Below are 144,179 nucleotides of genomic sequence, written 5' to 3' on the forward strand. Positions count from 1 at the left end.
CAGTGCGTTCTGGCCCACTGGCCTCACTTCACATTAACCTAACATGAAAGAAGTCTGTAAAATAAAAATCACTCATTAATAAGAGCTTGCTGCTTCCTGTATGATGCACCTGACAAGCACAGGTGTGATTGATAACATTCAATTTAGGTGAGCTAGTTCAAGGATACTTGTATTTTTGCTTGGGCTAGTGCTACTATAGATTAGTTCAGCATGAGGGATACAAAATTTGACTTTAGGACCCTTGTAAAATTGAAAATTCATACCGGTAGTCACAAAAATGTATGTAATACAGGTGCTGACATCAAATGACGTCACTTAGAAGTTATAGTTTCTCCCTGCTCTATTTGCATTACTGTGCTGCACACCATTTGTGCGCAACAGGTCTTGAAAGTTTGTGATCCCACTTTGAACTTCCACAGTTCCAATAAAATGTCTTTGGGACAACAAAGTCAAGGTATTGGAGTGGCCATCGCAAGTCATTGACCTCGATCTAATAGAAGATTTGTGGGCAGAACTGAAAACGCATGTGTGATCACGTAGGCCTACAAACCTGACGGAGCTACACCAGATCTGTCAGGAGGAACGGGTCAAAGTTGCAATGACTTATTGTGGGAAACTTGTTGATATCTAGCCAAAACTCTTGAGTTCTTTCTCAAGTTCAACAATTTAAAAGCAAAGCTGCCAAACACTAACAAGCGAGTCAGTCATTTACACACACTGTAAACGACTGATTCGCTGGGGAATGTGATGAAAGAAATAAAAGCTCAAATAAATCATTCCCTCTTTTATTCTGACATTTCATATTCTTTCACAATTTGCTGCTTGTTTCTGTGTTTAGTTGTATTTCAACCAGGATTTTTTTCTAAAGGCTCTGCCCATGTCGTCAAATTTTTAAATATTTTTTCTTGATTTGCTTGTGTTTTGTCTATTTGCATGTTTTCTTAAATTGCAGTGCTCTGAGCTCTCAGGAGTAGATTAAAGTTCCAAGGGCACCTTAGAGAAATATAATTCACATGCAGAATTCAAACACTATAAAGCAAATAGCAAATTCCTTCATCCTGTTTTGCAACACATATTTTGACTTGTCATATAAGGGGATATAATGGTCTGACTGAACCCATATATCATTATACTACAGGGAAAAAAACACTGGCATTGTTGTTTCTTTAAAACAATCACATTCATCTAGGGTGATGCTATAAGCCCGGGATGCAGTGATGGTAATTTGCAAAGCAGTGTGAGGAGGGAAATTATTTTGGTGGAACATTTGCACATTGGGAGGTGAACCGGCATTAAAATGGATAAATCCCTACAAAAGGCGATCGGAATCAAGTAAGCCTTCCTAATTGCATTATTTAAATCTTTGTAAAAATTTGCCATTTTTGGTGTAAATTGCTGCTCGGAGGTTTTTGTTTCCCGTTACAGTGTTGGTTTTAAAAACAGTAACACACAAATAGTGAAGGGGGAGGAGAATATCGACTGAAATAGTCGGCCAACGGCAGAATTATACAAACCTTTTATATATTCTGTGAGTCGGACTACATGCCACTGAACCAGGGGTGTATTTATCATCGGCAACTTTTTGATCCCAGCATCAGTCATTTTTATGAACTTGCTAGTTTTTTTATTTATAAAATCATTTATTGGTTAATCAAACCTCCCTTGGATTTACAAGAACATGTTGTTTGTTCCCAGAGGCTCAGATTACAGGCTGTTACCACATTTTCTCTTCTTGCAGCCCTAATAAATACATTACCATAAGTATTTCTCAACTTTCCCTGCAGGTATACAACTCTGACAACAAACGCTGGGCCCAAGAGCTAATGATAAAATACTGTCGAGTCATGATTACCCTTAAGGTCATCAATGTTTGCAACGGGAATCAAAATGACTGAAATTATTCATGTACATGCCTTCGGTAACGATATATTCAGCTTAGTTTGCATTAATGCAAACTTGACTGATACATATTTTAATAAGTGTTTTCCCTGAGATAACTCACTTGCCTCCTGTTCCTACTTAACTATAACATACTGTAATACCACCCCATCGTTTATTTTACTCGATTGTATTTCATTGTATTCTTCTTGCATTCAATTAACACTGTATGGAACTCGATCAGGTTACATCATGTATATTACATGAAGCATTGATTTAAAGTTATTTTAACCAGGTTTATAACTTACAGTATATGTCAACTTTATCAGAGTACAGTTGGCCTACAGGTTTGCCTGGTTAGAAAAAAAAAAATCCATGCTGTGAGTGAGTAATTCTTCCCGGGAGGAGAGCTCCATCAATCTTCCCCTGAAGAATAAACAGCCCTCTGCTTTGAAGGACACACAGAAGTCCAGGTTGGATGTTTCATGCCTGTTGGGCTGTTACTCATACAAAACAGCTGGCTGCATTACATTATCACACAGGTGGACATGAACCTGTGGCCCATAACTTCTGGATAATGTATCCTACTCTTGTTGAGCCTCACTGCTGTTTTATCCCCGTCATACGCTCAATTAGATGCTGCTGGAATTAATCTGGGTTTTATTTCTAGTGATTTAGTCAAACAACAAAGTCGTCATCTCGCCATAAATTATATCAACTGCCTCATCCTCAAAGATCATAATTTGGCCACGATCAGTTTGCCCTCTGCAACGTGCTGCGAATGATGATCAAAAATTCCCGGAGGAGTTGACAATATGCAAATGAGAGGTCAAGGTTGTGCAAGTCAATGTAATTTTGCATCTTGGCAGCTCAGCTGTAGGATGAGTCAGTTCAGTGTTTTCTTTTGTTTTCCCTCCCTTCTGGGAGTACATGTAAGTGAGATTGTTTTTCCTGATGCATTTAGCTCCTTTTTTTGTGGGGTTTTTTCTGTATTTGTTTCCTGCTTCTCCGATTGAGAAAACGAGCTGGTGCAACCTCCATGATTGTCTCAGGAAATGGAAATTTTATATATATATATATATATTAAAAAAAGATGCTTTCAGGTGAGGCGGTGGATTGGAACATGGGAATTTTGTTTAATAATGATGCAATTTCCTGCAATGTTTCAGGCACTTCAAGATCTTTTAATAAAGGTATGGGCTTTCATAGGGAGTGAACATTGCATTGCAAAATGTAACCTATTCCACTGTGGTATTTCATTTGTCTAGGATACTAAAAGTATAATTTACAGTGCAGAAACGTCGGCTTAAAGATTCCATCAAATTATATGATAAAGTAGGTTAAAAAGCATACAAATATTCAACTTAAATTGATCTTTTTTTAATAAGTAATTAAATCCCTGTGGGGAACCTTGTTAACACAAGTGTCATCACGTCCGCGTGACAGAATTTCATTGATCTCCTCGATGTTTAAAGAAAAGCTCAGGACTTAATAAATCACCCATGTATCATGTAATTTCCTCTAACATTTTCTATCCTTTAACTTATTCTAGTTTCTCCGTGTCTTCATTACTCGTTTGTCATTCCTCTCCTTTTCTTTCTTTCACCCCCTGAGAAGGAGAGAAGCTACAACTGTAAGGAAAAGACAAAAGAGCGAGACTGACAAGTGGACTTACTTTATCTGGCCCGCTTATGTCCTGCTTCCAGGTGAGTAGATGTGCTGTGTGGACTTTAGACCGACGGACATCCTGTGGCAAGAATAATCAGCCTCTGATGCACAGTAGTTTGCAGTCGTCTCTGAAGAAGAAGAGGAAGATATTGCTACTGTAATTTCAGTAGTTGTTTAAAAAAAGGCTATTCGTGTGTCATTTTGAATGACAGTTACAGTTTGCATTTTCCATTAATATTATCCATGTCATAAAACAGTCACATATAAAAACGCATAAATGAGGCATTAAGGTTTTTCTATAGGTGACATGTTTTTGTGAGATTATTTCCTCCCACAGACGTGCGCTTCTTCTGGTGGGTGTCGAATGACTGACAGTAAGTAGAGCATAACTGATCTGAAAACACTCATCTCACGCACCATGGATTACAGAAAAAAAAGACAGAGAAACTTTTTTTTTTGACAAAGTAAAGCTTTCATGCTTTGTGCAAAGGATTACTATATCTTCTGGAAGGATCAGCAGGTACATTTTTTTTTTTTTAAAGTAAAACCATCAGAAGGTGAAATATCTTCAATGCTGTGTCAGATTTCTAACGATGTCACGTGCAGACTCCACGTGGATGATTTTCATATAGCAGGTGGGTAGGAAATCACTGCAAACTTTCTAACTGGCAGCAAAGTGTCTCTCACCCTGGAACTCATTAAAATATTCACTTTCTAGGTCAATACCATAAACAGAAATGAAAAGACCTGTCATATACCGTCAACTTTTAATTTTGGGGATATATTATTACTATGTTTTAAATGCCATTGGATGTCCTACGGCAAGAACACTAGAAGGCAAAGTAATTCTGATTATTTAATGGTGCCAAACTAAATCTTCATTCATCATCATTGTAACTGACCGAATCAGTAGCATTTAACAGTGGTGCTCACCTCACTGGTGGCCGAGACTGAGGGCTCTGACATGACACAGTATGTTACCTAAATCTGATGAAGTAGGCTGCAGAGCTATCAACAAATTAACTGGTATGAATCTCCTTACATATAAACATAGTTCTTTACCAAACTGAACATAACAGGCTGGACAAGCAAAAGACTGAACGCAGCTACTGCTAAACTAAAGACAGCTGTGGAAACCGTGGTGAACGGCTTAGCATGACTTGGCTCTGTGACCATGACATGAATCAGCAAACGGATTTGTGATTTTCGTCTCTACAATGCCGGTTGGAGTTGAAGGCTACAGGTCTGAAAATGTAAAAAATCTTGGGGTGCAGATTAAGAAAGAAGTGAGCTCACCTGCCTGCAACTCACCTCGGCTTTAGGCAAGCGGCTCCAGGCTGCATTACCTGCCACTAGCACACACACCTGAGTCATATTTGGCAGTTGAGTTGCATCCTGGGTAATGTGGTTTTTACAAGGAAGCAAAATGTACGGAGTAAAAATGGCAAAAAAATCTTTGCTACATTGATTTGGTGGTACAACTGGTTGTCACCACAGTGAACCTACACGGGAGCACAAAGCTCGACACAAAATACAAGGAATCAGGTGCTTCGATGAATAGTCGCTGCCAGGTTCATCCTTCACTGAACTAGGAGCTTCAGTTATAAAGATCCTCAAAAATGAAAGGGAAGCTTGCTGGACAGTTGTTCAAAATGACCCGGGTGTTTTAACACATTTGCACATACTTTATGCACATAGAAGAAAAGTAGACTTTTGTACAATATCTCACTAAATATATTTACATGACATACAATTCGCCATCAGTGCAATACATAGGAATGTTGCATATTTACCAAATGTTAGACTCTTTCCTTTATGAAGAAAAATAATTCCAATGACAGAAGCTGATCTAACTAATGTGTAAAGTAACATGTGCAACTTTCATATTGGTTAACAGCTTCACAGGAAATAAAAAAAATAAAATCTTAGTACCACCCTATCAACAATCAAATATTAAGCATTGAAAAAGTAATAGATCACATGTACATATATATCTTCATACATGTAATGGATTGCTTTTGTACAAATATTTTATATAACTTTGGCAGTTTATCAGGAACAAAGTTATCGGAAAAATATGAAACAATAATATCAAACTGTCAGCAATGTCATGTAAGCTTGCCTTCCAAAGCTCATGTTCACAGTGGTCATTCAGAAAGGCTGGAAGCCGACGGCCGAAACGAAACAACAAAAAGCCAAAGAAAAAGAAAACATTTCCATCCTTTCTACTAAGACTGTTAGCACTGGAGGCTGTCGTCATTGTTGTCATGGTTATAAAATTACAAACACCTATGAAGGTTTACATAGCAGTCATCGCCATTTAAAAAAACATGGTCTATTTTCAGGTCGACTTAAAATACAAACAGTTTGAAGGCAAGGGGACAGGACCCTGCTCGGCGGTCACCGTGGAATCATGGGAGAGACATGACCGAGAAGAGGACATGCACAACAGTGCTGTGTGGAAGAACGTGAAGCCAAAAAACGAGGGTGCAAAATGAACGACTCTGCAACAATCAAAACGCCACACGGTCAGAAAATGACTTACACCGGACAAAATAATCGAGCAAATTTCAAACATACTAAGTTCACCATAATTCATATACGTTGATTTTGTTCTTTTTTTCCACTGGTTTGGCACTTTATTGGAACAAATCTCTGTTCAAAAAGACTAAATGTTGTACAAAAGATATCATGTCTCATTAACATAACTCGTAGAATATAGTACTTAATAGTAAGCATACGGTAAGTAAACACTTGTACATACTGTAGTTTTAAAATGAACATTCCAACAGATGTTTTACGCACATGCACAAAAACAAACAAACAAACACAACTCTCTCTCTCTGTCCCTCTTGCTGCCTCGCCACATTTGGGCTTCCTCCGCTTGTCTTTGGGACAAACTCGTTCTCCTGCTGTTTCCCGTCTCTATCGTGAAAGAACAACTGTTGCTACCGCTTTTTCTTTTACTCCATCTTTTCCTCTCTATCTCTCACTGAAGACAACACAACTCTTTTAATACGGCATTCTCGCGCCACACTATGACACTTCCTCCGTCGAGCGTGTGTCTGTCTTGAGACGCACAAACTCTTTGGCCACCTCGTCGTGGGTCCTTTGAGAGAGTATCCTCATGATGGTGAGGCCCGTTTCGTCCATGCAGATGCTCTTCACCAGCGGGTAGCAGGCGGAGCAGTTGCCCGTGTCCGCCAGCTCTCGGAGCTGGATGACTGTCATGCCGATGATGCGGTCCTCGCGGGCGAAGCAGTAGTCCTTCACGGAGATGTGCAGCTCGTAGGACTCCGGACCGTGTTCGTTACTCAGAACACTGAGAGAAATGACGTGGGGAGATCAGAGGTGAAACTCCAGAGTTCAAACATGTTTACGTGTTGCAAAATTAGAAGAGAGTAGAATTTACTACTTTTGAAATAGCTAACATACATTGTAAAAAAAAAAAAAAGAATGTACATTTGCTGACAATTAAGTTGTAAGTCACCGATGAACTCTATTTTATTATTTAAACTTACTAAAAAGGCCAGAGTCTCATACATGAGTCCCGACCAGCTGCTTTTTGGACCCTGACATTCAGCTTTGTTTGCAGCTGAATCTAAGGTGTCAGACATTTCCCTGGCAAAAAGCCTGATATTGAATGTGTGGCTATGATGAGAGAGTTCAATCATGTTTTGCCTGTGAAATACATGTTTTTATTCAAATGAGCCATTACCCTCAGGCAGCTTTGTTTTTAGTCTGTTTTCCAATTATCTCCAGCAACTTACTGACTTCTTAAAATTCAAAAGACAAAGCCAGGAGTGGAAAAAATATTCAGACAGTGCTGATCACACTGGTGCTGCTACAACTCAGTTTAAGATCCATTTGGCTGTGTGACTTGGCGCAGAGTGTCGAAGAGAGGACAAGGATGCTACAGTAGTCAGTTGAATTTCTTCAGCTGTGTTGCAGAAAAAACAAAAGTGTGGCTAAAGAAATAGCATTTTACAATACTCACTATTGGAATGTTTCATTGTACTTTGGTGACCAATTGTTATTCTTGGTCTTGGTGCTGAATTTGCGCTTCTTGTCAGCCAGGTGTGGGCCCACGGCGTTGACCTCTACAAATGGTCGGAACATGGCGTTCGTCTGCCAGGTGAGGTTGTTCACTGCGACCACTGAGAACAGCAGGGGAAATAATAATCTTGCTGATTATGTTGTAGATATGGTTTAAAAGAAAGTAAAGCAAAATTCACGTCTAAGACTAATAATAAAAGGCTGTATTCCTGGCCTTATTTTCTGTTTTGAGTGTGTTTGTCTCATTCCTACAGATACCTGGCTAAATGTAGGAAATGTAATATTATGCTGAGATACCGTGAAAGCAAGTACAACAGAGCCTGATAGCAGTTCCTGTTATCTGGAACATTAATGGTACGCATCTTAAAGTGTTAGATTCTCTGAATTGCACCGCAAAGATTTCTTTCCAGACTCACCGTTATGCACTGACATTTAAAAAGTGTACAAGAGACAAATTTGCCATGAAGGAGACAGGAGATACTGATTGACACGGCAGCTTCAGCAGTGCAGCGGCAGAGTGCCGCCACAAAATATGCATTTGAACTTTTAGATTTCGTTCTGTTTTCGATTCCAAAGGTAATTCTGGGATATGCAGAAACACAAAACTGCAGCTGTTCGTCCTGTAATCATGGATTTTCCTTTAATAGCAAACACGTGTATATGATTGCCACAGTAACCTCACTGCCAATCACATTGTCACGTTACTGCTGTCACTGATTATAGCTGTTTACCAGCTGTAGTGCATCTGGTGCTGCTGGAGGGAGGTGGAATGGATATTATTGCAGCTATGTGGGGGATGTCTTTAGTTGAGCCAAATTTTTGTTATTGAAAATTAAAAATCCCAAAATTTGGGATTATGACAGAGTTAAAAAAAAAAAAAAAAAAAAAAGTCAAACCCATTTAAACAAGGATGACAATCCACACTTTTCTTACAGAACTAAACATTTTTTTTTTTTTTTTTTTCAAATCAGGCTTTTACGTACACAAACAAGTTTGAAGCTTAACAAGTAAATGCAATCATTTGTACTTGAAATGAAGTTGGTGTATCAGACATATTTAATCCCAGTTGGAGAAGTTTACAGAGATGTCACTGTTGCAGCTCCGTGAGTCTGCACTTAAGCACTGAGGTGCTTTGAGCTAAATGCTAAAATTAGCATAGATCAGACCAGCACAGACAGGAACTTTGGCTTGCAGCAAGTCCTCGTCCCCTTTTGGGGGGGAAACAGGTGACCCTCGCCATAGGCTTTAATGTAAAATAGCGGTACAAAACCAAACTAGAGTTGAATTAGTACATAAATGACTCAAACACACCATGTCCAGTACACATATGTCCACTCTGCCTTCCGTGGAACACGCTACATAGATCAAAATGTTAAATTTGCTCCCCCTTCGGTCGTCCCTTCAGTCTCCTGTTTTACTTTTCAGCCATGCTCTACAAATAGTATTCTAGCTAGCGTTATCACTGGGCTCTGACAGCTGACGAGCTCCATTATAATCCACAGCGTCTGGTTGTCTTCCCTTCATATAGCTTGGTGCTGCCATAAAGCCCTTCCATCAGGATCGTTTTTAGGACGTTTTCCCACATTATTGTTGGTGCAACTAACTACACGGTAACTCTTCAGCATGGCGTTATTATTTAAATCAGTTACTTTTAAATCAAAGTTTGGAGAAAAGTCTCAACTCCCTCTGGCTCACCGTTGCCGTCAGTGCAGTATGCGGGATTGTTTCCCCCCAGAAGTGAGAACATCGTCTGGATGACGCAGTGCTGGTCTGATCTATGCTATCATGATTGAAATGAAAATGCAAACACGCTAATATTAGGTGTGAAATAGCATTTAACAGAAAGTACTGCTGAGGCTAATGGGAATTCTATTGGTTTTGCAGTGTAACGATGTTTCACTATTATCTCCAACAAATTTCATCACATCTCGAATTCAATTATTAAGACATTGGCGGCACGAGAGGAAAAGTCAGACAATCATCAAAGTTATCAAAGATTGGTCCTCTGGGAAACGTGAATGTCTTGTACCAAATATCAGGGCAAACACTTGTTCAGCTATTTCAGTCTGCACCAAAGTCGTTAAACAACCAGCAGACCTACATCAACTCCATAAATCTATGCTTCTATGATAACTTTATGACAAAAATACAGACAATAAAAATATAGGTGTACTCAAATGTATAAACCAAAAGTGCTATACAGCCTCAGTAAGAACAATAAGAACAACAAAAAACGAGGGCAATCTCAGTGATGTTGGGGTTTTTCTTTTGAATTATGTCATCAGCAATTAATAAGACGTTAATTTCCCTTTTTTCTGTCTGTGAAGGCGTTCCAAAAATATCCATTAATGGTGCTGATCCTCACTCCAGCAGCCTTATTGCCGCGAATACAACTGAGTCTGAACAGTTTCAGGTGTGAATACATTTGAATAGAAATGATGAAAAGCAGGTTTGAGTGTCGGAAAAAGCTCACCCTTCACGCTGACTTTGTGCTCTCCAGTGCCAGGGTGAGAGATGAGGTTCACTTGCATCGACACCTCCCCCACCGATCCATTGGATGACTGACCTGGACGCACACCAAAACAGCAACAGGAGAATTGCAAAGAGGTGTCATGAAAATCAGAGCGATCGGAGGAGAGTCAGAGAGGAAGCCAGGGAGGGAAATAGATCAAGGACCAGGAATAAGAGAGAGGATGCAAGGACAGAATCCAAAACTGTGGGTGCAGCTTTTTTTCCATCCTGAAATTGATCCAAAAAAGCTGTGTATAAACACCTCTGTGTGTGCCAGAGCTGAAAAACTAAACCTAAGAAAAACAGTGGGGGAGTAGACTTGATTTCACCCCCATAGCGTCCCAGAAGCGAGCAAAGCCAGGGTTTCCTTTAGCTACAGGCTAAACAAGAACAACAACATGGAACAAAGAAAGAGAAGCATGAAATAATCTGTCGGGTTTGAAAGCCATAGAAGAGGCAGATGGTGTGAAGAGATCCACTAAATAAATAATGTTCTACATGATGAAATCATCAAACTGTTCAGCTGAAAACATCGTATCAGACAGAAGGTACAGTAGAGAGGGCACAAGGGTGAACAACATGAGTGTAAAGGAAGACGGACCCTTCCGGCCGTCACACCCCGCGCAGTTACGTCGTCGTTACAGTTTCAATCACATGGGCACAAGCAACTAGAATGGATCGCTGACCGTGTGTCTCACTTTGTCTGATGCCCGTTTCAGCTGCCTCATGTTTCACTCAACCCAGGACAAACAGATGTTGAGCACTGGAAAGCAAGTGCTGGTGAGGTTGATGAAGGAGCATGCTCATCCAATAGCTAATCAATAAGCGCCAAACATGCAGTGCCCATTATAGCTGGTAATGAAGAAACAAGCCTGGAAATTTATTGTACTGATGCCCTGAGAGGCTGGGGGAGGGCAGGAAAACATTGCTGCTGCACAATTAAGCCCTGGACTTGCCGGAAATTAATGGAGCAATGCCACTGCACATTTAATTCAGCTATTGACTGAAATAATATTGTAGGTTAATAGAATCTGTACGTTTTTCTGATGGGAGTCAGTTAGTGCCTCTATGAGGGAGTAAACAGATGTACACACAGCAGATACCGGAACGGGCAGTTTGAGGGAGAGAGAGAAGAGCCGAGGTGAATTAAAATGGTCCACAAAGAAGATAAAAGAAAGGTAGATAGAACAAAGTGGGCAGAGAGTGGGGTCAGTGGATTAAGTGACGCAAATGCAAACAAAAAGGAACTAACAGATAAGAAATGAGTTGGCATTAATTGTCGCAGACTTGCTCTCTAATTCACAAAATTCCTTCTTCTGTCGAAGATGTTACCTTCAGGCCACACTGAGAGACAAATCGACAGAAAACTACTTTATAAGCAAAAAACTGCAAAGTCCTCATGTGAAATTACTGTAAATAGAATTAGATGTATTTCCACCAATGTATTTCCAATTATTTGTATTTCCACTGAGACATAAAGCAGCTATAGAGCTTCAGCCTGCTCCTTAACAAACAGAGAGACACATATGCTTTGAGGAACACACTTGGCAGGAATAAATTAGTACATACCGTGGCCTGAATATGTTGCTGTCAGTACAAAGGGGTTGGAGATTAATGATGTTCACTGTGATACCTCAAGCATCAGCATATCTCCTCACTGTTCACTGACCTAATGCACATCAACCACCTCACTACTTCCACTTTGACCCTGTTCACAGCTGGCATTAACATGTATCTTGGGTGATTCGATAACAAATAGACAGCTCTAAGTATTTCGGTTCACACATGGCATTAGAATGGGTGAGTCTCAAGTGTACGCTTGTGATGGGATCTCACTTCCCCTCTCTATATTCAGATAATCATATTATTTCTGTTTGCTAAGACCAAATATATTGCTGTTTTTAACCAGCGGGAAGCACCGATGTATTTAGCGAAGAAATTCAATTTATTTTTACATTTTTCTTTGAAACACTAATATGACACCATTGACGTACAAATCAGCCCATACTTCCTCTTACACAAAGGACGGCGGCTAAAAGGGGGTCCTGTGACTTGGCCCAGGACACATTCACATACATACAGATTAAACAAATGTGGCCATGTGCGGCCCAAACCACCTGATTGTTTTCGAGGCGATTGGGTCTGAATGCATCCTCAACACATCTTGGGTGCATTCACATCTGTACCTCGAGCTGTCTACTTGTGATCAGATCACCCTGGGTGCATCGTAATGCCAAGTGTGACCAGGCTCCTATAGACATCACATTAGATCACCTCAGGTGACAAGCGACCACATGGTGTGAAACTAAGGGAGGGGGTTGTAATGGGATGAGAATTGTAGAGCGAGAGGAAGAGGAGAAACACATTGAGAAATCTCAAAATAGCACACAGTGAAACACTGTGCATATATGCCCATCTGCCAGTCAGCGAGAGCGGCAATGCTGGTTGCCCTGCTGGCTGCCTGGCTTTCTCCTACAGCCTTTCTATTTCCTACTGCCTGCCTATGCAGCGTTCTGCAAGGCTGAACACACTGAGGCAACCAGGAGCTTAAAGCTTCTACGCCCTGCTGGGCTGAATTCCCTCTCGAGTCTCTCCGGACACCTGGAGGTATTTCCGCCTTGTTACAGAGGGAGATGGGAACAAGTTGCACATAAAGACAGATGAATGAGACAACAACACATAAAGAAAATGGGTCAGTGATGATGGAGAGAAAGAGCGAGCAGAGAACACAAAAGGGAATTTCTAGATTTACACTACATATACAGTGTTTCTTATACATTGGTCATGGTAGCGTTTTAATGAGCAAGGGGGGGGAAAGAGCACAAGAGCAATCCAGCCCTTAAGCGTATGGGGTGAAGAGGCCACAAATAACTTTGCTTATTTGTTTGGCTTTCTTTCTTTATTTACAGTGAAATAGACAAATTACTTATACAGTGAGAGGATAGACGCAATTACTGCGATGTCCGCCGCATATGAACGCCTAAAGAACATAAACTAACACACAGGGATGTTCAGAAGATACATAGTCATGTGAGTGGAGCTAAGCCTGATGGGAACACAGCACACTGTGGAGGTTAAAACAGGTCAGGACTGGAGTCGCAGTACTTTCAATCCATTCTAAATGGCAATCAAAGCTGAGAGTGAAGTGGAAGATGTAAGGCTTTCATTTTATAAAAAGCACATGATCTCATGGCTGAAAGGCTGCAGACATGCTAGATATAAACTTTGAAGAGCAGCAACAATATACACTATGAATAAACCATTTTACTAGCAGAGTTTATCAAGTTTAATTCGAATATGTTTATTCACTGCTGCCTTAGAAAAAGTGCTAAAATGTGGCTCTACGATAGTATGTACTTTTTTTTCACACCTTTTTAACCACCTTCACCGTCCTTTCATAAAAGGTTTCTTTGAGTCTGAACCCGCCCGGTGAGACATCTTTTTCATTGACACAGTCAAACAGTTCTGAGCCCAAAGGTTTTTCAGCATCTGAATGCCGGAGTAACTTCCCTCCCTCCCCAACCCAAACCTAATTGAGCCTGACTGTGGCTAGCTCCTTACCTTGAGAGGTTTGGGTGCATATATATTTCTTGATCAAGGCATCTGTAGGTTGAGTGTAAAGGCTGAGAGCATATTTGAGGGACTTCATATCAGGGCTCTTTTCAAGGAAGGTTTTCTTCAGCCCATTTCCTCCAGCATGGAAGTATTGCTACAAGAAAAGAAGACAGACCAGGGCATATTTATACATTTTCAAAATAAAATTTCAAGTCCAGGAAGGAAACTTGTGTTAAATGAATAACACACAAGTTAAAGTTGGCAGAGAAACAACCTAGGATTATATGGACAGTATACATTTTACAAGCAGGAGACCAGGCCAGAGACAGCAGTAATAACTACTTTTGTAGCTAATTACCAGGCATTTACCATGGACACATCTTATTAAGAAATTAAGCTTTCTTTTTGAGCAGATCTGTTTATCTAGCTCTTTTCCGTAAAACATGATCATTACAGGGACAAAAGAACATTTCTGTCAGGGTGTTTATAGTGTTAGCAGAGGGTTTGCTGACAGGATACAAGTGAAAGAGTTGGTACACACTCATTTCATATCCTTAAATGATAAATAGATGAAAAAATGTAGTAGTAAATAAGATATATGTGTATATTTATGAAGCTGCCAAGTGACATCTTAGCCGCACCATTTTAATCAGACACAGAGGGACACCCCAGTGGAGAAGGTGTTGGCAAAGTACTGACCTAATATGATGTTAGGTCAGTACTTGGCAGTAACTCAGCACAATGAGGGGCAGTATTTTCTTCCAACACCAGTGACTTATGAGTCATAACATTTTTCCGTTCCATTTGACCGACATGTGTCCCTCGTGAACTATACGTAATCTGGCATGCAAGGGTTGAGTCATGGGTGGAGTTCACCAAGAGAAAGACAATAAAATCACTTACACACAAAGGGAAACTGCACATGTTTAATCCATTAAATAGCCTACAGCAAACAATAAATATATTTTATGAACACGGGTTTATGCTTTCTGTCACAAATGAGCATGGCGACAAGGCTAAGCTCACTGTAAGTGATGATAAAGCTGCAATTTATATAACACACATCCAAATGCAAATTGGATTAGCTAAAATGACATTATAAGACCCAAAAATAATTTGTTTTTCATTTTAAAAATTGTATTATAATAGGTTAACTTGCCCCTCTTCAAGAATTCCCAACATAACGTCGGAGTGTGTCAGTGTGTCTTCAGCAGTTTTGTCTCATTTTGCAGTCGCAAACTTAGTTAGCAAAGTTATTGTTAATCACGTGTGTTGTAGCTGATGTTTATTCATACAGAAAATACCACTCTAATCACCCCGGCATCGTGACTGATACCAGAAAGTATACCGTTCAAGGATAGTGTTGCCTCACGTTGGAACGTGCCCTCAGTGTTACTTCTAGGCTGCAAGGCTGCTCTTCCTCTGGCAAAAAGACCAGAGTCAGCCCGCATGCTCAAAACATCACCCTGCCGCCTGCAAGATCGCCTTCCAACAAATCTTTTTTTCTTATCTTTCCCTTTTTACCTTCCTCCTGTTCATTCTTATATCCTTCCACATATCTTTCAGTTTCTTTGATCTTTATGTTCTTTTAATAATGTGTCTCATTTTCGCATTTCTTTTCTTATTCTCAATCCTTGAGGTTACATCTTGTTGTGAATTATGTAACGTTACACTCTGCCCTTGATTGGTCTTTGATAAATTGACATGAAAAAGTGAATCATCCATACAGATGAGATTTATGTTATACTTACATCTGTCAGTAGTTGATTTAGATTATATGGGTCTTTGTACTTTTTTAATACATTCTTGGAGAAACAAATGGCATCTACTCTGAGATGTACTACATCCATACATGTACAATGTTGTTTAGTACATCAAATATAAATCTGAGGAGAGCTGAAACAGCTTTTGTCTACAATCACTCGAAGGTCAGCATTCAAAGAAAGGGATGTAGAAGCATTATTGGGAATCTGTCAAATGGACTGCTTTGTTACGTGTGGACTTTTCAAAGGGCCAGTGCATTTGCCCATTAGTTTTCATAGGTTGAAAGTTCAGTCTGTATTTTCGGTAGGTTAATCCATATATGCGTTGATGGTCAAATATATGTGTAATGTGAGTTCACTTTTTAATGAAAGCAGGAATGGTTTATTTTATTGTTTATTTACTTTCTTGTAAAAATCTGAATCCTGTATTTCTAGGTTTGACTTTGAAATACAATATGTAACCTACCTTTGAGGTCACATTCATTTGTAGCATAATATATAGAGCATCTCTCCCGTCTATGTCTTTTTTCGATTGCAGATATGATGCAACCAATCCTCTGCAGAGCATCTCTTCATCTGATCAGTCCAATCTGCAGAACTTAACTATGTTAAATGACTGTTCTCATTGGAATACTGATGAAAGGATTCCAGCAATGTGATTGATCTAAGCCTGCAGGTAGTTTCCTTGGTAACAGCAAAATCAATTAGTTTTCTCTTCACTTTATGATGCAGCATTCCCCAAGTGACTCCTCACCATAACTCTCCTTTTGTCCCTTGGGTTTGAAATTTGCTCATATCTATCTAAAAAAAAAAGTAGTGGTATGGCAGTATAGTCAAATGCTGTACTTCACAGTTTCATTTCGTGAAGACGGTTTGGGATCTTTCAATATTCCTGGATATTAATTACATTCCTCAGATGGAACTGGACCAGCACAGAAATCCAGGCTCTACACAGACACTTTTTGTGTCTTTGATTCACAATATGCTCATTAATTTCATTTGCATATTTCTGCTCTAGTATGTGCATCTGCTGCGCTTTTAAAGGTCAAGTTTAGCTGTTCTGTTTGGCCAACAGTATCATCAACAAAAACGCACCTTGATGGTGGGAAGCACAAGGTCCATGGCTGCACACTGGCGTGGTGTCAGACTTCTGGCTTCCTCTCGAATGACATGCTCCTGGAGAGACACCAGAGAAAGTGAGATACTCTGTAGTCGACAAAACCGCATTGCAAGTCACACAGACACTCAAAATTTGAAGATGCTTCTACAGCGTAATGGTAATGGCCTTAGGTGAGCCATAGCACTCAGGATATAGAGCATTTTTAGAAAACAGAAGTAGCTGCAGTTATTTAAAGCAGAGTGTGTGATAAATGTGGGCTTTGCTGTCTCCCACCAGCACTCTAAAAATCTATTTTAATCATGAAAAATGTTTTTTGTCAATTCTAATTGGAGCTTTCCTGATCTGTGAATTGATTACAGTAAATAACTTCTGGCAATGCCTTATTTCCCAGGTGTTTCTCTTCCACGGTTTAGACAAAATGGCATTAATGTTTTATGAAACAGGGCTTTGAAGAAACTACATCACTGCTGCAAACACTACTTCAACTGTTGGTCTTAATCTGAAAAGTTTCCTGTGTCTGGTCTCTCGTGTGTTTACAAGTCTGTGAAGTTTTACACGAGCTTAATCAGCATGAACACAGGAGGATGCATGAAAAAGGTGAAAATGCACACCCCACCTGTAAAATAAAACACACAAGGTAATCAGGGTATGGTTTAGGTTTAATCAACGATAAATCTGTTTTAAAAACATGTAGCAAGCTTGTGTGAAAAGAAAAAGGTTTTACTCAACATTGTGATGTTGATGCAAAAATTGTGCTGGGTCCAGATTTGCATTGCGTCTGTTCCAGCAATCTCCCCTTGTCATGGCGAGCGCCAAAAAAGGCCAAAAGAAATGCTAATACAGACATTGTCCTTATTAATTGACCTAAAAATGCCTCTGAGTTTGATAGACTTTATTTTTTTTGACTATTTTTCTCGTTTAATTTTGACTTTGACTTTGAAAAGTTTTCCCTTTTGAATTCTATCAATACTTGTACACGTAAAATTGTATATTCCTTTAAAGAAGTTGTTATCTTCCAACCAAATCCAGGAGGGAACTCTGGTAACACACCACAAACTACCTCTTGTAACATATTTGCTTAGACAGATTAGCGTTGCGTAGAGATCAGCATGGGATTTGTTTAATGGTGGTCCTGTACACATCATTATGTGTTACAGACAAACAACATATCAGCCCCAGTAGCTCTTCTGCTGTCCCAATGAATCTATGCCATTTCACGAGTCAAAGGTCACAGCACTGGGATAGGAATTTGTAGTATTTGTTTTGCATGTTAGATCGAGTGGTAAATCCGGTTATATACATGTGTTACTATATTAATAGAACAGAATGGAATAGAAAAGACAAGATAGAATTAAATTAATTTAAATTAGTTATGGATTTAACTGATTTTAACCAGGCACAGAAAACAACACAATAAACTCGAATCACAGAATGTACACTGGATTACGTGACAGAATTAGATGCGCTGAAGATGATCTGTCACAATCATTAATAACAAGAGGATGATAAAGCTCTTTAGTGCTTGGGGAGAGGGACAGAAACACACCCAACTGTGTACTGATGATCAGCATCCAGATGTTGCCTCAAAGGACATGTGACAGTCCCACACAAACACGAACATGAACAAATCAGCAGGGTGATATATACATACAGTAAGTATACCGGTACTTTTGCACCCCCGGTGACTAATAACTAAATACCTCTCAGACTCAGAGGTACTGTCACACCAGAGTTGTTCTTGAAACCACAGTGTAGCCACTGATCCGTCCCAATGCCTCACCACACAGAGCTCCAGGGATTAAACATCCTCCAGTCACATCAGCAATTAGAAACCTGCTTAGTTATATTGCACAGAGCTGTAATGTGCAACGCCAAAGCACTTCATTATCTTGCAGGACTTTGTTTTTGAATGATATATCTATTTTTATTTTTTGTTGCATGTGAAATGAAATGTTGTCATTTAATTACATTTCTGTCCAGCGACACAAGCAGTGAATGAAGTGAAGCTCTGTGGTTTCTGTCTTAATTTCAGGCTGATGTACTGTTTACAATATATTACATAATCCATGTCCAACATAATTATAAACTGAGTGTATATGTAGGCGTAATGCACCTACGACTGAAGCTTATTCTTAAGCTCTGAGAAGTCCCTTTGGAGTCAGACACTATGGGGTTCAGACAGGATAGAGTTTAATTACCGAGATATGCAAAATCTGCCTGAGGCTAATCAAGAAATTACCTTCAGTTTGGACAGCTGCCCCAAGTCCTTGGCAGCACTGAAGATCATCTGAGCTCCTTGCTGTTGGAAGAAACACATATGTTTCCATTATGACATACAATATGCACGCGACCACATCTTACCCAATAATATCAGAATTAAATCAGTTTTATCCCCCAAAAACACAACACTAGTACATGTATATCTTTAATACAGCATGCAAAGAAGTATAAAGAAGGATTTAACACTAATGGCAGTTGATGCAGAAAAAGCTTTTGACTCACTTGAATTATCTCATCTGTATAAAGTACAAGAGGTTTATGATTTTTCCAGTGAAATGTATTTGTATGAAAAAAAATCTACATCTACTAATCTCCACCAGCACAATTATGTACGAATGGAATTCTTTCTTTCTCTTATAACCTTCCCTTTAACAATCAAACATCTGGCCCTCAAAATGAGACAGAAAGAATAAATGGCATTACAATTCATAAGACGCAATACACACTCAGTGTCTTTGCTGATGATTATAAATCTATTTAAGTAATGTCAATACGTAATTCAAATTATGATCGAATTTTCAAAGCTATCAGTTTATAAAATGATGGATGGAAAAACTGAATTAATGGTAAAAGATAAAGGATCAATAATTTTGAAAATTCTGTAATGAATAGTACATCAAAATTCGCTTTGAAAAATTACTGTCAACATATGCAAATAAAAAAAAAAAAAAACCATAAATTCAAAACCCTCAACTACACTGGGACACGTGGATAAACTGTTGTTGGGAGAACACTAAAAGATGGGTTTCAAGAACTTATGTTTGTAAAGTTGGATTTTTGTCTCTGTCAAAATGTTCGGGAAAAAAGGATACCCGACTCGATGGCAAATTCTTTTTCCTCATTAGTTCATATGAAATTGGTATTGCAAAACTGAAAAAGCAAAGATACACTTTAAAAGTGAAAAACATAAATCAGATATAAGGAGACAAAAAAAGAAAAACTATTTCAGAAGTTACAAAGCTCAAATTACAAAGCTTGGTGGATCCATAAAATAAGGAACCCTGTCTTTATTTAGTTTTTTTAAGTGTGTGTATATGTGTGTGCGTGTGTACGTCTGCATGTCGGGTTACACATGAGTGTATCTGACTGCATGGTACTTGCAGATAAGCAACTCATACGAGTTACATAATCATCATTTCTCCAAGAAATGATGATTATGTAACGTGTGTTGAAATATTAAGACCTTTACTCACTCAATAAAAGATCATTTTAAAAAAAGACCCACACAAGGAAAATAAAGTCATAAACACTCAACTGAAGAATGTGAACATTAAAAACGATTAGATAAATAAACTGCAACACGAGATGAGGGGACAAAATCTCAAACATAAACATTGCTCAAATAGGATTTTAAAGCAGCCTAAGTTATTTTGGAAAATCCAAACAGCAATAAGAGGAAAATGTTAGAATAACTACTTCGACCTCACAGCTTTAAAACCTGCAGGATTCCAGTGATTACAACAAAAAACAGACTAAATGAAATATTCCTGAGATAAAAAAAAAATGTCAACCGAGCTCTAACAGCAGGATTAACGCTGTGAAACCCCCCCCTCCCCCCAAAGTGCGTGAAGATTTAGAGATGCCATGTTGTTTCATCTCCTGTACAGTAATTTGTGTGTTATGAGGGAGCTGAACAGATGGAGAAAATGCGAGAGAAACAGGTGGACGAGAGGAGGGAGGTGGAGGCCAAGCCGAGAGATGAAAAGAGTCGGAGAAAAGGAAGAGAGACAGACAATTGATCAAACTCACATTCTGGTCATTCAGCGGCGGCAGAACGATTGTTCTCTCGATGGTATTCAGCACAATTTTCCAGAGCTCTTTGAGGACTCGTTTCAGCACTGTCTTCTCACAAATCTTGGCAAATAACATCAGACTGCAAAGCGGCAAAGAGGGTCATTCGTCAGGTCAACACTTGAAGCACGTGTCTCAAACTGAGTCAACATGGCTGAGGGCTCTTAAATGATGACGTCTTCATAAATAATATGATTAAATAAAGAAAAACACCTGTGATTCATAGAATAAATGCAGCAGCTTTATGTTTTAATCTCATCCCATTGTGCAAGCAGAGACAGGAAGAAGGATTTGGTATTTCCATATCATTAAGAGGATTGAACTCACCCCCCCCGTAATACCCCATTGGCCTCAATGTTGCTTTGACAAATGGTTGAGAACGATTCCCGGAGCTCAGCTGAACCGTATCAGTTCTTTCAAGAATGCTGTTCAAGAATGCCACAGCAGTAAATACAGTTCCTCGGCTGAGTTAATAGACATGCCCAGATAATACATCTCTTTCTTTTCAGGCAGTGGTTATTATACTTTTGTATGTGGAGGGCTTTGAATGAACTCAACTTGAATTCAAATTAGAAATATACCAATTTCCTCAACCTTCATCGTGTCTGTGGATGAGACATGATTAATAGAGTGATCACAGGTAAAGCTGCTGTCTTCACAGACAGAGTTTTTGGTCACGAAAGCTGCGTTCAAAGAGACTAAAGCATATTGTGGAAAAAAAAAAAGCAGGCCGAGGCTCGACTGGCAAAAAAACGTTCAATCTGGGAGCATTTATGCTGCAGAAAAATTTCATTTTCATGATCAAATAATTCTACCCATAATTATTTGCATGTTACTTTGGATAGTGTGCGCTGTATTTCGACTGTTTGCCTTGTGATTGCTGTGCTTAAACATGTGTGATCTTTATTCAGCATTCATTGGGCGTATGGTTACTTGCGATTCCAAACTTGGATTGATGGCTTTGAAACAATTTGCAAGACAGGGTGGCACCTTTTGAAGACCAAATGACAAAAATGCCATTTGGCCACATGTTGCACCCTCGCATTCAGTAGATACTCACTTTTTATCCAGAAGGTCCATAAGAGGCCGGAGGACACTCTCTGCATCCATGGCAGCGTTGCTCCCTTTGGCCGAGCCTTTCATTTGAACCAGTTCCTGGTTCATCTGCTTCACGCAGTCCTCGATCACAGGCTTGAAACTGGGTGATGTACAACAACAATCCTTTAAATCCCTTTAATAATTTAGGCTGGAGCAGTCAAAGTTAGCCACTCGCTCCCGATGTTACTATTATATTATTGAAAAGATGTTAAGAGCAGGGGTGTCTTTTGTTCAAGCTGAAATGCTTAGCAGCTCGCTGTGCTCATTGAGCATGGTGCGCAGCAAAAGCTCGAGCCAATTATACTTTGACTACATGTCTGTCAATGAAAAAGCAGCCTTGTTGTACAATTTCTTTAACAGACCAAAACATGAGTGGAGCCATTAACCTACTGCAAATGATACCGTACAGACAGACACACTCACACACACACACACACACACACACACACACACACACACACACACACACACACACACACACACACACACACACACACACACACACACACACACACAATGCTCACCTGGAGCCGAACACTCCACTGAGCTCATCCAGCACCGTGTTGAGTTTATTCTGCAGCTCCTTTAGCAGATCACTGGCCTCTGCATCCAGCTGTCAGCGGAAGACAGACAGTTACTACATCATCACACCCCGTACACTAGCCCACACTGACTAGGACTCTGTATCTCTGGAGGATGCCTCAACTGGGGTGGGAGTGTCGGGGTTGGGGGGCAACAGGCACAGAGGAGAGGTAACCTGCCTTGCTGGTGGCCTCCCCCTCGTTCTGCCTGCCATCTGTGCCGAGCAACGCTCTGAATACCAATGGACAGCTCACCTCCGAGCGCTGCGGCGATGACTGCTCGCCGAGTCACGAGACATGGTGTCAGCAAAGAAGCAGCCAGCTAGTGGTCTCTCAAAAGGGGACATTTTTGTGCACTATTACACAAGTTACAGTAGAGGGGGAGAGAAAGCTGTCTGCCAGCTTTATCTCAGGGAATAAAGCTTACTGACATCTATACATAAAGCCTTGTATGTACAGATGCCCTTTTCCAGAAATCCGCTGACTCAATATTTATTTTCAGGAGTAAAATCGTGGTGTTATGCAACATTTCTACATTTTATTTTAGGAAATCCTAGTGTATGTAGATTAATATCAGTGACGACAAGCCTTTTCAATTCACATATTATGTATCTAAATATTTGCAGATGAATAAACAGTTTTCAAAACTAGCCCATACAAAAACATTATTATTAACATTTATATGCCCATGCATAGCATGTGTTGGGTTTCTGCAGCGCCCTATATGTATTTATATATATATATATGCATGTACATGTGATGGATGTGCAGATATGTCCATGTTTGTGTTCATTTGGTGTTTTGGACCTAATGTGAGAAAATGCACGAGTGGATGTTGGATATTTGTGCCGTGCTGCGTGGCATGAGTATATTTGTGTGACAGTAACTGGATGTATCTGTTTGTCTCGGTGGTTGTGAGTAACGTTCAGCATGTACAAATGTCCAAATATTGATGTTTTGGATGGAGGTGGAGAACACATGTTGTTGAGGCTCAGCACTGAGATGGATGTGTGACCGAGGCACCGCACCACATGCATGACAGATCGTCACATTAGACCCAATTAGCTTAGCCATGGAGCCGCACATCTCGCATTATAATGGCGGATGGCTCAGCTGGGAAGCGGATGTGGAAACTAAACCTTTTATAGACATTGTTATTCTACAGACATGCCTCTATCTGCAGCATGGACAAGATAGATTTACACACCTGCGTATGTGTGTTCACATGCACACGTATTCATACTGCTGTCACCCCAAAGGAAGTGATCACAGCATGCAAGATTTGTCTGTCACGGAAAATTGCCCATAGAGGTTTGAGTTGTTATTTTACCGTTTGAATAACGATAACATCTTTTCAAGGGATAGCAACGAAAAAAAAATACCGTAGGCCTTGGTATTTTATCAGACCCCTCTGGCCTGGGGAAAGTTTTAGATTGGGCTCTAATCTGTACCTCAGCAGTCTCGGAAATGGAGATTCTCAGTTTGTTTTTGTGTCTTAATGGGAATGCTGGGGAAGGAAATTCACACCACTGTGAGTTAACCACATCACATGTCACCTCCTGAGAGGCGACAATTCGGACTCCTTAGGATTCCTGCTGTTTCTGTCAAACGTCCACCTGAAAACAGCAATCTTGATGGAAAGGCCTTCTTTTAAAGGTAGCGGCAAAAAAAAAGGCAGTTTTGTGATTTGAAAATATCAAAGATGACTCTTTTGAAATGTCAGGTTAACGATAAGGCCTTCAATTGGCCTGGAAATGGGATATCATGTGTAAAACTGGATGATGAATGCTATATATATAAATTCATATGGGTACAATGAATAGATCACGTGTCTGATGTACTGCATTCTCCATTTACAGAAGATAATACTGAGGAGAGCTTCGGATGTGTATATGTCTATTAACGTCACCTCACAAATTTGTACACATTTAGCGCACTTAAGACTCGAAAGCCTGTCTTATTTTGTTAATTAAACTTAATACGAAGGAAACATGATGTTTTGTATTCATGCAGCACCTGGCTCCTCCATGGTAGCTGCTTTCACTCGGCACTGACTGGCATCCGGAGTCCTCCAGAGTGTACAAACTCTCCCTTGGCTGACAGCCTATCAACTGCAGGCCAGCTTTGCTTCCCTTTGCCTGTTTCAACAATGCAATATCTACTCACTGGCAGGGTGTTATTCCGCGGCACAGTTTGTCCAAAATGACTAACGGTGCCAAGCAAATAAAGGTTTAATATACCGTCATCATCTCTAAAGTGAGAAAGGCGTATTAGCAAACAGTGCTGATGCAAATCTGGGGAGATCAGTCTGTGATGATTTCATAAATGGTCACTGTGAGAGATTATTGTTAATCTCTGTTATTTGTAACACCATGATAACAGTTCTTGGTAATTACGTTGTCTCTGTGGGAGTTAATTGCTGATGGGGAACTATTTTGTAATGAATAGCTATGCAGAGGAAACTAATGGAAAACTTTCACCTGAAATGCACTTTGGCTTTATAATTAGCATTCAAGACAAATGGCTAGAGAGGTACTTTATACCTGACTGTCCATTAACAGTTGCAATTCACCGTTTGACTTTTTGAAGGAAGGTAAATATTTCTCATGTCATTATTCTTCAGATGATAATAGAAGAGTGATCGAGGTCTAGATCTGCAAATAGTTCAGTGGCGGGAGCACCTAAGCTGAGGACACAGCTGGAGAGATTTGTAAGTATTTGAGAAGCTCATTAAACACAGTTGGAAAAATCCTGTCTGAAGCATTTTGAGGCCACAGATCAAGGAATGGAAGAAGATCAAAACCACAGCCAGCGACTTGGTGAGCCTCTGACTCTGCTCCTTTCAGTGGTGTAAAAGTGGGGGGGGGGGAAAACGAACTAAAATAAATATCACACTTCTAAATAAGCCATGGATAGAGAAGTGTCAGACAGAGGGAAAAAAAAAAAAAAAGGCAAGCTAAAAATAAAGATGGGATCGAGTGGTTTGAGCTACTATCTCCAGAGCGCAGGGGATGGTGAGCTTGAGCAGCCTGTCCAGAGGGGTGATGGGTAATTCAGATTCCGTATGCTCTGTGGCACATGCTGCTGGAGGGGCTGGGGGTGGGGTGAGAAGCGGAGGAGCATGAGGGGTGGCAGGGAGGCACACGGGGGAGGGGGCGTGCTTTTTTTTTTTTTTATCATTTGGTAAATGGTGAGAGGGGGTGTTGACGAGTCCTATTGCACACACCTTACAGAAGGACACAACCCCCTCCTCCTGGAGACAGAGAGAGAGAGCACAAAAAGGAAACGGGGGGGAAACAGAAGAAGACACAACGACAGGAGACAAAACGCAAGGCAAGACAGGTGTTAGAAACGAGAGAGAGAAACATGCATGTAAGTCATAAGAAGCCGTGGCGGCTGCTTCTCAGGTTAGACTGACTGGCTGACAGGTCGACAGAGTCTCAAACGCAACACACAGGTTTTAGAGGGTTTGACTCAATATTTACAAAAATGTTAAGTCAACACATGTTATATACAGGAGGGACCAGAGGTGGGGGGTGGGGGGGGGTAGTGATGGGATACAAAGGAGGAACAGTAGTAGAGGAAGAAGTCGGAAAGGTGATACAAGAAAACTGAGCTACATGTCAGATTAGCCTGTTAGATGGTTAAGTGCAGAATTGAGGGAAGGATTACAGCACATCTCTGTTGGGGTCAATTCACTTTCACTTCATAGAAAATGTCATCTGAAATGATCATTTACATAATCATGACGCAGCGTTTATTTTACAGCGGCAGAGTGCTGATCTGAGAGGGGAGGTTTAAGTTTCCTTATTAACTGGCACCGGCTGTGCTGAAGTGTCCTTTAGCAAGACAGTGGATCCTATAAGCCCTGGGGACGTCACTCTTTAGCTCACCTTGTGGTTTGTCCTCACAGTGGAAGGGAACATCAATGCATTTATAATAAGGCAAAAATACTATATATTATACTATATACTTTACTGTATATTTTATTCGATTTTGTTATCTGAATTGGAAGTGAATTGCCTCAAAACAGACATAGCAGACAGATACTTAAGTAATACAGACCTGTTTGCCTCCCATGGACTCAAACATCTTCTCCAGTTGGACACGCAGCTGCTGAATGTTGTTGAGAAGGATGCAGGGCTGTAAAAGTATGAGAACGATTATGACTAGGTTGCTTTTATCCAACGTGTCTAAAAAATAACAACTATATCTGTCATGTTAAATTACATTCTACATTGAACGTCCTGTTTCACAGCTATTGGTATTGTATTGTAACAGTTTGTGAGCTCAAGTGTAGCCCGGGCAGTTGGAAACACAATGCAAAATGTCAGAAAAATCACGAGGGTAACAACTGTAAAATCCATCAGCTTTGATTTCCTGACATGTCATCTGTACTAAGATGCGAGGTTTCTGCACGACATCAACAGTCAGCAGGGAAACGCAACACATAACAGAACAAGGAGAGAAATGTTTGCACCGAATGTGTCTGGCGTTATCGATTTTCAGCCGCACAACAAGTTTAACAGATGACAGACATTAATCACGCAGATTTTTATGGAGACCAAGAGTAATTCTTCAGAGTTTTCAGACAGTCACATATTATGTACATTATCTGCCCCAAAAAAAGAAAAAATGACGAGCATACAATAGACCAGAATTATGATAGTGGTAATGGATGATTCTGCACCCCACAGGAGGGATGATTGGTATCTTTCAATCCCCAAAGCAGCCAATAGTGTCTCCACAGGAACACATAATGGTCGTTCCCTACAAGATTTATGAGCATATTTGTATAGAAGTGATTAAATATTCTAAACCTGAATAGTAATGGAGCTTTCACACAGCAACATATTTCTAGGTTGGGAGAAGGTGGAAAAAAATGTCAGGGTTTGGTCCACTAACAGATTCATTGGATGCACAGTATCGTTGAAATGCCAGAGGCTGCTGTGATATCAGGCAAACTGCAGATAAGAAAAAAAAAATCAAAGTGTTATTTCACAGTGATTACACCAATGTGGTTTGAATAAGGTGATTGATTCTCATCGAGAAAGTGTGTCTACTGCCAGATTTTATAATTTTTGAATAATCTATTATATTATAAAATATGTCATTGTTTATGTGACTATTGTCTTGTCCTGAAATACATTTTTTTTCCATTCATTTACCAGCGAATGGCAATATTGTGTGAATACTGCCCAGAGGTGGCAGTGATGCAGCCCAAAGCTGTTTGCCAAATGCCTAAAAAAGCATAAAAAGGCGCCAGGGAATTGAAAATATTTTTGAAGTTTGATGGTATTTTTTAAGCCTTAAAATTGTGTTTATCCTGTGAATAAATCTGTGTGTGTGTGTGTGTGTGTGTTTCTTTCTGTGCGTGTGAGTGTGTGCGTGCATATGTGGCGCAGAAGCGGGATGCGGGTCTTTGAATAATAACAGTTCCTAGCAAGTATCGAATGGTATTTTTTCTTAAAATGTCCATCCTACATTATTAATGTGAAGAAATGCATCATTTCAGTAATGGTCCTCCTCTTAGATCAGTGCGGACGGACATCCCAAGGTGACTTTTTTGTGGAAAATATTTGAAAGTGCCAACGACACAGAACATCCTTGGTAAAGACAGTTATGATGTTTCGTGTGCCATGTACTACAAATGAGAGTGTCTAACATTTTAGAGATTACAGCAGGTCTAATTTGGTATCATTGTGCCGGAACTCTCTCTGCCTCTTATTTCCTTTTTCCCATCAACTGTTTTTTCAGTCGTATGTCGGGAAAGGACATTTCATGTTTTCTCTGGAACAGTTGTAATGAGCCTGTCAACATTGTAAAGAAACATCTGCCTCCTCTGCGGGTACACTGCGCGTTATCTCTCACTTCAACTTCAAAGACCAGTGCGGATAATTAGGCCACTCACAAGGCCCCCGTGTTTAGTCATCTGTCACATTAAACAATGGACAGAGAGCCCAGAAAATACCAATGGCTTCTCCCCATCAGCTATTCGCTGTGAGATTAATAATTGCATCTCAGTTAATGGAGACGCTTTATTTAGTGCATTACAGAAGGAAAGGCAGGGCTGTGCATAGTCTCCATGCCAACTGCTGCTCAAGACAGTTATCATAGAAACACCGTCATCTGACTTACCATATTTGCACCAAAAAAAAACTGAATGTAACCTTTGCTATTAACATTTGCAGACTTTGAGTGGGCACTTACCACGGTCTCCTTACTTGAATGCAAAGGAAAGTCCTTGGACACGATTGCAGCATATTGCAGAAGAACTTTGTTGATAGTCTGCAGAGTGAGAGACAGCTTTATAATTACAGTTTGTTTGCTTTTCTATCATTTAAATCTCACTGAAAAACTTGAAATAGTCACAAGCTAATAACAAGATCATGATAAACCCAACAAATATACCAAACAGACTACTTAGATCAGTAGCAAACTCTTTAAATGGGAGTTATTACTGGCAGCAGCCGTATTCAGGGTTCACCAAGAGGCCTTTCCAAAGAGCCTGACCTTCGCAAAGCGGCACATGAAGTGAGCCAGAGCCTGTGGGTTCGGGCACTCCAGCTTCTTGATAATCTCAAAACTCTGGTTTAGCTGAGTGAACACATCCACCACTGAACAGGAAAAGAGGGCGTGCTCTGAGGTTTGCTGGAACTGTTGCGGGAAAGAGAGGGTGAGAGGGGTTGGGAGAAAGACAGGAGAAGCAAAACAGAGAGACATACAAAGAATCTCAGACCTTAAAAAGCACTTCATAATAGCCTAACTCTGTTTAGAACGGTGAAGAGAACGTTTAATTAATGTACCATATCTACTCTGTAACAACATCACACAGAGAGCACGATTCTAGTTTCACAGATGTTTACTGCTGATGACACTCGGTAATAGCTGATGCACACAACTCTCTGAAACTCTGTGGGAGTTATAGCATGAATGTATGACAAATGTTCAATATGACAAATGTTCAAATATGACATACATATGACATAAAACATAACTCCTCTGAGAAGGAGAAAGGCCACATCTTGTGACCCAATATGTATCAACTTACCTGAGGAACAGTGTTAAATCAACCTTACTGCTGTGTTAAATATAGTTTACTGTTATATCAGTTATTGTGTGCTGTCAAAATATTTGGAAAAACTATATTATACATATATATATATAATTTGATACTTTGGCAACATTTTGTTTTTAAACTTTCAATCCAATTAAAATCTTTTCAATTGAATTCCTACAATTCAAGTCATAAACTTCATATGTTAGAGGAAAGCTGATTTGTGTTTTTAAATTTTGAATGTGTCCAGTGACGACTTTAAATGAATGAATGAATCTGTATTCACAAACATTACACTTGACAGCTTGAGTGAATGTTAACTCGACAGAGTATGGTGTGTGAAGCAGGAAGCTAAAATATTTTTCTTGTGTTGTCAGTAAAATGAACGTATCAGCGTATATCACCTTTGAACAACTAATCAAGCCACTAAATGTATTGCACTTCCATAAAATTGGTGAGTTTTAATCCCTATTTTGGAGCCAGGCTCCAAAAGAACCCTGGATCCAACACTTCCCATGACGCATAGCATCTTTTGTTTAGGCCTGCCAGACTGTCAATCAGCTGTGAATTCTAAACCTCCCAGCCACATTTGGTAATGTAGGCTATCTGTTAAAAATGTGTAATCTTTGAGAAAATGAGTAGATACCACATGAATGGATGTTTGATTTTAAAAAGACACTGAACTACTGTTATGCTGGGTATACACAATTCTGTGAATTGGCCCTTTACAGAGTATTCATTTTGGCACATTCTAAGACATACTTTCAGTATTCACCTTTATTCATCAGATAATTTTAACAAACAATACAATGCTGTGTTTCAAACAGCCCTTCAGGAGAGCAATTGTACACTATGGGCCACTGTATATGTGGTTAAATGCATGAGATGAAAGTTACATATCCCCTCATTTTGATCGACATAAACATGCACGTATACAAACATGTGGGAAAGTGCATTAATATATTGTACTCATTTAGTAAAGCTTTTGCACATTTCCTCTCATTATTGCCTAATATCCTTCTGTGACTTTTTCTACCCTGAAAATCTGTTTATATAAATTTTTAATTGAAATTTCATTGATATTCCTATCTTGTGATGTCTCAGGGCAAAGTCTGTTTTTGGCTTTGTGAAATTTCCTTTACCACCCACCCTCCTCCTCTCAAGGTAAATTCAATCTTAGCCGACTGTCTTTGTTAATAAGAAAGCAGTTTTAAGTGGCTTTGGTAAATATAAAAGTTACATAAAAATGTAATAAATGATTTAGTTTAATTTAATAATAATTTAATTCTGTACTCACTCCATCTTTCTTGTCCCTTTCCAGTGCTCCGTTGAGGAAGTCCATGGCGACGTCCTCATTTTCATCAAGCCACTGAATGACAAATGGCTCGAACCAGCTAGAAAAAGAAAAGCCTTCTATCATTGAGGGGTCAAACTCTAGTTGGATGTATTTCTTTTAGCATTTGGTTCCTGTCATTTGTACGAGGTAAGTGAGGGTTTACTACATTAGCAGATCAGAGGCCGGAGGCTTTTCATTTAAAGACTATGGGGGAAATCACTGTTTTTAAAGGTAAATTACTTGAAAGTGATTACATTACACTCAAAACCGAGCGGACTTCTGTGCGGTTTTTGACCCAGGCTGCAATTCATGCAGCCAGTGATATCAGGTTTCAGTCTGTGGACAGATTATACTGAGACTCAGACAGAGGACAGAAGAGGACAGGACAGATGAGTCGAGTGGAGAAGTTCATTTGTTAGCGGAATAATAATGCTGTTCTCGGTTTCACTTTGCCATTTCCTTGTATGATATAGTGCCTGGGTTTGTCCTGAGAGCAACGGATGTCCCCGCCCCCCAAACGGTTTTGTACTCCGGCTAAGGGTATCTGCCACACGAGGGAAAGCCACTAAATAAGGTGGGCGTGGCGACAGACAGAGAGAAGACAGACAGGCAGATGAAAGAGAGAGACTGCATATGTGTGTGTGCGTGTTTGTATGATGGTATGCCTCTGGTAGAATCAATCCGGCTAGAGATGGTGTTTGAGTGACAGTGCAGAGACGGGGAGGGTGAGTCATTACTCTGATAGACTGGCTGGACGGGAGAGGGCATGGCGTTCGCTGCTTGCATTACATGTGTTTATATCGCAGCTATTCCTGCTTTGTTGCACACGATTATGCATGCACAATGGAAGACTGGGAAAAGAGGAACAAAAACATGCTTTTAGGCTATAAATTTGCCTCTTCATCCAAAACAGCCCATGATCAGCTTGTTTAAAGGCTTGTTTTAATGAACTGCCAGCACAGATCGCATGGACATGACAGTTTTATAGATTCAGGCTTAACCAGAAACTGATCTGAATTATTATTTATTTTAATGACATTTACACTGTTTAAACCATTACAGAATGTTTCTCCTTATAGAGAACTGGTACTGAAATATTATATAATATTGATTTCAGGAATATTTAGTATACAGGAGAACTGTTTGCAGTTTTGGCCTACAAAATATTGCCCTATTGAGTTCAACAGACATCAACCTTGTGGCAGTTTTGAGGTGTTTTATATATGTCTATAATATTTACTCAGCTTTATACTTCCTACATTATGTGTTCGGGTTTTCCGTCAATTCGTCGGTACTGTTTTTGTGAATGCGATATCTCAATAACACCTTGAGGGAATTTCTTCAAATTTGGCACAAATGTTCACTTGGCCTCAATGATGAAGAAATTAGATTTTTATGGCCAAAGGTCACTGTGACCTCATGTCTTTCCCATTGTTAATGCGATATCTCAGAATGCCCAGAGGGACATTCTTCAAATTTGGCACAAGTGAGTGAACCAAATAGATTTTGGTGATCAGAGGTCAGGATCAATATGATCTCATGTCCATCATATCCATTCGTCCCAATTTTGTGAGCACAGAATGTGAAAACACCTTGAGGGAATTTCCTAAAATTGTACAAACATTTTCAGTTATACTTATTGGACATGTTATCATGTTTTAACTGAGCTGTCTGTTCATGTTATGTCATGCATTAGAGAACCTTCCTCCATTTTCCAATTTCAACGTTGTAATATTGCTGACATTAAAGTCCACAGTTGTTTGCCCTCTGACATACATACATTTAACAGCCATTTCTTAAGAAAACTTAATGCAGCTGTCCTGAAATAAATCAGTGTTCATACAGAGAGGCGTTATTGCTATTTGGCCAATTATCATTGACATAAATGGGGAAGATGACAACATCACAAACTGCAGCCTTCAAAATGATCATACAGTTTAATCAATACCTCAATCAAACAATTTCAACAAAAACTGAACCTTAAACCACTAAACTGGCAACTGAGTGTTTCTTTAGCTTTGCTGCATTTTCTCATAACAGTAAACTTTTGTTCATACAATAAAATATGTGTGCATGTATGTGATTGTCTTTGCAGGTATATGAGTGTGAAAATGAGAGGCCACTTACAGAGAATATTCAGGGGGAACACCCTTGAAGGCCGGCAGGTCACGGACGTACTCGTTATGGAACCACTTGACTTTGAAGTGAAGATTCATGTATTCGGTGCTTTTGCATAGGCGGTGCTTATCGTGCTCTAAAATTCAGATTAAAACACGAGAGAAGCACATTAGCAAGTACAGTACTCACTGAAGTCATATTTCTTACACAGAGAAACCCAAGTTGAAATATGTGTGAGTCTTACACCTATAAACGCTTTTGAATGATACATCATAAGGCAGCAGAGCAGCAACAACTGGTTTCTGTGTGTCTGTGTGTTGCATGTGCTGTTTCTTCTTCTTTGAAGATTTTCTTACAGGAATCACAAGACCAAAAAGAGACAAACACTAAAACACACCAATATAAATAAGCAAAAATCCTCATAAACATTAAAAAAAAAAAAAAACCCTGAGCAGCAGTGGGTGCTCTTAATCTGACATCTTAACAAGCTCAATTATGCACTGCCTTGAGCTATCAAAGAATGAGAAAATCAAAGCGAGCCTGTGAATGTGTCCAGCTCTCACCACAGAAAGAAAGCACTTGAATTACTGCAAACAAACTAAAGCTAAAATGGATTAGATTTTCATGTCAGCTGACAAGTCTGCCGAGTCATTTATTCGAGCTCACTGCAGACATTTCAGAAAAATTTAACATTTCCGTGGGATCCCCTGAAGCAGGGATGGATGGTGATGGTGCAAGAAAGGGAGCGAGGACAAAGAGATAAAAGGAAAGAAAGGAAAGCAGTGAAGAGGAAACAGTGAGACAGATATCAGAGAGAAGAGACAGAGAAAGACCATGGGAGAAGGACCAATGAGAAAAACTCTATTCTGGGACTGCAATGTTGGGTCTAAGATGAGATGATTGCACTTAGGAGACGAATAAATCTGAAAAAAGGGAGAGGCCAGGAGAGTAGAGGAAACACAGCAACATAGAGGTTCTTCAGAGAACTTGTAAAATGGAAATCAAATAAAGCAGATGATCATTTCCACACAGATCAATCAAGAAATATCCAATACCACTTAGCACGCGAGCCGCTCTGTGAGGCGGTACTACTGCACATTCACGTCATGTGGGAGGGAAAGTCAGATTCTCATGGGGGTGATTTGGAAGATGGCAGCTTCCATGGCTGACGGCTTCTATGGCTGCTCCTCATTCATAATTGGGATTCCAGTTGTCTTACTCAATAAACATAAAAAAATAAAATAAAACACAAACACTACAGTTCTTCAAATAACATCACACTACCAAGCAAGCAAATTGTTGACCAAAAGCATTACTAACGGATATTATTTTGGAGTCTAATTTGAACAAAGTAAATAATAAACGGACGGTTATTGGACTGTAGAAGGGTTAAAAATATTGTGCTCCAAGACATCCATATTTGATTTCTTTCGCTTTCAGTTCTCAAAATTAATTACGATTTGGATGTTGATGTGAACACTATTTGTTAGAAAACTGGTAGCTATGGTAGCAACAATGTGGCATGACCACAGCATTAGGCACAGTGGTGCTTTGAGTTAAATCAACATACCAACTAATGCTACTCACCAGCAGTGTACTGGAGAGTCACTATTGCTAATCTCCTCACCAGACCGAGTAATACATCCGATCAGAACTGTGATCCTGAGAATAAGCCACTCTAGTGGAGTCAAAAAAAAGACACCGCATACATTTTTCCAAGAACAAGCAGAAGCTGCAGGTGATTCAGCTGCAGTTAGTAGAGGTAGTTAATCACAGTTGTGAAAACACTCTGATCTCTTATATCACAATCAGCACTGCGATCCATATTAGGACCGCAACTAATTAACTAATTAATAATTTTCGTTATTGATTAATCGGTTCGTTATTTTCTAGATTAATTGATCAGCTGTTTGGTCTTTAAAATGCTGAAAAATATTGATCGGTGTTTCCCGAAGGCTCAGGTGCAGCCTACATTTTTGTTTATCCCAACCAATAGTCAACAACCAAAAGACATTGAGTTTATGATCATGGAGGACTAAAAGAAACAGAAAATATTTGCAAAGCTGGAATCAGAGAATTTCAGCATTTTTTTTTATTTTAGAAATGGACTCATGATCAATCATTGACCACTAATCGATTAATTGACTAATTGTTGCAACTCTAATCCCCATTTATTAACATCACAGTGTCGTGTGAACACAAAAGCATCCTCAGCTGCACTGCTAAATCACCTAGCAAATACCGTAAGTCTATTCCACAACAATCCCCCCAAAACTCCATCCTTACCCCTGTCTCACTCTGCTACTCCCTGTGAATGTTTTGTCTCTCTTTCGCTCTTTTAGCTGCTCCCTGTCACTTTGCATTGTCTTGGTATTTTTTCATCTAACCTTTTCTCTCTCGGTTTGTGTACTTTTTATTCAATATGTAAATATCCATTTTTTTGGTTTAGCGACTGTTGCTGTCTGGTGGGGAGTGGAGGGAGCTGCCGCTGACCATGAGTGGTCATTTGATACCACTTTGAGACATACTGTAAAGCCAAGTGTGAACTGTGATCGCTCTCAGCTGAATGAAGGCAAAATTTGTCAACCATCTGGACACAATACGAAGTCTGAACAAGGCTGAGATAGTGGGGAATCTAAAGGAGTGTGATTGTTTTTTTTTGTTTTTTTTTAAACTGGCACAGCAGAAATAAAGGAACAAATATTCACACACACATATTCAAATGCAGAAACAAGATACATGCAGCCACGCAACATCAAAGACATGTTAAAATCCAATGCATTGCATTCTGCCTGTCGTGCCTTAAGCCTGATAAGAACCTCAGTGCTTACTCGATGAATAGTGCAACGCCTGCCACCCTCTACTCCTTTCTAAGCTCTGAGGAAAATATTTATATATGTGTAATTAACATATGTACCTGTGTGATAATGCATTGAAACGCACAACACAATATGGTACTCCTCAGAATGGAGAAGACAGAGAGTCCTCCACTCAAGTCGGTCTGTTGTCAGCTGTTACTGCGCTCTTTTCAATCCTGCTTTAATAAACGAGGTTAAACTCCACTTAACTGAAAACTTCATCGTTGTCATTTATAGCGTGTGCGCCTGCAAATGTATTTGTTGTAGTACGTGTGTATAAATATCTGAGAAGCATTCGTCATTGGGGGACTTCATAACTGGATGTAAAACAATTGTTTTAACACATTTCAGTGAGAGGTTTGACGACTGATATCTGCTGAGAAAATAAATGATGTAAAGACCTGCTATACCTTTCAGCAGAAGTGTGAAGATAAACATTAAAAAAGTGGATAGGTGCCATAACCATCACGCTTCACACATACTATAGGTAACAGTGCCAGAAAGTGAATCTGGATCAAAAGAAAATCACAGTAATTGCAGTAGAGGTTTGTGGGCAATGCATTACAAAAAGAGTACAGAAGGAACCTCTTTAGATATCCCATGATATGAAAAATCATTTGTTTGTGTGGAGAAGCATTCCCCTCCAACTCATTTTCTTCATTCATACTGTAAAATGTAGATTTTGTTCAACTTGCATATGCAGAAATTCACGCCTTTTCACAAATCCCAGGAGCCACAGGAGGAGGACCGTTTAAAGCAATGTTCTGCAGATTACCGATATGAAAAGCCACAGTGATCTCAGGCACCGTACAGTTATTTTTTTTTGAGAGCCCCGATGCTAGAAAATATCCTTGCTTTTATCAGCCCCTAACCTTCATGGACGAAGTGGTTTTGATGGCTGAAATTGCCAAGGGATTTAACGTTTCACCTGGATTCCCCTGTTCAGTGTGTGTGGTAGAAGGACCAGCTGGTTTTAAACACTGTGAATATTGAGTCAAGATTGTTTTACTATACAACACCTGCAGTTATTCTGCTGCAGAGGACGTGTAATATCCGAACAGAGGGACTCACTGTGGCAGTGTCACTTTAATAACCGAGCTGGCACTGCAAGGCAGCTTACACACATACAGGACGGACGCGCACACACATGTACGCACACCATCACAGTTTGACAACCTTTCCGCCCTAAGCTCTGACTGCACACACCCTTGCTGTCACACACTCACAGTCACCTACAGTTGTCACCTAAAAGAAGCAGATGGAGGTCAATTGAGAGACAGGAAAGTAGAGGTCAGCAGTCAGCAGGTGTTATTTTTTTGGTGCTGCCAGCCAGCTTCTTGACTATGTATAAAAGTGTCAATGAGATGTGCACATAGGGAGATCATGTATGATCAGTGAGGTTAATTTTTACCCACAGAGATTTATGCAAAACACAAAATTGTGAAGGGTGGGATTCCTTTACTGTAAAAAGTCTTTAATGTAAACAGTATGAAATACATATTTGCAGTCTTAGGCCTCGTTAACTGTACACTCATTATTCTTTTTGTTTATTACAGTAAAAACAACTCGCTGTATAGACGATTTTGTTATTTCTAGGTCTTTATTAGACATGGGACTAAAAATATAATGCTTGATCCCGATTGTGGCTTTAGAGGAAAGAAAAGTGGGATGTTCATCCTCTGGAGATTATGAATATTTCATGTAAACTACAAAGTTCTGTCTGCTAAATGTTTCTATTTCTTGCCTGCAAGAGGAAATGTTGCCCTGATGGTGGCACTAGAGTCACCAAAGTTGTTCGGTTACATCCTTCAATATCAAATTTAACAGCATGAGGAGAACGCGCTATTGCCTTAGATCAGCCTTGCTAATGCAGTGGCTATTAAATAAATGCATTCTAACAAACAAGCATATATATTAATTACTGCTTTTATTTTATTGAATGGAATTGATCATGTTGCCAGCCAAATATTTTCCAGTGACACCTTTCTTTCAATCTTCAAAGTCTATGTTGTGAAGATTGAAGTATCTGCCTGTGGTTAAAAGAGCGATAAGTTCTTGAAAGCTTTTGTCTTTCAAAACTCTTCAGTTTACGAGTCATAAATATTTTTTAATCTATCTAGAAAACAGAAGCACAGAAGGACAGAATATGCTTCTTTGCACATTCTGAATGAAAGCAAAAGGATATAATTTTCCATTCACTGGGCACCAATATGATGTCTTTGAATAGAGGAGAGAATCTGAGAAAAATGAGGCCACTGGCAGCAGTGTTATAAAAATCAAAAAAAAAAAAAAAAAAATACAGAAGGTCGCTGACTTCACAATGAGTCATCTGCAAATGGCCCTAAATGTTTTATACCTGAAGAATTCCATAAAAAAAACATCAGAGGTGATAGGATTTTTTTGTGTGTTTTAAAACACAGTCCAGGCCTGCTGAAATATTTAATTACAAGCAGCTGAACTTCAATATGTTTAATTCACCATTCATTAATGAATTTCACTTCCATGACGGTAATTCATTATCAGATTTTTTCAAACAGCCAATCTGTCATTTGGGAAGGTATATCCATTCATAGTTATTCATGCTACCGTGCTTATTTGTGCAGATCCAGACTCTGGAGGCCTCCTCGTGGGGTCACATGAAGTGACACATTAAAAATAAAAAAAAGGATTTAATGTACCATGTGTGTGCATGTTTGAATGTGTGCTATTCTAGTAACATCCCAAAGACTGGAGCAAGCAGCAACACTACTGACCTTGAAATATGCTTTATCTATTAAGTTGGCATTTTTATGCCAACACAGTGAATGATGCAAAGGGTTGGAAGAGAGGCAAAACAAAACAGTAGCTGCATGCAAATGAGGAAAAGCAAGGAGAAGAGTCTGAAGGTCTGTAAGAACTGTAACATTTTGACTGTCCAATGAGAGTAGACAGACCCACACCATGTCTACTGTTGCTGCTACATTACTATTTGAAATGTGTAATCATCACCTCAAATACATATTTTGACTGTGTTATTGTGATCACAGCAAAAATGCCATTGAAGCAAAATCCGTAAGGTGCTCAGTATTAATTAGTTATCATTAATGGTATTTAATTCAACTGACTGAGGTAGCTGACCTGATATGTGTTGTATCTAGTTTGAAGAACGTGTGGAGCCAGGCTGTCATAAAGTAACCACACTTCTTCTGTTCACATTAAACTGTCCAGGTATAACCCAGTGTTTTCCTGATTTACACATCGCAAACCATCGACATCTAGACAGACAGTAAACACACCGTTCACACACTTCAATGAGAAATCCCTTTACTCTCACCATCACTAAAACTCCCTCACCAACCTGTCCAACTGTCCTTTGTCCAAATCCTCTTCCAAAAAGCAGATGTACACACCATCACCTTCTTTCTAACGTGCTCAGATGTTGAATTTTTACCTGAAAAATGATGTGATGGCTTGTGTACATGGGAAATTATACATTCATACCCTGTACTCTCCAGCTCGTGGACAACAACAGTATCCCTGAGGTATTTTCATTACGGGCCACTGTGATTGGAACAGCTGTTAAACAGACAATGTGATTGGCTGAGAAGACAATGATTACTCACTACACCCGTCCGTTATATTCAACTTCAGCCACACTCATGTTGTCTTACTCATACATACATGAAAAACAATATTAAATGTGTGCTCTCATTGTATGATCTAGCAGCATAATCACGATGTTAACATAGGGCTCCCCTATCCGTCTGTGCATGTCAGTGTGTGTACTGTATGCTTGTGTGTGTGCATCTGTGCATTCCTCCTCTGTTTTGTGTGTGTGTGTCTTTGTGCCCTGCTGGTGGTAAACAGTGTGGGCTGTCCTGAGGGAGGAGTACGATCAAGGTCCCTGGTGAGGATGTCATCTTGTCTGACGCAGCCCATAGGGACAGACAAACTCACAGGAGACTCACTCACTCACTGCCTCATTGATTTAAATGCCGTGGATGTAATGATGAACTGTAGCAGTCCCACGCCACTTTTCCATCACACAATTAACATTCGGTGAATGTATCCATAGGAGTGCAAGGTTAGACCGATTTTCTCAAGACAACAGACTGGAGGACAGAGTGGCAGCTGATGCCGGTAGGCTATAGTTTTCTCTGTGACATAATTCCTTTATCCTGGCTTCTGACCCAGTTCTGTCGGAGTGTCTCCTAAGCTGTATCACAGGGGCCTACTGACACAGCTCTACTAAAACACCAGAGCTCGCAGCGATACTAACTCCCATTGATATGACTCAAACCGAAATATAATTGTTGGGACACAACCAAACCTGTGACTCACTAATGTTAAGAGTCCACTCTGTTTCGGTGTAATGAACCAGCTGCAAAATGTATTGTAAGACTTGTGATATATTTTTTAAAATCTGTACATCGTTACAGATTTTTCTTTGCATCTATCTCGTGAAAACAAACACACTAAGATAACATATTATAAAATTTGTTCAAAGGACAATATATATATATATATATATATATATATATATATATATATATACGTATATATATTACATCATTATTTTTTAAATGGACTGACAGAATATATTACATTTAACACAGCACATTTATAAAGCATTTATGAGATCTGCCTGCATGACATAACAGCACTGCCTACAAGGCTAAAAAAGTATGTGCTTTATAGAATCTATCATTATAAATAGATATAAACTGTAAGCTGGGCTATAAAGAATTGAAGGTGCAGTGCTTTGCTGAAAACCAACATTAACTGCTTATTAAAATCACACTGCAACACATAACCTATAAACACACCCCAGCCTGGTAAACACCCTCTTTCTATAGAAACAAAACTCCCACTGCTGAGGTACATTAATTGAAATGCAATTAAAATATTCTATGGGGTGAAGCTGTTCCAACAGGCTGAAGATGAATTAATAGGCTGCGAAGCACTGGTTCTTTAATGACATGCTCCAGAGACCACTGCCATTAAACATCTATGCAGAGGATATACAGCATTTACTGTAAAACTCAATCACACAGGGTTTCTGAAGTCTAGACAAAGCGCTGCTTACTGTCTTCTTGTTGAAGCACCCTCCAGCAGCCAAAGCACAGGGGAAACCTTTTACTCAACTAGTGATACCTTCTATTTATTTTATATTGAGATGTTTTGAGCTGGCTCCATGCTGCCTGACAGCTAATATTTATTTAAGTTGAACTGTAAATGAAAGTCAATAACAACATGGAAAATGATGATGATGATGATGATGATTGTTAAGTTTCTGAAAACTCAATTTACATCTACAGTGTACACTTGGGTGTTTACTATGTAGGTATTAGGCTGGTTAGTGAATGAGGGAGTGAGTTCAGCTACAGCCACAGTCATTCACTCTTTAACTTGCTCCCTCCTCTTTCCTCTGTCTCTTATTTTATCCTCTCTGTTTTTGTCTTCCCTCCCTCCTACCTCTCTCAGTCGCTCCTTCCCGTTCCGCTCACACATTCAGACATTCTCACTGAGATGCTAAAATTAGCAGCATCCATTTCTGCACCAGCACCAAAGGCCTCCAAGCAGGAAGCAGAGGATGCATCAAAGACTTCATTAAGTAACACGCCAGCACATGTGCGCACACAGGCGCGCATACACACACACATACGCCTCTTTTATTATCATTCATTCCTTCTTACTTCCTTGCCGAAACAAATGTGCAAACAAACAAACATGCCTGCACGTGCGCACGCGCGCGCGCACACACACACACACACACACACACACACACACACACACACACACACACACACACACACACACACACACACACACACAAACAGAGGAACAGAGACCAACAAAGGAGGACATTATGGCCCGCCTCCTTCAGGGTGTTTCTGTCAGTCGCCCTGCCAGTTTCATGTGCCCTCTTATGTAAACAGGTCACTCCAAGTTACTTCCATTAGTCTGAGTGAGAAAGACAAGCAGCAACATAGACTGGCTCAGATTATCCACTGCCAGCTCATCACCACATACAGTGCATGCAACAACAAAGGAATCTACACATATAGACAGCAGGATGCATGTGTGTGTACAGCATGCACATATTACAAGAGGCCTTGCATACACACAAAAGACACAGTTATGCACTTGTCTGCAGCTTTTCTACCATTTTACACATACATCTGTTAAAAAACGCTGAAGATTCTCGTTAGTGTAATCCTGAGGAAATGAAATGTGGCACAAGCAGAATTTAAAAACATCTAACTACCCTTAAATAATTGATGTAAAACATTAAAAAAAAAAAAAAAAACCTAATGGAAATCTAGTCTTTAACCTTGTTCACCTGTCCATGTGGTGTCTCTTCAAGCAGTCAACCCCATTACTGAGTATTTCTATTTTTAACTGCAGTCTAACCACAGTCTCAAAACCACAGATTCAAACAGCCGGGGTTTCCGTCACATACCTAAAGAAGGTGAGTGGCGGTGGAGGCGGATGGAGATACAGGCAGAGACTATGCGCATATTCATAAAATATGTTGCACTGGTGAATGAGGGCAAAGATGAGTTATATCTAAGCCACTTTTATGCATTAATGGGTTTTTTGGAGAAGAAAAAAACTTAAAAATATGTAATTTTGATGAACGCAGATGAGTTTTAGGGGTTTTATTAATGCCAGAAGAGAAACTTTAGTCAAAGGTGACCCAGCAAAGTTTTCTTAACTTTCCTGGAAGTAGTTGGGCAAACAAACAGTTTGTAGCCCTCTGTTACGACCGATCTTTATGGAAAACACTTAACTGTTATTAAAGTAATTAAATCTGCCGCAAAATAACCATTCATTCTCTCTTCTGTAGCCACACTTTATTTTTAACATTTGTGCTCTCACACAGACACAAGCACTGTTTGGACAGAATGACCAGGGTAGTGTAAAGAGCTGTTTATATTTCTGTTATTGAGCCTTCATTTGGGGAATGTTAGCTTTGACTGCACGTATTACTCTGCATGTCAATCAGTTCTTTATCAAGAATTAATTATCTCCATTTCGACTCCTTGTAAGAGCAGAGTCCAGTGTCACATGAGAAAATGTAACCATTAATATGTTACATTTACAGTGAAAAAACTAAAATCTAATATATCTAACATGCAATTCAACACGGATCTCTTTTTAGGTTCTACGAGCAGACTATAGCTTTTTGGCGGGTCCATTAAAGGGTTACTTTCAACTGTAATATGCTTTCTAATGATATGCAATGTGATTCATTGATTGAACATCAGCCTTTCACATCCGCTTATAGAAGTGCTTTACAGCTATGTTGGCAATACAGCAGCAATATAACATGATGTACTCTGTAGTGTTGTAGACAGTATAGTCAAATATTAATGTCAATTTATGATACACCCAGGATTTTAAAGACACACATCATCGTCACATACGGCAACAAAAACACACTACTCATATACACAGGATAAAAAATGTGGATAAAACCCAGGATTAAGCAAAAAAAAGTAGGTTCTGCCTTCCAAGTTGCAACAAAAGTGGTTTTACAATCTACAGTAAAACACATTATGTGGTTTACAATGTGCCTGCTTACAACACACCATTATGCGGTGTATGAGCTGTCAAACTCTCCCTTGATTGACAACTTGCCTGTCTTCACTAAAACAAACCCAGAACTCTGATGGCCAGTTGAACCACCAAGAAATGAGCAATATTTCATACAAAGTGTTCCTTTGTGGAACATGACAGTTATGTCCTCCTCCTGGCATGTGTCGCTGTTGGCATGGAGTGACGTACTGACATGAAGAGACAAGATGAGGCAAAGTAGGGGAAGAGGGTTCAGGCTCAAGGAGCGAGAAAGAAGGTATATGTGACTGAGTGCATCTATGATTCTTGTCTCCTTCTGTAACACGGAAACCCTCGGGCAAATCAGAGACACACACACAAACACACGGACACTGCCCAAACCTGCTGTGACAGCAGTCAGTAACACCCTAGATGGTCACATGCCAAGCTGCTCTGACTCAGATATGCACACATACAGAGACACAACTGCTCTCTTTTTCATAATTGATCTACTTTAATGTCCATATTATCCTAGAAGTGTAAAGACACAAGGTGTCTTTCAGGGCAACATTTGCTGATAATCTCAGATGAAAACAATCACAAAATTCATATGATTTTAGTGCTAATTGATGTGTCGTTATGCTGATGACGCACTATTCTGTTCATGTTGACTGAGCATAAATAATTTCTTGGAAATGTCCATCTTTGCTCTCTTATCTGCTCCTCAAAAAGCCTTTTAACATCTTTTAACATTTAAAATACACATAAAACAAAAACATAAATTTTTTTTGTAGGGATGGCGCTTTGTTTGCATTTACAGTGAAAACATTCAAAGTAACATAGATGCTGCTGCTGAAGCTCAGCCATCACTTTAGAGAACTTGCACAATTTTCAGCTCTGGCTGTTTGAAGAATCAGCAATTATTCATTGTGTTTACTTTACTTGTTACAGTTTTGACTGTTTTAGTTTCCCAAATCAGACTCTGGATTATTACAATCACGTTCACTTAATTTTACAATTTGTCACTGGGTTGAATTCTGAGAAAGATCTGCTGGATTGGCTTACAATACAAAACATACAGCATCAAGGTCTCCTCCGGTACAAACAGAAACAGTTTCAAATAGCAGTGCACTGCCAAATGGTGAAACAAGGATAATGGAAGAATACATTTGAAAAGGCTTTTTCACTTTAGGGCACATCAAGTAGCTACATGCTTTTTTATGACAAAAGGAAGTGAATGTTTGAGGCTATATAATGCTCCAGAGCGACCAAGTAAACTCCAGCAAGACAAAGAAGCTCGTGGTGTATTTCTGGAAGAGGAATTGTCCTCTAGCTCCGGTCACTATCCAGGGTAAGAACATCGCGGGGGGGGGGGTAACACCTACAAGTACCTGGGTGTTCACACGTGTGACAGGTTGGGATGGGGGGTGAATGTGGAGAGATTGTGCAAGGGCCAGAGCCAACTCCACATCCTGAGGTAGCAGAGATCCTTCAGTGAGCTGTTGAGGACTTTCTATCACTCTGTGGTGTCGAGCGCTATCTTTTATGCTGCTGTGTGCTGGGGCAGCAGTATCAGAGCCAAGGACACCAACAGACTTAACAGAATCCCTAGAAAGGCCAGCTCGGTCCTGGGGGCCAAACTTGACACAGTAGAGATGATGGCAGAGAGGCAGATGCTGGCAATGAGGTTGGCAGTTATGAAGAACTCCTCCCACCCACTCCATAAAACACTAAAAGGGACAGAGGAGTACAGTGAGCAGCAGACTGCTCGTGCCCCAACAGGTCATTTCTCCCCTCAGACATCAGATTGTAAAATTCTGAACTCCAGTTCCACTATTCACCCATGCATCATCTCTATGATCATCTGCACTGGTCACTTTTTCTGTTGTCACCATTACTTTAGTATAGCTTCATTCTGCACGGTTCATGCTCTCTGCACAATACTGCATGTACAAATATACTGTAACCCCCCCCACTGCCACTTTATTGCTATGGACACTTCAATTGTAACCTCCTCATCCATGTATCCGTATGCACTGCAACATCTGTCCATACTGCACATGTTGCATGACACTGATGTATCACCGCTGAAACCAACATGAACTGTGATCTTATAAAGGAATATACACTTCTATTAATAAAACAATCCTGTAATTTTTTTGCTCTACAGCTATAGTGATATATGTAAACAGACACATGTACTATATATATACATATATATATACATACTATATAAATTCTCTGTTTATATTGTTTTTTTTATCACCGTTATAAATACATTTCTATTTTATTTTATGTTGCTTCCTTCTCTGTGTATTCTGTGTTTATCTTGTACATAATCTGCTGGAGAACTTTAATTTCCCTTTGAGATTAACAAAGTGTTATCTTATCTTAATTTTGACAATACTAGAGTGAGATAGAGGCCGTCAATACTTGAGCTTGGTAATTTGGAGCTTGTTTTCAGTAAATACCACTACTAAAGGTACCACAGTAACTTTAACAAAAACCGAGGAAAGGAAACCATGAAAATGTAAATCTCAGCTCACATAACCGAGATCCCTTCATGCTGCTTTATAACGGCTCATTACCTCACCGTAAGAAACATACACATCCATGTGTACAAACACCCCTACGAGTCTGCATGAAATCCAGATGCAAATCTGATGCAAGGGAATATTTATATTCATACATATCATGTACCCTTTTCCCTGGCAAGAAAGCAGATCACACCGACAACCATCTCACGTAAGAAAAAATATATATAATGTGCAGAATCTATATGTTGCCTTTATACATGTGTATGTGTATATCAAGACGCTGCAGTTTGTCTCCACACGATGCACTGCGCCAGAATATGATATCAAAAATCTGTCAAGTGTGACTAAATATTTTAATTGTTCCCACCAGTGCTCCTGAATTTTAGCAGGTCCGCACACCCACCAATGTGTAGACACGTTTGCCTTTGAACGAATGTCATGAACATATTTTATTACCTCCCCTGAGAACAGCATTTCTAAAGTGAATCACCACAAAGTTCAGAGTTTTGGGGGCATTTTATTGTCGCAAGTCCATCTGAAATCATCCCTGTTCGCAGTTGTGTTGAAGAGCAAGGACTTTGTCATGTGGGCAGCGTTGACAGTTTCAGGAACCGCTCGTGTTTTTAGCTGCAGTGTGAAGGCAAACAGTAAACTAGAAGAGTGAGTGAGTGAAGGAGCGTTGGTGTGGCTGCTATCAGGGTGGACAGAGGTGTGCTGATCGAAGCAGAGCTGGGAGAGCAGTAGTCTGATTCACCGAATGTAAAATGTTGGTATAAACCTGACATTGCTCGACTATTTCAGGCGACATTACACTCTTTTGTTACTGTTTTTAGAGCCGCTGTTGCAATGGGAAACAACAACAACCTCCAAGCTAGCAAGATACATGCTGAAAATGGCAAGTTTTGACAATTATTTGGATCATGCATTTCGACAGGTCTATTTTTTTTTTTTCTGTCTTTTATGAAATGTATCTATTTTTATGCCAGGCTGTAAGTGTTCCTCCAAAACAAGTTCACCCGACACTATTATGCAAAGGCCCCATCGCTCCATCCTGGGCTAAGTACTAGCTACGATGATTGTACGTGGTTTAAAGACAATATAAACAAGCCAGAGCATTTTTTTTTTCCCCCTACACCTAAATAAGATATGAGCCAGATCATTCTCTAGTAGGGCACGACGCGGTGGTGGGGGCTACGGGAGACAAGTTGAGCAGCATAAAATGTAAATATTGTGGTACATCTGTATTATGATCCACATTTTGTGATGAAAACACATCATGCAGTCCTTCGCCCAAAACAGAGTTCCTGAATTATGTGTTGATACATTTTGCTGATCGTAGTGAGCTGGAATTTATTCCAAGGAGCAGTAAAGGGTGGCTCTGAGCTTTTCAACCAGATGTGGAGGATGAAGCAGGACACTGTTTGAATCACCAGTCATTACAAAAAAAAAATGATCAAGGTGTATATGAACTGCCAAAAAAAGTGCACCTAGGTGCTTGTGCACGTAAAGGAAAAAGTTAAGTGTACCAGTGCAACCACTGTAAATGTTAGTCAGGAGCCTTGACATGACACCTGGTTGCTATAGCAACACAAAAGAGCTTAGCACAGTGAGAGCAGCCGATATATGCAGGGCAGATGAGGATAAATCACCAACAAGCCGTTTGCCTTTTCCCATAGGCACAATCTGAGGAGCATTTTCAATCTTTGACCTCAATCAGATCGTGCAGCTTTTCTTACCGCTGCCCCTCTACCAGAGGAGGCTCTGTCATCATCAGGGTAACAAATATCATGGCCTCTGTCATGTTTGATTTAGCACAGATGTGGTTCAGAGGTTCCACTTGGACCGGGCTATATATGCACAAAAAAAACCACTGAAGCATCAGCCTAAATGATACAGTGGTGCCACGGCTAATAAGAGGAGCCTTTAATCTCCAATATGAGGTGCGACACATTTGATATGAATCTCTAAGTGGTGTTGGAAATTGAAATCTTCTCCACCCAAATCAAATATGTACAAATCAAATAAACAACGTCAGATAAGATGTGTACCACATTGCCGCAAACAAACATTTAGTGAAGAGGAAGAATGACTTGAGAGATGAGGTGAGCAAACAAGCAAGATGAATTTGGTAAACGTTAGCGAGGGCTGCGTGCTAATGTTATACTGCATGATTTCTGTGTAACAAAGCTTGAAAAGATCCACTGCTTTTTAGAAACGTGATTGTGACAAACTTTATCTGAGCACAACTTGAAAGCAAAAAAATGCATAAAAAGTCAGAACTAAGGGTGATACCCTGCTGAGTCCTTAAGTGCAAACACACATAAACACGCTCACACGTGACCATTTTAACATTCATTCAGAACCCCGGGCATATTAGCACCTCTCTGCACCCATCTATCCTGTGGGGTTTGATCCAGCAGCTACTATCCTTAAAGAACAGCCTCCAGGAAGCTTTTACTTCCTTTTGGGAGGCGAACTGGAGAAAAAAAAAGAAAAAAAAAAAGGGGTGGGGGGGGGGTGGGAGGTGTTGAAGTCAAAACCCGCGTTAGAGCGGGGAACATCTGTCATCATGCCAACAGAGCAGATTTGAGATTTATTGCTGGATCACTGTGAGTGTCTGCGGTATTTGAAAAAAGACTTTCTCGTGTTGACAAAATCTATACTAAACTACCAAAGCTCACAAGAATACTGCATGTGAGTGCCATTTTGCAGTATATTGTTTAAGTTAGGTACGACATGGCTGCCACAAAATGATGGATTTACACTCGAGTAAATAGTGATGATGGAAAAAAACCAGATGTTTTTGTTTTGTTTTGTTCTGTGCTGGATTACTGATAGTTATTTACCTCTTTAATGGGTAAAATTCCCTTTTTATTCCTTTGCCTTGCAGAATGCAGGGATTCCTTCTGATATACTAGTTGCATTATACTGTACTCTACAATGTTAATATAATAAATTTAAAACTGTGTTTATTAGGCCATAACAAGGACATCAAAATTATGCATAATGTGCAGCTGTCGTGCAAACGTCTGCTGGCTGCTGTGCATCTATAATAAAGACACATTTTGAGGGAAGGATTTGGCACTGTTTAACTCAACCAACCTTCTACTGCCTACTGAAACAGTGCTTCAAAAAGTTGCCCACTCATCATGGGTTTAAATCAGAGACACACACACACCTCTGCTTTCTTTCCTGCATGTCCAACTCATTCTGCATCGTAAAGTACTTTAACCCTTAAATGCCCCATAAATAATTTTGCTCTGCAGATTCTCCTGATTTCACATTACTTATTTTATTTTTCTTCTTTGATTGTGACAGAAACTGGACCACATACGTAGGCACAGTCATACAGGGGCACAAAGTCCTGAGCATCTCATCTGTTTTTTACTGTGCCATTGATCAGTTGCTTATCTTGATTGAAAAAAGTTCCAGTTTCTCTATAGTGATCAATAGACTGAAAGCAGGAGAGCATAATCTAGATGGGCAGTAGAGCTGACCACAGCCAGACACGGCCGATAAACAACAGCGTGACACCAGGCAATAAACAGCACCCACATACACATAGGAACACCAGCGCCACTTTGAACTTGTCCCTGTGTAATTACAGAGAATTGAGTGAGCAACAAATTAGAACCAACTGTTAATTAACAAATAGATAACACATAAACACACAGTCAGAAGAAACTACTCAGCATACCTATTATTCTTCACCAACACTCAATCAATTCATATCATCCATCTTAATCTCTCTCTCACTCCCTTACACACATACACATGCCCTCCAGCAAGTGATAAGCGTGTGATCAGCAGCCTTACTGACCTTCCATCGCATACTTCATATCCAGGGCAAAGAGGCTCCACGTGATCTCGGCGCTGATCTTGCCCGCATTCAGCTCCTGCGGAAACCTGGTGGAATTGAAACAGATTCCAATCAGACTCATTTCCGCATAATGACATGCTCGAGTGGTTGGCCTGATGGCTTGGCCCAGTCTGAATCTCTAGCAAATGACTTAACAGATGTACAAGAGGACATGGTTGGTGAATCTCATAATCTAATAATCCACCGCCATTTCCAAACCGACTTCAATTGGGGCGGAAGTGAGATGTGTGCACGTGGCTTTAAGATGAGGGAACGTACAGGAGGAGATGACAAAGCAAAGGACAGAGACTCAGGGTGGCAACCTATTTGGTAAGTAATCTGCTATTTTGAATTGCTATAGATTTTCAGTCAAAGCTTGAATGTGAGGTGTCAATGGTTTAATTATCCGAATCTTCAAACAGTGATAGGGGGATGTTTATAGATGATGGGGCCTTGGCCTGAGAAAGGTCAATTTATCTGAAAATGTTTTACTTTTGCAGGAGACCGCCTCGTTTGCAGCAACAAACACATTTGTCGGGAGATTTCTATCGAAACAGTAATCATCTGCTCAGTCGGGGCACTCCTGCACGAAACCAATGCGCAAGCCTGCTCGCACAAATACACAAAAACTCTTTTTGTCTCCACTCCCGCCACGTTGGCACATCCTTTTCTGGAGCAGAGCAACAAATACTGAGACTAGAAGGTTGATTTGTACTTCTAGTGGCAAACGTGGAAAAACGAATCCCAGAAACAATTGCTCCCTCTTTTATCTCTATCACTCCCTGAATCTTTCTCTCCACCTCAGTTATTCTTCGGGATTGCACCCATTGCATGGCGCACTGTAGGCGAGACAGACAATGAAAACCCTTCATGGTTAGAATGAACATAATATCAGCAGCCACTCTGTAAATCTATAGATGGTTTACGATTTACTTATGTGTGGTGAAATAAATGTTATCCGCATGAAGAGTATTTCTGGAAATAATCTCTAAAGCTTCTTATGCTTTACACTTCTAAAAAACAACTGGAGCATCCTTTTTTGTATTTCCAATCATAAAATAAATTCTGTAGATCAGTACAGTGGCCTGAAACTTTTGAGACGTTAGATTTCCTTGTAAATATTCTCGGCACAGAGCAACAGACTAACATTCGTTTTTCCCTTCGGCTGCAGTGCATTTAAAGGTAACAAGTCCACTCCTGGGTTTATCGTGAACAAGCCGAGTTGCTGTCATTCTGGAATTTGACTGGGGGAATGTGGAGGCATTTGGGCATGAATATTGCAAATCTATCATTAGACAGTGTAGGAGAGACGGCTCAGGGCATAAACAGAGTCTTAATAAGCGTTTTAAATCAGCAAGAAGAAGGAGAAAAGAAAAAGGGGGAGGCATTTGAGAGGATATGTACGAGCGAGGCTGAAAGAGAACAACATACTTCATCTTATTTCTTTTAAGGCAAGCGACACTTCATTTGCCTTAGGTCATATAATTTGTTTATTGTATTAACAAATCATCTGAAGGGTGAACACCTTCCACCTCCCACAACACCATCACCACAGCCAGCCCCGTTTTTGCAAACAAATCTCTAATCTGTTATATAATTCAGCAACAGTGCGTGCTTCTTTCATCCATCCATACGATGGCTCGCCATACAAACCATTTTTCACTGCTGGCCTCTTCACAGATTTCTTGCGCAACACTGCGCTCATTCATGTCTCCACAATCAGGAAATATATTTTGCAATTTTATAAGAGCTATTTGGCAAAGAGATTTTTGTTTTTGTTTTCTCTCATGCTTTCTTACTGACTTCTCTAACTAATTTTAAAAAAATAACTAAAAATAATCAATAATAAAATCAGATACACTTTTAGAAGGTGTCTGTTTCATGTTGTGTAATTAAAAATGAAGACAGAATTAAGCTGAATAAATAAATATTTTATGAAAAACTGTAAATATTGAACAAATATGTAATCAGTATTAGTCATATCAAGGCCCTCAAAAAGGTAATTTTTTAAAACACTTACCCAAACCTACAGAACTAATTGTAAACCTAAACAATATTGATGTTCATTTGTGCAAGGAGGGTTCGGTAGAGATGATATTAGCACTTTAAATAAAGGACACGCTGGCAAATTATAGTTCAAAGGATACATTATAACGTTAACAAAATGTTCAAAAATGTATGGGTAAGCAGAATATTCAACCTCTCTCTACAAAAGCTGAAATACCAACCCATTATGTGCAGTTTGAATATGCATCTGATCAGATTTCTGTATAAAAAATAATGCACATTTAGTAAAAATAAAGAAGTACATACTGGTTAACGACTGGAGTGTAAGCCGTGCGGTCCTCGTCGATTACAGACACCATGAGAGTGATGAGCTTTGGCCAGAAGTCCAGGTTCTTTATCGATGGTCCCTGCTCCTCTCTGGGAAGGTCCTGCTTCCGGCTCTATAAAAAAGGAAATATGAACGGTTACCACATATGCAGTATATCACTTGTAATTGGTAGTGTCTGAGTCCACTATTCTCGTGCGGATTTCAAATGACCCTCACACGCAGTAGGATTTACAGACAAAAATGTAAATAAACTACACTGTCTGATTAATTTCATCTCACTGATATCAGCCTCACTGTTTATTGTTCTGCTTTTATATTTCTGCTCCAAACCAAACATTTCCTATTGCTTTTAGCAAACCATAAAAGGTGGCTTTTATTGTGAAGTAGGTACATTGTATTTGTATTGAAGCCAAAACCAGACATGGTAAGTTAAGGCATTTTTTCTGACAGTGGATTAGTCTTAAATATTGAAGTGAGTAATTGCATAAAAGATGTTTGACGAAAAATGGCAGAGACCTCAGCAAGGAAACCAAATCCTTTTACTGTGTCCTGCTGTTCTGAGAAAAAATACTTGCGCCGTGTGCAGCATGAAATTAGATCGCAGAGGCTCATATCATGGTGGAAAAAGGCAGATTACAAACTGAACTCTTTACTATATCAGCATGAGTTTGTTCGGCTGCACTGGGAACAGGCACACTTGTTGTTCTTGACTCGAATTTCTGACTGCGTAGCTGCACAAAGAGTATTTTTTTTAGCAGAATGTGACATTACTGCTACAATCAGTAACCGGGTGTGTTCTCACATCAACCAGGGCTGAAATAAAAAGAATAAAAACGTAGTTTAAAAAACATTGTTAATAATATGTGTGTAACGTATGTAGATGTGTGTGCATGTCGGAGTCTGCCGCAGAAATCTCTGTTGCTCTACTGGGGTGAAAGGTGTTTAATCCAAAGCGTCTCACTGACTCTACCATCTGCTCATCTCACACTGAGTGCGACCGCACTGATCTCCAGTCAGCAAGTAACTGTCCCACTCGATCACTCCACAAAAAACAAGAAAGGCCGCCCACACAGTAAAAAACAAAAAAAACAGCTGAGTTCACATACTGCCACAACCTCACGCTTACTGACAGCCCGGCATCATGCGCAAGCACGATGACATGAGAACACACCTACACACTTATGCACCCTGACAATGACAAATATTATCCATGACTACGGACTGGGGGAACATACACTTCTGAGAGGATGCAATGAAAACACATTCTCTCATTTGTGTTCATCATTCTGACTGAAGCAAAATGTATTTCTAATGAAAAGGAAATTCTGTTAACAATGAAACATATTCAGATCAGTTATTGAATAAGTTACGCTGAATTATTTAACAACCTTCGGTATATTGACTTTGGTGCAGAGGAGATGTTGTACGGAGAGCTGTGAGAAAGGAAACGCTACGAGTCCATTTATTCTCAATACAATCCCGACACACTCCAATCAAATACTGCAATAATCAACTCGCGTCTGATGAGGTTGATTCTTGTTTTAAATATGCGGTGATGAACGGCATGTTACGCTGTTACATATCGGGCTGACATTGCATTCGGAGGAATTTAATCTCACCGGAACAAGAAACACCGATAGAGTTTACAGCTGACAGCGACAGTCGATCATCTCAATCCAGGGTGTGCTGCTTTAATCATTCGGGTTTGGTGCTGAAAAGGTTAAGTCTATCATCCAGTGCGCCACAGACATGAAAAGAGATTACTACTCATCCCAGGTTTCATCGCATGGATCATATTGATCTAAGGCTCATGAATTCCTACTGTAATTTTCACATTGGCTCAGCACCCTGGCCATTTTCTATGGAGCACACATGAACATGATAATGGTGGAGGCAACAGAAGGAGTGTCTGAACTTCATATTAAACAGAATCTTGAGTGTGTCGTGACTTGCAGCTTAAGCAGGACAAATGGTAACCTGCGTTCACATGTTCTCAAAAAAACGACAGCATGGGCTACAAGAACTGATGAAAAATGACTGAGAAGTGCAACCACGCTGTGATCATAAATAAAAACAGGCAGTACTAATGACAGATTTACTTGTGCCAACAATCAATACAGCTACAATATTGAAAGGTTAACAAGTGATTACCAGTAAAAAGAAAATTAATATCTGGTATGAGAGGTTGGGACCATGAGGGGGAGACATGCTACTACATGCCGGAAGGTAAGTTTCTGTTAAATTGGATACATGAATAATAAAACAAATGTCTCAGCAGGAGGTAGGTCAGCTATGCAAAGCCCGTCTATGCGTGCATTTGTGTGTGCATGCATAACTATATGCATATGAAGGGCACTAAAGGGCATGTCAACCCTACTAAAATGGATGAATCCCACTAAAATGTAATGTAGAACCCCTTTGCTTATTAGTATTCACTTCAGCTAGGTACAAATGCTTTGACTAGGGTGATTGAGTAGCCTGAAGTCTTTTTACAGTCAACAATACACCCATGGGCTTCACTCTCAGGTGGAGTAGGAGGTGAAAATGGCACTGATCTAACAGTTCGGTGCAGGATCACTACTTCTGGTGCACAGGGTGCTGAGGGCACTGGCATAAATATTGATGGCAGTGTACAACTCCTCTAGGGGGTCGCGAGTGGTTTATGTTTATTGTTTAGCACTTTCAGTCCCTATGTGGGAGAAATCAGCATTAGCATACAATCTGCTCCTCATCAATTCTCTCAATGTGACACAAATTACAGATTCTCTGATTGAAGGATGTTCTCGGAGAATGTGATCAGATTCCCAATAGAAGGAGCCGTTGGCAGAAGCTGAAGCTGCTGCGATGCATTTTAAGGGCCCGTGAAAATAGTTTGTATGCGTACGTATTGTGTGTATGGAAAAATACACATAATCTAAAAACAAATTTCAAAAGAGCAGTTAATTCCACCACTTGGTTATGGTTGACAAATATGTGAAAATGCTGGTTAGAAACATACATATCAAATCAATTTGGATTGCTTGCTCAATAAGTGTTCTGTCTTCGAGCTTCTTCTCACAAATAGGCACAGTGGATTCCTGCCTGTGAATGCCTGTAAACCATCAACAAGCCACCTCTTCAGAAACCAATGTCTTCTCTTCTCCTCTACTTATGCATAAATATTTGCATCATGCATAAGAAGGTGTGCGTATGTACTTTTTTATAGATGCATGTTAACAGGTATTTCTGGTCTGTATACCATGGGTACTTCTCTACCTTTCGTTCCTGGCCGATGAACCAGAGGAAAATTTTGATTCTTTGGTATTTTGTCCTTTTCCATGATTCCTTTGCCCTCTTTCCAATTTCTTTTAAGTTTTGCTTTCAAAAATCCTACCATTACAGCCAGGACTTTCGAAACACTTAAGCCAGATTTCCCTTTCCCCTCCCTCCCCCGACTCATTTTACACCCAGGCAGAAGCAGAGAGCTTTGTTGTTACGTTATGCAAGACGCCTCGTCGTGGCTGGGATATTTCACTGCTTGCCTGGCCACTGTGTCAGCTCTCGTGTCGCCACACTCAGTCACTGTTAGCAACTGGAGAATTGGGGTCCGCGATGCGCTCTATCTGTCGTGTCAGAGGCTACCTACTGCGTGTGAACATAATAATTTATAGCCACAATGAGGTTTACTTTGGGGTGAAGCTGATGTCTCTGTTCCTCTGCCGTGGAGGAAACATTGATGGAGAGGCTGTCTACTGTGAAACTGTGGTGGACGAAGATGTAATTAGCGTGAGTGTCTATCTCACCGGTTTGGTAATTGCTTACAACCCCCCAGGCTGTTTAAACAAAGGAAGCTTATTATTCAACTTTTGAGCAGATTGCACCCTATTACGACCTAAAAAGACATTATCCTCTGCGGCGTGGAGGCCATTCTCCTTGGGAAGCAAACTGGAAAATAATCAGGTGGAGCTGCCTGTTGACTGATTATTTACTCAGGTGACCCCAAAGCGCAAGTAAACTAGCACACAGAGATCGTTATGTGTTTGGAGAAGCAAATCATAAGTGATGCTGTCTTTTCTTGAATGTGTAAAATAATTTTTGGTTCTCAATCTAAAAACCTTCCTGCACTTGCTCATGGCATATTGTTGATATTCTATTAACATCACTTATGAGTAGGCAGTATGACATCATAACTTCATGCAAAGACAGTATATCATTAATGCTGAAACGTATTTTTGGAGCCCTTACATTATCCTTGTGGACAAAAAAAGCCTGAAAACAACTGAGCGCTGCCTCATGTTTGGCTGCTTTCATACAGCTCTTCACTGCAGGCTCTCTTTCTTACGAGGGTGCAGTGTTTCAGGCAAAGTTTGCGATAGACAGCGTGTACATTTTATTGTCTGGTAAATGGCAGTCATGACATAGATTATTGATTTCCCTGCATTTGAATATATCAGTACAAAGCACACTAAAGCTGAAACGGTGAGTGTGATGTCAGGTTTATGACAGGCTGAAGGTGATACATGATAAAGGCATGATGAGACAGGTGTCAGCACTTGGTAGAAAATGTAAGTGTTTTTAACCTAAGTCTCTAAATATTAATAAATTAGAAGTGTCTCTAAGTAATAATTGGATTCAAAATTAAGTTATTTTCCTGATATTATTTGGATATTGCTTCTACATTTATCTAGGCAAAGCTACATTAAACAGCTTACGTTTTGCACTGATCGTAAGATCATGACGACTCCATTAAGTGTCAGTTATCTAGTTATTGTTGCCTGTCTGCCAGGTTAATTACCAGATGTAAAGTTGCTCGGTGAAGATGGATGATGACTGCATAAATCGGTGCAGTATCCTGTGAGTTTCTCCCATTAAAACCAGCAGCTGTTGCTCAAAGTGCGTGTACTCATCAAATCATGATTCAAAAATGCAGAAAATATTATACTAAAAACCATTCCAATAATAATAATTTAAAAAAAAGCCCATAGGCATATATTATATTAGACTGCTTGCCATTACCCTGTGTACTGTACATAAAAACACAGCTTCTTGGTGGAAATGGTCTTTTTCTGCCTTTTTTCTCAATGGGCCAGCAGTGGGCTGGGTTATAGGTTTCATGGCAGGGAAGCGATAACAACCACAAACATAATGCAAGAAACAAAGGAATACTGAAGTTGAACAGATGGCACACAAATCCTACACCAAAACATGGGTGAACAAATGCATTTTAATATTGCTGTTTGCAGTATTCAGCTTAAAAACGTTTTTTTTTTTTTTTTTTTTTGTTTTTTTTTGTAGGGTTCACAAATGCCTGTTGCTTCAGCTAAAACGTACAACAGGTTGAGTGATCAACCACTACCAGAAGATATCATTCTTAAAAAAAGAGACCAGATTTGAAATGTAAAAACTCTGGGCAGCATTAAGGACTCAATCTGCATGTATCCACTGTACATGTGCATTCCTTCTTGCCTCCCTGTGCTTTGGAAGGAGGAGAAATAAGGAGTGACGAGGTCAAGTGTTTGAGTGACCAACAAGCCAGTCTTCACAAAGTAGTTGTGTGAAATCGACGTGGCAGCAGACCTTTCAGATTGTGAGGCATGCAGCAGGTCTATCCTCATGCTGTAATTTTTTACTTGCACAGGTTTGCAGATGCCTGGCACAAGAACCATGCAACAGGCCTTTTTTTGATTGAACAACCTGGCACTTTACCAGCTTCATATTTTTGGACATAGATGAATGCACGCACAACAACAGTACAGCCACTGTTCCTCTCAATCTGTATTGAAGCTGAATTGTTTTTTGGTGTAATTTGACTCAGTTCAGGATTTTAACAAGTAAATCCAACTGAATCATCACAGCAAGTGTTTAAGTGACACCTTGTTAAATGTGCATCACCACAAATGCCTGAATAAATGTGAAGAATAGAGATTCAAAGATTTTGGCAGCTGTTCACATTGTACACGGCACATGAGTTTGTTGTTGTGGAGTATTTCTGTTCACCAGAAGAGGTCTGATTTTAGGTGGTAATAATCTACAGGATATAATATGGTTACCTGGTCCAGGAGCTGGTTGTACAGTTCGTGACAGTTATCAAAAATGTATTTGTACGTAGAGTCCAGACACGCTTTCACACAGTCCTTCACCACCATGCTGGCTCTTGGTGGACTCTGGAGCTCTTGTACCTGCGCACACATAAATACACAGGTGATTAAAATCCGTCAGGTGAGCTCTTAGGGTTCAGATCTTCTCCTGGGCCCCTGAACAGTTAATATAACGTAGAAATCAAATATTGTATGGACTGCTCGTAACCCAAATCAATGAAATGTCTGCACTACGATGTAGCATCCATCAGTGAAAAAGTAGTGCTATCATATTACACATTTGAAACATTTATAGCAAGATATCACTTCCTAGTGGAAAAAAAGGCTACCTACTTACATGTATTATGCATATTGTAATTGACATGCAGCCAGAGTGGCATTGAGGCGCGTGTGCACTACATCGTATAGTAATACTATAGTGTGAGCAGTAGCGCATTTTGTATACCCAGTAAGGCTCAGCATGGGCATGGCACAGAGTGAAAGCTTTGATAACCTAAAGTGACAGTTTTCATTCCTTTGCTCACAGCTGCCATCTTAGCTATGCCTCAGTGCTCCAGCGCCATAACGACGCTCCCACCAACAAGTCGGTATACTGTGCGTGCGTGTGTGTGTGTGTGTGTGTGTGTGTGTGTGTGTGCGTATGAGCACTGGAAGCCTTTTGGTTTATTGTAGGATGCAGGTCACCACATTACACAAAGCCAACACTACTGTTTTAGCCTGCAGGCATGACATTGTGCACCAATACATTATTTGGTTTTAAATGGTCAGTGGTGTTTAAGGAATTATGAGATTGAATTGATTTCACCTAAATGAGACGTGCCTAAAATCAATCTGGGTTTATATTTATAATGGAATGTTGGGAGATTTAATGGCCATGACCAGTGCTGAAGGTGTCTGAGTCACTCGGGCAATGGCACAGCACTTTTGTGATAAAAGGTTATAACTCAGATGTATATTCGAGGTATACAAAGATTACACGCTGTTGTGCTCCATCATCATTTACTACAATCTTGCATGCTCCCCTGTTGCCATTTTGAATTGTTCACTGCCAATACAACCTACACACTCTCTCACACACTCATTCACACAAGTTACCTTCATCCTGAAGAAGGTGATGCTGGTCAGCAGATCAACAGTGGACTTCAGATCTTGGAGACGCTCTGGGTTTCCTGCAGGGAAGTTATCCTGGAATAAAACAGAGAGAAGGAAATCACATGAGGACAGATGACGTCTGGTTCTAACATCACACACCTCCACCTACGATGTCACAAAACGATTATGGCCAGAACATAAAAATTGATTACAGCCCGGCAATCATAACGAAAATACTGTCTGTCTAATCTTTTAGTGGACAAGGGAGGTCTCTGCTGATGAAAACCTCTATTTCAGGGCCATCAAGTCATCAGGCAGTGCAGAGCAGCGTGACCGGGAGCATATAAAGCCCTGACAACTCTGAGGAAAGGCAATGCTGCCCCATACATTACCCTACTTCTCCTACTCTCTCAGTTCCCTAATAAAATTTTGCTTGTTTCCCATCCCTCCTCTGCTCTGTCAATAAATGCACACTGGAGATTCGGCAAATGGAGCCAAATCTTAACAGCTGCCTTCAGGCTTGACAGCATCTATCTGAGATCAAGGCCAATCAGCAGCAGCAAAACTCACCTGACATCTTCGGGACGTGAGCAGCAGAGTTTTATTGGGTTGTTAAAAGATTTAAGATTACCAGTTTCCAAAGAAGGAGCAAAATACACAAAACAGACTTTTTAAGAAAGATTTTTGAACACAACCTGAAAGCTGGTCTCAAAAGTAACCAGCAGAAAAGATGTGGATGGCCTGTTAATGCTTCACAGACACTTGGCAGTCTACTGAGAGCTTACAGTATATTCCTCTGGACCTATGATTAATGGGAAAAGTCAAGTTTAAAGGTGAAAGTGTAGTCCCCACTAAACTAAACAGCCTCCAGGCAAACAAGCTTGACTCACATCCTGCACATGTGGACCAGTTAGACTATATTTGGCTGCTGATGTGGAAAAAAGAAAAGAAACTTGGTAGGAGGCTGCTTTTCTTATTCTTTCTCTTTTTTTTTTTTTTTTTTTTTTTTTTTTTTTTTTTGGTTTGGCCGTTTGCATCATCAACTTATACATGAACAATGCAGTTGTTGGAGTATTTCGTCATTTGTCTCAGGCTGAAAGATTGCATCTAGTTTAGATTTTAAAATGTTATACAAGAAGCTTGAGCATCCAGTCTCAACCAACCTTCAACAAATGTCTCAGAATATAAATCCTTCAATCACAGGGAAAGAAATGTTGTTGGGTTTTTTTCAGCCGCCAGTCTCACTATTACAGCATGGAGCCCATAAGAGCCATCAATCACCAACCTTTCTCTCCCTGCTGACAGTGGCATTTCTCTTACACTAACCTCCCATGTATGTAGCCTTAAAACACAAGTGAAACCATTAGTCTCTTTGAAACATGGATTCTATACCGCGGCATCGCTGCAGCCTTGAATGCCGCTGTCTCTACAGTGTATGTACTGGAATCATAGTGCTGCAACAACAGCTCAATATGTCTTTGATTTGTTTGTTGTCTGTGCTGCAGATTTTATAGACTGAAACTAATTGAAACTGCACTGCCAAATAGTAATTTTGAAAAATAAAGATAATCCACTCAGGCTCCTGCTCCTCGAGTCAAACTAATCTGTGCTTTCTTGCTTTTCCAGAAGAGCCATTAACACCTTTATCTACAGGAAGAAAATCATCCAAGAAAGCTGAAACTCCTCTCAAATGGCAATTTTCACCATTGCCAGTCTGCCTTTCAGTGATAATGGAGGTCTGATCCATCATGAAATTAAAAAAAATTCATTCAAATTGAACCAAGTAACATCTTATATCATATTTCATACATTTAAATGGAAAATCCCTCAGAGTTTATCATTTTAAATACGTTAATTCCTGTGGTGCGTTCCCTTACATCAGGAAGTGATCTAGCTGTGTAATTATGGTGATTGAAGTCGAGAAAAGTTAAGTGCTTATTGACACTCACTTTGGCTGCTGTAAATGAGGAATAACAACTAAATATCTACGTACAAAATGTTAATGATCTCAGCCACAAATCTAATTTGACATTTGACAACCTGTTTTGATTGTAGATGGCAAGTGTTCACGAAAATGCATAAATTTTTGACTGCATCTGTGTTAAGCAAGGAGAAACTGAATGAGATTCATCGAAATAATAATTGCTGCTTACGCAGAAAACCAAAGGTTGGGGTTTTAACAGCTTAAAACCGCATTTACTTGTGAACTAGTAAAGTGGTCATTACAAACACAAGAACCTGTAATTCAGCCTCTCACTGTTGCTGTTAAACATATAATAATGATTTATCCAGGGCCAAGCTCTCATTGTTTGGTGTTTCTAGAGGCGGTAAAAGGAGTGAAAATAACTTTTTCTAGCTCAACAGTTACTGTGCCTGAAAACACAATGCTAGAAAATAGACTTCTTCCCTAGAAAAAGAAAAAGAAAACAAAGGGGAAAAGAAAGAACATAAAATAAAAGATTTATTGCCTGCAAGCAGACAAGCGTGCCAAAAAAATGCAAGCATCTATCTCTGAGCCAAAAGTAGAGACAACATCAGCGCTGCCTTACAAAGTTGACAGAAAGTCCATTATGAGATGAGATGAGGAGTGAGTGATGCTGATGAGCTTTTAGTTCTTTGTCTTGGTTCTCGTCTACATTAGATGTTCTGTTGGGCCAGTGCCTACACTAAGTGCAAAGCTCCACAGTGGTGACTGCTTAGCATCAAAGTAAAAAAGATCAGCATATTTCTGAAAAAAAAGAAAACAGTGCAATCAAACCATTTACAACTTCAACACCCTTTTATGATTTAAAATTTGATGTTTTATGTATACTAAACACTGTGTACAGCTTCATAGCTTCAGTGTATGGATTAGCTCTTCTTTAATATTTAACATTGTGGGTAGGATGTCTCTTTATGTGCTGTGGCATTGTGTTAAAAATATTCACTTTGATCTATGCTGATTAAAGTGACTGCAAATTTGCTGGTCAAACACCAGGCAACAAGTGAAGCGAGTGCAGGTAATCATGTGGAAAAAGAGATCAGAAGTAGTCACGCACTGACGAGCACAGGACCACAAACTGCCACAGGAACCACTGCACCGGTCAGGCTGCAGCCTGACCATCCTGAGCCGAGGTATGTTGTGCGTCAGTGAATTTGTATGTCTACTGTTTTTCAGGTATAAACAGAGCAATTATTGAGTGTACAACATTACATTATCGATACATATAGATTTTATGTTTTGTGAATATAGGGACATATTTTAACATCTGCTCTGACAGTTTAAAAAGTTTTGCTGTTTTAAAAAGGCAGAAGTTAATGCATATCATATTACGCAGAAATTAAATATTCTGGACAGTCCGGGCCTGGGAGGTTTTCCTGGCATATCTAGCTGATAGGAGATCCCGGGGTATAACCAGAGCATGCTGGTGAGATTATATATCTCATCTGGCCTGGGAAAGCCTTTGGCCCCAGGAGGAGCTTGAATGTTGATGGGGAGAGGAACGTCTAGATTAACTTGCTTTGGCGGCTGCAATCATGACACACCGCCCCATTAGCGTTAGAAAATGAATAGATGGATAGGCAAAGAACTCTTTAAACCACGCCTGGTTAACATTGAATATCAGTGTTTCCTCCTTGTTACTTCAGCAGCAGAACTTCACACATTTGTGTGTTCTGTTCCCTTTCAGTAACTTTCTAATTTTGTTTTTCTCTCCCCGTCACAGTTGGCACTGAGGTTTCTTATCTTCTGCATGCTGTGAAAGGTGATACCAATTTGTCTCTTCTGCTTGGATTTTCAAGTCTGTCATAAATTTCAAAGGGCTGGGACTGGATTATGCAGGTTTTTCCTCTGCAAAGAACAAAATGACCCAAAATACTCGCAACAATGGTTATGTAGCTTTTGTTTAATCCAAACATTGTCTTCCTCCAGAAGGTAGAAAACTATGTGAGAATGACAGAAGCTGGCGGGAAAAGTTTGTATCTTGTCAGTGCCTTGTTGATATTATCCCACAAGTATAGTTGTTTGTTTATGTGATGCTTCATCAGCTCCATCAACAGGTGAGTGTTACTGACTACGACACACGTAGACACGCTCTATAGAGAGCTACAGGTGCAGTACGGAACAATTACACTCCACATTCTTCACATTGCTGGAGGCAACAGAAGTACCACATAGCAACAAACTAGTTGTTTGCATTAAGTAACCGTTTCTCTCAGGACCAGCTGAAATACTGCACAGTGCTCCATCTTAAGAGAATAGCACACAACTCCCAGAGGTGCTTACTGAACAAACATCACTTTATATCAATCTGCCCAAACTAAGCCAACAGCCCAAATCCCGCGCAGCATGTTCTGAATACTGAGATGTTATGTTCGACCCACAGAAACTTGCAAATCCCAGCTGGGACAGACTGCAGAAGGTGTCACCATGTGTCAGCGCTATTGGAATAAAGTTGGAAGGGAAGAAATGCATATGTAGCAAAATGTAGAGTGGCAGCTGCACCGGGGCTTCCTCCTTGCTGATTCAAGCCCTCTGTTTTACAAAAGCAAACTCAATCTCCCTCAGAATGTCATTATAGGGAAATCCATACGGTGAACGGGCGGAGCAGCCAGATCTGAATCTTATTACTGTCCAATAGTGGTAGGTCGGCTCGGCGGGATGGCTTCAGAAAGTGAGAAAATGAAGAGAGAGTCTGAAGTGTGCGCTGATGTGGATGTGTGTGCGTGAACCACTGGTCTGTGGCAGGTTTGACAAGAGAGCAGCAGGGCAGTGTTGGCAGGTGAGGCCCACGTGATATGCTGTGACTTCTCTCAGTGAACGTGTCGTTGTCAGACAGCCACAGGCCATCTGAAAATAAAAGAGGCCATCTCGCCTTCACTTAACCCTCTCTCTCCCTCTCTGCTGCCCACCCAGGCCTCTCAATCCTCATCTGTTTCTTCCCTTCACTCTTTCCAAATCCATCTCTCTCCCTCTCTCAGCTTGTTTAATACACCTCTCTTTCCAAATCGTCGTTATCCCTCCCGCACCATTTTCAACTTCATTCTCCGTCTCCCTGAAATCCGGTCTCTCGCTATCTTCCTATCTACTTGTTTTCTCCTTTCTTTTTTCCATCATAGCCGCACAGTAGTATCCGCTGCGTTCAGGGTGTGTCTCTGTAATCACGTGGCTGCACACGGAGCTCTGTGGCAAAGAACAAGGGAACCGAGGCAATCACACACTCAATGACACGTTGCCTTCTGTGTGACATTAAAGGTGAGAGGGTCATCTTTCAGCTACAGTTCACTTTGTCATGCCTCCGGCTCGGAGAGAAGAGTGGATACGTGTGTGCTCAGGTGTGAATACCTGTGTGTGCACATGTGGGAGTGTGAACATGAGGTGGGAAAAAAAGCAGAAACAAGTCTGCAGTACGTACCTGGATCTGAGCACACGGACATGAATGCACATGTGTGTATACAGGGTCAGAAGAATACTGTAGGTGTGTGAGTGTGTGGTGGCTAACAGGATTAGCTCTCCTGGGATTGTTCTAGGAGATTATGTACTGTATGTCAGGATTTCAATTTGCCTGAGTAGGATATGGCAGCACCTTCAGCGGCCTGAATGTAGCTGATCTGGAAAATCCTGAGGCTCAGGTTTCCTTATTTTATCATTTTTGGGTTGTCAAATCTGAAACCTGCATGATTGGAATTTATTATCATTATATACTTTAAGTTTGGGTATGATTTAGATTTTTCTTTTGAATTCAGAAGTTCTTCATTGAGGGGTAAACTGATGAGGTGTACACAAGTGAAGGTTATTTTATTCACTTAAATTCTAAGGTAATTGATCTATTTCATATAGCTTCTATTGTTCATTCCATTTTAGTTTACTATAAGCATGTCATTTCATTAAAAAAATAGAAATATTTTTATTTTAGTACACTAAATAAATGAGGTACATTATATCTATTAGAGAGCCAACAACAAAAATCTGTGAAAACAAAAGCAAAAATGTCGTGCCAGATGAAGATGTGTGGACACAGCTAACATATAACCTAATACTATATTGTAATAATGTATAATGGTTTCAGCGGTTTACATCAAACAGGTTCACGGTACGGCTGTAAGAAGTCAACCAGAAAATGTGATATAAAGCACGACAATCAAGTTCACGCAGAGCTGCGACCTGATGCTCATCACTCAGTAACATTCTCCAAATGACCATGAAGTGTGAACCGATATCACACAACAAAGGGGCCTGAAAGTGTGACCAACTCCACAGAGCGGTGAAATGGTACAATATCTGTTCTTACAGAGAAAACAACAGCTCCAGGCATCTATGTGAGGGGGAGGGGAGACCAATTCAACACTGTCACTAACTAGGGCCTCAAAATGACCAATGAACCATTGATTTGAATCAATACCTCTCCAACACAGTACTGATATAAACTGTTAACATTCACAAACAATTCTTAAAGTGCTGTTTTAATTGGACAGGCAACAATAAATGCACCATATTATTATATTGCCTTTAAATGTTCTGCTTTCCCCTCTCCAGTGTGCACATCACCTCACTGTAGTGCTGACGAATGTATTGTTAAGTGGCTGAATGTTAATGATGAAGTTTCAGACTTTGGATATTGCAGCTAAACCATTAAAATAAAAAAAAAAGTATGTCGCAGAAGGAAAACATAACTGGCCAATTAATAAAGTTCACAATTTGGAAATGATTTGCTTGTTTTTTATATCAGAAGCATCCATTCAAATCAACCTGCAGATATGGTCGAATTAAAGAAGTGGAGTACACAGCCTACTTTACAGAACTTTACAAGCCGTCCATGAACCACCATTTCCAGACAGAGAGTGCTGAACGCTCACTACAGAGTCACTTTATTGGACAATGAGGACCACTATTTCTTGAGATGCCGAAAGGCCCCGTGACATTGAGAGCTGATTATTGATCTTTATGTGCCCTGCTACAGCAATGGCTACACTCGGCTGTAAACTGCAAGAAGACTTTGGATATTTATAATTTAGGTCATTTTTAATGGAATTTGATTCAGTTATTTCTGCGTTTGTTATGTTGTCTATATATCTTTAATTTATTATTTTTCACATTACACCTTTGGCTTCTCATTTCCTTTAATGTCGCAGCTTAAGACCACAAAGTAGTCTGAGCTGTATACGATGAATGAGTGTGGCACGTGACATTATCAAATGTCATCCTCGGTATGACACATCACCAAATCTACAATGACATTTACCTTAATCCCAATATTTATAGTAAAACATCTTTAGACTTGGCAATAATGCACATCCTGTATGTTACAGATATAAAAGCTGTATTCACAAAAGAAGAGGATCCAGTCAATGACCATGTGTGAAGGGCGAGACACACACACACACACACACACACACACACACACACACACACACACACACACACACACACACACACACACACACACACACACACACACACACGCCATTAACAACAAAGTGTAACGTTATTGCTGCTCCACACCAGATAATAGACAGTGTAAACAGATTTAACCTCATCTCGAGGCCTGTATCAAAAAATAATCAGGCAGCAATCCGGTCAAAAATAGATGCCAAACACCTGAATTCAATGATGCAATTACTCTTAGTAAATCACCTGCAATAAAAAGGTGCAAAAGAAATGTGCAAACTTTGAGGAAGGAACACGCAATTTAATACCCTTTATTTGAGATCTCAGTACATCATGCCCTAAATGTTAATCAGCATTTTCACAGAAACAGAAAGCTGTCCCTGCAGCGTGAAACAGACACATTTTAATATCCAGTGAAAATGTTTGTATGTAAACTGACAGATGATCCTCGTGTTGTCGTGTCACAGAGACAGACATGAACATGACACACACACACACACACACACACACACACACACACACACACACACACACACACACACACACACACACACACACACCATATGTAAAGATGTCATACATACCCGATATTTAGAGAGGTCGATCCTCAGCGAGTTATGCAGCTGGTCCAGTAATTTGACAAATTTCTCCCTCTGTCAGGAGCAGAATTGAGTATTTCAGTTCAGAGTGTCACCACATCGAAAGCATTGTGCCTGAGAATTTATGACACCACGTGGCCTGTTGCATTGCTTTGCCTGCAGTGATTCATTTTTACTTCCTGGACGAAAATTTAGTGGTTCAGCAGCATTGCCAGAGTTGGCTTATAAATATTATTTGATGCCTTACAACATTAGCTTATTAAAACGTTAAATGGAAAGCACTGGAAGCTGTGTTGTTGATTTTGAGGGCACAGCCTGCTTTAGACAAATTCAATATGAGGTTGTAAAAAAAGCAATAGATGTTACTTAAGTCTAACTGGTGACTGTATAGATCCCAAACTCTGTTATTTAGCTCTGCTACTATCTCCTGTGCATCACTGCTGTAATGACTGTGGTTGTCAGGCAACAAGACAATAATAGGTGCACTTACCCCAAAGTTGGAGGCAGCGAATCGGTCTGAAGCGGAGGCAGTGGTTGTGGTGGTGGTAGTGGTGTGGGCAAAGTACGCATTGATATTAGCGAGTAGGCTGCTCATCACTGCTGGAACACCAGGACACATGTACTTGGCGGACAGACAGGAGAAATGCCTGCAGAGGAGAACAAACAGCTATTATCCTACAATAAGTGTCTCGGAGAATAAGAGACTTAGACATCAGTCCTCCACCAAGGAACCAGCTCCGATCACGTTAAAAAGTACAGACAATTTCAAAACCCACATCAACTAGACAATCCCAGAAAGGTGGATGAAGGACTCCACATGCCCCGAAGAAATGCTCAAACTCCACAAGTTAAACAAGTGCTGAAAAAAACATACATAGTTACAGAGTTGAGAAAAGATCTCCTGTTCTGCTTCTATCAATCACTGCGCACTCCAGTAGCCACAATAATACAAGAAGTGAGCAGACTTACTGTATTACAGTAGTTTTATTATTTCCACTGTCTGACTACTGAATAGAGAACATATTTCAATGTTCCATACAATTACGTCTGTGGGAAGAGTTAGTGCATAAGTAGTCCACCGCCCTGTTCATGATATAAAATTACTACCCGTTACAATTTAAGTCGTATATCAAAGCTGTAAAGCCCATATATTAACAACATAAGGCTGCAAAGTAAGTTTGATAATAAATGAAGGGGTCCCGTGGGGGCTGAGATATAATTATATCCAGAGGAACAGAAGTGAAACATGTACATTTGACTGACTACCACTGAAATGTTTCATTCTGTGACAGATACCACAGAGACAAACTCCAGCACAGTATTTACACCTAACTGTTTTCCACTGAGGTGAATTCACATACTGTATGTCAGATCTCAGCGCTGTGTTGCGCTAAATTTACACAAGTCATGTTTCCCAGGGGAGCGACTGAAGCAGGGATTTTTACTGTTGCAAACTTGATGTCTGTTTAAGTAAATCTTGTTTCCTTTTCTCCTATCGCTAGCATCTTTTTAACTGTGATGTTTAGACTACACGCTAGAGCTCAACTCATACTAGATTGTCAGGGCCAATGTTGACACTGATAATAAGGATTCAAATTTCTGATGTCGATATATCCAATTTTCTTTCTCATTCTTTGCAATGATCCCTGAAATGTGGTTATCAATTACTTTTGACACCTGTGACAAAGATATGTAATGGATGCAGGACATTTTGCAGTTTATTGTCTACACTGACATCAGTGCATCAAAACACTAAACTTCACTGGGAATTTAATAATTATAAATAACTATCAAAAGAAAAACACAAATACAACAATCTATAATTTACTCCGAGCATCTTTTTCTGCATTATGTTCTGCAAAAAAGAGTTTTCGTATTTGCACTCATTGATAAGCCAATATTGTTCAATATCTCAGTCGGGCTCAACTACACAAAGTACGAGGGGCACATGCATCACCCACTTGGATTTGCCATGATCTCTCCCTCTCTCTAAACACATCTGCAATAGCACTGCCAAGCAGTAATTAAGTGCTGGAGCTGGAGAGGCCTGGTTTGAGAAGGGATCTCTGCCTGAGTGAAGAGCATATGCTCCTTTTAACACTTCATCCGGCGGCTTCACAAGCCATGTGGAATGCCTCAATGCCAATCAAGACAGGCTGCCATGTCCTTACACATTCATACAGCACAAACTCAATTGTTTTACTCTAGATAGCATACTGAATATAACATTCATAGGTGCAATAATCTGTATGTTGACTTTAATGCCTCAGACAACAACATGCACATGGGCTCCCTTATCAGCCTTTGGCATGACCAGTAGCAAGCAAACAACTGGGTGCATTGGACACTTTTCACAGTAAAGGTGTCTGAGAGCTTCAAGCAAGAAAATGTAGGCTGAGCTCTATAAATATAGCATTTGTTTAAATGCTCGTTCTTCTTATCTATGGAGAAACAGATTTCACCGCATTCTGCTGTCGTATGAAACTCAGAAAATCAGAGCTGCTACTGAGCTCTCCTAACGTGCTGCTCATGCTACGTCTTCTATGTAGACACGGTTTTATCTTACATTCAACATGACTGTTACAGCATAAGACAAAAAGACATTACATTATATTATTTAATCCCACGTCTCTCATAGATCAAAATTTGTAGTTGGGTAATATACAGCAAATTGGTATTCAATTTATTTCTATATTTATATTATTTCATATTTGGGTTGTATGTGAGCATACAGCAAAGCGTGGGGATGTGATTGGAGAGAGACATTAGGAACATCTTACTCAGAAAGCCATTGCTTCATAAAGGCACAGATTTACTGTAAGTTGAGTTTGCTCTCCCTTCTGAGAGGAGCCCATGTGGAGACACACACACACATACACAAACACAAACATGTTCTCATCGGCAGGCCTATCTAATTACTCTGCTTTCAGCCTCCAAATTACCCAGGAGCACTTGGGGTTAGGCGAGCAACGAGAGTGATGCAAGGAGAGCGATGATGGCATCTGCTGAATTCTCATGGCGCTTTTAGAGCTGGATCTCCTGAGCCAATTTTCAAGGGGGAAGACATTGCTTCCCCTTGTGTCACCCTGCTTTGTTTTGGGTTTTTTTTACCAGTGGATGAGACGGACTACACACACACGCTGGCATATCATTTTATGGTTTCAGATAGCTGGGAGAAATGAGAAAAAGATGATGAGAAATGGGGACGGAGAAATGGTGGGGATGGGAGTGGTGATAGAGTGAGATGAAGAAAAACTAACATGAGGGAAGGGTAAGTCTGGAGTTGTTGTGTGTGTGTGTGTGTGTGTGGGAGGGGGGATGCGGGGGGGGGGGGGCACAGGAGTGAGTCTTCACAGCTGCTGTGATTTATGCAGCCATCATGTCAGGAGTGACTGGGAGTCAAGGCTCTATGACGAAGAAAACTGAAAGCTAGGGCCTTTCATACATTTTTGATGAAGCATAATAAGCTCTGATATGAAAAACACCGAGCTTAAGCACGATTTAAGCCTGAAGCATTAACTCCACCTGATAATGCTGGTAATAAGGCAACTCATTGCTTCACTTGTCTGCACTTAAATAACCTGGCAATCCCTCATACATTGCAACACACTGTCACTGAAACAACAACCTGTCACTTAGCAACTCCACAGCAGTTAGTCGCACTAAACAATGAAACATGTCAACAACACTTGTGCTGTATTCGTGCTGGTGTTGATGCAGCTGCACTCCTTTCTCATGTGGATATGAAATGACTATTAATGCAGGATGTTTGACATGTTGAAGGAATCATAGAAACAGTTCAAACCTAATTACATGTTGGCTCCTACAGGACCAGCATGAGGGTGGATAAAAGAGCTGCTGTGGTATGTATGAGTTAATGTAAATCCCGATAAGTGGGAGTGTAGGGGGTGAGGGAATCAAACATGTTTGTGGCCTAAAGAAGAGAATTTAAAAATCAGCAACAGAGTAAAACTCACAAGTCATCAAAAGACCTCCCAAAGGAACGCTTGTTGTCTCTTTTTGCTATGCAACATTAAAAATATGCAATTCATGAGTATTGCATGTTCCTATATTTTTAACAAATGTTGAGAAATTCATATTAAGACTGTATCATCTCAGGAGCGCACACGGCCAGGTTTTCAAACATGGAAGCACAAATGTGAGCTGGGCCTTCCATTCAATAGGCCAACACAATCTGTGAGTAATTAGAGCCTGATTTACTTAGGCAGCAGCTAATTACACAGTCAGCCACTGGGACTGCCCAAAAAGTGCATTGTGTAGGGAAAGAAGATCTTAAAAGGTCTAGTTTGGTAATGATTTGTGATTTTCAAACAGTAGCTCAGACTGAAATCATGCTGTGATGATGCTGCAGAGACTCTCAATAACTAATTGTTACTAACTCAATTTATGAAGGGCAATACAAGTCATTAGCACTTAATGAACAAGAGCTGAGGGGTCTACTATCTGTCTCTGTTTATGCCACAAAGAAATCTGTATTCAGATTTCTAATTGTAAAAGTTGATTCATTTTCTCAGTTTAGCTGCCTTCAAAATATATGAAATACATCATATTTTAACTGTGTACCTATTTGAGTCAAATTATAAAGCGTGATTTGTATTGTACCCCACAAAAATAAAAAGGAAGTTACATTTGTATATAATTTTAAGTAAGTAATAAGTATGAATGATTCCAAAAAACGGGAACACTACTGTCAAAAATCTGATTTAGCGTGTCCTAAACTTCAGCTCATCACCCTACAAAAGGTAACAAACTAACATACTATTCACAACAGAAAATATCGCTAGAAGAAAACTGGTATCCTCTTTGTCTACTGTGAACCGATGGTTTGATTTGTAAATACAGACTTTTCAGTCAGCACAGTTTACAGAGAGAGTTTTTTATAAGAGGACATGATAAATGCAGAGTCTGTTAGGGTAAGGGGATTCATTTTGGTGGGCCTAATTAAGAAAAATCAGATATACGAGAAATATTCTGAAGTGAGGCTAACAGGATTTAGTAAATATGGCCCTCAGTGTCTGCTGTCTGAGACAGAAAAACAAAGCTGCAGCTGCCACTCGTGAACTGGAAGACAGACACACACATGACACAGTGGCAACCATTACCTCAACACTGCACAGTGTAAAATTGCATTGCATGACCTTGATCAATATTTAATGATTTTAATGTTTCAAGCGGTGTGTTTGCGCGTGCCTGTGTGCGTGCGTACGTGGCTGTAATGGAAGCGAAGAAATGGACGCTTATGGATGGAGAGGTTCACAGAGGATCAGAGGCAGGGAGAGGGGGGAAACGAGCCTGTTTATGTGTGTCCATGATCATTGTGACCAAGGCAGGTTAGATGTTTTTTGCAGAAGAGCAACAATTAATCAATCAAACGTAGGAGCTCAATAGTCCTCCAAGTTCTGATTCAGCTGACAAGACATATTTACTACTAGTTTTCTCCTTTGCTCTCCTTGTCTCATCTGGTTCAGTCCACCACTCTGCTGAATGAGACAATGACAGATCGGTGAGGTAAAAGGCCATAGATCAGGGTGGTACTAACGTCATAGCCTGATAGATGGACTCCACTCCGTATCTCATGGCGAACTCATCCACTATCTCCTGGGACACGTCATCAAAGTAGACCTTCCACGCCTCATCCCCTTTCACCTGCGGGATCTTCACTACCCCGTTGCTCTTCTCCTCGGTCAGGTAGTGGAACAGGTTCTGTGAGTGGCACGAGAGATAAGACGGAGCGGGTTAGGGTGACAGAGCACAGTGTCAAGACAACCTTAAAAGACACGTTTCTTTGTGCAGTGTATGTCGTCCAATGACTACCCCTATTATAGCTGTCACCTTCTATTGCAAACATAACGCTTACCGCCCCAAAGACGATGACTGGACTTGAGTGAGAACTAATTTCATCCTAATGCTGAGTCACATGACGCTGGTTACCTCATGTAAACAGGTGTATTGGCCGTGAGGAGGAACCACATTCTCCTCCCCTTTCATCTCCACGCTGATCTTCAGTCTGATGGCACCAGATACCGCCGACTTGTCAGTCCTTTTGTCTGTAACACATAACCAAGATGATTAGTCAAAACTTAAAATGATCTGAAACTAAAAACTATATCCAATATCTTTGTAGAGCCACAAAATAGTAGTAAATTAACATTGTCATTCATTTTTTAAACTCTTCAATCACTGTTCCAAAACAATGAGCATGACTGGTGTGGACTGATGATTCAGTCTTTTATGTCTGCACTGCTTTCTAAATTGTGTTGATGAATTGAATGAATTATTTTGACAAATTTTTCTGACAATAGCAGATGATGAAACAAGAAAAAAAACATAATTTTACGCAGGTTTCAATAAATTCGGTAAGAAAAAGGAGAAAGGTTCCGGTACACAAAAAGTCAACAAAAGAATGTCAAATTCTATAGACGACATTACTGCCCATCCTGTGGACATCCGTCCTTGACTGCACCATAAAAACGAAACATATAAAGCACTAAAAAATTAAAAACAGACGACATCAATGACATCATCTGAAACATAAGATGTGAATGACAAGAGACATTAATGACATGACATCATGTGCTGTAAAACACGAATGACATCCAGTCTATGTATGCAGCTTATGACAATTCTCTGCATGCAAATATCATCACACGTTTACATATACACATACACATACAGCTAAGCACACATCAATGCAGGAACCCACAGTGACAGGTCTGAGAGCTAATGACTGCACGGCTGTGGGAGTTTGTTACACACTTTAAATGGCCCCCTTCTGTGATCTCATATACAATTCATCTCTTCTCTGCCAAACGTGTGAAATTTTCCTCTCCAGTCAGTTGGTCAAGAGACAGACAAGTGAAAAATAATAATGTGACAAAGCGACAAGAGACAAGCACGGCAAACGCAAAAGCCCAGATTGAAGGGGTGCTGAAGAGGCTTGGAGAGGAGAGCCGCTAGAGGGGTGGACACCCACACCGGCAAAGGTCTGTTTAAACGTTTATTGTGGACATTTTAAAAGGCACGGAGCAGCAGCAGTGGGCAGGAGTCACTATTAGCACAAATTGCTTCCTTTTGCTAGAGAGGCAAACAAAGACAGCACCCGCCAGTCATAATACTTCAACAGAAGTGGGAGCTCCCATTGTGCTGCCATTCAACCTCCTGCAGCACGGTGAACACCCAGTGATGTATGAGAGTGGAAACGGTGAAATACAGTGCTTGGTACAGTAATGATGACCTAAACAGGACCACGCTGTATCTCACCATGAATTTATGCTCACATACTGTTTAAGTGATTACAGCGTAACAGGAAAGGGTAGAGGAAGACATGATGAGGTTCAACAAGCCTGTAGTACGTTCATAGCATATCAACTTTATTAAATGTGCCATAATAATGATTCGCTGGGAAGTAAAACAATATATTTTTTTCAATTTCTGTCATTTTTTTCATCACAACATTTGTGAGTTTTAGCCTCTCAAATGGGATGGTTTGACAATTTTCGTCACAGATGAAAATAAATTTCCTCGTAAATTAAAACCAAATGTTTAGTCAAACAAAACAAAGAAATTCAAGACAAGAATGTTGCCTGAAAAGTTGCAATACAATTTTTTTTCCACCTGCTTTAAGCCAGTTTCATAGACTGAACAGCAAATCAAGATAATACTCTGCAAATGAATCAATAATGAAAAACACTGATTTAAATACATCTTTTAAATCCAACCTTTTATTTTTTTCTTGCTCTCATATGAGCACTCGTTTCCTCAAAACATATAAAATTAGTGAGTTTGATTACTTTTGTTAAATGTTATGTTATCAATCTGAAAACTCAAGTATTGTATCTACGTTGTACTGTACCAAAAAAATGTAACACACCTCAATATATCATATAAAGTAATCATATTGACAATAACTGCTACCATGATTGTCAGATAATGTAAGAATATTCTGCTGTCAAATGGGTAACATACCTAGATTGTACCAAACGTCCATCTCTCCGCTGAGAGTGCGAACCTCGATGATGGTCTGGCCCAGGAAGTCGTCCGACTCGCGCTTGAAATGCTGCTTTACCCGTGATTTGATGTCATCGTCCTCGTCCCACACGCGCACCTTGATGCGGTCAGTAGCGTTGTGACATTCACTGCGAGATGGAGGACGATAGTGCCAGGTCAAAACAATCACAACAGCATAAAACACCAACAGCAGCAACAGCATACTCAGTGACAGCTCATCAGGTTGGGCTATTCAGCAGAGCGGAATGGCAGTCAAATGCACAATTGAAGCATAAATATAAGTTCAGACACACTTCATGACCCTTTTCTAAGTAACATATGGAGAACAATTCTTGCCTGGATTCAAATGAGGGAATGTGAGTTTTCTTTGCGCACGCATGGTTGTGTATGAGTGAGGTTGCATGCCTCGCATGTAGGCCTCTCTGCCTGGCAGGAAGAATTAGCCCAAGACGTTGCATGACCTTTATTCTGCATCTCTGTGTTTCTACACTCTTCCAGTGCATGCTAAATTTATCAAAGAGGAGCTGAATGTTTCACGAGAAAGACCGCGTGGCATTCATAGCAAGGATTATTTATTTGTACGATAAATTTTGTACTGGAAAATGTCCATCTCTTTGGTCGTCCCCGCCTGTGTGCAGCTGACAGACGCTTCACAATAATGACACTGCTAAATTGAACAGAGGTGGCCAAAGCACTTCAGATGGGGTCAGACTGTTCGGCTCTGGAATTAAAACCGACAGATTATATTTTGTTCTAACGACATCTTGGGTGTGACAGCCAGAGAAACAGTATATGCAGTATTTTTTTTATCTTAACTAATCCCTTTGCGGGGGAAGCACTGGTGCTGCTGCTGCTGCTGCTGCTGCTGCTGCTGCTGCTGATGCACTAGTCCAGGACTGTTCTCTCTGCCAAGCACACAGTAATGTATCGCTCTATTAATCTACATCCGTGTAGTAATGGGAAAGAGTTTTATTACAGCCACCACTGGAGTCTCATTACAGGTGTGGTGCCTTGTCTGTAACTGGTTTAGGATACAAACGCACACAAACATTCAGAAAATCTCAGTATTACACACATTTGGTGTGAAATTATAAAAGTAGTGCTAATAACTGTGGCAGTATTAAATCAAAGACCTACATTTTGAGAAGGGTTAGTCACACCGGGACACTAAACAGTGCTTTAGCAATAATTTTTTTAAAAAAACTCTTGAATGAGTTACATGAATATAAGTCAGTAGTACAGGCAAAAATATCCAGAAGAATGATGCTGGCATAAATGAGAAAAAGTCCCATTAGCTGCTCTCTCTTTGGTTTAACTCGACATGACCAACTCTCCCTGATCCTTTAACAGTTGATCCCCAGTGCCACGTCTACAGATGGAGGATTACAGTTAAGCAGAAAAGAGAAGAAAAAAAGCACCAAGAATACATATATAATAAAAAAAAAAAAAAGGCTTTGCTGATGTCCAGTGAGTCAAATTAGCTGTCCCCACTATTTTTCTGTTTGTTTTAACAGACTTGTTTCAAAAGGCTGAGTATCTGCCCAATCTGCAAGTCGGTGTTGTACACCCTTGCTCTTACTACTTGGATTATCCTGAGGCAGTAAAGTGTAAAATAATTTCTTTTGTTTTTGATAACAACAGGGTTATGACCGGTGTTTTTAACCATGATAACGCCTGTCTTCATCTTCACAATGTCTGCAGTGCAACTGGTGTGTAACATTTCATAACTGAGCTATTACGTAACAGTCAGTAATGAAAAAGGGCTTATTTACGAATGTCATAAGATTCCCTCGAACAGATGATTCTTAATCTTGGTGGGGATAAACTGGTCAGACACAGGTCAGATTAATAGAGAGCACTCACAAGTAGAACTTCTCATCCCAGACCGGGTTGAGGTTGCCAAAGATGGTCTTCGTCCTACGTTTGGTCTTGCCCACCTGGACGGTGACGTAGGGGTCGCTGGAGCCAGTTTTATCCTTGGCCTGTAAACCCTGAGCACTCATGACTGGAGACAAGACAGAGAAGAGGACGCGTGAACGGTCATGTGAGCACCACAAGCAGCAGCGATAACCATCTTGAGGTTTTAACATTTTGATTTCATTGATTAAATGTTACTCGTCCTGAAATTTGTTTTTTAATGACTTTTATATCAACTTATTTACTGCAAACCACACAGGCTGCTGTAAGCTATTTTCAAACCTCACCCGAGACTGTGTGGCTCTGTCCTGTCAGTCTGTTGACACAACTCTAGACACAATGCTCATATCTGAACCATGTAAAAAGTCATATTGTCTTTGGCCGAGATATTTAACTCCTGGCTAGATATTTCACTGTAAAATCCAAGCTCACCTGACAGGATTTTAAGAATAAAATCATGCCAAACATTAAAAAAATAAATGAATATATGTTGGATAAGTCACAGGACGTTCATGTCTTATGACGCTGCTCTTGATCCCCTCATTGAAAAGAAGAGGGTTTAATGTTTGTGCTGATTGCAGAATGTTTTCATTAGCTTAGCTCAGCTGTTATTTACACTTTGAATCTCATAAACTAAATAACCTGAGGACATTTTGCCAACAGTTATAAATAAAAAAAACAAATAATGTCTAATGCATCCCCGATTCAATATGTTTCATTTGTAATGAACTACAAAGCAGACAACACAGAATGCAAAGTGCACATTTGCCAGGTATATTTACTATATTCCCCTTGTTGCTTTAGTGTGTTGGCATGTAAACCTTGTTGCTAATACTAATTGCCACTAACATGAGCTGTTAGTGGTAATTAGTATTAGCAACTTGATGGGGATGTCATGGCTTGCAGATATTTGGTCATAAGTATTGGAGTAAAATAGATTCAGACAGAATGTCCAACAGAGATAAAAAAGACAGGAGATCAAAGTTATTACAATTAATCCTCTGAGGCTCATCAGTGTGTTCAGATTTCATCGCAAATCCAGTAGGTGTTGAGATGTTTCATTGAAGAACTAAAAATCCATTTCATGTGTATTTTATCTGCCTTGCTTGTGCCAGACAGCGGCTGCCGTCAGATTACGGCAAATTGTGAAGAACAGTGATTAAAAGAAAACACACTTGGTTTGCAATATTGGATACGGTTTTGATGTCTATAATTTATCTGTTCTTATATCCAAGATATAGGTAGATGCCACTCATGTGTACGCCCACTGCTAGTCCATGCTGAGCTGAAACCTGGTTTCAGATTAAGATCTGTTATTCTGAATTTTACTTCCACACACAGGAAGGTGCAGAGAAGGAGACATAGTAGTATTTCACTGCACCATAAAAGGGAAAAAGGACACTGCCGCATTAAATATGCATAAGTGGCTGTCTAAATAATTCAGGGTACATGTATATCCTTCAGCTCAGAGCTGACAGGAGTTGGGGGCAGGATATAGAGGTTTGGGGAGCCGCGGCCTTTTTGCTCCAAGAGTACTCAAAATCAAATGCGTCCGGTGAAGAGGGAGGGGTCTGAGGCAGTGACATGTGTATAAAAGGGTCAGCGTGCTTCAAACAAAGTGCTTGTTGGATCACTCAGTGGCATCTGAACCCCCTTCCATCACACCTTTTTATACAGAAAGTCAATCCCACCCACTTCATGCAACGAATGACCAGATGTGCAGATTTGTGCGTTATAAGCAGAGTTTGAACTTGTACCTCCACCCTCCTTGTTCATTATTTGTACAACTACTTTGGTCATATTCTTTATCAAAAAACAAATGCAACACTAGAAATCCCATTGAAGGAAAATTGTCAAAAAAGTGTGTCACTGTCATCATTTAAACAATTATCATATCTCACCCCTCTCTGAAGTCTGGCTTTTTATCCGCCTTCAAGTGTGCCTTTATTGTCAGTATTTCTCTGTTAAATAAAATAAACTGGGTTTTGATAGCAATTTAACCCAGTGCTGCTTATAAAACTCCTTTAGCAAGTCTATTCGGCATTAAGGTTTCAAAATTTTAAGTTTACAGAACCGCCTGTTACTACGACAGTGTATGTCAGTATAAAATTAGGAAAGATAAAGAAAACTGTGAGGATTTGGTGTGCATTTTAACAGCTTGAAACCAGATTAATTGTTATAAAGTTCTTTAATTCACAAAGACACCTCAGGTACTTCATTATCATATCGCTTGCTTGACTTTCCATTAGTGAAGCGCAATATATACTAATATAACTGAAACTTTTTCCTGAATAGAGAATATCAGACTGGGTAGACTCAGAGGCATACAGATGAGGTATGTTTGTGTTATGAATAAATAGAAACTGAACAGAGGAGACTGAGTGCATGTTGTCTTGCCTAAAACGGACATTGACTTCTGACCTTCTTTAGAACGTGTTTTAGCAAAGATTTCAAAGAAAGTAATGTAATTTGTCAGAAAAAAACAACACTGTTATTGAGAGAATGCAAAATAAATAAGTAAAGAAAAAACTATAATACATGTACTGTATGGTACTGTAATATACTTTTTACTCATTGCAGCTACAATGAGGTGTTTAGGGCATTAGAATGTGTGATCAAGGTTTTTATTTACTGTGCACATTCACCTGATACAGAGTACCTCATGGTCACTGTCAGAGTGCTGCAGAGTCAATGCCCGTCTGTTTTTATCTCATGAATGATAAAATAAATAAACAACAACTCAATACCTACATTCTAAAATGGGGCGTTCAATAAGCTCCTGCAAAATTGGCCGAGGTAGCCCTGGGTCTTTATCACGTCTCTTTCACTCCTTTTTCCTCTCAGTCTTTTTTTATTCCTCCTCCTTCTCTCTATCAACCCTCTCCCTCACCATTCCAATCACTTTCCCTTCCATCTCTATTTGTCTCCCCCCTCTCTTTGGCTATTTCTCTCTGTTGTATTGACACTGCGACAAATGCAAGGTGGGCAATAAATGAGCTAGACCTGGCACAGTTATCGCAGAGATAGATTGGAGTCCAGGACGAGGTTACGGATATAACTTTCTGACCTTCTTTCAGAAGCCTGTTCACTGGATATAACTTGGAACAAATCTATAAACCCAGACAGTATGTATCCTGAATTCATGCTGCAATACGACTGCAACCCCAAACATGCAGCCACAGGCACAAATAACTATCTCAGCACAGAGGTACCTGAAACAAATGAGTGCCTGAAACCTTTGCACAGCTCTGTATATTTTAAGTTTATGGTTTTCTATTATATCATATTGATTTTTGTGTTAGCTGTTTTCAAATGTATGCAAATGATGCTGATAACAGGAAATTAAGGTTGACTTGCAGTGAAGAAAAAAAAAAAAGCCATAGAATAAACAACTGAGGTTATGTAATCAAAGAGGCCATGAAAAATAGAAAGTAAATTAGACTAAAATATGGAAATGGGGTTCAGTTCTATTTCCTCTCACTAAGAGAGCTGGTAAACAAAGATGAAGGAGGTTAGGTAAGAAATGGAAGATCATCGGTTCCTATCAATTTTGCCTTGAAGACACCAAACAGGGAAATTGTTCAAGTCTGAGATATTAAATGCCCCTAATCATTGTGCAACTAATAGTTGCCCAAGAAGAGCACGGTAAAAAAAAAAAGAAAATCTTTTATTTTTCTGAACATGATGTGAAGTGCTGTACTGTCAAAATGCTCTCAGGGGCAAGACGTTTTGATTGGCAGCTCTGAGAGAGCTTGAGGTGCAGCTCTGGGGGGCTCATTTCCAAAGTGCACTCTCCAAAGTTCTGTCGCTCTTGCTATAGAACCGATGAGTATGCTATTGAGCTGAAAAGAACATGAAGATCTCTGTCAGTTACAGGAAGGACTCTTTATCTATAATAATACGCACCACAGCTTCTTCATTACAGCCTCTCAGATGCTCAATGTGCCTCCATTTGGAACATGTTGCAGAAACATGATAAACTCTCCCAGTGCTACAACTCATGTGTGATCAAATAAACATGAGTCAAATAGAGAGTAGAGGCTGGGAAGAAGTTGTGTCCTCACTTCACAGTTACTACATGATGACCAAAAAAAAAAATCCTTATTGTCCAGAATAATAAGCATCATGCTATCATCAACTGTCAATTATTTCTTCTAAAACAACCAAATCAATTTATATTTCTAGATCTGATTAAATGTGCATTACTGTTTGTGGTTTAGTGTCAGAGGTTAACGACCAAGGTCTCGAGGTAAATAATGAGTAAATACCTATTACACAAGAAGTTTTTGACGACTGTTGGCAGTTTTGCTGATGTGGTATTGGAGTAAAAGGTTAAAGGTCATTGTCCACAGGTCAAAAGTCACATGCAGCTGTATGAGGACATTACTGGCTACAAAGAATTTATCACTTTTCAGTTGACTGATGATTAACGTATAAACGAGAGACAATAAAAACCTCATATTGTAGGTGACATATTCTATTATAGTAGAATAGTGACTCGTTATTGAAATTTCAGTGGATTTCTGTTATAATTAGAAATCAGGCTAACCTGTTATGCTGATTTTGGCAGACCACTTGGAGGTCCCGTCCAGCACTGCCTGCTTGGCTGTCTTCAGATGGCTCGTGACGTCCTCTTTGGAGTAGTGGAACATCTCCTGGATCACCTCAAACACCTCGGGACGGTTCTTCTCTCTTATCTTCATTCGCTCCTTCATAGCCATGATGATATTCTGGGTCTTGTCTTCCGCCCCATGCTTGGAGCTCTTCTCCACTGCCCCTGTAAAATTCCAGGAGTTTATGCTCACTAGATTGCATGTCTAACACCCATTCAATAGGGTATCTTACATATAACTTGACCACTTTTCTTGCAGTCTTATATTAAAATCAACTGTTGTTTTTTTCTAAAATACTGCATCTCTAAGTGTGGAAGAAGAGTGTACCATATGTACATTGTTCCAGCATCCAGTAACTCATCAGATCTGTGTCTCTGTGATACTGGGGGTGTGTGGGAGATGAAACATCACAAATCCATGCATTAATGTTGGTGTGCATGTGTGTGTGTTATGTCTTATGTGAGTGCGTAACTGTAAGACAAAAGAGGCAGATGTGACGGTTAATTCTTTCTATCTGATCACAGCACCATGTATCTGCAGAGCGCTCATGAGTGCAGATCAAAATCTGATAAAGATGAATCACATAAAACATTGTTATGCTATTATCAAAGTGTTATAAAACACTGCGTTTTGTAAGAGCTAGGGTGTAGCTAATCCATTTAGAGTGTGTGAGGATTGCCGTGAGGATCATCCTGAAGCTTTCACGTCACATTGTTCCTATTAGTCTGCACTGTAACAACAGTGGTGTGCCTGATTGGAGATTGTAATGAGTGCGAGTGGGTGAGCGAGCGGTGTAAATGCACCGTGTAGAAACGAGTGCAAGGACATATGTGACATGTATTACATAAACCATCATGATAGCCTTCATGCGCACAGCAGGACTTGCAATATGGTGGTGGTAGTCATAGAAACAAGGGGAGGAAAAACAAATCAACCAAAAATATTACAGATGAAGCGCCACACCAGCAGTGTCATCAGACTCCCAAACAAACCAGATGTTTTAGGATTTCATAGATTTTCTTCATGATTTATCAAATGTCTGATTATCATCCAGTGGTGCAAAAAAAAAATCTATCGTAAGAAATTTATCATGAAAATGTAAGCAGTGCACCTTATTCTGAATACACTTCCTATGCGAAGCTGTTTACACAAATCATAGTTGCTCGCCCTGTCACTCACACTCACACACACACACACACACACACACACACACACACACACACACACACACACACTGCCTTACTTTGTAAACAATCTGCATTGAGCAGGTCCTGGCACTTCTCGTGACATTTAACGCCGCACTCTGAGCAGCGCATGCCCTGGCGGGCGATGCCCCACAGCAGACCCTCGCACTCATGGCAGTAGGTGGGTGCAGTCGCCGTCCACACCTCGAAGTTGTGGGGTGTTGTGGATGAAATTGGATAGATCAAAGCCTGGAGAGTCTTCTTGAAGACGTGTAGTTTCTGAAAGAAAGTTGAAGAAATAATAAGGTAGGAAGACACTGGTGGAAAAGATGTGGTGGGTGAGAGAAACACAATAGATGCGGTTGATGTTGGTAAACTCTCATGGCACTGTCAGATAGAGAAAATAAGGTTTCATAACAACTTCAAAACTTAATAAAAACAAGTTTGTACTTAAATTGCTTTTCAGAAATGTTTGATACATCTTGAGATCAGAACTCAATAAGAGGAATAGTCCTGCACCTGCTGAGGGAACGTAAGAGCCCAATATCATAACATAAAGTTTTAGTCCGAGTTTATAAGTTTAGCAGAACCACAGCCTCAGCGGGTTGAATGCAAACGAAGACGCATTCTGAGCTGAAGGAAATTTACAGCACACATCTGCATTAATCTTGGCAGTTATATAACGTGAATAACTACAGCTATCATTCATTGCTGCAGCATTTGCAAGCGTCTTTACTTGGACAAAGGGATCTAACAACATTTGTCAAGAGATAAATTGGAGAAGATGTTGTTGATCCCTTTCTGATTACCTTATCATCAATGCAGGAGTATAACTGAAAGTAATTCAGCCACACAACTCATTAACCTTAGATTAACAGCATCTTTAGCCCACAGGCTTTGTTCACATTGAGTGGTTTACTGACTAAAGCTCCTACACACCAAATACTAAAGTCTACATGAGGCCTGTCTAGACTGATTGCTGTGTAACAGAAGCCTCTTCAAATTGAATGCTTTACTGCAGCAGCCTTGCCGTCCACAAGGGCAGGAAAACGGGCAAGGACTTGCCAATTCTTGAAGGCAGAATCAATGGATGCCGTAAATAAGGTTTTTAAAAGTGAGCATTATCCAGATTGAGAGAGGGGGAGGGGAGGGAAAGAGATGTATGGTAGTTAAATAAATCTTCAAGAGGCACTTGTTCTGTATTTCGACTGAGCTGCGCTCCCCACCCCTTGCCCTCCACCCCTCCCACTGCCGCCAGCCCCGGAGTGTTGACAATGTGCTTTAACACCTGAATAGTAGCTCTGCACTTTACCAAGACTACCGCACTACCTCCTCCGACACACATACAAGAGCAACACACACACACACACACACACACACATGCGCAAAGATGATTAAATGACAGCAGATGACAGAACAACAAGGCTATCTAATATCGGGAAACTTCGTTGATACGCCGCAGAGGCTGCCGAACCCAGAGAGAGGACCTCTGATGAGACACAGGGGGAGATGGAGAGATTTCCCTTTTTAATCTGAGGACGATGAGATGAAGCAGATGTCTGCAATTTATCCAGTTTACGCACAAGAGTTGGGCCACACCCGGAAGCTTTCTAATACTTACGCAGCCTGCAGGCGAGGAGGCAAGATCTCTGAGCTCAGAAAATCTGGAGATGTTTCTCTCAGTTACTTGACTTAGCTGGAAAATTTGTATTTGTTTAGCCTCTATTTTAACCACTAAACCAATGTTTTGGGTGGTGCTGAGCATACGTTAAACGCATTGCAGTGTTTTGAGCAGTATGCGTATGTCACACCGCGCAGCAGATGTGCTGCATGTGTGAGTCTCATGTGTTACACTGTGAGGTAACCCTGGTGGTTTTGTGCAAGACGCTACTAGATTTGATTGACAGCTGCAGCCTGTGCCTGAGAGTAACATGACAGAGAATAATCTAATCTCTCCTCTTCCTTTCACCCCCCCTTTCCAATTTCACCACCTATTGTCCTTGTCAACCACTTCGTTCAGACAGCCATCCTCCTCATCCTGTTCCAGCCTTCTACAAGTCTTATCTTCAGCGTTAACTATTCTACCATCTCAGCTCTAACAAAGAATCCTTTTTTTTTTTTTTTTTTTTTTTTATAAGCTGATGACTTTGGCATAATATTTAAACAATTGCAAGTATTTTAAACTCAGACTAATGGGCAAGTCTGTTTCACAAAACCATCCAAAATTACTCACGCAGAAATCGTTGGCAGGTGTTTTGAAGTCAATACGGTATATTTTGCTACTAACAACCTGCCTGATGATATCTGAACTGACTTATAACAACACATCACATCTTATTTCCGGATACTCGCTGACCCATGTCAGATCGTAGCTTCCTTCTTCCTTGGTTAAAGTCCTTGCCTCGTCTCAGCAGGTAAGCCTGGCCTCACTTTATGTTGACAGTCACTGTTAAAAGGCTCTGGTGCTCAAATCACATGCAGCTCAGAACATTGAGTGGACACACAGGCAGTTAGCTGGCCCACACATAATGTTCCTTTCTGCTCTAAAAAGCAGATACATGGGAAACATGACGCAGAGAGAGAACAACGTCGAGAGAGACAGAGAGAGGTCCATACGTCAGGAATGATGAACTATAATATTACATTGAAAGAGAAACAAAAATGGAAGAGGTGATGCAGGGAGGAAACAAAGAGAGGGTGGATGATGGAAGCACTCTAAATAGATTAAAACATTTCTCCAGGGAGGGCAGATTGTTCAACATGGCTGCCTGATCAGTGACATCAAGGCCAGAGAGTCATGATGACAAATCACTCGCTGCTTTGATCTCCTCTCGTTCTCTCTTAATTTCCATCTTTTTTTTCCATCCTTACTTTCCTCCTCCTTTCCCCTGTCTTTCCCGGACTCCTCCACTCTCTTACACAGCATATGGTTGTTTACTGAGCACTCTCATGGTTCACACAAGAAAGCACCCTCCTGGATTTAATGCAGCAGATAAAACTCTGACATCTGCTCGTCCTACTTACAAAGACCACACAATCTACAGCTTTGCTCGGAAGTCAGCTCCCCTTCACCAATTATCAAACCCTAACCTTGTTTGCTCCTAATCAGTACAGCTATCCCTATGAAGTGAAAGTCCTTCTGCAGCACAATCTCCAAAGTTCCCCAAGAATCAGATCCCTTCGCACACCAATTAACACGCTGCATCATTCACGTCATTTCTCCCTCATCTGGGACATGAGTTGTTCTTCCCTAAAGCCTCTTTAATCAAACCCATGGCTCTTAGTAAGCAATCAAGACCCTGTCACCACAGGACAACTGAGCATATGCACCACGAGGAACATGTCAAGTGTGTGAAACAAGATAAGTGATATGAACATGTACACGAATCAGTGCAAATTGCTGGTCTCTGGAAGAGATGAAGTCTTTGTGCAATATGTACAGAGCACATTTGACTGCAGTAATCTTGTAGGCTTATGCGGCCTCTTGTTGCATATCAGCGGATACGAAATTGTCCGCGTGTTTGTCTTGCTTAAAAACTGCTTTCTCCTGCTGTTTGCCTCCTGTTACGCCACCTTCCCTCTGGGAGGGAAGAATTGCAATCAATTAATGCAGAGAGAGCTTTAGAGGTCAACACTGAAGTGTCTCACACCATCGACTCAGACATTCTGCCCTTTCTCCAGAGCTCAGTCATCCTCGATGTACAGGGCTTTGCTTAATTTCTGGACCCAGCCAAATGATCTGACTCGAAGAGCACAGCAGAAAGAGTGAGCACAGAGACCAATATAATAAACTGCAGCGTGGATTTTAGACAGAGAGAGAGAGGCAGGCAGACAGATGGCATGCTGTATGTACATCTAAAGAAATTAGGCCAATATCTAATGCAGTCCATCTCATTTTCTTTTAGAACCCTGTGTTCTGGCCAACGTGATCCCTCGCCCCTGAAGTACAATGGCTGCAGCACAGCTATAAAAGTTAGCCAGTGTTCCAGCAACTTCCTCTCCAAACACTGCTCTAAAAAATAATGAGAACATGGGTCCAGCATCCCCTGTCCCTGCAGAGCCCTTCATTACCAACCAAGATTCCACAATAACCACACAATGACTTCCATGTACTCACCAGGTCCTCATTATTCAGGGTGGAGCGGTTCACCAGAGCGAACGAGAGGCCTGCCTTTCGAGCAGTGAGGGTCTGAGGGAAGAAGAGGAAAAGAGAGATGAAGCAAAGGGAGAAATTCAACGACTGATTCTACCTGTCTGAAATTTGATTTAGTGTTTCAATGCAGACACACATCTACAGTATATATATAAAAGTTAAACAACATGTCAATGTGTGGTAATATATTGGGTTAAATGCACAAGAGCCCTGAGCACAAATAAATTGCACATATACATTTACTTTAGTGGCTAAATTCAATGAAATAAAAGCAAAGTTTAGACATAAAAGTTTGTCAAACAATTCAGGACTGACAGAGAAAACTAATTTGAGTGGAAAGACAGTAAGCTTACCAAAGCCTGTCATTTCCAAGAGGTCATGAACAGAGAATGAAAGAGAGAAGGAAAGTGAATTAGACAAAGAGTGGGAGGGTGAAGGCTCAGAGCACAAAAAGCAGAGGAATTGTATTTATTATCCATACTGAGCGCATAGGTGTCTCAACTGCCATGCAGGACTGCTGATTAGCAAAGAGCTCTAGAAAGATTCAACTATTCATCAAGAGAGAGATTATACAGCCGCTGCATGATTTTTTTTTTTTTATCCACTCATGCATTGGAAGTTACTAAACTGCAGTCATGCTTGGCATTTCTATTCAGTTCTCTGTTGGATGAAGCTTTGATCATATTTTCTGCTGTCTGCTCTGCACATTAGTTTGACACAAACAGAGAAACACAAGACACACACACTCATGTATGGGTGAAGCCAGCTGTACTGCACAACACCGACTCGCGCTCACACACACTTAACACAGACACACAAACACACACGCGCGCGCGCACACACACACACACACACACACACACACATACCTGCCCAGACGGTCACAAACTTACTCCAACAGAAACCAGAACACGCCCACACACGGCACTCTCACAAACACAAACTGGGAACACACACACACAGAGATACACACATTTACATGAATTAGCTGCTATATTAATATCCATTGAGTCTGGGTGAGCACAGATTGATAAACATTGATCCCATACTGAGGGAAGTTACGCAACAGAGGAATGCAGACATGGACAGCTGACAATATTGGATCAGTCTTTACCACGACCCTCTCGTTGTACAGCCCAGCTATGGTAAAGATCCATGGAAGCCATGGAGAATGTAGGAGGGAATGTGACCTCTACATGAACTGTGAGTGTTGATGTAAGTTTATCAACATGCACCAGCACTGCTGAGGTTGCTGCGGGCAATACAATAAGACCCTGTGTCCAGATGTTATCTACTCAGCTACAATATAGCATTCAGTGCTTTGGGAATCGATTTTCAACTATATTAGTCGTTTGTTTTTGCATCCCGCCATAATGTGGGGGAACCCTGCCATCCGTTCCAATCAAACGCTGTTGCTGCCCTGAAGCAATCACACAGCAAATGGGGGGCATTGACAAAGGAGAGGCATGAAAGGGGACCAATTCGTTTGCTGACTACTGACTTCATCCCACGTGTAAAAGGCTTGCTCAGTGTCACTTTTACATGATTTAAAAGCCTCACACAGTTAAATCAGAAGTCAATGAAGTCTCTCGGATATATTTTTGGGTTGAGTTGTCAACATTTCAAGTTAAATATAAATTTTGTGGCACCTGCCGAGCAACAAAAAAGAAAGAACAGGAAAAAAGGACGAAAAATGGCGAGCATCGGCGAGGCAGAAATCTGACAACTCACTGAAAAATATTACCCATAGCTGTTATGGGTCTATGTAGGAATGGCAAATATACACGCAAAATCCAAAAAAATTTAAAATTTAAAACGACAACCCATACTTACCAAGACATTGTTGGTTAATAATTTCATGAGAGATATGGACAAATACAGCATCAACTCATGTTGTTCACCGTGATATAAACATTCATCAGCATCTATGTGTATGACATCAAGCTGCATTATCATTTCCATAAAACGCATTCTGCATTATTTCAAGTCAAAAAGGGTAAAATGTTTTAAAAGTATTGTTTTTTTTTAAGAGATTCAATTTAAAAGATTTGTGATAATATTTTCATTGTTTTGGCTAAAACACATGAAGATGAGAAACGAACATACACAGGACAGACAGACTGTGCGGCACATAACGGACAAACAGTTATAAACAGACGGGAATAATACTGGCACCACGACAGACTGTTCCCTTTCACAAAGACCAACCATGTGGCACAGTGCTAAAGTGGACCTCGCTGCAACAGGCCTCTCTGTGGGATATGTTATGACACATTATGTTGCAATAAAATCAAATGGTGGCACATCACTGTGATGCAATGTCTTAAACACCCTCACTAGGCTAATTAATCAAGCAGCAAAGTTATAGCTAAGGTTACATTTAACATTCCCACAAGGCAATGCTCTAAAAAGAACAGCCAGAGTTGTAAGTGGTCGCTTTTTATCACCAATCAACTTCTTACCAGCTTAAGTTTATCACAGTGGATGTTTATCTATTTCACTTTGCTTAGCGTGTCCTCAGTATACATTTGAAGTAAGTATTTAAAATCTTCTCAATCATATGCTGTAACAAATGTTGTATTTAAAATTACAAAACCAATCACATTGTTGCAGGTTATTATTTCAGTACTAAGGATAATTAAAACAAAACAATAAACGACAGCAATATCACATTTTATCAGGCTGCTCGTAAAGATATTATTGTCCCCAACAGAGGTCCATGAACGCACACAGAGCAGGATTCCACTACAGTGGTATAACATGGGGTCACTTAGATATATTTGACATAAATCACACATAACCTTGTTGAAGTAGATGACTCACCAGGTCTCGGACAAGAGGCACTGTCCTCTTGCGGCGTAAATCTGGCATGCTGTCAATACCATAAAGAATACTGCCAGCCCTGTGGAAGCAGACAGATTTAAGGTGTATTAATATCATAATAATGCCAGGCTGGGGGGAGACATTACTGCGGTGAAAGGGGGGCCTTGATTTACACAGCCGGCAAACACTATGGATCATGTCTCCTCCCTAACCTGTCGCAACCCCTCTTCTGCACTTCACATGATGCCGACCACCTACATGAGAAAACCAGGTAATCCCTCTCACCCTCTGCTGTCTCCATGGCCTCTCACTCTTCTATGCAATGTCAATTTTGATAGGTTAATAGCTGCAGTGATGGCTGTTGTTGATACATATCACACCTGATACTGGATATTTATTTCATACTGTGAACTGACTGTGAGATTCATTGAGTGGTGAGGGCTCACAGCAGAAAAAACTGCAAATAACCGACTCTGCTCCTCAAAAAAAATGGGCACTTTAAGATTAGATTTTTTTCTCAGTCTACAGCACTTCAGCTCCACTTCTCTTGCTCTCTGCATCTTCTAACTCCCTTACGTGCTCTCCATGGTTCCCTCACTGCTTTCCCACCAGTTTTGCTCCTTTCCCATGGGGCTCTCAGTGGCATCACCTCAACTGTCACTCAAAGCTTCTCTAATGACCTTAACATGACATCAAGGCCCCAATGCCTCCACACACAAAGTTCCTCAAGCTTTTCTGTCAGTCCTCTCAGCAACATCAGTGGTTTGACCCTACAGATACACAACGTGACAAGCTGCACAGACCTTTGCCTGATTCTGGGGACTCTGGCTGCCTGTATGCACGATGTTGCTGCAGATGGCTGCACAGTCATGGTATGTGCTGGGTAATGGAGGCTAAATATGATCTATCCCTCATGACATACAACAACAGTGAGCTGCATGTATCTTCCATGAAAAATTTCACAAATAAGCAACCATAAACATTTCTCAATAAGGCATCTTTTAATTATATAAAGCCAAAGAAAAAGTTCCATAATTGTCATGAAGCCATCAGGACTGTTGAATATTCATCTCAGTAGTATGTGAAAAAAAAACAGGGAGAACCATATCTTAGTTGTGGCTGCCTGCCAGAGAAGCAGCATGCATGTAACATTTTAGCTTCATGTGCCTCAGCATGAGGGTACAAAACAGCACAGCAGCTCCCAATTGTGTAAAACCAATCAGATGAGGAAGTAAGCCACCACTCACCCTCCACACTGTAAACCGAGCACTTTGGGATCAAAAACACTGCGAGGCTGCAGAGAGAAGAAACACACAGTGTAAAACAAGAAATGCAAGGTAAGTTTACACAACTAAAACACCAAACAAACAGCGGCAAAAGTAAAACTATAGAAAAATACTGTATATGAAAATGGGCTTGGGAAACATACAATACATCTGGAGGTCAGTTCAGGGTAAGATGAATGATAGGAGAGGAGGAGCACGGCACTGGGAGAAGGGAGGGAAATACCACAGGCAAAAGACCAAATTATTCCACATCAATGTAATTTGTGGGCTCAAGACAGAGTTTTTCCGCTCTTGCTGCTTCAGGCCAGATTTGCCTATTGTGTAACACTCCCTCCCCACTGACCAAATACCCAATTTGAAACACGAATCATTTTCTGAAAAAAAGATGAATAAAGGGATAACCAGCACAACGTAACAGCAAGATGGCTCAAAGGAACATGTTGCATTCTCCTTCATACCTACAGATATCCCCTTAATTTACCCACAGTAACACAAACACGCCCAGATCAGATCCACGCAGGTGGATGTGACACAAACAGGCAATCACACCAAAACACACATGCACATGCGCGGGAATCACAAGTGTCAGATTTGCTGATGATAAACAGTGACTTAAAACCTGAGTATCCAAAGCACTGGTGTCTGAAAGGAGAAAATGACAAAGAGGGTGAAGAGTTAGACGAGACACTAAAAAAATACACGCACTTTCTGAGGACACTAATCTACTATTACTGTTACATAATTCTGTTTTGCCAAACATTTTATGCAGAAAGAAAGACAGAGTCAACATGCACCTCAGGGCGAATGGCAATGAGCAGAGGAATACTGTAAACAGTAAAGGCGGTAAGTAGAAACGCTGTAAACAGAGGGAGCTCAGCTAAAGGTTGCAATGTGAAGATCATTCCACACACATCGAATATTTTCAAACAAATGCAGCATACATTAAAACTAAATGATGCATCTGACCGACAACTTCACCTGAGTTAATGCTCACGGCTATAGAGATATGGGACATTAGGTAAGCATAAGCGGTTCATATCGTGTTGCATTTTAGAGACAAACTGCAACAGGGCAAGCCCTTTAGACAAGCATGACTGCAGAGGTGTAATTACTGTGCTATTGATCCATGGGAGATTAAGGACAGCATAATCGTGATCTAATGTGGGACAAACAGGAAACAGTTGTTCACAAGAGAAAGATCAAAATACATCTCTGATTAAAACAGACTCCTTCGTTGTTGACGTGCAGTGACTGCATTCGCTGACACGTCGTACGGGACAAGATCAGACAGCATCGCTCTTTAATATGACCAGAACATGTTCCACTTTGTTGTCTGTTTACTTGAATTTTAACACATGTTGAAATGTAAAATATATAATTAATTAATAACTATTAAAGTAACAATATTTTTTGACCTGCACACTGATTGAGAACACAATACAGAGTATTTGGTTGATGCTTTTATCCAGAGTGCTTTATAGTGCTTTTAGTGTTCACCACAAGTGGACATCTTTTCACAATGAGTGGTTTAAAAAAAAAAAAAGGAAATGGATTGTAGTCAACAAATAATTCGATAGCGTAAAATGTTTGTACAGAAACAGTATTGGTGTGGTAATATATACTGAGTAAGGTGACACCAAAAGCTGAGCACATGCAGAGAAACTGCACATATAGAGGAGCTAAGCTGGAAGTTGGTACCATGGACAGCGATCAGCTAAGCTACTTTCAGCACAGCTCTACAAGATAGAGACATATCCTCTACTAGCAAGTCTGCAGCTGCACAAGATAAAGCCAGTTCACAAAGATAGGCTGTAGGCTGCTGATATAAACCTCATTTCACAGGTGCCTTAAGTCTGTGGAACAAAAATGTAATTGATTGGTAGGAAACCTCTGTGCGTGTGAGTCGAGGGCAAAGTGTTACGATAGCAAGATTGGCAGTAAATCCAGCGTTGCAATGCAGACACACATGAGCACGTCGCACATTGAACAGGGCTCTCTGGAGCAGAAAGGCTTACATGTGGCTGATAATACTACACGGACTGACCAATGCCCCAACACACCCAGGAACATGTGTTGTTGTTCAGACACATTTACAGAGACACACCAGTGTGTCAATGCATATACACAAGAAGCCCTGGATACCAGCACAAAAATCAAAGTGATAACTGTTTTCCACGAGACCCTTGTTGTCAGTGATTTTTTTTTTTTTTTCAGCTTCCAGCACAGTGACAAGGTATGTCATGATCACAGTCCAACACTGATAGAGCGCAAGGGTGTTTCCAGGCAGCTCATGAAAAACAAAGGAAATCAAGATAATAAAGAGGAGCAGAGTTTGTGACAGTCTCTCAAAACCTTTATCCTTACTTTGAAGTTCAGGGTTGCCGTGTGAGTGTCAGAAAAATTTTAAGAAAAAAAAAATCGGCGAATCAACAAATCCCATGTGTATGTGGTTGTTTGATGTGCTCTTAAAAGCTGCAGCCTTAAAGCTTGATAAAGTTTTGTGGTGTGGAGTATTGCATAAATCTGACACTAAGAACTAATGGGATAACATCTACGGCCATATTCATTTTGCTTTTTTAATATACCATACTTTATTCCTCAAATATGTTTGGCCATCTTGCCTTCATTATTGTTTTATCATGCTGACCTTAAAGGTTTCACATTTCTTATTTCAGTATATCCACATTGCTCATATCACTTACTATCTTTTCACTATCGGCTTGCAACCTGAGTTTGTATTCATTAATACAAGCTTTAGTCTCAGATTCAGATTTTGCTTGTATTTTCAGTGTAATTGTTTTAATTGGCAGAACCAACACAACTTGATTTGTAATTCTAGCAGAGGTTTGGCACATCCTACGCAAAGTCTATTCTGCAGAGCAGCAGAGGAGACCATCACTGGGCATAAGTGGAGTCACTGACCTATGAAAGTTGAGACGTGCTGATGGGCTCGAGGCATTATACCAACTCCTTTACACCTTTACACAAACGTTCCATTCTAACTGAAGAAAATCAAGTGCACTCGTGACAAACTTAATACCTGCAGTTTAACACAACACGTAAATCTTTTTAATGACATAAAGTATTTTAACAACTTCAGTTAGGCCAGCATACCGCTCACGACTCGCAACTAACTTCAAAATATGTTCAGAACGAAGCTACATTTAAATGAAACAGTGTAAGTAAATCAAAATTTGATGAGCTCAACTTTCATGATATTTATGTTCAGCTTTCATTACTTACCACCTTCTGCTCAACGCTCTGCTGCGCAGGATATTAAACAGCCCAGAAAATTTAGAGTAGAAAAGCTGTTTTGTGCTAGCTAGACTCACCTGGGTGTGTTCAGACTGCTTAAAACTATTTTTTATTTCCATTTAGGTAAGACAAGCAGAAGCACAGCTTTGATTCATTACGTTTTAAATTGTTGAATCATGTTTAGGTCCATTTTAGATCCAGGGACACAACATTGTATCCGCTGGCTCATTGTCGCGGCTTACTCACAGGACTGAAGCTAAACTGAACACAGTCATCATTAATGTGATTAGTTACACCTGTGCTTTTAAAAGCAAAATGTCTGCTGTATATAAGGGCTTTAGCTTGACATTAGTTACATTAATTTGTGTCTTTGTGAATTCATTGACTTTATTTTAATGACATGACAGACAATTATAGCATGCTCCATTTATATATTTTTTTTTATTTATTATCTATTTATGTATAATTATTTGTATATAATCATGGGCATTCATTGGGAATGTAAAGCTGACGTCACTCCGTGTTGAATGTTTATAGGATCCTGCTGCCTTTCTGTTGGCGAGTTGGAGTCTGTGTTTTGATTTTGTGTCGTGATTTTGCAAAACATCGCCCTGGTAGGTCAGTGGAGCAGAATTAAGAACTGCCACAGAGTAAGTTAAATATCTTCTTTTCATGCACATGCTGCAGGACTAACCAGTAAAATCCTGTCTCTGTCCATTTTCTACTCGACATAACCCAATACTGAACATATCTGCCCACTGCAAGTAGAAGAACCCACTTTAAAAAAAAAAAAAAATCAAAGCCCAAGATTATAGTGAAGCTTTTTTTGTTGTTAATAATACAACTGGCTAAACCCACAGCCGAGGACTTAATGAAATAATCACACAGCTGAATGATTTTAAAAGATTTGTGTTTTGTTTTGTTTGATAATTGAGCCAAAAATAGGAGTACCACCTAATGCCAGTATGACTGTTCTCTTACAGTTTGCCAGCTTGTGAATTAGAAGATCTTTCACTGCAAAACTGTTTATGAGCTTATAAGGATTTAGGACTTTTAAAATCACACAAAGCGGAGGCACTTTGTCCAAAAATGAGATCATTTACATTGTCCAGTATGTGAATGGAGTTAGTGGGTCCGAGTCTGTAATACAGTCTTGGGTTGCCAAGTCATGTGGATCTATGTCTATCGTACTTGTCTAAATACCGTTGCTTCACATTACGATTTCATTTCTTTTACATTTTTAGCCAAAGGGTTCTGGCAAAAGCATGTTAAACACAAATGGTGCTCCAGTCCAAACATGCAACACGGCTTGACATAGCTTCACATTCCCGAAGCTGTTGTTGGGATATACAACCCGGATACTTTCTTTCATGTTTTACAACACGCTCTAGTACAAATGGCAGTGAAACGAAAACATTTCATATTGTCAGCAGCTCAGTAAAAGCTGCATCTTTAATAATATTACTAACTGCTTTATGGAGAAAATAAATCTGTGATAAAACATGAGAGAAAAGAGCAATGCGTGGAGTGGGAGGTTGCAACCTGCATGCTTTGATCAAATATGGTTGCTCAGTGAGATGTCCTGGGTGCCTGAGCCAACCAACTCTTTATTTATATTTTTAAGATTATTATTATTTTGTACTTTTGTCTTTATTCAGACAGCGCACTCTACGCAAACAGGAAATGTAGGGAACAAGAGCAGGGCGATGACATGAGGTGAGGTCCATCCGGCCTGGAACCAAACCAGAGACTTGCTGCTGACGGCAGTTGCACCCATGTGGTATACGCCCCAACCCGTCAGCTATAGGGTCACAACCAATTTGATCAATGCTTGACCCTCTGGTGACTCAAACAACACCACATGACCAGACCATTTCCTACTATAGAGGAAAACACATACAACTACAGTACATGTGAAATATTAGCACTCAGTGTTCCCCTCAGCTCCTGTTATTTTCCAACTATGACTAAGTGTTTGAGGCTGTGGCGGACTGATGTCAGAGGGTTTATTTACCTCAATATTACAGCGCAAAAATAGAATCCCTAAAGGCATGAACCAGTAATAGAGCATTGACGGTAAAATGGGTTATCAACCCTCATAAGCATGATGTTAATGGGGCAACACTGCAATCACAGAGCTAGTACAGTGATTTAAGCGTTTAATCTGAAACCCAGAGCTTCTCAGTTGTGAGCGTGTGTAAACTGTGGAGAAGAGGCTTCCCCTGTTTTTCTCCAAACAATATTACTGAATCAGTCAATGCCTTGAATTGGATGGTACCACCTAAAACAACAACAGAGACTTTTCATTCCCTGTAGCTGCATTTTTCATATCCACACTTTCTTGAGAAATGGTGCACTAAGCATAAAGAGGGTCTACCTCCTTTGCTCCCCCAGGAGCAAGCAGCAAACTTCACCAGCAGCAGACCTCTATAAATATTCCAAGCAAAGCTGACCTGGTTACAAAATGCCCTTGGGAGTGTGAATTAGCATCTGAATACAGACGCTGCTGTAGCCAGTTGAAGACAAGCCTGGCATGAGTGGCAGCACTGCTGAGACTCCCTACACAGCTCCCACACAGACCAGCCAGCACACTTCAGAGCACGAGCGTGATGAGCACACATCAGCTACAGGAGATGAAGGCATGAAGCTAATGAGGGGGAGTATAGAGTGTGCATGCATCTATGGCTGTTTTTCCATCAGTACTGTAATGAATTTCAAACAAATTGTGCCCATTGTCTCTAAAAATTTATTTTCATCAACTTGTAAAACAAAATGCATTAAGTGTCAGGTAGTTGGGGATAATGCTATATTGAAGGATTGCTTAAAACATGGCAGATGTTCAGAGTTCTTCAATGTGAAGTAGCACTGACCATATTTTATGTGTTAAACGCATTTGAGAGTTCTTTGGATGACAGCGTAAACAGCAACCCAATTATTTTATTTGTGTTACAATATTCTATTGAGTTCATAAAAAATGAATTGAAAACCAAAAAGAACGCAAACAAGTGTGAAGACTTTTTTATGATAATGTTTTGTTGTCAGAGGTCTACATTACTATTGCATAAAATAGCTAGCAATGGATTGTTCCCATATTAACAGTGATCTTACCATCAATATAAACTTATATACAAACTAATTGAAAACAACTTGACCATTTTATATGACTTTTTTTTTTTTAATGTAAACAAACATAAATGTTCCTTCTTTTTTGCTTCCTCCTGTCCTTAAATATTTTTTTTTCTCATCTCAGCCTGTTCCATCCAGTTCAAACAAGGAGGTTATGTTTTCAGCGTGGTTTGTTGGTTTGTTTTTTTGTTTGTTTGTTTGTTTGTTTGTTTGTTTGTCTGTTTGTCGGCTGGATTAGCGAAAATCTACCGGCTACTGGAAATGTGGTGGAAGGGTGTAGCTTGGATCAATGAAGAACCTGTTAAATTTTGGAGCGAATCTGAATCATGTTTCAGATCTACAAAAAATTATTATAATTATAACATAAAATATAATATATATATATATATATATATATATATATTAACATTGCAAGAAAGGGCATTTAGATTATTAAATGCCATTCATCTTAAAATGTTAGTAAAGTTCAGTAGTCATAAAACATTGGCCATTCTAGAAATACAACACATCACAATCCACATTGAAGGTAACAGTAGTTCTCATGTACTGCTTACACGTAATACAGAAAGCAGTCATTATGGAGCACACGGACAGTTTCATAGGGGAGAACAAAAAGTGGCAGAATTTTAATATTTCCACAATTGCAAACATATCCAGACATAGAGAGTGGTTACGGTTGCAGGTGTGGACATCATAGTATATGGACTATCAACCTAAGCAGAGGTCTTTCTCTCTGACTGCCCTTCTAGTTTGCACTGTTAATTGGGAAATTGAACTAGTCTTTAATATCCCGGCTAATACTGTTCACAAAATCAGGAAACGCAACAGAATCAACACTACAGAAACACTAAAGAATGAGACCGCTAACTGACTCATCAAAAGATGAACAAAGAGCCAAAAAGCCACTGAACAGTGAGGAGAATTGGTCACACATTTTCATTTGAGGTCATACACTATGCCCGGAGTGTGCTGCATGCCTCACCTCACACATACGCGATTTAACAATGAGGAGTGACTCAATCAGTCAATGAGTCAGTCACTCAAATCAACTCTTAATTCTTCTTGCCTGGTAGCTCAGAAAAAGCAATGTGTGAGACTAAGCCTGCCACTGTCACAGCCAATAAAGAGCAGGAAATTGCAGTGCAAAAATGTCAAACGTGGATTGTAGATTTATGTCACCAGTTTATAAATCATCCACGACAGAGCACTGACAAGTTTGTTTTTCAAATCTAAAATGTCCTGCTGAGTATGTAGCTGTCACACTTTTGTAATAACCATGCTTGTTTGTTACTGTAAATGTGATACTAAAATAATAATAATAATTTAGGCCTATATTCGATTTTTGTTTAACTCTCAAAAATCAATACCTGGGTAAGCCTCAAAAATTAATTATCAGCTGGACTGAAAATCATCCCTTCAGTCTATACATTTCCAATATGTTGATATTGATGAGTTACTCAAGTATATATCTGTTAAAACGTTTGTGCCACATTTAAACTTAATTAAATGCAATAACTTAAATGATAATATGTGGTATATGTAGGACATAGATATAATTCACATATTGGTCGCATATACTGTGGTGTCATTTCTATGTAACATATTAGTTCTGTTTTGTTGGTCTTAAGGAAGGCATGTTCACTTCTAGTCATATGACAGAGAATGAAGAACTTCCAGATAAGTTTTTATATTATTATTATTTATTTTTGAGTGATAAATGTATTATCTGCAGAATGTTTGGTGAATGCTGACGTTTGGGCACAGATCTATCACAGAGCCAGTGTTCAGGTGTAGCCTGTATTTCCTGAACTAACCTACCTCAGCGTGAGTATCACAGTTGCAGCTTCATATGTAGGTCAAGAGCTTTTTGAGTTTAAGTAAGAGTGGAATTTCCCTTGTGTCTTTTTTTCATTCCAGGTGGAAAACTGCTCCATCAATGAATCAATCTCATTTTTAAGTAGGCCTTGACCCATCAGCTATACGGCCTTTTGACTCAAGGCAACTGGTGCAGTGAGGCATAAGTTTGACACAAAAAGACTGATGGGAGAATTGGTACAATCCTCAGCTATATGGTGAATAAAATGCCTCTCATTTAAAATACTGTAGCGCAAACATAAGTACAGAATATTCTCTGTGATAAGTCAATATATAAGTCAATATATACAGACTTCATGTTCAACATTGCTTTAACTGTTTGCCACAACAATGGCATTCAATAGCAGACTGTAGTCATGTTTTTATTCATTGGGAGGAATTGATGGTATAGTTTTGGAGGCCAGTTCTACTGTCACTTTTAAGGTCTATTACATTTTGATGATAAACGATAAACCTCCATAAAAACATGTTTGACAATTTTAAGTCACTGTCTGCTGCAGGAGTACTGTGTCATAATACAAAGGCCATGCCACCAGTAACACTGCCATCCACCATCACAGAGATTCCGTCTCCAGTTTTTGTTTTTTTGTTTTTAACTCTAAATAAATGACCAGTTCAAAGACATCCTCCAACTGGATCAAAGTCTGGGGTTCCAGTAAATCCAATGATATTGAACCACCAAGTTTCAGGTCCTTGGTTTGTCTCTATCAAAACTGAATACATAATTTTAAACATTAAGGTCAGACTTCCACTGGTGTCAAAGACCTACTGGATGTTTAGGATTAATAAATCATACTGGGTTTGTAGGTTTTGATTCATTAACTAAAAAAATGTCTATATTGTACATTACTCCCCTTTTTCCGAATCATACTATCTGTTTAGCATAATTGACCACAACATTTTCTTTGTTTCTTGTTGTTTATTTACAACTATTATATTAGATTTCTTTGTCAATGTTCCTTATAATGTCTACAGTTGGTAGCACTGGAGAGTATCTTTGTGGCTGTCTTCAAGAAAGCTCCAACATGTGATGATGAAGAGTTGACTGTTGTACCATTTCATATACTGTACATTACCCTTGCCCTGATGTCCATGTTTGCTTTTTGTTTGTTTCAGTTCTGACAAATCTCAAAGAGCAAACACTGTGCGGTGTTGGCTACTTTATAAAGTCATGGAAGGTATTAAAAATTTATAGTTGATGCTAAGACTATAAAACCTCATATAGTTAATAAAGCCCCAGGTGCTTTGTTTCGATGGGCAGTCATTATACTTCCAATAAAATATGATATGAAGAAACACATGTATTACTTGTCATGTATTAACAATCAACATCCTTGTAAAATAGTACAAAAGCTGAACAATAAGAAGAGTCATACCCCCAGCCAGGATCTGCTGCTCTAGTTCCGCCATCTGCTTCCTATAGGCCCTCAGAGCTGCCTCCTTGAATGTGGGTCGAACGCGCTTCTTGGGCAGGACCTCCACTGGCTTTTCCTCTGGAACATTTTTGTTTTCATGGTCCTGCTGTTCTTCCACTTTTTCAGATACCTCAACAGCCTCCTCTGCTATCTCCTCTACCCCCTCTAACTCATCGCCCTCTTCCATCTCCTCTGTCACATCATTGTCCTCAGTCTCATCCGGTTCTTCTACATCAACATACTCTACCATTGCGTCATATTCTGCAGTGTCCTCGGTGAGATGGGTTCCATAATCCTCAATGTATTCTTCATCATACTGCTCATCCAAACTGCAATCATACTCCAGAACATGTGCCTCTTTACTCGCCTCATAGTCATGTGGAGCTTCAAAATTTTGAGAGCCCTCAAAATCCTGAGAGGCATCAATGTCTTGAGAGGCCTCAACGTCATCAGACACATCATAGTCCTGAGAAGTCTCACACTCCTGCACAGGCTCCTCTGTCTCTTCTGTCTCATTAGCATTAGTTCTGTTTTCCAAGTTAGCTAATACCTGCTCCATCACTTCAACATAGTGGGTCTCATTGTCCACTAGTTGTTCCCCAGAGCCCGCACCTGTTTTCTCTTCCTCTGTCTTGTAGAAGACGGGCTCCGATGAGACATCTGAGTCTACTGGAGTAGTGGAGTTACTTGCACTGGAAGTGGACATGGTGCGGAAACGTCCCATAAATGATGAAGAGGAGTTGGTCGGCTCCTCAGGAGGAGGAGGGGGATTCTGAGGTCCAGTCTTCCAAACAACCTCCAGAGCTGACTTAGCTCTTTGCAGAGTAGATCCAAATCCAAAACCGAAGGACTTTTCACTGAGATCTATGCTGAGTCTACTGCTCCAAGACTTTGGAACCTCCTCAACCTTCTCTGTTCGAATCTCACTCTGACTGCGGTACATGGTTGAGGATTTACTGTGGGACTGGTGAAAGCTGTGGTTAACATCCAGTTCAGGGAATTTTTCTATAGGGACCACTTTGGGGGCTTCTTTAGGGCCATCTTTAGAGGCTACTTTCGGCACTTCTTTCGGGGCTTCTACTGTGGCAGCTTTAGGGGTCTCTTTGGGGGTCACCTTAGGACTCTCTTTCGGGGCTACCTTTGGGGCCTCTTTAGGTGGAATCTTAGCAACTTCTTTCAGAGGTAATTTAGTGGTTTCCTTAGGTGCTACACTAGGCACCTCTTTTGGGACGTCTTTTGGGGGTAGTTTAGAAGCTTCTTTGGTAACCTCTTTAGCAACGACTTTTGGACTTTCTTTAGGTGCAACTTGTGGGGGTTCTTTAGCAATGACTTTAGGAGATTCTTTAGGGGACTCTTTAGGGGTCGAGACAGGGGTCAAGACAGGGGTGTCAATCGGGGTTACTTTAGGGCTCTCTTTAGGTGACTCTTTTGGACTTTGTTTAGGAGTCATTATTGGGCTGTCTTTTGGGGTCACTTTAGAAGTGACTTTGGTAGCCTCACTAGAGCTTACCTTAGGTGTCACTTTAGATACTTCTTTAATTGTTTCTTTTGTGGTATCTTTAGGTGTTGGTTTAGGACTGTCTTTGGGGAGGGCTTGAGGGGATTCTTTAGCTGTTGATTTTAGCTGCAAAATTTCTTTAGGTGCCTCTTTAGGAGCTGCTTTAGAGGACACTTTAGGTGGAACCTTCGCAGATACCTTGGGACTTTCCTTTGGCAATATTTTGGTGGTGTCTTCTTTAGGGGCCAATTTAGTTTGTTTATGTGTCACTTTAGCAGCTTTAGGGGTATCTTTAGATGACACTTTTGTGTTTTCCTTTGTGATACCCTTACATCCCTCTTTAGCCTGTCGGGTAGATGTCTTGATGACAGACTCCCGTTCTGTGGATGGAGGAATAATGTGAGTAGTTATAGGTGGTAGAGAAGATTCTCTGTCAAGCATCATGAACTCCTCATCTCCTTCAAACTGTAAATCAACCTCCTGACATTTAGTGATGTTCTCAGGAAAACCAGGGATGGTTGAAGGGTCAAAGGGACTGCTAACCTCTATGGAGGCTTCCAAGCCAGAGTCAGCACCCTGCTCCAGATGATGCCAGTCTTTCCAGGGGGACAGATCACCTTGCAGAGAGACCTGCGAGCCACTGTAGTGGCTTCGATCCCCAGATATGCAGACAAGTCCATTGCTGACCCCACTGTCAACAGTTTCTGTAGTCTCAACCTCATTGTGTTCATAGGTTTGATTATCATGGCCAAGGGCATGACTGGGGCTAGCATACCAGGAGGAGGCCATGTCTTCTTGTTTTCTTTGCCACAGCTCCTGATCTGAGGAGGACAGCAGGGAGCAGCCATTTGGCCGTGTAAAGTACTGACTCTCTGAAAAGTCTTCCGAGTATGACTGGCAAAGTTTTGAGCAGTCAGACTCTGAGCGGCTGAGTTTTGGGGTGGAATAGTCACTCTGGGAAAGCCAACCGGGGGTCAAATCAGAATAATAAGCCTTTCCATGCTTGTCTGGGTCGTAGTAAGAATCATCAGCATAGTGAACTGTGCCTGAGTAACCTGCTTCATCTCCAGGCCGGCTATGGTCATGGGACCTCCTCTTCTCTGATTTGCTCTTGTGAACAGGCTTTGAAATGACCATTGCATATTTATTTCTGCTTAATTCATCCAATTCTTTATCACTGTCCATCGAGTCCCAGTCATCGCTCTCCACTACTTTATCCTTTCCTGAGACCTTGATATCCATGCTTTCATAGGTTTGTGAGGAAGACATTGCTTTGTCTTTTCTCTCTTTTCCATCATGAGTTAAGCTATCAGTACACACTGTGATGCCTGTTCCTTTAAGTTTGTAGCATTTTTTCAAGACTATATCCCTTTCTTGGGTTGTTGCAAAAATAACAATAATAGGGCGGGGTTTTGCATTAGAACATTCTCTTTGTTGCCCTAACCTATGAGCAAGCTCAATTTTAATTGTTTTATGGGCATCAATGAAACCCAGTTTATCTTTTAGTATTTTATATATTAGATTCTCTGTTTTCTCTAATTTTTCTTCAGGAACATTGAGGAACCGCAAAGTTGAATTATTGGCCTGGTGGCTAATTTGTTTTATGTAGTCATGGATATCACGTGTTTCCCTTCTAGACTGGACAAATCCTGAGCGAAGCTGTTCAATCTCACTCTGAACTACTTCCACACTGCTAGAGATCTCATCAATAGAGCTTTTTAGGGCGTTCACATGGCCACGAAGCTCAGAAAGTTCTGTCTCTATCTGGCTGATCCCCTGAAGCTCCTTGAAGATCATTTCCATTACATCCTGGGTCTGACTGATGCAACCTGTGGAGGAGGAGCCAGGCTCCAGAGTTGAGCTCTTTTGCTGGCGTCCAGCACGGTCCAAGGATTTGCTCCGGATACCCAGGGTTTTCCTCCAATTGCTCACCTCAGAGTCCGAGGAGACACACTCCTGGCTCTTTTTCCATTTTCTTAACTTGCGTAGAGCACCCAGCCGGAGTGTGTGTAGACTGGAACGTTCCACTCGCTCACCCTCCGAACTGCCATCAGAGGGAGCCAAACTGATGAGGCTCTTCCTGTTTCGTCTCACTGGCATAGTGTGTGATTTATGCTCATCCAGTCTCCGGACAGGTTTTGTCTCACTCAAGGAGTCAGAGTAACTACTATCAATCGAAAGATCCTCAGGAAAAAAACTTTCATTATTATTCAAAAAAAGAGAGTTTTTCGGGAGTCCATTCGCTATAGCGACACGATAACTGAAAGTGGGTGACAAGGATGAGCAGTCGGTCTTTCCGTCGTCTTCTTCAAGCGATATGTTACGTGCCGAAGAGCATTTGGAAATCTTTTTAACTGTAGTCTTCAGTGTGGTAGAGATTGTTAGATTGTGTACTTGCAAATCAGTGGTCAATTTGGGCTCTTTATTTTCGCTTCTCTCTTTCTTCTTTATTGGGTTTGCCAATTTCTTTGTAAACATTCCTTTGCAAAACTTTTCAATGTAGGATGATATGGTCTTGATTAGAGCAGAAACCATGGATGGCAATCCTGTGCACTGTTTTTATCATCTAGTGAAAGGAGAAGTTGGCTGGGAATACAGCGTTGGTGAGCTGAACACAGTCAACCTGTGCTTGACAGTGAGAGCCCAGCTCACAGTCACTAAAACCGCAGTCCGCGTCGAGACTTACTAAAACTTTTAAATCCAGTTTCCTTCCTCCAGAAAAGGAGCATCTCTCTGTAAGACAAAAAAATATATATATATATTTTACAATTTGGTCACATATTTTCATATTACAAGTACACAGCAGATATTGAGATGTTACATTGCATTTACCAGGAGAGTGGACAATCTGTCAAATCTTCAATTTGCACATCAAAGGCTCTCCCACCTTTACACAAAATTACTGACAAATTATTTAAACACTGAAACTAAGGACAATAATTTGATTTAACGCATTATTAACAATTGTCTTAAACTGCATCCACGTGGAAAGATATTCAACTGTCTGCAAGAGGTCCTGGCAGAGAGAGAGAGAGGAAAAAACAAAGAGAGGAACATGGCAGTGTATACAATCATGTACTGTACATCTGTCCGTGTCAGTCAAGGTCAATAGACCCACTGGCTACATTGATGGATCCAGCTTCTACAGCCAATTATTCGAATTGCTTCAGTGCTACAATACTCCTGTCAGAGTGTCTATGGAACAGAGGCAGCACCAAACTAAACTATGATCATACTTAAAAAGTGAATTCAAATAAATATCTGGTTTGATGAAAAGCTCCAAGCAATTTTTCATCTTTGTTTTTCGTTTTCATTTTCATCACACAAATTCTCCAAATCTGATTCCAAGACAAGACTGTCTTATTGTTTTCCACGTATCAAATCTAATTAGGATGGTGTCAATTTTTCAATAATTAAATTGATGAAGTTAATGACTTACGTTGTCATGCATTTTATGTCCCAATTAGTGTAATTGGAATGGTTCAGCACCTGAGTCGACTATAAAGTTACAAAGAAAGCAAAGTAGCCATCTTAGGCTCATAGAAAAGAGACCAGAGAATAAATCATGCTGCATAGTGTTAAACCTCCAACAGCCCGGGGTGGCTCTGAAAGGTGTGTGTTTTCTGTAGAGTAGAACTGGTCAACTGAGTCAAAAGAGGGGTGTTTGTAGTGCACGGGGATCTGACAGCTGGGGGTTTAGAGGTTTAGAGGTTTAGAGCTTGATGTGTCTGCAGTCTCATGACCACAGAGACATGCTCACTTCAAATGAGCTGTGAAACACAGCATCACGGTTAGCTTTTATTGCTGGGCTCTAAAGGACGACCAGGCATTGGCAAATAGAGCTTAAGTCATGGTTGCCAGCATATATGTTTATCCACTGTTCAGTACAACTCCAGCTCCAGAGAGTATCAATCTTAATAGGTGAGCTGCAGCTTATTAACAATAGTAAATAATACTTTACTTTAAACTTAATTGCAATGTACATTTAAAATTCAAAACTGTCCCGAGATCACAGGTCAGTATGATTTTAAAGTGGGAAAACAAGGGGGGGGGGGGGGGAAGGTGCACAAATGAAATGATGACATGATGAGGTGAAGAAGGAATACAGTGCATTTTATGGTATGAGGAGTTTCATGACTCAGCTCTCACAGACTGGCGTAAAGCCAAGAGCAGCCTTTTGCAGCTGATGGGTCGTGACCCAAAACTGTCCCCGCATAAATAAATCGCGGTAGATAATGTTTAAATATGTCCTGAGATTGCTTAAACTATACTTTCACCACCAGCGCTCATCTGAATTTCAAACTTGAATCCGCTTGATAAATCTGAGAGGAGCCACAGCACAACCCACAGTCAAATTGTGTCAATCAAGTTTGGTCCAAATTTTATGAAGAAAATTTCAGAAGATTTTAAAAAGAAACTGTGAATGAATGTAGGTTTCTATTTACTACTGGTATATGAATATTAGGAGTTGGGGGCTAATACAAAATAATTGAGTGCCATTAAACCACTGCAGAAGAAGAGAGCACATTGAGATGATTTTATTCAAAGGGTCAATTTTGCATCTAAATATGCACATAAGAACAGGTGGATTATTTACTTATTTTTCTTTTTTTTAAAACACCATGTATGGCTGGACTATCTGGCTGTTTAGTGGCCTTAAGAATGAATTAAAAAAAACAAGATGCCTCGTCACTGATTGCAGTTCAGTTAAATGCACAGTATGTAATTCTTGCTGCTAGGCACCTCTCAGTCAAAACAATAAGAAAAGATGGCGTTTGATGATGTTGTGAAGGAGCATTGGATCATGGGAGTTGTTATCTTCATTTTAAAACAACCACCATTAGCATTTAGCGATGGTTTCTCACTCCCCTGCTGCTATGTTGAGCTATTTCTCTGCCTCCCTCAGTCATAGTAGTACATTTACTCTAAAGAAATGTATTTGCAGTGTTAGAGGTGAGGCTCAGTGAATTAGAGGCATGGATGCGCACCATAAAAACCCAATAATTAGCTGCTGTAGTTAGTCGACTGCCAGTAGTCAGTGCAAGCCGGCCCATGGTACAACTCTATCACCAGGCTGCTGAAGAGCAGCCGGGGAAAGTGTTTCCCTGGAACTTATAGCAAGTAGACAGAGTAAAGTGGATATGATGCAACTGACAGATTACCTAATGCAACAGACCGCTACCTTGATTAAAATGATGGTGTTCTCTGGGTTTGAAAATTGCTGGAAACATTTGGGATGATGTAAGTGCACAACTCTGCAAAATACATAACATCGGTCTCTGCATTTTTAGACATTTTAGTGCAGGAAAGTTACATATTACACCTTTAAATGTGATGGATGGTGTTCAACAGAGGAAGGCGAGGGGGGGGGGGAGCACCTTGTTTAAGGGAAGACAAATCCCATGTGCATGCTGGCATACCATCAGTGGTTTAATTAACGCAATAGTTTGTCAGGTTCAGTGCTTTACAGATTGAGACATGCTGTGACTTTACATTGTTTCAGCAGGATTAGTCATTAAAATTAACTAAAATGGGGAAATAATGTTATGCCGTCACATGCGGCACCATTTAATTATCATTGAAAAACAAGTCTTTACTTATAATAAGCCAGATCTGAAATTAACAGCATGCAGGAAGACATACCACGAAGGACTGTTATAATACATGAATATATCTACTATCTACACACTGGAGTAACACAATATAATGAGCAGAATGAAATGTGGGCATGAAATAAATAGAAGATGGAAATTATGAGTGGAATGCAGTGAATTAAAATGAGCAAAATAAAGTAAAATAGAAAGACATAGATTATGAATAAGATAGAAATTTGAGTGACAGAACAGCAGAGTCTAAAAATGAAATCAATTTGTTGCGATGAAGTTAAATGAATATGGTGGATGATCATAACAACTGCCAATGTTTCATCGCTAAAGAGCAAAAACTTCACAAATATCAACATTGGCATCAAACTCTGTTTCTCCTTAGATGTTATGTGTTGCTTGACATGTTGGTTTGGGCCTTTGAAAGGCACCAGTAAAGGTCATGGCCCTGAAGCAGGAAGAACTGGTTTTATGTGTCGTGGCTGTTGAGCAGAAGCAGTTCTTTCCCCGCCCAATGGGTCAGCGGTGCAGCGGCTTCTGATCAAACAAACTGGTGTTGCCCTTTGCAGAGGCTGCAGACATGCAGGTGGTACACACCTAACAGGAGATGCTGTCTAACTACAGGCAGAGGAACAGAAATGTGCTGCAAATTCTCAGCTGCAGATATTTTACTCTATTAGTGAGGAATATGCTGAAAGTGTACATGGCGTAGGCTGATAACTCAAGTTGTTACTTTTTTTTTTCTCTCTCTCACAATAAAAAATGTAATTTAATTATTTCTTGGAATCTTGAACCCAACACAGTAAAAAAAAAAAAAAAAAATGTCCATATTTAGTAAATATGAGATTTGTGTCATTTTGGGGACTCGTGAACGAACAAATACGCCTCCATCTCTGAAAAAATTCAATTCCAAGTTCATAGATCATTTAGTAACAAGCACAGATTCTGTTCACTGTTTTTGAGGTTCTGTTCATTGTTTCTAAAAATTAAATCTTGCTACCCTTCCAATCCTGGAATTTGTAATAGTGCATTTTCTAAACTATGTTTGCCCTACACATGCTTTAAGCTTCATCTTTACTGTAATTACACAACAGTCTACACAACAGACGCCTACCACTGAATTCTGGGTAATTTCAATCAATTACTTAAATGCATCTGTGATGCCATAATCATGGCTGCTGGTGTCGTGGATGTGTCGCTGTTTACTGTAGCAGACACTGGAACATCACTTACAAGAAGCCCTGTGCTGCACTGTGGTTGCACTCTGTCTGGACAAATCACACTGAAAGAGCACTAGTGTTTAATGAGTGTTGATCACCAATTAGGGAGCTGCCTTTCACCGAACAGAGCCAACATCCTGACATCTGCATGTTAAGGTTTGATAAATGAAGCATTCACCCTCTTCCAGAGCTGGAGTTGCGCAAATGACTTGCTAATGCCCACCAGGTATCGCCTGCATCATCCTATTAGAGTGTAATGATGCAAGAATGAGGAGAAAAGGATGACAGATAACTAGATCACCTTATCCTACTCATGTGTTTTACCAACTTGACCAGAGAATGTGCAAATACTTGCCTCTGTGAGCCGACTCTGTAGACAAATGGGCCGCAAATGATACTGTACCATCTATAAAGAGCCATCACGACGAGCACGTGAGGCTGAGATGTTATCTAGATCTACAGTATCGGGGTGCTTGTTCATCTTCATTAATATAAGCAGATTCAGTGTAATAGATCCCATTCTGAAGCAGCTGTGTAGAGATAAGTGGAAAGTAGCTGTTGGTTTTTTACAAAAGGTGGAGTCACAATTAATTTATGTGAGTAACATATGGGCACACACGCACACACCTGTGCTTTATAAAATAAGGCTATTATTGTACTATTACATCATGTGATTAACATCATTGTGTTTTAAATATGACACTTTTAAGCATGTCATATGTTCAACGGCTGTGAAATGCACGTGAACATATATGATGTTTGAGCTGCTTGCTCCAGCATTTATATTTCTGAGGTTCCGAGGCTTTGAGCAAGGCACTGAACCTCCAACTGTTCCGGCAGAGATGGCTTCCTCAAAATAACATATTAAACAACTCTTGGTCAGAGATGGGCGGGCACTGTGACAAAACAAAATCTGGGAATTCCTGTGGTTCTGAAGAACAGTCCCTCCCATTTATGAGTCAGACTAGAGAAACCTCCAGAGAAACGGGGAGCACCTCAGCCACACCCACTCCCTATGCTCTGAGGCCCTGCCTTACAACCCTCCCCCCCCCCCCCTCCACACACACACACTTATTTCCACCGTTTTTTACTAATGCATCTGATTAGCAGAGCACTCTAAAACACTCCATTTCTCACCGCTTGTACAATCTCGGCCACTCTCCTTTAATGAAAATGAGTGTCAGTTGGAGGCATGCTAACCTATTTCTCACAATAGTACAACTGCTTATTTCTCCTGATGAAATATGCCCATTTGAGGTGATTATGCTGGAAGCAATTAGGCTATACCACATGCTGTGATGTGCTGTTCACTGCCTCATCCTTTTGGGTGAGACTGAGGAATATTTGTGTGCAAACCCTCAGAAACGGATGCATGCAGATGAGATGCTCATGTGTTACGTCATGTCTTCAGAACACATGATTATGGATTATGGCCGAGTGTGGATTAGTGTTACATGTGGGTGTGTGCATGCCCGTGCGTCCGCTTGTGCAGCCGTGCATGCGCACACATGTGCACCATGCATGCTTCCGTGCATGGTTGCTTTGAAGCATGCATTTGCCGCTCCGAGAGAAAGAGCGAAATACAGTAGTGGTTGGGCTGAGCGTGAGCGGGTGTGTGCATCCTCGGATCGTCTTGCCCTCACACCCATCCTCAGCTCCATTCTGCCTCCTAACCTGTGTAGTCTATTTCCCAACAGTGAAATATCTGCCTGCAGCCCTAGGAAACCAGCCAACATCACAACAGATTGTCTCCCCACATAAATCAAAATATTACCATTTCTTTGGCCGGCATGACGAGAAGCAGTCTCACCGCATTTGCTCAGTGTGAAACAACAGCATTGCTCACATGCGTTCGTGTTGTGCGTAATGCATAACAACATGGGGAAAGGTGAGAATGAGAGCAATGGGACATTTGTGGACTCGACAGTGTTGGTGTCAGATTAGGGGTTTCAGAATAAACAACAAAATGATTAAATAGCATCAACACCTTGCTTTTTTTTTGTCTTCTTCACCTCCGCTACATCGACAGATGATGCCATTTATCCGCATCCTTCTCAACTAACGTTTCATTAATCCACTGACAGGGCCACAGAGGGATGGGAGGGAAGCAACAAGATACAGAATGAAGTCAGGCAGTCAATATCCCCACGCCATGCAAACACGCATCCGGCGCCCAAATGGGCTTGCGCCGCTGCACATACCTGGTCGTGTCAAATCCCCGTGCAGGACGCCAGCGGTAGTGAGCACAGCGAGCCGTGTGGAGCCGATTCCCCGGTTTCAGCGAATGGTCGGTGCTAGGAGAGCAGCGGTGCTGGGAAGGGGAGGGAGGGCGGGGAGAGAGTGGCTCGGTGCGCAGCTGCCTGCTAATACCAGAGCTCACAGCCTCTCTCCGCGACCGTCAGACACCACATCCCACATCCCTGCCTCCGCGAAGAAACGCGCGCACACACCTCCCCTCCATGCCACCGACGGTGCCCCGCACTGTTTCGCCCTGTGGGGGAGCGAATACACTGCCTTTTAACGCCGCAAGGTGCTGGGTTTTATTTGCTCCACGACTGTCTCACACACACACGCGCGCACACACACACACACACACACACACACACACACACACACATACACACATACACACACCCCTGCTCGTAGACAGTTTCGCAGCACGGGGTGTCTCGTCCAAAAATGCAGACGGGGTGGCGCTGATGGGGAGGCAGACAGCGCTGTTGCTGCTCCTGGCTGCCCAGACTGAGGCTCTGCTCCCCGGCTGGAATTCTCCAGCCCTCCCGTCCCTCCCTTATACAAAACTCTTTCTCTCTTTCGCTCTCTCTGTCGCTCTGTGTGTGTGTGTGTGTGTGTGTGTGTGTGTGTGTGTGTGTGTGTGTGTGTGTGTGTGTGTGTTTAGTGGTTTTATGTGTGCGCGCTCAATTCTCTCATCCCTTCTCAGTGAGCGCACACACACACACACACACACACACACACACACACAAACTCGGGCTCACGAGAGATGCCTTGAGTGTAATGGAAGCAAAAATAAAGGGAGGGAAGAGGGAGTGATGGTGAAAAAGTGTGTGTGACTGTGTAGCCTTATTCTTATTGGCCAGATAACTGTATCACTCTACTGCAAAAAAAAAAAAAAAACTACAGGCTCCATTCCGACGGTGGGAACATTAGAGCGATGCAAAAATGTTAACGGACCGTGAGCAACACAGAAGTCCATTCAGGAGCAGCGTTGCTGGAGGCTACACGGGTATTGCTTACATTTTTCGTCATGGGCCGTGCAAGTGGCGTGCGCGCGCGCGCGCGCTTCTCTTTTCGCGCACGGGTTTGCGGGTATGCCTGAGGGGCACGAGGAGCGCACTTTCATCTCTCTTCTCTGTCAAACACATTCATGATGCGAGCCCAACCTCTAGTCTCCAGCAGGCCATTCCCATCTGTATCACACACACACACACACACACACACACACACACACAGAGACGCTCACGCATCATCTAATTAGGCCTCTCAGTGGAAATGTCGTCAAACGCGATCGCTCATTTGGCCTCGTAGATTTTTGTCATAGATGTGCTTCCGTGTATTAAACACCATCATCGTGGTGAAATGCATGTGGCTGAACTTTACAGCTGTGAAAAGGAATGTAAAATTAAAAAAAAGACAGGGCAACTGAGGACAGGTACATTTTGCCAGTTGCTTTCGTTTGTCCTTGTGTGACATTTTGCGAATTGAGGCTCGAATTTCATGTTGACAGGTACAAAATGAAGACGGACGCCGTGAGATGAAAACATTGCAGGTGGAGTCTCGCGTGATAATCCACGTCAATTCACTGATTCCCCTGCCTCGGTGGTGATTAAGCATTCAAATAAAAGCCGTGTCCCTCCCTCTGCTCGCTCCTCTCGAGCGCGCGAGTCCGCCCCCCCCCCCTCTGTCAGTCTTGCTCTCCTCTCTCAGCTCGGGAGATGTGTGTCATGCGTTCCTCCAACAGCCACTAATTGTCTGGCCCTCCAGCTAAATCACTTTCCTCACCCTTTCTCTCCTTCTCCCTCTCTCTCCGTCACATGGGAGAGAGATAGGATGTTTTGGAAACGTGTGTGGCGCTGTGCGGGTAGGGGTGGTGGTCAGAGGAAACGGGGGATGCAGATCCCGATGCTGTGTGTGTGTGTGTGTGTGTGTGTGCGGCTCCCGCTCGCCTCCTGCTGGTGATAAGAGCAACTGCAACCCAGAACCTCAGCTTTTTCGGAGTCAATTTGACCCAAATGATCCTCGCCAATTACTGCAGCGCACTTGTGTTCAGACAAAGATAGCAGAGCAACCACTGATGTATTTTAGCATTTGACGCGGTTCAGTTCAACTCTAATGTGATCTAAGGATGGGGTAAATGAGCAAATTAGTTGTGTCTGGTTGTGTTGCATTCATTAATGTACAGCTGTTTAACTGATTTAATTGCTATCAGCACAGGATAAAACCCTAATGGCACACTGTTTGGTTCACCCTTCTCCTGTTATTTCAGCTTCATTCTTTGCCTCTTTCTGTCTTGTGTATTTAACTATCCTACTTTCTGCCTTCTCTGGAAAGAGACCATTGCTACTGTTTGTGCTTTCAGCTGCCAAGGGACAGCAAGCCAAGTCTCCTGAGGTCTTCTCCACCTCCATCCCCCACTCTACTAAAAAAAAATTATCCTTCTCTTTCTCTGTCTGTGGTTCTCTCTTAATATTATACTGCCACGTCTATGTTATTATTGTTTTGTCCTCAACGTGGAGTATACTGAAGACAGGGAAATAAACTGAGTGTCAGATTATTTACAGTGAATCTACGAAGATATTTTTAGCAAAGTATTCTGATTTGGTAAACACTAACCTCTCTGTGCACTCTAATGATCCGGTAAACAGGTTTAATGAGCACTGCTTCTCAGTGTTAAAATGTCTGTGATGTTAAAAACTAGGCCTGTTCTAGTTCAATCACTCTCCTTGAAGGTAATGTAGCATAGTTTGAAACGCAAGATCAGACAGGCCAAGTGCTGATAGAAGAGAAACAAACTTGAGGTGCATCTGTTATTCCTGAAACAGCTCCTGGCTTTGTACAGTTGTACAGTTAAAGATGTGTGACCTGCTTATGTCTGTGAGCTGGTTGCACACAACCAAAAGAAAGTCCGGATTCTTACATGTGAACAACTTGAACACCACTGTCTGTCTCCAACTACAGTGCATCCGAAAAGTATTCACAGCGCTTCACTTTTTCCACATTTTGTTATGTTTCAGCCTTATTCCAAAATTTATTAAATTCATTTTTTTTTCTCAGAATATTTTTTAAAATGTTTGCAAATCTATTAAAAATAGAAAATGAAAAAAAAAATTACATGTACATAAGTATTCACAGTCTTTGCCATGACATTCAAAATTGAGCTCAGGTGCATCCTGTTTCCACTGATCATCCTTGAGATGTTTCTACAACTTGATTGGAGTCCACCTGGTAAATTCAGTTGATTGGACATGATTTGGAAAGACACACAGTCTATATAAGATCCCACAGTTGACAGTGCATGTCAGAGCACATACCAAGCCATGAAGTCCAAGGAATTGTCTGTAGACCTCCGAGACAGGATTGTATCGAGGCACAGATCTGGGGAAGGGTACAGAAAACTTTCTGCAGCATTGAAGGTCCCAATGAGCACAGTGGCCTCCATCATCTGTAAATGGAAGAAGTTTGGAACCACCAGGACTCTTCCTAGAGTTGGCCACCCGGCCAAACGCAGCGATCGGGGGAGAAGAACCTTAGTCAGGGAGGTGACCAAGAACCCGATGGTCACTCTGACAGAGCTCCAACGTTGCTCTGTGAAGAGAGGAGAACCTTCCAGAAGGACAACCATCTCTGCAGCACTCCACCAAGCAGGCCTGTATGGTAGAGTGGGCAGACGGAAGCCACTCCTCAGTAAAAGGCACATGACAGCCCACCTGGAGTTTACCAAAAGGCACCTGAAGGACTCTCAGACCATGAGAAACTAAATTCTCTGGTCTGATGAAACAAAGATTGAACTCTTTGGCCTGAATGCCAAGCGTCATGTCTGGAGGAAACCAGGCACCGCTCATCACCTGGCCAATACCATCTCTACGGTGAAGCATGGTGGTGGCAGCATCATGCTGTGGGGATGTTTTTCAGCAGCAGGAACTGGGAGACTAGTCAGGATGGAGGGAAAGATGAATGCAGCAATGTACAGAGACATCCTTGATGAAAACCTTCTCCAGAGCGCTCTGGACCTCAGACTGGGGCGAAGGTTCATCTTCCAACAGGACAACGACCCGAAGCACACAGCCAAGATAACAAAGGAATGGCTTCAGGACAACTCTGAATGTCCTCGAGTGGCCCAGCCAGAGCCCAGACTTGAACTCGATTGAACATCTCTGGAGAAATCTGAAAATGGCTGTGCACCGACGCTCCCCATCCAACCTGATGGAGCTTGAGAGGTCCTGCAAAGAAGAATGGGAGAAACTGCCCAAGAATAGGTGTGCCACGCTTGTAGCATCATACTCAAAAAGACTTGAGGCTGTAATTGCTGCCAAAGGTGCTTCAACAAAGTATTGAGCAAAGGCTGTGAATGTGTTATATTTTCATTCTTTATTTTCAATAGATTTGCAAAAAAAATTAAATAAACTTTTTTCACGTTATCGTATTGTGTGTAGAATTTTGAGGGAAAAAAATGAATTTAATCAATTTTGGAATAAGGCTATAACATAACAAAATGTGGGAAAAGTGAAGCGCTGTGAATACTTTCCTGATGCACTGTACTTTTTGCAACCATTGTACCTAGAAAACACTGATTAAGATTCTGAAATCTGACAGAACAATAGTTATATCTAATCTCCACACTGCTCCTATCCAAATACATTCCTGCACATTCTGGGAATTTTCTTTGATGAATTCCAACCTGCTTTCTGCAATCTCAACAGAAACCATGCTTCTTTGTGTCATGATTGACATTTTATAGACAGACTCTATGTTGGCTCTACTCAATATCCATGCTATATTTGACAGGATGGACCCTTTTGGATAGGCTGAAAAGCTGACATGAAGGAAGTATGAATGATTTAAGTCTCAGTCTATTGGGGAGGGTTGCGATTCTTCATCAGCAGCTTTGGTGTTTCTCAGGGATCAGTCTTGGATCCGGTCTTGTTCTGTGTATATGCTGACCCAATACCACATTTGCAGTTTTTATTATAAAGATGATACACAGATCTTCTATAGCTCACATGTAACTTGGACTACACAATTAATCGTCATAAAATCACAATCTCTATTCATGCCTCTATGCAATCTCATTTCTAAATGACAACAATCTAAAAATGGCATATTGTGATAAAAGATTGAATGTCTTTTAATTGTATTCATTGTTACACGCAAACTAAACTAGCAGAGATATTAAATCCACTGCATCGGCAGTAAATTTGACCTCATCTAAAATTTGAGCTTAATGTTCTGAAATGATCTTTTTCGGATTCCTTGAACCTACAGAATGGGAAACAGTCACCCATCACACCAGTAACATTTTGGTCAATCCCACCTCTGCTGAAATCTCATCAAAAATGTCTTTGCTACAGTATTTCACAAGATATTTTGTGGTCAACTTGTGGTCTTTGTTTGTTAAGGCTATCCTCAAATATATGCTGTGGTTTATACTTCAAAATATTTGCTTTCTAAGATGCAAAGTGTGTTCTGTAGCCTGCCCTGCAATGAATGCTGGTATGTAGCCAACAAAGACCTTCCAAGCACGAGTATTTAAAAACTCAATGTTTAGTGCTCCAGTCAGAATTTTGAATGTACAATGAGCCTCCCTTGAAATGCACTGACTCTGGAGTCTTATTCATGATTGAACCCAAATTTCTTTTTCTGTTTGAAAAAGTCAAGGCTGAGAGCTAAAAGTGTATGTTTCCCATCACTGCTCACCATCTTATGAACAGCTTTGATCAAAGTGTCAGAGGATGAATCACTGCAAAGTTTTGAAAAGCATCTTAAAACGCACATTAGGTATGTTCCTTAAATTTCTTCTGAATGTCATCGTATAAATATAATACAGCTTACACACTTCTTAGCTTCCCAGTCAGACCGTATTTGTGTTCTCTGTTGGCCAAGCTCCTGTGATTATTATTATGCACCTTGCATTATCTTTTACTGCATAGGGTTATCTCCCCTTGCTAAGCTCACTGCACTACATAAAACACAGAAAAGACCACCATAACTCCGGCACTCCTCATAAATGAATATACTTTTGTATGTGTGTTGCTTTTTTTTCTGACCTGCAGTAGGGATTCCAAATGCCCCAATGTGAGCCTGTGACTTTTGCAGATACAAGACTTGTATGCATAAAAAAATATTATATAATTTTATATATTATTATTATTACATAATAATAATAATAATAATAATAATAATAACAATAATAACTTTATTTATATAGCACCTTTAAAAACAGAATTTACAAAGTGCTCTACAGAGAAGCAACGCATAGTCATACATAACGTCAATACTGGTAAACATTTAAGAAATGTTTACTGTATATAAGAATCAGAAATATCATACAACGATCTGCCACGACAGAACTTTATCATCTGGAGGCAGAAACACAAGAAAGTTGGCACTAATGAGACAGGCAGATGGCCTTTATATAGCCCTTTAGTGGTTGACATCCTTCCATTGAAGCATAACGAGATAGCCTTGGGCTGATGTTGCATTAAATCTACCACATGACCATCAGCTTGAAGGAAAATATCTTTTCATTTATGTTGAGAAGAGAGCAAGCGCATTAAAAAGGAATGCATTCAAATCACACAGCTGTCGACACACAGCTGGCACCAATTTGAGCTGCCCTCAGCGCTATAGGACAGGATTAACATTTTCATCATATTAGCACCTGGTGAACCAGAGAGACTGCAATATTGTTGCTGGGAGTCTACAACAACAAAATTTGTGAATTACAAATGGAGGGGGGTCGGGAGGAGGAGGCGGGGGTGTTGAGAGGTTGATGGGGTAGTGGCATATTTTCTACACCTCTCCATATAAACCGTCCAGTTATGATCAAAGTCTGAAGGTAAATTCATAACTGAAGCAAGGAGTGTGTTTTCAGAGGTCCATTAAATGTTTATGGTATTACAAAATTACTGTTCTGTTGACCCTGGTCATCAATGTTTCCCTGATGTGAACAAGAAACCAAAACAAGTCTGCAGCCAGGCGAGCAGCTTTGTGAGGCTTACTCGTGGTGCTATGAGCTAAATACTAATGTCAGCATGCTAACATGCGCATAATGACAACAATACGTTGATGTTTAAGAGGTATGCAGTGGGTACGGAAAGTATTCAGACCCCTTTAAATTTTTCACTCTTTGTTTCATTGCAGCCATTTGCTAAAATCAAAAAAAGTTAATTTTATTTCTCATTAATGTACACTCAGCACCCCATCTTGACAGAAAAAAACAGAAATGTAGAAATTTGTGCAAATTTATTAAAAAAGAAAAACTGAAATATCACATGGTCATAAGTATTCAGACCCTTTGCTGTGACACTCATATTTAACTCACATGCTGTCCATTTCTTCTGATCCTCCTTGAGATGGTTCTACTCCTTCATTGGAGTCCAGCTGTGTTTAATTAAACTGATTGGACTTGATTAGGAAAGGCACACACCTGTCCATATGAGACCTTACAGCTCACAGTGCATGTCAGAGCAAATGAGAATCATGAGGTCGAAGGAACTGTCCAAGGAGCTCAGAGACAGAATTGTGGCAAGGCACAGATCTGGCCAAGGTTACAAAATAATTTCTGCAGCACTCAAGGTTTCTAAGAGCACAGTGGCCTCCATAATCCTTAAATGGAAGAAGTTTGGGACGACCAGAACTCTTCCTAGACCTGGCCGTCCAGCCAAACTGAGCAATCGTGGGAGAAGAGCCTTGGTGAGAGAGGTAAAGAAGAACCCAAAGATCACTGTGGCTGAGCTCCAGAGATGCAGTAGGGAGATGGGAGAAAGTTCCACAAAGTCAACTATCACTGCAGCCCTCCACCAGTCAGGGCTTTATGGCAGAGTGGCCCGACGGAAGCCTCTCCTCAGTGCAAGACATATGAAAGCCCGCATAGAGTTTGCCAAAAAACACATGAAGGACTCCCAGACTATGAGAAATAAGATTCTCTGGTCTGATGAGACCAAGATTGAACTTTTTGGCGTTAATTCTAAGCGGTATGTGTGGAGAAAACCAGGCACTGCTCATCACCTGCCCAATACAATCCCAACAGTGAAACATGGTGGTGGCAGCATCATGCTATGGGGGTGTTTTTCAGCTGCAGGGACAGGACGACTGGTTGCAATTGAAGGAAAGATGAATGCGGCCAAGTACAGAGATATCCTGGAAGAAAACCTCTTCCAGAGTGCTCTGGACCTCAGACTGGGCCGAAGGTTCACCTTCCAACAAGACAATAACCCTAAGCACACAGCTAAAATAACAAAGGAGTGGCTTCGGAACAACTGTGTGACCATTCTTGACTGGCCCAGCCAGAGCCCTGACCTAAACCCAATTGAGCATCTCTGGAGAGACCTGAAAATGGCTGTCCACCAACGTTCACCATCCAACCTGACGGAACTGGAGAGGATCTGCAAGGAAGAATGGCAGAGGATCCCCAAATCCAGGTGTGAAAAGCTTGTTGCATCATTCCCAAGAAGACTCATGGCTGTACTAGCTCAAAAGGGTGCTTCGACTCAATACTGAGCAAAGGGTCTGAATACTTATGACCATGTGATATTTCAGTTTGTTTTTTTTAATAAATTTGCACAAATTTCTACATTTCTGTTTTTTTCTGTCAAGATGGGATGCTGAGTGTACATTAATGAGAAATAAAATTAACTTTTTTGATTTTAGCAAATGGCTGCAATGAAACAAAGAGTGATAAATTTAAAGGGGTCTGAATACTTTCCGTACCCACTGTATTGCCTTCTTTGTTCACCACCATGTTAGCATGTTAATGACAACTAATTCACACTAAACACAAAGTACAGCTAAAGCTGACGGAAATAATTCTGGGGCAAATAGACCTCTTGACTTGATGGTGCTAAATGGAAAGCAAAGCGATCACCAGACTTGTTACAATTCATCCATTGGTGACGATATATATCTGCAGATTTTTTTTTTTTTTTTTTTTTTTTAAATTATTAATCTTGTAGACATTGAGATATTTAAGGTTTTATATTATAGAAGTTGGTCCTATTACTGTGAAGGATTCGGTTTTATTTTGTTTCTTCTGGTGGAACACAGGAAAATATTCCTCTGGAGAGCATTGGTTTCTTGTGACAACAGTGCACGTGTGTCCAATCTGTGGCGAGCTGCAGGGTTGCATTCGGTCACATCCTTTATATCATTAAAAAATAAATGGCAGTAGAGACTTACTTTACTGTCAATAGACTTTACTGTGTGTAAGAGAATCTTCACGGTAGCAAAACAGAAGCTCAACGTGTGTATGGTCAGTCCTGAAAGCTCATGGAAAGGTTAAAAGCTGAGCGATTCAATGGGAGAGCAAAAAAACATGTCAGCACTGCACTGAAATCATGGCGAGGTCTTTCATACAAGTGAGTGCAGGGTTGTCTAGGTCAAGATAAAATAATTTGCGGTGAGTGAAACGAATATGGATTTCTTGCAATCTCATGTTTACTCTTTCTTTGTCATGGAGTATCACAAAAATGCCATCAATTTGTTTGGATTTCAGCCAACAGATTGAGAAGGAGAGTAGTCTTTGCGTTCACAAGACACTGTGAGAGATGCTACGGATCAATCAGAGGGTGTTTAAGTCCCTGGCAGAGTCTGAGCCCTTTCTTCAGTTCACCCAACTGCTGCATTGCAGATAAAAATCCTCCTCTGCCAGACACCTTTTACACACAACAGGGGCCAGCTAACCTCCAAAACACAGTCAAGCAGACATGATCAGTTTATCAGCAATTGGTCTTTTTATCATTTTATATAAAAATGTAAAAAACATAGGATGCAGCAATAAACAATGACATAACATAGATTTTAAGGTAACTGGCAATAAAGGCATTATAACTACAAAACGTGGGATCCAACCTTTATGGCCCAAATCTATCTTTGCATGTTATAGAAGTAGAGACTTGATATATGAATGAGGTTGTTCTCAACCTGAGTCTTATTCTTTTTTTAAGTGAGTGTTTGTGACAAATGTTTTCCTTTACAGCAACCACAAAGTGGAGAAAAAGCACATCACCTTATCACTTTTATACATCCATACAGGTATAAATTATCTGTCTATATATAATAGCTAGAAATAATCAGTAGGCCTACATTGTCAATTTTAGACTTCTTTTTTTATGGTGATCACTTGGGGTGGAACAGTTCAAGTAATAAAAAGTCTGACTGGTTGGCTGGTTACAGTTCTGTGTGTGTCTGTATTGTCCAGTGCTGTTGATATAAGCTATGAGGCAAATTCAAATAGTCATTTGGAAACAAAAAAAAGCCTCGCGCCAATAACCCAGTGAGTCCTTTTGATCTGCTGTATGGGAGCTTTGCGGGTTCAGTGTTACCTATGACGATGATGGAGAAAAGTGGTGGATAAAACGGTGACAACACATGCTGCTTATCCTCGCGGCAATTCTTCAATTACAATGAACCATTTCAGAAGACATCCCCCCAGTGTGTCCCTGTACAGATCAAGAAGGAGAGACTCGGGTATGAAAGAGCAGCTCCTTCTTCCAGCAGCATGTACACAGCCTCTCCATTCAAACAGGGCAAAATCCAGAACTAAAGCATTGTGGGTGTTTATAGTAAAAGGTATGTAGCCCTATGCAGTTGTGGAGTATGCAGGATTTCAGTATATAATAAAATACTTAAGCCGCGCTATAATATCCCCTCCTGACGCAACTTTAGCAGTGCAGTAATTCACACATTTTATAAACAGACACAACGAGGAATTGTCAAAGATGTTCCTTGTGTTGTTAGTCAGAATTTTCGGGCAAACAAGTGTTAATTTTTTTCACTAAGTACATGAAAAGTACCAAACTGAACCAAAAATCTTGACCACAAAACCGTGATATGAACCGAACCGTAAATGTTATCAACCGTTCCACCCCTACTGTTCACGCACTTGTTTAACTTTGACTGCATCCACACTACACCTGAAGGAGCTTGAAATAGTTCGGCACATGTCTCACTTAATGTTCACATCCAAAACAGTCAGCGTTTATAAATTTATGACGTTCCACAGTTTGGGAAAATATGTTTTATTTATGTACCACTATTGCAAAATGTGCTGCTACACTTGAATTGCTTGGTGGCTTTTCAGTGCCAGGTGGATAATAAAGACAAAATATATATCTTGTGCTGTTATTAATATACAAAGTAGTTTGAACGCACAATTGTGGTGTCAAACTAAAATATTATTCATAAAATATATAACTGTGTTGCTGTGCTCGAGTTTCATTTTGAAGCTGTGACGGAGCTAAACGTTTGACGCTTGTGAAAACAACAGGGTTTCCAGATATGACAGAGAAAACACTAAACTACTGCAAGAACTACAAATAATGAAAACAACCAAAAAAGAAAATTATAAAAACAATAACATCAACTATAATAAAAGAAATAGTTATACTGATTGTGCTGCTATGATTCTATGAAGCATGCCCTTGGTAAAAATGAACTGTTCATGAGAGTACAGCCGTTACAGAAGCCTTTCGGCTCTCCACTCAGCTAGAGCGCGGTACCTCTGTGCTGCCTCACTAAGCTAATTACCATCTCGGCTGTTGACTGCAGCAGGTAAACCAAGATGCTTTCAGAGAGTGAGTGAGGCTTAACACTTAAAAACGTAATGGGCTGAGAGCTTATCCTTGAAGAACATTGTCTCGAACTCGAGACGACAAACTGTCTTGCTTCTCTGAAACCTCTGCCTTTTTGTTTTTCTTTTTGAGTGGAAAATTTCACAGCTGTGATCACAGCAATTGTTTCTGCTGCTCATACTAAAGCTTCACGGCAAAATTGTCTCACTTACGGCTGCTGTTTACACCCTTACTAACTGCGATCATCCGTCAGTGTGGAGTTGGAGGTGATTTGTCAGACTGTAATGCACAAAAGCAAATGAACGATGGTTACACAGTTTTCTTGATTGTTATAATTAGGATGCAGGATGACATGGACTGAGTCAGTGGTCACTAACCAGTCATTCAGTGTGTTATCTAGTGTATTTACACACTCATAATGATTATGCCCTTTTCTAACTGCTAAAGACTAAAACAATACGTGCATGCTGGAAATGTTTTTTATGTGTAGTTTATCCAGTCTTCATAGGTTTGAGATAGTCTTTGAGTTTGTCCCAAGCTTAAGCTAACCAGCTGCTGGCTCGGGTTAAGTATTAAACTGACAGTGTTTTTGATCAACTAATCAAACTCCAAATGATTATTTTAAATATGGAATAAAATTAAACAGAATGTTGTTTTATTGGGCCTTTAACTGTAACATTTGCCAGTTCAGTAAACCTGATGTGGTGATAAATGCTCACCTTTAGTAAAGACAACAACGGTTCAATTTAATCTTGGTGGCAAGGCACAATGTGTGACTTGATTTGTCTTGATGTGACCTAATGAATGTCGACCTGAGACTCAGTTTGCGAACTGGCCCTGTGGCTCTGGATTAGAACGTCAAATTAGAGAACATGTGACCAGCCAGGGTGACCATGCCTCACCTCTGGGAAGTGGTGCTGCTGAGTGATTCAGCCTTACTCACAACTAGATTCTGCTTATTTATCTCTGTCTGTCTCTCTCTCTCTGTCTGTCTCTCTCACTAGTTTCCCAGAGGTGGCAACCTGTTGATATCCATTCCTGTCCTCAGCTCATTTCACTTTTTACTTGCAGCTGAGTCACTAAAACACACGCACAGCATACATACACACACAATATTACCACACACTGTGGACAAGAATAAACACCAAGATTAAATATATTTCACTCAGAATTACTTCGGCCCCTAATAGTATGAAACCAAGAAGGAAACCTAAAATTAATAAAACACAGATGCAAAAACTCAGCCTCATAATACAAGGTTAACAGACACAGTCAAACCTATTTAATTCACAATGAGTGAAGATTTAGAAATCAGGAAATAGGCTAACAAAATCACAAGTATTCAGCAGCAGTAGTGCTCTCTTTCTCTCTCTCTCCAATTTTAATTCCCTTCCTTTATTGGCAAGAATGTGAGGTTAAAAATATTTTGCCTCAAAGATTATAGGAGATGGTTCACTATAATGATACACATATATTCCTGTTACATCAAACATCGTACCCTGTTGTAACGAATCAAATGACAAGACTGTGCCTTCATTATAATACAGACCTTTATCACTCCAAAGAGATGAAGGATAACACAGGACCAATTATATTATTAGAAGAAGAGAGAAATACTATTCATTAAGTAAAATAGCATTATTATTCTCTCTCAAACACACACACACACACACACACACACACACACACACACACACACACACACACACACACACACAAACAGAGTTGCTCAGGTGTGGATGCCTCAACAACGAGAGAGTGCATAGTTGATTATCATTAAAATTAGCTCTGAGCGCTGCGAAGGCTCTCTACAGTAAAGCGTTAGTGGCACGACTGTGTCAGTGCAGCACTTCCTGTTTACCGTTTAGTCCCACAGCAGGCTGCAGACGCCAGATAACAATGACACAAAGCATGCTGGGAGATAAAAGCGCCGCAAAATGGGCTGGAGCCCCCATAGCGTCTGTCGTTGCCTGATGTGGAATCAGTCTGTATTACTGCTGAGAAGGGTGCTCAGACAACACAAGGCATGAGGGGAAGAGGAGACAATGATGAAAGTAGGAAACAAAGAGACCCGTGTGTCAACATATGGTACGTTAAACATTATAACACCAAAAAAAACTACAGTTTTAGACTTGGTAATTCATACAGACTTTGGCTGCTAAGCATCACATTTATATTGTGCTCCATATGTCTGGCATTGGATGATCACATTTTCAGGAGTCTTGCCTATAGCCAAAGGGTGTGAATATTAACAGAAGGTCCGAGGCGGACTCGTAAATAGCAAACCATAGATTTGAATCCCACGTAAATGAGCAATAATACTGGGGGCAAGTGCTCAATACAACAAAGGCTTTCTGAAGAGATCCTTTTTATTCCAGTGCTGAAAGACACATAGTTCCTCTTCAGGTTGCAGGGTCACTAATGCCATAAAAATAGTTAGTATGATTATGGCTTGGTAGAGAAACTAAAGTGTTTTGTACACAGAAAAAAAAAAATCACTTCTCAGGGACTTTTTTTTCTAATAGACAGCATAGTTATATAGAGTGCAGCCAAGAGGTATAAGGACAGTAAAATATTTGTTTTTATGGCTTTGGCTCTTGACTCCACCACAATGGATTTGAAATGAAACCATGTCTATGAGATTAAATTGCTGACTGTCATCGTTTATTTGAAGGTAAGTTGTGTTACATTTTCACTATTCTTAATTTTATAGTTTCAAAAAAATTGTAGTCAATGAGTGGTTGAAGTGTGGAAGTGCCTTACGGGGGAACCAGAACCTTCTGAGGAACTCCATTTTCTTGTCTGTGTTTCCGCTAGGGATGGCCATTTAAAGCAAAAATACTATTCGAAATTTGCTCTGAACTATTCCTGAATCCAGAACATAAAGAAAATCTCATGACAATCTACCCCATAGTTGTCAAGATATTTCCGTCCGAACCACAAATATCAGAGGGAAGGTTGGAGGATCACCAAAAACCATAGGACACACTAAGATCTAGGATTCTTAAGTATAAACAATTGCATGGCAATCAATCGACTTGCTGAGATTTCAGTTGGGATAAAAGTGGCATCATGACATGTTGATATGGTGTTCCACAGGGCTCAGTACTTGGTCTACTCCTCTTTCCTCTTATCTACAGTCTGTCAAATGCCCCGTGTATGGTCAACGACACGGTGTATATTTTCATTGCTATGTTGACAATACACAACTTCATTAATGCTAACGCCCAATGAATGAATGACAAGCCGAACAGAGTGCTTTGATGACTGTCATTGCTTTGGATATGGAACAACTATTTGAAATGAAATGAGGACAGAGCAAAAGTCATTGAATTTGTTGTTGGTGCCCTTTCTAAATAAAAAATAATTATATGTGGACTGATGAGTAACATCAGAGACAATAATCTAAATCTCAGTGAATATATTGAACATATCAAGGAAATCTTTTCAAAGCAAGACGATTTCTTTCCAGACGCAAAGATACGGGTTCCTTTCTTCTGGTGTATTTTAAATGGATTACCAAAAGACTTGTGAATAAACGTCAGCTTGAGCAAAAACAAGTAAAAGACAACACCTCACATTGATTTTGGCAAACTTACACTGGCTCCCTCTGTTGCTTTCGGAATTAATTTTAAAAATTCATTATTAGTATACAAGGATTTGAATGGCTTAGCACCTCCATACTTGCCTGTCTCTCATTTTGTACTCTCAGCTGCTGACTTAGTCCATCAAACACTCCAGTATTATCTATACCAGCTGTATCAAGAGCAAGGAAAGGCAGCCCTCTCTTACTAGAGGCCAAAACTGTGAAATAGTTAAAAAAAAAAAAAAACATCTCTACACCTGGATGTTTTTATTTATTATTCCAAAAGTTATTTCTTATTTCCATTTAATCTAATCCATTTAATTACACATAACTTCATTTCTGAACTTATTTGTTTTGGTTTCTTTGTATGTATGGATTACTTGGGTTGTTACCAACATCTGGTGAACATTTCATGTCAATAACACCTTTGGAAATATATTTACTGAGAAAAATGGTGACGTGTTCAATACTTATTTTACCCGCTGTACCATATGTATGAAAGATGCCATACAAATAGAGTTTATCGTCATTATGAGAACCATTCCATGAATATGACTAAAATAAGCACTCTATGGTATTAACAGTGCAATGATTCTCACTGAAGCAGCATAGAACAGCTCAAACTTTGTAGCCTTGGCATGTCATTGCTATAGTAAACCTTTGACTGGTATGGATTGGAAGCTTTGAACGTATAAATAGCTTTTGATACATTTATCCAAATTAGTGTGGAAGTGGCTTGAGTGAAAGTGACCGCCGCTGTAATGAATACTAGGTTTAAAGCCGAGACATCCTTTCAGTTTTAAAAGGTTACAGCAACTCATCAAAAATAACAGTTTGGGCTGGATGGGTTCTCTCTGCCGATTCATCTTGAAGAGTTCGACAGTTATTTCTGAAGAGTGCAACAGCAGCGAGGAGGCTCCTCTAACATGTATATCTATACTGCGAAGAGCCCTCATTGAGAGGACGACTACACCCATGGGACTGCTTTCATCAAGAGTGAATGCAAACTTACAGACACATACAGCAGTTATACTTCTGTCCTGGTGAGATCCCTCCACTGCCGTCCATGACTGTGCCATAACTCCATCCTTAAACATCTGTGCCACGTCCCAAATGTGCAATCCTTAAACCTTAAATGAGCTGACTTTGCACAAATGTCTTCCTAAAGTATAAGTTTACAAGTCCAATTAGCACATATTGTACAATAATGCAAGCGTGTTGAAGTGCACAGAAAAATACATACTTTAATATATATCACACACCAAACATGCACAAGCACACCTAGCGTACAGGAGATGAAGGATGTGTTGTTTAATAGTATCACCTCCTGGACGCTTTCCTGGCTCGAATGAAGCTGTAAATGTCTGTGCATATCTCTGTCGTTTGAGAATATGCCTGCCCTCGCTACAGCGGGCTAATTACGTTTCGGCCTCAGTGATAAATGTGGCTCTGCTTTGATTTACTCGCAGCTGCCTTCACCGTATTCATAGCCCGTCTTTCCCATCTCTTTATCTCTCTCTCACACACACACACACACACACACACACACACACACACACACACACACACCCACACACGTATATAAAGTTGAATGTCCCCTGAGAGCAATTATCATGGAGTTCTACAGTATGTACTGGTGTTATTAATCTCTTCACTGACTTTGCTGTGACAATACAGCACTTTCTGCAGTTATTTACAGAACAATTCCTGTGGCCAGTGGATTTTACTGCACCCTGTAATTACAGGCACAAATATGCTGATGTGTAGAATGCCAGCAGCTACAAATGTGAGTAAGCTTGTTATAGGGGCAGGTGGGGCAGAAAGTCTGGGATGGTTCAACTCAGTGACATGAGTGCCTAAGCTAACGTCACAATCAATCATGTTTACATGTAAGTGGAACATAACGCATGTATATTTGCAGATTTACAGTATAATAAATTACCTTAGGAGCACAAGCAGAGAAAAATGTGTCACTAGTGATTGATAAAATACCATAAAATAGTATAGTTGAGAGTATCATTGGTTGTGTGGCTTGTTTCCTTCTGACAACTTTTCAAAATTAGCCTATATTTGGCAGTTAGAAAGTATGAAAGAACAGAAAATCACCACTTTGTTGGAGGTAACCTGAAACGTAAAGGAACATTGTGGAGTTTATTTTACAACTAGTAGTAAAACTACTAATTTTTCTTGTATCACAGAAGGATGCACATCCATAAGCATGTGGACGACGTGATACACAACCTTTAATTCTGCAGATTGAAAATTAACGTGCAAGGTAATCTTAGATGTAAAAAAAAGTCGATTCCAAATATTCCCAAATGTTTCTCAGACCTTCTCAGGCCACAGCTGGCCATTCATGGTGTAAAGTGGGTGTGAATGTTGGAATCTTGACTTTGAAAAGCTACAAAAATGGATGACGCAGCAACACCCTATCCGACACCAGGAAGGTGAGGAGAGGGGTGTGTGGGGGTTTCTGACACCATCCGACCAGCTGAAATGCAGGTCTGATTATTGAAAAGTAGAAGCAGGAGGAGGCTGTGGGCGGGTAAACAACAGGGGCTTGGACAGAGAGAGCGACAGAGAGGCTAGGTGAGATCGTAACAGATGGCCTTTCTCTGGACTTCCTCCATAAGCTTCATAAACACACACACACACACACACACACACACACACACACACACACACACACACACACACACACGCACACGCACACACAAATTCACAGCCAGTACTCTAGGACTAAACATGCCTGGAGAATCACAGACGGAAAGGATACAGAGCTTCCTGTTTGTTTGTAAGAAACAGTGAAAGCCAAGTTACATTACATTACATTTAGCTGACGCTTTTATCCAAAGCGACTTACAATAAGTGCATTTCAACCATGAGGGTACAAAACCCAGAACAACAGGAATCAAGAAAATACAATTTCTTCAAGAAAGCCAAACTACAAAGTGCTTTCAGTAAGTGTCATTTTAAGTGCTACTAAAGTTCTACTGTTCAAGGTAAAGTCGGAAGAGGTGTGTTTTTAGTTTGCGGCAGAAGATGTACAGAGTTTCCGCTGTCCTGATGTCGTTGGGGAGCTCATTCCACCATTTAGGAGCCAGGACAGCAAACAGTCGTGATTTTGTAGAGTGTTTAGCTCGCAGTGAGGGAGCGATAAGTCGATTGGTAGAAGCAGAGCGGAGGGAGCGGGCCGGGGTGTAAGGTTTGACCATGTCCTGGATGTAGACTGGACCCGGTCTGTTCGCAGCGCGGTACGCAATTACCAATGTTTTGAAACGGATGCGGGCGGCTACTGGTAACCAGTGAAGGGAGCGGAGGAGCGGAGTAGTGTGAGTGAATTTCAGGAGGTTAAAGACCAATTGAGCTGCGGCATTCTGGATGAGCTGCAGAGGTCGGATGGTACTAACAGGTAGACCTGCCAGGAGGGAGTTACAGTAGTCCAGACGTGAGATGACCAGAACCTGGACCAGAACCTGCGCCACCTTCTGAGTGAGAAGAGAATGTATTCTCCTGATGTTGTGCAGCATGTATCTACAGGAACGCATCATTGCAGCGATGTTGGCAGAAAGAGAGAGTTGTGATGGTCCTCTAAGTCTAAACCAGCCTGCCAATTACTTTTCCATTTCACTGCAGGCTAAAGGTGACTAATTTTAACTTTATACGTGTTCTGTTATCATCACTGCCTTTAAGCAGCTTTTTCATTTGCCTAAGAACATAAAACAAGAGATCTAAGGCATTCCTCATAAGAATAAAAAGCAATTAGCTTGTTCATTGAACGTGTAACCTCTCCTTGTTAACATATACTAATTGTAGGCTTTGTCTTAAAGCTCTTGTGTATTGTTGCAGAAATAGAAAGAACAAAATAGAACACTGCATGCCGCTGAGGTTGGAAGATCACAATAAAAGTGCGTGCTCAAGCTCACACTCAAAAGCAGTTCCTGTTGGAGTGTCTGTGAAGGAGAAAAGCTAAAAGGGAAACTCTAAATTATGATGAATCATTTGAGAACTTCTTTGCATTTTAATTAAAACCAGTGATGCACGGGGCCAAAACCGATCTTGTTTTTGCCCAAAGAAATTTGTAATCATTATCTGAAACAGGAACAAATTCGCCAGGCAAAAAAACTTTGAAACTTACAACCAACTCGTAGACCAACACACGTTAACAAGTTACTTTTACTTTGCATTAATAGGTTTACTACCTTTCTTCTTCAGGCCAGATCTGGTTATTCTGTTCTTAAAAAAAAGTTGACACTTGGTTGTCAGCAGCCACTACACTTGAACACTACAGTATAACACTAACAGACCTGTTAACAGCTGCAGTGAATAAGGGCCGAGATCAGCTGATTGCACCACGCTGCACACACTACTTGCAAGGCAATTTAGAATAAGGCGTTTACCAGCATTCATTTCAATGGACTCCTTTGAAGTTGTAAATGCATGCAAGATTTGTATACATTGGAACTTTATTGGATCATTACAGCTGGCAATATCTTTATCCATAAATTATATATTGCATAGATTAATGATGGATTTTAACCATTTTGTAAACAATATTTGAGAGAAAAAAAAAAACCTTGCATAGAATAACTCTTAGATATTTTACTTCAACTTGTGAAAAATTGGGAGCAAAAACAAAAAGTGTCATGTTTTTATTTTTGGTGAGTATGCCAACATTGTCTGCGTTCAGTTGAGGAGGTGGTTTTGGTGGCACAGCTGTCATAAAGTCTGAGGGGGAAGAATGCCCAAAAAAGCTGCAATATATTAACTGGCACCATAAATAGATAATCCAGCCAAAACTGTCTGTGTCTCATATTTTGATTGATTTTCACCACAGGCTGTTTTAGCTCAAGGTCTCTCTTCATCTTTTCATTTTAATTGGGGAATCATGCAAGTCTGTGACATTCAGAAACATATACTCGTCTCTGTATACAGAACTCTCGCCTTGCAAAGGACACTCATTATTTTGCTCCAGTGTTTGACCAAATGATTCCGTTCAACCTCCCGGATGTTCTCTGCTATCAGCAGCCCTGATGTGGTTGTTCAGCAGATTTCACTGACATAATAGATTCCAAATGTTAGTCACTGAAATAAAGACACAATATGAGATACTTGAATGACATTTGGTTAAACTTAATGGTCACAACAAACACCTTTGTCAAGATTAAGACAGTTTGGAGATATTGAACAAATGCCATTAAGTAGAAGACATTCACAACTGATGTTCTGTCTCGTTATTAATAACTTGAATATTTGTAAGGTAAAGATGATTTACCCTTTCCTATATTGCTCATACTGTACTCATCTATGTGCTTTGCTTGCATAATTTAAATAATGTTACATTTCCTTTAGCCTATAGAGGTTGAAATACCATGTTGACTTAAAAACGTGATTAAAATTCGACATCATTCACCTTATAAACTGTATATTTGAAAGGTCAGTGGGTCTCAGATAGAAAGATATAATCCATCCATCCATCCATCCATCCATCCATCCATCCATCCATCCTCCCACCCACCCACCCATCCATCCATCCATTCTTCCTTGAGCATTTATGCTGGTTTAAGTTTCTGTCACACCTCACTAACCAGTTTTTCTGTGCCTTAAACAACCTTATAATTTACCTTGATTTACAGCATAAGCCCTATAATCAGATGAACACACATGCTGGCACATAAAGAAGCATAAGGAGCCTCTCCTCCAGCTTGTTGAATCCCATTTAGAGCAGACAGGCCTGGAGTGGATTTTAAGAGAGAGTAGGTTAAAGAGTGTTTTACCTGCGAGGCCGATCTTGATGAGCGAAATCAGTATTCAGTGTCAGCAATGTCAATAAGCCTCCCTTAGTACTGAGGGTCAAGAACCACCAGCTGCATCTGACACTCTCAACCATCAAAGAATCTGCTCCTCCATCTGTTTATGTGCATTAAATGGGAATACTGAATAAATGAATAGAGATGTATAATAGCTCAGAGTGAAAACCGCATAGTCAGCGACCTTGGAAGAGTTGTAGCTGCTAATTTAAAGTAATTTGATTACTGGACAAAGTCTTTTAGCCATTTAGATGAAGGAAGCTGAAAGTTTCTGCAGTTTCCCCCAACGTCAATACTCTAAAATGCTTCGAGGCTCTCAATTCCAAACAAACAGCCATTTGCTGGCGTTGAAGTGGACTGTTTTTTTTTAGGGGAAGACACTTGAGAGATGATGCCATCCATAGCAAGAAAAACACAAACCCATAGCAACAAAAATAGAATTGATAAGACAAGAAGAGATAAATAAGAACAGTGTGGAGTGGCAGGAGTGTACGCTATCCTTCTTTCTTGCCATAACAAGGAAGTTTGCAGAGAAGTGATGATGGTTGATGGCATGGAGAAAATGGCCTAACACGGATATGGTGTTGAACCTGGGTTGTCCTGCTGTGCTTGAGTAGAACAAGGACGGCAAGAGAAAGATCTTTGAGTGTCCTAATAAAACCAAACAGCTGGGATTTGTCGGGAGGGAGCCTGTGGGATGAAGAAGCGATGTCAGGAGCTGTTACATCTGCCGGTGAGCAGGTAAGGGTAAGTTAGGGTGGGAGGGGAGGACAGATTGAGATGGGATTGGAGGTTTTTCAGTGGTGTTAACTGTATATTCCCATGTCCTATTTTCTTTTCCCTTTCTTTTGTTTCAACGACTTTAAATTGTTGTATTAAAATCTGCCATCCCTGTCATCTATATGGAGACAGATATGATTATCAAGACAAACTAGATTGTGTTTCGTGATTTTTTTGAATTCAACAATGATAAACAACACCATTAGCTTTCCAACAGTGAACATAAGTAGCTATTATAACAGAACAAGGCAACTGATGTCGTACTTGTTGGGGGAACTCATTAAGCAGAGACAGATAATGAAGTGGAGAATAGACTGGGATCATTAAAACACAGTACTTTTTCCAATTAGAAACATGAGGTTTTTGTGTATAATTTCATAAGAAGCTATGAGAAACTAAACCAGTATAAAACTGATCATTTTTATACTGGTTTAGTTGCTGTAGGTAACTGACCTTCTTTCACAAAAAATGTATCTCAAATATATCATGTTATTATTTGTATATAAAGAAAAGGATGATATATAATCATTTTCACATCATCAGGCATTACACTCCAAAAATACAATTCTTTTGACTACTTTTTGACTTTTTTATACTTATGACCATAACTGGTCTTAAAACCAGTTGAAATAAAAGAGATAACTTTCAAAAATTTGAATGAATTCATTCCTTTCCAATAGACTTAGAATTATACTTTTAATAACAAATAATGGTTTTGAAATGAAAAAGTGAAAACTATCAGACAGACTAAGACCAGCTATACCTCTATTTATCTAAAGTATTAAAAAAAGTTCTGTAGTTTGAAATGTTAAATTGACTTTATTTTGACGGGGGATGATTTTGAATTCAAACTATATATTCAGAGCTCTTTCGTGGCACTAAGAGATAAAATGCTCTTGTTCAGTGGCTCAGCTTTGCCCACTGCCAGCTATGTTTATAGGTGCTTCTTCAGCATCGATGAGCATCTTCTGTGTGAGACCAGTCCTGACCACTGAACCTTGTGTATTTTAATACACTTCTTCCCACTGAACTGCACATCATACTGCTAATGATGCGATTATTCTCTTTGTCACAACAATTCCACGGTCTGCTTTATACTTCTGCCGTGCTTGTCTCCTCTCAGCAAAACAATGAATTCCACCCCAGACTTGTTGATGCCTTGGTAAACGCACAAGACAATACATTCTGCTGTTTAATTGCGTTTGTCCTCTCTGGGTGTGAGTGCAGTCAGAGTTCATCCAGAGATATGATGGATTGCGTGAATGGACTGCAAGCCTTCACTTTTGGAACACATCTACAGGCAGATCTGCTGCAGTCAGAACACTCGCTGGCTACCAACACACAACTGCTCAAACACAGTCATCTGTGATTTCTTAGCTCAAATTACAACATTCAGCTTCCTTTCTACCAACAGATTTGTAGCAAAAACAGCTCTTTGTCTGCTCAGCGCTCCCTTGTGCTGAACTTCACAAGGAGCGTGCGCCATTTGTTAGTGTGGGTGACAGCAGGGGGTGTGCTTTGTTTCTGAGCATAAAAGCTGCCCTCTAAAGTGCACAATTTGCCAATTTGGTTCGAATATGAGTGGAATTTATGTGCGTGTGTGAGTGTTTGTGGTGAGTGTGAGGGGGCACACGTCCAAATATGCATGAGTGCACACATCTGTGCACGCAGCAGGGCAGTGTATGTGTATATGACAGGATAATAAAAGATATTCATGTGGTGAGTTTACATAACAATGTTTGTGTAGATATGTGAGTGTGTGTGTGTGTGTGTGTGAGAGAGAGAGAGAGAGAAGCACACACACACATGCAGAGAGAAGCCACATTGCTCATGGGCTTGGCCTGTTCTGCAAAGGAAGCTGCGTAATCAGGGCCCACGGAAAGGACATTCCTAGTTCCTCTCCTCCTGCAAATGATGAGAGAGGGCTGTCCCAGAGGAACGCCACGCCCCCCTCCCCCCCTCAACACCTCCCACCAGTAGCTGTGATGGCTGATGACATCACTTATTAGCGGTCACAGTAAAGAGCACAAACTGCTTAAAGCGACAAAATGGAATTAAACAAAGACGACTGCAGTCAAAGTGGCTTTGACTTCTTCGAAGACAAATCAATACTAAAGCCTTTTTCTCACCTTTGCTGAAACCCTCCACCGGAACAAATGCCAAATGCCACTGCTGGTTCTGTCAACAAATTATGTGTCTAAAATCAAAAATCAATTATCCTCCCGAATGGCGTGCGGTCTATGCATGCAATACAGGTGCGCATAACGGTGCAGGTGAACACATGCACTTAAATCCAAATTAACATGCGAGGTAACACACTTCCTGTTCATGGACAGCTCCATGAAAGGGTTTTCACATCATAACTGTCCTGCTGTGGCTTGATGTTCCCTCATCTAGCAGGATGTATGGCCAAGAGAGATGCAGTGCTAACGTTAGCTTTCCCTCTGATGTTGAGCATAACACCGCTTCCCTTCCTCCAATTTATGGAAGAAACGCAGGAAGAAGACGACAGCATCCTCATTGCATTGAACATTTCATTTCCGTGACAGTGCAAAAAGTGATATGTTCATACTTTCGGTGTTTCTGTGGTTTTAGCTTGTAGTTTTATCACTTTCTCTGATGTTTATATCTGAAACTTGGGCAGAGAAATTAAAGATGCAATGAAAGTGCAAGTCTCAGCATTATTATATTGGATATTGGATGTCTGTAGTTTCACTTGCATTAGACCTGGGATGTTTGCAAAGGACACAGCACATACAAATATCAAATAAATAGGATATTAAATATCAGCAGCCCAATTTTGAGTCAAAAAATACTACTTTTTCCTGTCTGGAGTTATTACATCCGGCTGAGGAGATCTAACAGGGCCACAGGATCGAGGTGGGAAGATTACCATCATAAAAATTATGATAATGATGAGGATAACTGCAGCCTTCATCCTTAGGCCGTATGACTATTTCGATTATGTCAGAACTTCCTGGTGTGTGGGTGCCAGAGTGATGAGACCAGTTGGGCGTAATCCGGACTGACACTCGCCCACATCTTGTTTCCCTAACTGCACGGCATACACACACAGACACACAATCAGCAGGAACACACAGGGAACAAAAAAAAAAAGATTACAAAGGAAAGAGAAGGAGACAGAGACACAGAGAAAAGAGAGTTACACAAACGTGAAGGAAATGTGGTTTTCCTCAGTTATTTCGAGAAATTCAATTCAAAACAATGCATTGACAAAGCAGTGTGAGGGCTAACACAGCACTGTGTGTATATGAATTTCCAATGCTTTTTAATGCAGCTCAGAAAATGCAAAAAAAATAACGGATTTCGCTATTCCAGATGTAGAAATAGAGTGTGTGTGTGTGTGTGTGTGTGTGTGTGTGTGTGTGTGTGTGTGTGTGTGTGTGTGTGTGTGGGAGGGGGGTGGGAAGAGGGTGGGGGGGGGGGGGGTTATAGACAATAAAACACTGTTTACACAGGACAAAAACATGATTGGGATAAAACATTCGTCAGAGCACACTCCTCTGAACCTGATAGTCTCTTTCTTGGTAAATGTACTGTTCTCCCTCTTCTTCCCCGACTCTCCATCTTCTAACACCTCCCACCTCCAAAAACACTTCTTCTAAATCCCTGACGGCCACGCATGTTGCTTCTCCGTTTCAGGAAGGATATTCCGATCGGAAAAGATGAATTAACGGTTTTGAAGATCATTGCTCTGGTTTCATGTTGCCTCTGCACTCTCTGTCCCCTCCCCCACCACACCACCACTACCACTCACCACATGAGGAAGGCAGAGATACGGTTTCAGGATGTAATGGTATTTGCACCGAAGGGAACTATAACAAGGCTAAATCCCCGCGAGCAGCCCCTAGAGGCTGCACTGTTCGTTACACCCGGCAAATTAAAGTGTTGCATAGAACAAACGATATACTAATGACTGAGCTTTCTCACCACCACCAGCCTTCATAACAAACCACTGAATCACCACAGCCAACATGGCTCATTCCATATATAATAATGATACTAATAATCATTATTATCATTATCTATTATCAGCCTGGGAGGATGCTGCTGGGGACAGCACAGCACATGATTACATGGAGAGACTGAAAATGAAGTGGTTCACTTGACAACGAAACAAAAAAAAAAAAACGTCTGTTTGCAGTCATAAATAGTTTAGGACCATGGGGGAACAGCCTGGTTCCAAACAACTGAGATGGATGAGTGCACTGAATTGACACTATACTCATCAAACAAATGACAGCATCTGTTGTTCGAATACATGCAGGGACCTACTGTATGTTTTCAGCTTTCTGTGAGAGTCGTAAAATTTTAACAACAAAAAAAAAATTTAACATCACACGCCATCACTTGAACTCACTTTAAATAACAAAGTGTTGGTCCTGACCTGCAAAGGTTCTGAGAAAAGCAGCATGACGCCGTCAACAGACTGGATCAAGAAAGCGTGCACTTTAAACGGAGATTCCAGCGGACCATACCGCTAACCACCACAATCTTTTCCTCATTTTAAAACGGCCTTTATTTTTCTTAGCAAGCTGGAAACACAACATTATCACCTCACAAAGTTACCATGGTGAACATGTCAGAAAATAATTGCCTATTTACAAACAGAGCGGACAATTCTTTGAATGAATATTTATTCCAGCTGTGCTCCTGACCACACAAATACCACATCATATATTCATTCCCCTTTTAACTCTGTTTGGTCTCCGTCAACTCCAGATGAATATATCTGGCTCGATGTTAGACAACATTTCCCGGCTTGCTGCTAGCCGTGGCTCCTATTTGACCGTAGATTGTAGCGTATCATTAGTTCAACAGAGCTTTTTAGTGAAAACTGCTGGCTGCTAGCAGCAGAAGATTGATTAAAGCAAAGTGGGCCAGAAAGGCAAACAAATTATTTAAAATAAACTGAAACACTTTGTAGAGCTGAGGGGGACTGCAGAGCGTTCACATTACACATATTGATTAGCTCTATTGTCCAAAAAAAAAAAAAAAAAAAAAAAAAAAAAAATGGGGCAGCTCTATAGTTTCAGCTGCCTAAACTTAACAAGATCTTCACCATAAGATTTAAAACAGCTAAATAGTCAAATAAATTAGTTTAATTGAAAGGCACTGACAAGCAACTTATTTTGCCATTTAGGACGACTTATTGTTTGATTCTTTAATTGGGCATGTTTTGCCATCAGTGTGCACTCTGGGGGTGTAACAGCATTAAGGCACAAGTGTAAAGACGCAGGTTAAACCCTCTTATTTTGATCCCTGGATTAACGACAACTGACATTGAGATTATCAGGTACAAACAAGTGCAAAGGATCTGCAACACCTTTACCCGTTTATGGATTTGCAGCCATGAAATAGTAGTGAAAAAGGAGTTGAGAGGTTGGGTGAGGAAGGGTGGTGGGAATTAATTTGGTGCAGAACCTTTTTACTGGCTTGACAGTTTTGCAGCAGCCGGCCCTGGCTCGGGCTGCTGTCATGTCTTCTGGAGGTTAGATAAGCCTTGCATCTCCAGCTCACTAACAGCCTCTGAATGACGGGCACGGTGCTGCGATAAGCAGATATTACCACTTCTGCAGCTGCTGTGCTGCTGTTTGATCAATGGATGTGAAACAACCACACATCTATACACGTTACCAGCACAAAACAGGCAATGACACCTTTTCACAATGTATTTCCTTTCTCTTTTTGTAAGGAAATCGCTATAAATCTAAAGAGGCCCATTATCGTTGGTGCTTGAAACGGAGCCGCTGGAGCTGCTTGAGACAAAAGAAGAAGAGGAGGAAATACTGTGGCATCTCTTGTTCATTTTAATATGACTGTCTTATCTCCCACTGTACACTGCTCTGTTTCTTGACAGTGAGTGTCATCTGTTCTAACTCCCCAAACAACCTACAGTGTGTTTGTGTTTACCTGACAAGGACCTCCTGTGGCTCCATCAATTGCAAATCTATTCTGTTAGGAGTGATATATATATATTATTTCAGTATATCTGAATATATACATATATATATATATATATATATATATATATATATATATATATATATATATATATATATTCAGAAAAGACAATTGTGTGATTATTATTCTTGGTCTATAACGACCGCAGAGGTTTCAATATACTGTACAGCATCTTCTTGTGGGCTTTTAGGTGACATGTCGAACAACAATCCAATTTCATCTGGTGGCACAGCTGTAATAAATAGAAAATAGACAGATAGGTTCTTTCAACTTCAACTACTGTTACATTTTCATTAGGGCCAATGCTGGAAGCAGCATGTTTCTAAAGGCTTCTGGTCTGTTTGGGAGTCTGTCGCTGAACATGAGTGGCAACCAGTCCTAAAAGTTCAGACAGGTAATGTTGTTTCCACGGAAACAGTGAGACATTTGAAGCATTTCCACAGAAATGGTTTCCAAAGCATGACTGGGTGCATCAGATTGGTAGGTTCAGGAAGAGGACTCCCCATGACTGCGCTCAGACATGCCTATCAATGAGTCTCATTGCCTTGGTTTAGCTCAGAGAAATTTCATTATGGAAAATCCATTTCCTGTTAAGGGGTTAGATTAGGTCAGGCTGGATATCCAATCAGTGTGGATCAGCTCAAAAATGGGGACTGAACAGTTTATGGCAAGTCATCATCATGGCTGCCATCCCCATTATTATCACTGTCACAGCGCCATTGTTGGGAGAAGCAGCATCAGTTATTTATTGGTACTAATTTAAAAGATTTGTTGGGAACCAATGATTTTAACATCTTCAGTCTGATTTAGGAAATCCATCCAATAATTAACAAACAAGGGGATACCACCCTTTTGAGTTTAAGATGATCTACTGCTTTCTCATTTTTAACATGCCAGCATCCTCATTATCGTTCTCATTATCAACTCCTGTCAAAGGAGTAAATACACTCAAGATTGTTATTGGGTGTCTTTGCGGATTGGTGTTGGTGAAGTTCTTATACTGATAAACCAACCTTTGTTCAAACGCATCCTGCATGTAGAGAGAGTATTCACTTCTGCTGCATTCACACTGTCCATTTGTCCACTATAGCACACTACATAGTGGATTTTGTTCACTATATAGTACACTATGTAGTGTACAAGTGGACAATCAGAATGCAGCACTGGTCAGAGACTTCGAGCAACCAATCAATGGACATATGAAGGCATGGCAGAGAGCGGAGGCAGAACTATGGGACCAAATATCTAAATAATTTGCAGATGTTTGAGGAGAATGTGGAAACCTTAGCTTAATTCCAGCATTCAAAGAAGTGAGTGTGATAGAATACAGACCTCTTTTACAGCAAACATTTTGACTTGTCACTGTAGGTAAAGCACAGGTGTAGCCTATCAATGATGGCTGCATTAGGGGAGGTCCTGCATGGAACTGAGCCATCATTAATACACTTGAGCATTACCTAGTGACAAGTCAAAATGTCTGCTGTGAAAAAGATCTATACATAGATTACTGTTTTGGAACAACTCGCACAGTGTTTTAATAAAAATGTCTAATTGTGAATGGCATCATCCTACCTGGAGAGCAATGTCGACATTTATCACCCTGACAAAACAATGGATGATGTGTTGTTGGTTTAAATGATTGGTTGGTGCAGCATGGAGGCAGAATGACAGATAAGATGGAGGATGTTCCACACAGCCTCCTAAATGTTAAATGACTATATTAAAACAAATATTGATTGCCACATCACATTTATTCCTGAGTGAAAACTCTCATGAGTAATAATGTTTAGTTGTCGAGACATAAAACAAAAAAAAGTAATGTCTTGTAATACTCCCATACTCATTTGTTCAGTGGTTCCACTGCAGTGCAGAAGCACATTTTGTTTTCAGCATTGTTTTATAATTAATGACATGCACTAAACGTCACCCAATTTGAATGTTATCAGCCCATTAAATGGCTGTTATCAGTTGTCATCAACTGATAGCTGATGCTGGATAATTATACTTCAGACTGGGCAAGCTGCACCTACTACCATGTAATTATGATGGGAGCCAAAGAGGAAGTCAGGTGAAGCAGTAGAAAGAATGAGATAGTTTACATTGTGAGGAGGTCAAAAGTGGTTGGACAAATCAAACACAGGACTTTCGCCCAGGAGACATCTGTTTGTGTCCTCTGTGAAAACAAAAGTCAACACTGACTTAATATAACATATTTAACTTCTGTCGAACAGATACCATAATTTACGTAACTAACGTACTCAACCATAATCTTTCCCTGAACCTAACCAAGTGTGTGGTGCCACAACATAACCTGTGATCATGTCACAAAATTAACAATGTTTTTATTATTGTTATTATGACTACAAAGGTCCAATATGGTACTCGACAAGATTTATATATTTTGTTGATTATGGCCCACTGAGCCAACTATGGCTCTGAGCAGGAGGGCTCTGATAACAGCCATTCAAAGGGCTGACGACAATCAAAGCAGGTGGTAAACATGCACTAATCTCTCTTTGGTGGTGGAAAATTTGAGGCAGACTTGGTTTCCATGAGTAAACCTAGCAGCTTATAATAATACAAGATTATTGTAATATAGAATGAACTCATCAAATTGAGGTCTGTAAAGTGATGATGATGCTGCATGTGACCTGTGAGTTTGTACAGTCACAGGTGAGTAAGCTTTCAGACATGCCGTGTGTTTTAATTAGAGAATGAGTGAGAGTTCTTCTTCCTGTCAGGCTCAAACAGAAATGATACGCACCAGAGAAAGAGCAGCATTTGTGCTTCATTTGAATGCTTAAAACGACCTTAAAGAGATGTAGAAAGGAGATCAATGTTGGATGTTTGGGTTTATAAAGCATTTGAGTTTAGGACAGGTGATTGCTTCAACCCCTAGAAACAGTCAACTTGGTTTCTTTTATGTAGGTGATCTTTCCTTAACCTAAACAAGCTGTTTTAGTTGCTATAATATATTTTGTGATGTATTAGCAAGTAATCAAATGACACTTAGCCTGGCTGCACCAGGCTATTGTCAAAGCTTGTATCTTCTTTGCTGTGATTAGAGTCTGGAAACCCTGTTTGCATTAACCTTAGGTAGGCCACTTAGAAGGGCGGACTAACCAGCGTCCAGTGTCGGTGGCTAAGTTACAGCAGTGGAAGAGTTGTGGCGCATTTGGTTGTTAAAGCTGATTAGTTAAAGGCTGCGCCAATATTTTCAAAATGAACCTGATGTCTACACCCATTAGGATGAAACGACGGGAAATGATTCCCCAAAGAGGATCTCAGACCCATATATTCACGTAGTAAAAATCTTAAGCAGCAACCAGATAAAATCAGTGACCAGCTGATTAGCATACAGATGGATTTAGGAAGGAGAAGTTGGTGGTTATCAAAACAGACCTAAATTGTAATAATATGCCTATTTTTGTGGTTGCAATCTGTTTCTTCAGCCCATTGGCAGAAGAAGAAAATTAATTTAACATTTTGAACAAATTTGCTCATAAATCTAATTAAATGGTTGATATTATTCTCAAATCAGTCGTTTAAATGTAAAGTTACAGTCAGCAGCTGGTTAGCTTGGCTTAGCATTAAGATAAGTCTATTTCCAACAGTAAAACATTTTCCAACCAGAATCTCACTCAAAAACTCACTAATTAAACACATTGCATCCAGTGGTATCCCAAGTAGTAAACTGTTCCATTTTTTTCGATGAAACTCTTAACTTTTTGACTATTTAGCAGATTTTAGATTTAAAAAAAAAAAAAAAAAAAAAAAATTTTTAAATCAATTCTTTTTACTCTATTACAGTTGATTATATCCAACTTGTTCATTCTGTGTATTAAGGCGTACTTTGTGAAAAGGGAAGTGGTCTGCTCATGTTTGCTCACAGAAGAATATTGGCTTGAGCTACAGCAGGACATTAAGATGACAGAAAACATCCTTGGCTGAATTTTTTTCTGCCCTCCTTGTTTGGCTCTCAAACACCGCTAGCAGCTAATATTAGCAGACCAGAGGCCACTGCTGACATGAAACTGCACAAGAGCAGAGTCTGTTGTGTTGCTGTGCTGACAACAAATACCAAAAACCTATGGGGCGACAACAGTGACAGCAAAGTCTGGTATTAAAAAACAAAACCGGAAACCCACAACTCCCAAACTGCAAGTAAGTCTGTTTTTCTCTGCCGTTATCTGTTCACGTAGAACCGAGCTGGGATAAAGTTTACTTTTAATGGATGTAATGGTGGTTTTCCAGAGGTCCATTGGAACAAGCGCTGCTTCAGGTTATCTAGCTGACATGTATTAGGTAGCTAATGCTCATTGGCTAAAGTAGTGCTTGTTCCACCAATAGACTGTATTTAAAAGGGTTCCAACGCACCTCTGCCAACCAGCATAACACCCGTTAAAGGTTAAAAAAAAAAATATATCAAAATAAAATAAGATAACAAGACTGTAAGATTATAATTTTTGAATGAATATGTTTTATTTTTCATGGGAAGTTTTTGTTTATACTTGTTTTTAGTGCCTATACAATTTTTCCACTGCAAGTGTTTAAATGCCAAAGATTCCTTTTTTCAGTTTTAGCCTTTGTTTTTCAACGCAGAATACAATTTTGAATGGCAAACTTTACTGTCATCGCTGTAGTAATCAGTCATGGATTTACATTGAAGTTTAAATTTACATTTGAGCTGTTACAGATCTCAATTGAGGCAAGTCACGACTGAAAACAATTACTGAATTACTGTAAGTGTGTGGGAGGTGAGGAACCCACTCTTTTGGGGTCAACTCTCAATCGTGAGACGTCATCGCTGTGCCTCAGGCGTGTTCCTGGCTAGAGGTGGCATTTTCTTTCTTCATTATTGCCGCCTACACTTCGTCAACTAGATGGAAGGAGATTTAAAGAGATTAGAAGTGATGTGATGTCTTCTGACATCCTATCTTAGACAGCATCACCCACAGTGTAGGCCAGAGCCACGAGCTCCAGTGCCATCACCCTCGCGCACACAGGCACTTCTGGGAACCACAGCATCACAATGCAGGGACAGCAAGCATGCAAACACTGATGAATATGCATAATTTGTTTATCAATGACGTACACACATTACCATGCTAGACACATATATTATCAGATGTCATTGACATGA

At 40.4% G+C, this 144,179-nt stretch overlaps 1 protein-coding gene across 2 annotated transcripts; it reads right to left on the reverse strand.

Annotated features, from left to right (window-relative positions):
* Positions 1 to 5,184: 5,184 nt before the first annotated feature.
* Positions 5,185 to 111,827, reverse strand: LOC138213314 (protein unc-13 homolog C). 2 transcript variants are annotated; one of them, XM_069174337.1, is made up of 33 exons: positions 111,272 to 111,827; positions 100,711 to 104,980; positions 91,698 to 91,720; positions 91,040 to 91,086; positions 89,793 to 89,871; positions 86,934 to 86,987; positions 82,876 to 83,095; positions 81,569 to 81,796; positions 76,966 to 77,107; positions 75,061 to 75,230; positions 73,027 to 73,142; positions 72,635 to 72,798; positions 67,565 to 67,721; positions 67,060 to 67,128; positions 59,113 to 59,202; positions 57,970 to 58,098; positions 51,919 to 52,052; positions 49,567 to 49,652; positions 32,822 to 32,948; positions 30,656 to 30,752; positions 28,815 to 28,958; positions 28,512 to 28,589; positions 26,367 to 26,444; positions 25,528 to 25,554; positions 22,245 to 22,333; positions 21,683 to 21,820; positions 20,581 to 20,704; positions 18,791 to 18,850; positions 16,527 to 16,607; positions 13,675 to 13,822; positions 10,076 to 10,168; positions 7,544 to 7,703; positions 5,185 to 6,868 (listed from the first exon to the last, which is right to left on the reverse strand). In XM_069174337.1, exons 2-33 carry the CDS (start codon positions 104,780 to 104,782, stop codon positions 6,583 to 6,585), a joined length of 7,710 nt encoding a protein of 2,569 aa, XP_069030438.1. In that variant the 5' UTR covers positions 104,783 to 104,980; positions 111,272 to 111,827; the 3' UTR covers positions 5,185 to 6,582. The 2 variants fall into 2 exon arrangements, with proteins under 2 accessions (XP_069030438.1, XP_069030439.1); XM_069174338.1 differs by lacking the exon at positions 25,528 to 25,554.
* Between the last annotated feature and the right edge of the window lie 32,352 nt (positions 111,828 to 144,179).

The sequence above is a fragment of the Embiotoca jacksoni genome, unplaced genomic scaffold (assembly GCF_022577435.1).
Source record: "Embiotoca jacksoni isolate LCO1_2020_lvr unplaced genomic scaffold, fEmbJac1.0.p SCAF_6, whole genome shotgun sequence".
Lineage (NCBI taxonomy): Eukaryota > Metazoa > Chordata > Actinopteri > Embiotocidae > Embiotoca > Embiotoca jacksoni.

Coding starts and splice junctions, on each gene's coding strand:
- LOC138213314 (XM_069174337.1), bottom strand. CDS start 104,782: ATGGTTTCTGCTCTAATCAAGACCATATCATCCTACATTGAAAAGTTT. Junction 49,653..51,918: donor TACACTCCAGTCGTTAACCA/GTATGTACTTCT, acceptor CAATTCCACCAG/GTTTCCGCAGGAGCTGAATG. Junction 25,555..26,366: donor AGTCCATGGGAGGCAAACAG/GTCTGTATTACT, acceptor CTCTGTCTCCAG/GAGGAGGGGGTTGTGTCCTT.